Source organism: Mercurialis annua, linkage group LG8 (genome assembly GCF_937616625.2).
Source record: "Mercurialis annua linkage group LG8, ddMerAnnu1.2, whole genome shotgun sequence".
Taxonomy (NCBI): Eukaryota; Viridiplantae; Streptophyta; class Magnoliopsida; order Malpighiales; family Euphorbiaceae; genus Mercurialis; species Mercurialis annua.
Genome location: NC_065577.1, coordinates 7,599,176 through 7,743,354, shown reverse-complemented (window position 1 = coordinate 7,743,354; position 144,179 = coordinate 7,599,176). Strand labels below are relative to the sequence as shown.

Here is a 144,179-nt window from a genome sequence, read left to right as displayed (position 1 = left end):
GTTTTGTTTTAATAATTTAATATAATGATATGAACTCACTCAGTTTTGATTGCCTGTTTTTCCTTTTAAGTTTTATGTTCTACGTGCGTAGTTGACTTCCAAAAATTCTTTCCGGAATTCCCGTGTTTTCAAAAGGAGTTAGTAACAAAAGTTCTCCCTCTAGACTGAAATAATAAATAGAATTAGTTTTAGTCCATGTACTTTTAAAATAACACTTTTTGTTGTTTTAAGAATTTTTTATGAATGTTGTTATTAAGATGTTATACGCGTTTTGTTAGAAACTCGGGCTGATCCGAGCATTTGATATGCATGATAAAATATGGTTGAATCTTCTCTTTTAAGGAAGATGAACGGTGGATCGAGGGCGGCAGTGCGGTTGGAGGCGTATAAATATTGTGAATATAAAAAATCAATATCATGAATTTATATTAACTAAAAAAATTATTATAATATAATATTATTTTTTAAATTTTATGGAAAAAAAAAGTTTTTTTGTTATATTTATAACATTAAAGACTATACATGAAAGATTTAATTGAATTTTTTTCGAGTGAAAAAGATGTCAAATTAATGCTGTTGGGAACAAATGAAAATCAAAGTTGAAAATAAAAAATAAAATAAAATTGACGATTTTACAAAGCTGGAAAAATTACAAAATTGCCGAAAAATTAAAATAGTAGTAAATTTCAATTGAAGACTACAATACATGACCTAAACTACCCATTCACCGAGTCCCTGTATATCTATATGATCACAACCGTCAATCAAACCAACAGCACAGCGGCAACAATTAATACACATGATATCAAATACAGACAATCTTCTCTTTTAAATTTTTCAAAAAACATTAAAAACAATTCAAAAAAAAGGACTGACAAATTTTAAAAAAATTGAAAAGAAAGCGGGATAATTTTGCATTTGCAAGCAAAATAGAGTAGAGGGTGGTTCATACCGTTTGATATTCAAATTTTGAAAACCCTCCATTTTATAAGCGCCCTCGCTCATATAATCTATGGCAAAACTTTGAAATAATATTAATACTATGAACCCTTCAAAATACCCAGAAAACAGAGAGCTCAGATCTAAATTTCTTCTCATTTCTATCACCCAACTCTTCTAGATTCAAACACTTTGATAATTGTAAGCTTTCTGCTTTCTTATTTGTGTAGGATTTTCAATTTTATGAAGTGGGTCGCTGTTTGTTTGAGTTTTAATTTATGGGTTTCAAAAATTTGAAGCTTAATTTGAATTCAATTCTGTTTTGGGTTTCTGGAATTCAATCTGGGTATTGATTTTAGATTCTTTAAAATTCTTGAAATTTATGGTAAAGTAAATATCTTTTCGAAAAAAGAATTTGAGGGTAAGTTTCTATTGATTTTGTTGTTGGTAAATTGAACTGGATTGACAATTTGGCAAATTTAATTTAAGCTTATTTTTACAAGTAGTTCAAAGTTTGATTCTTGAAATGATATGCTGCTCTTTGGATTTACTAGCACAAACACTTTATTCAATTGACGTTTTCCGTTTTTGAAAACGTTCGGAAAATGTGTCCGGAACTTACACGAAACTTCATTTTAAACACAGGAAATGTCCACATAATACCGACTTGCTGTGTCCGAGTCCCATTTCCCCGTGTCCGTGCTACCCAGGATTTAAGTATTGCAGTTATTTACAGAAAAAGATCACTGATTCTTTTTTTCCTATCTCTTAGAACATGCTTAACAGAAATTGAATGTGCTAAGTGGTAGAAAATTTTGCTGCTTTCCTTAGTTCATAAATGCTGTTATGAGTTTATTATTAATTCAAGCTGCAGAAGAAAGAAGAAATTAGCATTCCTTCTTTTTGCATTACTAAATATCGAGAATGCATCTTATGCTCGGATTTTTCGAGTAATTAGACTATAAATAATTGAATACTTTGGATGAAATGCTGATTAAGCTCTAGGATTTAAGCTTAAACTAATGTTGGATTGATTTCGGATTTGAAATACTAATGTATGTCTTCACAGTATCTTCTTTATGATTGATGCATCATGTATTGGATAAATTCAGCTTTTCTGTATGTGTTTTTGTAATTGCTTTCGTGTGTGATAGTAGTAATTGAATTCGTTCTATTGGTTATGGCAGAATGGAATCTCTTCCCGATGCAATTATCCATTACATATTGTCCCAAATGAAGAATGCAAGGGATGTTGCTAGTTGTAAATGTGTTTCCAAGAGATGGAAGTTTTCAGTGCCTTATCTCAAGAGCCTTTACTTTCCTCGCAATGCTTTCGATAGCTACAATGGCATGGAACATCCCGATAGCATCGTGTATAAGATGATAGCTTTTATGGACCGACTAGAAGAGCTTGTCGTATATAGTCCATTCTCAAGCGCAGGCCTTGCGTCATGGCTATTGCTCGCAGGTTTATCGCTCAGGCATCTTGAACTTAGAATTGACAATCTTTCTGATTACGAAACCTGTCTTGAAAGCCGCACGAAATTAGATTGCATCAATGCTGCTAAAAATTTGGAGTCTTTGAAACTTTGGGGTGTCTTAATGGTACACTCGCCGAAATGGGATAGCTTTGCGAAGCTTCAAACCCTTGAAGTTGTTGGTGCTAGATTGGAAGATAATGCATTACGTGCTGCCTTGCAGGCCTGCCCTAACTTAAAAAGTTTGCTCCTGCTTGGTTGTGAGGGTGTTAGATCTATTTCAATTGAACTGCCACAATTGGAGCAATGTAAGCTGGACTTTTATGGCTTGGGTAATAGCTCACTTACCCTTACTTGCCCAAAAATGGAATGCCTTGAAGTACAAGGTTGTAGTTGGATTAGGGTTCGCGAGACTAACTGTTTGACAAAACTTTCAATCTCCAACAATGCCGGTAAGTTTCCAATTTTTAGCATCAGTCACCTATAAAATGCATACAAGTATATTGCACGAAAACAAAAATGCTGAAAATGGAATACAGGAATAGGTTGTAAATATAAGGTTTTGGAGTTCTAATAGCATTTCCGGAAACATAAAGGAAACGTCGAAACATAGCACTTGACAAATTTCGATGCAATGTAATTATTTGTTTAATTGAATCAAACTTCCGTATAATGCTAGCAGGAAAGGTGTACATGGTGGATTTTGGAAAGCTTTCAGCTCTGGAGTTTTTATCAATTAGAGGAGTCCAGTGGTGTTGGGATGCAATTAGCAAAATGCTTCAATGGGCGAGTGAAGTGAAGCATCTATACATGAAAGTTGAATTTACAGGGGATTTTGATCAACTTCTGCCTTTCCCAGAGGTTGATTTTGTCGAATTCTTTAACAGTCATCCCAAATTGCAGAAGTTTGAAATCCATGGAGCTATGTTTGCAGCTCTTTGCCAGAAGAACAGCCTGAAAAATGTGCGCCGCATAATTTACTTAATAGATAATTCAGAAGTTCATGTTTTTCTCAATCTGCTGCTGCTTATTGAATCCTGAATTTGCATTCATATTTATGCAGGTTGAGTCAGGCTTTGTGATTCCTTGTTTGGAGGAGGTAGTGATTACAGTGAGATCACCATTAAATGCTGAGCAGAAAATGAGCAGCCTCGAGTCGCTGTTGAAATACGGTAAGCGTTTAAGTTCGATGGCAATAAGGATCCTGCAGATGAAGAGCAACCATAGTAGTGCAGATGATTTCTTTGATGAGATTTGCAGGTTCCAGCGTATGAACCGTAAGATTGTTCGAATCGAATAAAAGCTTACTACTTGGTGACTGGAAAACTCCATTCCCAAATTTATTGTTGTTGTGTCAATTCACATCATTCATTGTTGTTTACTGATCAACAGTTTTGACCACTGATTTAATTCTTTAATGATTGGACTCAACCATGTTCTTAGATTTTAATTTGCCTGCTTCATATTGATTTGGCCTTCATTTGATTCAGTAGTTTTAAAACCGGACCTGACCTGACTAGCCAGTCTGAAAGAGGAAAAAGAACTGAAAATCGACTGAGTTGAATCATGATAGAATGAATAAGTTTCAGTATTAATGTAGTCTATAAAAATGGAATTAGCATAAAGGTTTTAAATTGCCTATAGCATTTTGATCACATCTTTGCTTTATACAGTTTTTAGAGAAAAGTCATTTTGATCCACTTTATGTCACCTAATTAAATTCAATTTAATCAAAATAAATCTAATTCAAAAGGATCCAATTGAAAATTGAGATGACATGATAAATGAAAGGGTCATTTTTATATTAAACCTCAATGTTTTACTTTTATAGTGATTTAATCTCATTCTTTAAAACCTTATGTTGCACATTTCAACCTTTCAATTTTTAGCATTGTGTAGCGCATATCCGTTTTATGACGTTTTATACAAAAAGGTGCCACTTGTGTTGCACATTTCGTAGCTTTATTGAAAAATGACCAGGCTAGACAATGCAAAAGGGTTAAAGGTTGGGACGTGTGATGCACCATTTTAAAACAATAAGATTTAATCGTTATAAAAGTGTAACGTTGAGACTTAATATGCAAATAACCCTAAATAAAAAGTCAAAGGTGCAAAAAAACAAAAAAACTCTTTAAGTTCTTTAGAAAGAGCTTATATTTTTTTTGGCCACGTGGGCCTCAAGGTTTTTAAACATTACAGAAAAAACTTTTGATTTTTTTTTTGGAAAGAGTACTTAACCCTTTTAGTTTATTTTTCAAACACTTGGCCTCTCACATTTTTAGCTTCTTTTTGTGGGTTTTTTTGTTTTGTTTCAAGGGTTTATTTGTACTATTAAAAACAATAAAAGCTTAAATAGCCAAAAACAAAACTGAAAGAGCTTATGTGATCTTTTTGAATAAATTCAAGAATTATTTTTTAATCTTTTGCCTAAATAAAATTGGATTATGAACTTCTGAGTTTAATTGATCTTAATGAATGAAATTGGGCCTAATTGATCATGACACAAGTTTGTGGATCAAAATGACTCCTCTTATACAGTTTCACTTGTCATTCTGTAGTATTCTGTCCTATAAGAAATGTTTAACAATGAAGTACTATAAGCAAAAAGAAATGCAAACTCCAGTAAATTTAATGCATCATCGGCAAAAAGTGAAACCTGAATGCATCTTCGGTGAAAGTGAAAACATAACTCTATTCACGGTATCAAGAATTTTCTGCAACATACAAGGAAAATGATAGAAGGAAAAACGGAGGATTACCAAAATTTCCTCTTCTCCTAGAACATAATTTTATTAGCACTGCCTAGATAAGCTTCTTCTTTTGGAAGAAACGCTTCAAGTGCCATAGCTGCAGAACTGAGACCGAAATGCAGACACCTAAAGACATGATACTAAACAATGCAACTCTACCATTTGTCGACTCGCTCATAGTCCTCAATTCTGCTTCTCTGCAAGCAAACCCGGATAAGAATGTATTAGGTGCTTAAGGGTCAAGTTTGTTTAGATCACATAGAGATATGACAGTGTAAATAAAAAATTAACCTGCTTTTGAGATAGAGTAAATTCTCATGGATGGCCTCTACTGCTCCTTCGAGTTTCCTCAGCTCAAGTTCAACACCCTACACAAGCATAGTTAAGAAGACAAAAGGCACAATGAACTTAAATATGTGGAAGAAGAGCATATATGCACACAAATAACTTAAAATAAATTTTTACTTCGACATGGAATAAATTTCTAAATTTGCTATTTTTAGAAACCTTTTCGGACCTATTACCGATACTAAGTAGCAATCAAATATTTATATCCATTTTTCATGATATTATGCATGGTCAGATATTATCATGTCAAATTCTTGAGAAAACATGGTGTCTTCTACAATGGAATCTGATAAATGAGATTTCGTGTAACTGTCTACATGATCTTCTTCTGTCCAATGAAATAATTCATTGATATAATGCGCCACCATTGATATCAACACATGTGATCGCCAAATGTTCGGGCCGAAATGTCCAAGCTTCCTAGAATACAGGTTTTCCTTATATGGCCAAGACATACGTAATGAATATTCTAGCTTCTGTTACCTATTTTCTAATCAACATCTTCATTTTGAAACTTATGGAAGCAAACTCCATCACTACTACTAGTACTCATTTGTTTGGGTTATAGGCCTCTTCCACAAAACTGGGGTAGCATCAGTTTGCATTTCATTAGACCAAGCAAGTTTACCCACAAATGAAAAATAAATCAGCATTCGATTTTGCAAATTAGTAACAGTTGTGCAAGAATTGACCTTCCATTCGGCATTCTCATCTTATTCGTCTCTATACATCTTTCCCAAGGGAATAATGAATTAGAAAGCTTACCTCAATCTTCTCTTTTCTTGCGACCGATTCCCAATCCTTAGCTGCAATTCCAGTTTTCCAGTCAATGTTAACACTTATATCTCCTTTCCCTTTATGTTGGCCTTCCATCCAGAAACATGCCAGATAATTGCCAGCCTCATTCGTTGTGAATGCAAATTGACCGTGTGTCACATTCTCCTTGTTGTGAAGATTGTTCCCATAAGGTGAAGTAACCTAGAATAGACAAACTGACATGATTAGTTATTTGTGAAAAATTAATATAAGAAAAATCTTGCCTTCAAACAGTAATGATACACATAGGAAATATGAATCGCTTCCTAGCAATATCTATGACTTTAAGTTGGAGTTTGTGAATATCCATTCTAGAAATTAGCTTCAGAATGATGCAGTACACACTTAAGTAAGTACAGATGCTATTCTTCCGGGAAAATCCAACAAAAAAGCATAATGTCAAAGATGAGTATAAAATACAAATTTTTCTGCAGTATGTCCACAAAGTAAGAGAAAAATTCGTATTTAACATTTCTCTTGCCATTCAAGGATGTCGGACTATTTGATGACTTCCACCGAAGCTAAATAATGAAGTAACGCCCTTGATTTTTTCGAGATAATGACGAAATTCCTTCAATATTGTTTCTTTTAAAGCAATTCATTTCGGCAATTAATTACTTAACCCTTGTAATGTTTTCCAACAGTCAAAACTTGAGAATTTTCTCTAAAGAGACTAGAAAGCTCCTTAAAAACAGAACTCCATGTCCATGCATAAATCGAAAAATGTAGCAAGAAAGCAATATAATCACCAAAATCCATGCACTCATTTTCCATTTCATAAAGACGCGGACATCACTAATATTTCCATTTCATAGGCATCAATCTAACTCAATTGCTTCCCACACTGTAAAATTTTAAAATTACTAATTATCCTGATTCCTGAGCTGCATTGACCACCCTACCATTCCCAATTCTTCCTAATATTATTATCATCACCTTATAAACACAATTATGGCTAATGCCATCAATTTCCTTACTTGTCAGGCTATAAATAATTTTCACATAGAACAATGCAGGCAAACAGATCTCTCAATCAAATCAATAAATTTCTAAAAAGGGTATTCAAAACCCATGTCAAAGAAACCGAAAATCCAAAACATTTTAACATTTTAACAATTCTTAAGAATAATGAAAAATTGAATAGAATTAACAAAAAGAGGAATGTGAATAAAAAGATTGGACCTTGATAGAAATGGTGGGGATAAGAGCATGATCATCAGCAACGACAACATAGTCGGCCAAAACGACAACATTAGAATGTAATTCCTCCGACACGCACTTTGTTCCGGTCGCCGGCAACGTTAACCATATCCCTTGAGTACCTCCGATAATCGATAACGTTAATAACAATGCCAAAAATACTCTCCTGCGCATGTTAGCATCATGCCCCATTTCTGTTTTCCAATTTTTTCTGTTTGAAGAGAAGTTGAAGAAAAATGCCGTTTTTAGTTACAAAATCAGCTTCTTTGCGCACCGTTTTGAACCATTTCAATATATTTTAGCTTCTTTTTTTTAAAAAAAAAAATCAGAAAAATTAGCTAAAGAACTTTTATCATTTTAAGGCACTAGTTAACGTCTCATTTCTTATGTTGATTTTTTTTTAATTAAAAGTATCGAATCTATAAATATATACATTTATTATTATTATTCGATTATAAATATATATTTACTTAGCAATTAATTAAGCATATATAATATAATTTTATCCGTCTCGTTTAAATTTCAAATTACATGAGCTTTCATTTTTACTTTTACTAACATGTTAATCGCTCCGTTCTTTTTTTATATTAAATCTTCTAACATGTAAATTTATATTTATAAACAAATTATTATTAAAATTTAAAGAAAATAAAAATAAAAAACTCCATTGTTCCATTTTCAAATAAAGTGGTTAAATATGTAGTTATGATAAAAATGCGGACTAAAATGAAATTAGCCCATCGGCTCTCTTATAAATAGTTCTCAAACACCACCAGTGGCGGACTCAGAAATATTTTATAAGGTGGTCAAAATTATATTGAAACTTTATAAGATGAGTAAAATTGATAATAAATAAATTTTAAGGCGGGCAAACTATATAATTTAAGGTGATAAAATCATATTTTTCAATTCCATATCAACGTTTTTTAAAGGGACTCAAAATTATAAGGTGGGCGATTGCCCACCATACGCTCTTCCTAAGTCCGCCCCTGAACACCACCATTTATTTTTCCCTCTTTTTTTTTATTCAAACGACTCAATCTTTACTCAGCAAATCAAGAATGTCAGATCACTACATACCTAAAGAACTTCATTTAAAAATCTTCCATAAACTTCCCCTCAAATCTCTATTCAAATGCACCATTGCATGCAAATTATGGCACAGTTTAATCAACTCACCCCAATTCATTTCCGCCCATTTTCAAAACCCTAATCAAGAATTGCTTCTACTCAGATTTCACATCAACAATGCAGATAACCTCTCCTTGTATTTCCCCGACAATTAGAACTTAGACGAGTACACTTCGATCACCCCGAGCCTCCCAGTTTTTCAGAGTTCACACATTGTTTGTCACGACCCAAAATATTTGAGCCGCAACCGGCGCTAGGGAACGGGAGTGGTAGCTCCGGAACCCGTAGCAAGCCTAGAATCACAATTTATTTTTCGCAAATAATAAACAAATAACAACAAACAACAGAAGCAAATATACATATATAACATGTAACCAAATATATACACTAACTGTTTCAAAACCTCGCGGGCTCTAGTTACCGTACCCTGTACGAACTGGCCTCGCGGTACTATATACATCAGTTAGTATTTCAAACATCTCACTGGCATCTGGGGCCGTAGATTATATACAACATACGTAGCCTATCAAAAAGCATATAAACAAAGACAGCAGTTGATATATACAATCAAAATAAACTGCTGACTAGGCTACTATTCTATTGACACAGGACCACTACTGCAGCATTAGCAGAAGTCATAAACTAACATATACAGATGACTTCTGCACTCCAAAATTGGCCTCTAGCTAAGTCCACAAGCTAAGCACCTGAAAGACATTAAAGGTGAGGGGTCAGTATTTGGGGAAATACTGAGTGAGTTGACATTTACTAACAGTATTAATATGGAAACATAGCATCGCATCACAAGAAAATATTAATATAAAACATATAAACATGTATTTGATCCGTACGAAACTAATATCCTAGCATGCGACACATCTCTTGAACAATCGTATATCGTTCAACCCAATCATAAACCTCAAGTTGTGAGTCCAACTCACTGGTGGGCCCAGCCCACTAGATACGGGGACTTCCAGGCTACACCGTAGCCGAGTTCACTCTCGTATCGAATTCATATCATATCATACATATCCAATCATTTCTCAAATGCAAACACACTAGACTGACTCAATACTGGTGATCACACAGCCTATTGACACCCAATAGGTAGCTAGTTTCTTCGGATCGCGTACTAGTTCCCGTATATACATTTGATAGAAACATATAATATTTAATCAAATCATCTAACATGCGATGCGTAAAAACAGTATACATATCAATATAAAATGACTTTATATATATAATACACGAAAGTAAAGTGCAACTCACAGTGACCGCAAACCAAGAAATGATATGATCGATCTGATAATACGCTCTCGCTAGTCCGCCTCTACTGACTCCACTACTTGCTGGCACGTCTGATAAATCGTTAATAGTTAGACGTGATTCTCGCATTCTTATACGAATAATACTTTTAAGTTGTAGGTTTTAGTTTCGTTTTACACTTATTTACGTAATCAATAGCTTGAGTCGTATAAACGACTTAGCGAATACCATATTTCATAATTGAGAATCGCTTAACGTCCTTGACGTTTTCCATTATTATTATTTATCTAAAAATGTCGAGCTAATCTCGAGATTAATGATTCTCAAAGTTCGAAACCCGTCTTTTAGAGTCGAATTACTCAAAACATCGAATGTCTAGGTCAATTTCGGTTTGCATACGTGTGGAGGAGAGTTGGGGTGCACGGGTGTGCGTTTTGATGGGTGCACGATCGTGCAACTGAGTACACGTTCGTGCACCTCAGGGGTACACGTTCGTGTACTATGAGAAGTACACGTTCGTGTACTTCAGTACACGATCGTGTACCTTGCTAGGTGCACGTTCGTGTACATCAGTACACGTTCGTGCACCCGTGGTACACGGTCGTGTACCACGTGCACAGCCCCGGAAATCAGATTTTCCGGGGTTTCACCACAATCCCGACGTGCTAAATATACCCACGCTCAATACGCATATCTCGGTTTCTTCAAAAACGCCATAATAAACCCAAAAACATCAAAATTCAACCCAAAATCATACTCCTATCCAAATCAGCCAATAAATCACGTTTTTGAACCAATTCTCGAGATATTTACCTCGAAATGAATCTTAGGATTGATAGAGGACAAGATTCTGAAGAGTTTGCCGCTTGAATCGCTTGAATCGGACGTCGAACGGAGAAACCGTAAAGAAACGAAGTTGATCGACGGAAAATGAAGCTTCTGGACTCCCACCCTCTGATACCTTCCTTCATTCAAATGGTTTCCTCTTATATTGAATGGCTAAAGGTTCACTTTGGTCCTTGTTCTTTTTGTTTCTTATCATTTATCTTCTAAACTTTTCAATCGTACGATTTAGTCCATAGCTAAATCGTTAAACTCTTTTATTACGACTTATACGTATTATTTATATCCGATAAATAATACGAAGTTCGATATTAACACTTTCCCGTCACTCTTATAAATTTCCATTTTTGACATAAAGTGGCTAATTTACCATTTTGGTCCCTGCACTTTATTTTAGGCTTTTCTTGACATTTTTCCTTTTAATTCCAATTCTAACTTTAGAATTGAAATATAACCTTGATTTCCGCATAACTAATTTCCCAAAACCGGCCTACTTGAAACTTATTTATCGGAAAACTTTCCAATTTTGCCACTCTGGCAAATCCAAAATGGACACGTGGTCCAATTAAATAATTAAATATTTTGGGGTATTACATTGTTGGTTCTTGCAAAGGCTTACTCTGTGTTTTTCTTGGCGTCAGTTTTATGTTTTCACTTTGGAATCCCATTCTTGGAAAATCCCAATTCTTGCCCAAATCCAAATTTCCAGCTGACATGTGAATCAGTAATGTGTTTGCTCTTGGTTGCTCTGATGAGTATGACTATAAAATCTTGCATTTGTCGATAGTTATTATTCGCCCTAATCAAGAACGTAGGATTTACGCAGATATTTATTCTTTAAAGGAAAATTCTTGGAAATATATTATCAGTACTTAATTTCGTAACTTTTTGATACCCAATAGAGCAGTTCCGGCTTTTGTTAATGGTGCCTTACATTGGGTAGCGTCTGGTTCTATTCAGAACTTTATTATTGCGTTTGATATGATGAATGAGGTTTTTGGTCAGATGGAATTGCCGCGACCATTGATGAATGTCAAGATAAGAGGGTTGTCGGTTTTTCCATTTGGTGATTCATCAATCGCGGTTACTAGTAGAACTAGTGATGGGGTTTATACTGATATCTGGGTGAAGAAAGAGTATAATATAGGAGGATCGTGGGTGAAATAACGGGCTATAGGTGAATACGCGAGAGGAAGATTGTGAGCGGAGCGGGGTTCGGGGGCCGCTCGCCCAAGACTTATGGCTGACTTCTCGATCTGGAAATGGTTTGAAAAATGGAGTCGCCATCTAGTTTAACTAGGAAATGCCTTTTAACAGACTGGATAGCCTTACTCGCCTCCGGTAAGACTATCGTGCATCGGACCAAAGACAAGAGTTCGTGGACCTCCCCGAGTCTCATGTGTTTGGCTTATCTGTTACCGGCTTTATTTTCTGGACATATTCGTTTTATATCTCATCTCAACAGTATATGCAGTTCACAGGATATGAAAGTTGTAAATAAACAAGTATGAAAGCAGTAAAGACGTTTGACGCACATATGACTCGATCTGGACTGGCATTTGAGGCAAGTATCAGGTACTTCTAAGCATACATCTAACTTTAGAGGTTTCTAGCAAGTAGCATAAGTCTGGCTGGTCTGGATATTTTACATGCACAAAGCCTAAAACCGGATGTATAAGTGTGATTGATTGATTTTATTAGGTGATCTTGAAAAACCTATACAACCGTTACTACTTTTTCATGTTAGTCCTACGATGTCTAAGTGATGGGCTGGATTTGCATTAATGGGCCAATTTTGAGTGATTAGTCCTTTAACCGGTTATTATTGGATTTGGATGCTTTTGGAAAGCAGTAAACAGTATCAGCATGCTCAGGGGTAGTTGGATATACATACAAGGTTATAGATACTTTTAAACCTCGTTGACTTTGAGTGCCTGGCACTCGCGCGGGTTTTGACCATCGGTCTGGTCAGAATTGGCCTTCGGTCTGGTCAGAATTGGCCTTCGGTCAGATTACGAGAGTTGTGCGTCTCGTCGATCCGGTTCTACTAGTTTGATCCGGAGTCGATTCCAAGTTTGGGTTAGCCCGGAATCGGTTCTGACAGTTGCTGGTTCGCTGGGCCTCGGACTCGTGGGCCCGGTTGGCTAGGCAGATTACAATAGCGGGCTTCGAGGCCCTAAAAACATCGGGTTAAACCCATTTACTATTACAAACAGGTCCTACAATCTATACAATATTATAATTCTGAGCTCCCAACCAAGTTTTAACATAATTTGCCAAGTGGAGTTCCCTAATTCAGACAAGTGGACTCCTAAAACTCTTCAACATTTCTAAACGCCTAAATACTTTCAAAACGTACACTCCTTCATCTACCTCTCCAGCAATTTCAAAACTCCAAACGCTTTCAAAACCTCTACTCCTTCATCTGCCATTGTTTCAAAATCCTAAATTATTTCAAGAACGTGTGCCCCTTTATTTGCCCCTTGAGCAAATTTAAAACTCCTGCTCCTTCATCTGCAGTGTATTTATTTTATCCATCTTCAATCTTCTATAAATTCAATTTCAACAACGGCAAACTAGAGCGACATATCTCGACAATATAATTAAACTTCAAACAATCAGTTGGATAATCAGGTCAGATTTTTTGATATTTAATTTTTAATCTTGAAAATATATGCGGTGCCAATGTACTTGAATTAGTATACTCTCAACTCTTATGTACATAAGGTGTTCGATTAAATGTATGCTTGCTAATATGTTCACCTTGATTTGTTTGTTTTAAATCTTCTGTTAGTGTTTTCTGGTTGTTAGTTATTTTGCCAATTTTTTTTGTATTTTTATGCAAACGCAAATTAATATAAATATCTTTTAAATATAAATGCATTAGTATCTAATAAAATCATAATATTTTTTGTAATTAAATCTATATAATATATAATCCATTGCAAATCTGTAAATGTTTGGACATGAAAATGTTTAGGCAACTGTATTTTAAGAAAATTGTCCTGAAACGGGAAATATTCCTAGCTCTCTCAGCCACTTTTACTTTATAATGTTTCATAACTCTCTTTATGAAATAATTTTCCATTGCTTTATTTACAATTGGAAAATAATAGACATAATCCAAGTTAATCTTGCAAAAAAATACTCCCTCCATTCTTTTTTAATTGTCCATTTAGCAAATATTACACATACCAAGATAATGCTCCTTTTGTCTTAAATTATGAAGACAAATACTAATGTAGCCCTATTAGTTAATAAATACTTTTTAAATGAAAATATGGAGTCATTTATTAGGGATGGGTAAATTTGGAAGATAATTGCTAAAATCACATTGAAATTCTAAATGGACAACTAATTAGAAACAAATATATTTTACTAAATGGACAATTAAAAAAGAACGGAGGGAGTAATAATTATTCATAATAAGAACCAACTTTTTTTTTGATGAATAATTTTTTTTTGATGAATAATAAGAACCAACTTGAAATCACATTTAAAAGCAATTAACAATACAAATTTAATTGTTTCCTGAATGTACTTTTGACATAGTTCAGGCTCATTAATTTTGATAATTCCTACCATCGCATAAATAAAATTTAATGACTGGTACATGGTAATTGTGTTTAGTATATTAAAGACAACTGAGTTCTTATCTTAACTGTGTAATGGTTCTTATATTCTTTCAGGTGATTTCAAATATGCGCGACAAATTATTATAGATATTGCAAAAGTTGGGCTGCCATCATATAAAAAGGGCAAAAGGTCTGAAAAACTACCGACCTTTTAATTTTTTTTCAATAACACTCTCACCTTGTGATTTTTTCAATAGCACCCTATTTTATATTTTTCGATTTCAATAGCACCCTAATTTTTTTTTAAAAAGATGATTTTACTATTATAAAAATTAAACTTTTTAAAATAATTAAATTTACGGGTTATTTTATACTTTTTTCTACTTAGAGAAATTCAAATAAGTCCCTTCACTTAAAAACCTTTCAAATAAATCTAAAAAATAAATAAATATATGTTAATAATTTAATATTAAATCAAATAAAAAAAAACCGAACCCGCTCCGCTCGTCTTCCTCGGAAGACCAGCTGGGTGGTCTTCTGTAATACCCCAAAATATTTTAAGATAATTACGTCGTGCCACGTGTCAAGATTTCCGATAAATTAAATTAAGGAGAATTTAATTTAATTATATCGGGAATTTATAATAAATTTTAATAAGTTAGTTAGCGGGATTTGAGGATTTAACTTCAGAAATTAATATAAAATAAAATATAAATCCCGTGACGGAAATTATTTCGCCAAAGTCCGCGAAATAATTTATAGTATTAGTGGTAAAGGTTTCGAGTCAATCGGAGACCGTTTAAATTTTGGACGCGGATAGGTTTTGGGCTAAATTGCAACATTTAAAAAGTTTCAAGGACCAAATTGCAAATTGACCATTATATATAAGTTTCCTTCAGATGAAGGAATGATACAGAACCTTCATCAGATACATTTCATTTCTTTCGTTCGTTCTCACCGTTTCTCTCGTACGATCTCCGTTTCTCGTCCGTTTTCGACGTTTAATAACTCGAATCGATCGTATTTCGAAGGACAATCACGGTAAGCAAGTTGTTTCTCCATTTATTTGAGTATATTATATGGAAAAACGATTTGAAACGATAGGTTACGGCGAAACCGTATCGCGATTACGTATTCGATTCGTTTTATACGTTTTTATCGTGTTTTTGGATAGATTAGGATGCTATATGGATGTTAGATGAGCTCGGGATCGATTTAGCACGTCGATAGGGCCGTTTTCAGCGGCCGGGGTCGTGCCCACGAAGGTGCACGACGTGCACAACATCAGTGCACGTCGTGCAGGGGCACGACGTGCACCAGTGAGGTGCACGACGTGCACCAAAGGTGCACGACGTGCACTAGGGGGTGCACGACGTGCACCACCCCTCCTTTGAAGGGGAATGACCCTAAAAACCTAATTTGATGATTCCCCATCCCGATATCGACTCCCGGACTCCGAAAATGCGAGATTCGGACGTAAAACGAGAAAGTTATGACTAGTTGTTTGGGATGAGTTAGTTTATGGATATCAATTGGTTTCATCAAGAAAACCTATATTCTCTATTGAGAATTGAATTGAGAAGTATTAAGAAATGAGAGAAGAATGATTCGTTTATCGGAAAAGATTACGTTTGAAGCACGACGGCTTATATTTTGTGTCTTGTCGTGTCTCGAGTCTAGAGTCAATCTTAGAATAGGATTCTGATGTGAGTCAAATGTTTTGAAATTGTTTTAGATCCAGCGAGGCAAGAAGGAGCTGGACCAGGAGCTCGGGAAGCTTGACGTTTCTAAAGCCCCGACGTATTTTTGGATAAGCGTTTTCAGTGAGTTTATACGATTTGCTTTTGAAGTATTTATTCAAGCAACTATTTTATATTGCTTTCTATTTGAATTGCATGATTTATATATTAAATCTTTATATGAATTGCACATATGCTTGATTTGAAACCAGTATTGATCCGATGGAACGTGCTACCTATTGAGCGGCAATAGGACTGTATGATCACCAGTTTTGATTTGATACAGCTGTGAATACGAGTAAGTACATGAATTCTGAAGGTAGATGTATGATTGTGATACGAGAGTGAACTCGGTTACAGTGTAACCTGAGCCCCGTATCTAGTGGGTTAGACCCACCACTGGGATTAAGAGAATTGTCGCGACTGACGTGGTAGAGTGTGAATACTCCCGGGTCGGACTATTGGATAAGTTTTCCTCTGAGTATATACGGTTAACATATTCGAGGATTAGGGTTTCAATCGGATCCTGTACTTGGCTGCATATGACTGATTACGATTTTATGTTTTATTTGAATACTTATTAGTAAATGTATGAACTCACTCAGTATATTCCAATATACTGACCCCTCACAGATTTCCTTTCAGGATAAAGACGCTTTGAGGCAACGGACTTCTATCCTACTTCCATTAAGTCTGTATTTTTTAGTATGTAAAGAAACAGTACTTTACTCTTAGAGCTGCAGTAGATAAGTATTTTGCAAGTCAGCTTGTAATGTATAATTTTCTGTAAATATAACTTTAACGTTTTAAAGTTTTAAACGTTTACGCTTGCTGCGTTATTTATATTGTGATTGCCAGAGGATATGTGTGCCTGGCATGTGTTTCTGCATGACACGTGTCTATGTATGTCATGCATGACGTTTATGTTTCGCGAAAAATTATTTTACGATTTTAGGCTTGCTACGGGTTTCGGAGCAACCACTCCCATTCCCTAGCGCCGGTCTCGGCCCTGAGATTGGGTCGTGACAAAGTTGGTATCAGAGCATGGTCCAGTTACCATTGCTTATGTCAGAAGAGTGATTGATTTTCATAGGATTCTACTGCAGCACATAGGACTCGAGTCTTGTCTTTGTTACGTATTCATTTGATTTTCAAACTTTCAGCTTTCCCTCTAGGATGTGAGTCTGTTATACGTGTGTGTTCGCATGTGATGAGATGCGCGTTTAATACGGTATGCGTTTGCGATAATATGCGATTATGTGGCTAAGTAACGCTGTTTGTCTTGGTCAGGATGTCTGACCAACGACAAGAAGTAGAGCGAGCTGCCGCTGCAGCACGAAACGTTATAGAAGGGGCGCATGACGTTCATCCAGAAGCTCAAGATGAGTCTTCTGTTCATGGAGGAGGTGGTGGCCAAGAGGCCCAGGCGCAAGCACCTGGAGTGCAAGCGCAAGCCCAACAACCTAATGTTGTGGATTTTGATCTGAATCAGTTTTTTACGGGAATTGCGGCTATGCAAGCCAATCAGGCTGAGGTGCAGAATATGCATCGTGAGAAACTACAGCAGCAACAGTTGCGTAATGTGGCTTTCACTGACCGAGATATCGTCTTGGCTTATATGCGTCTCAAACCAACTAAGTTTGACAGTACAGGCGATGCTCTCGATTTCCTCAAAGAGTAGAACGTAATGCTCGACGCCTGCAAGCTAATGAGAGGCAGACCATCATTATGGTGAAAATGTCATTGAAAGGACCCGCGAAAGATTGGTTTCAGCAGCATATTCAGCCAACCATGGACACTATGACCTGGGCTGAATTTGCAAACCACTTTAGGGAATACTTTTTACCATATGCGGTGACAGAGAGTTATCGTAGTCAGTGGTTGACCCTGAGTAGAGGCAATCGGTCTGTGCAAGAGTATGTAACGGAGTTTACCAGGGTGAGTAGGTTTGCACCAGACCTGACTACAGACCCAGTTAGAGTGAACTCAAGGTTTGTAGAGGGTCTAGGAGCTGAATTTGTGAGTCTGACGTCTGATATCGGAAGAACCCTAGTGCAACTGATTGATAGCGCTAGGTAAATGGAAGTTTCTCTGATCCATTTTGGAAGAATTCCTGACCCTTCCAATGTTGCACTTGTGAGAGATAATACGTTTCGTAGCGTACAGAGTGCGCCTACTCAGTCATATGTTGGGAATTATTCTCGATACACACAACGTCAGCGAGAACGCAAAAGACCTCGACGCGGAACACGGGTTAGTACCTCAGGCACCGGATTTAGTGCCAGATCGATGAGTGACATGGGAGGCGGAGTTCCTTTATGTCTGAACTGTAATAGGAGGCACTACGGCGCGTGTTACACTGCTAATGGAGCATGCTTTAACTGTGGTCAACGGGGCCATTTTGCTAGAGACTGTCCGAGGCAGATACCCCAAGGCTCGATGACTACTGTAGTACAGCCTTCTTATCAGCAACAGAGGACTACACAACAGGCAGCGTCAGGATATGATCAAACAGGGAGTACCTTCACTGGCCAGAGAGGCCGTGGTTATGGAAATCGTGGAGGAAAAAATGGCGGAGGACGTGGTACTGGTCAGACTTTGCAGGCTGGCGGGAGTCAGGCCAGGGTCTTTGCACTGAATCCTCAGGAGGCTCAGGCTTCCAATGCATTGGTGCAAGGTACCTTTCCTATCGCTTCTCAAGACGCACTAATTTTATTTGATCCGGGCGCTACGCATTCTTTTGTTTCGCCTAGTTTCGCTAGTAAATTAGGAGTGCAACCAGCGTACCTTAGGAATCCTTTGCCAGTAGCTACCCCAGTCGGAGAGAGTGTGGAAGTTAGTATCGTTTATCCGTCCTGTCCTGTCAAGGTTCAAGGGCGAGACTTATTAGTGGATTTGATTCTACTCGAAGTATTAGCTTTTGATGTCATATTAGGAATGGATTGGCTAGCTCAGCACTACGCCAATGTGGATTGCCGGAAGAAGACGGTAACGTTTAACACGCCTGGAATTGAAGCGGTATCAATTCAGGGTGATAAGATGGAATCTTCTACGAGTATTATTTCAGCTATTAATGCTTATCGCATGTTGAAGAAGGGATGTCAAGGATTCTTAGCGATAGTACGAGATGTGGAGAAGAAAAGTGTAAACTTAAGCGACGTACCAGTGGTGTCAGAGTATTCAGACGTTTTTCCAGAGGAATTACCTGGATTACCCCCAGATCGCGAGATTGAGTTCTGTATCGAATTGGCTCCTGGCACAAAGCCGATATCGATACCACCTTATCGAATGGCGCCAGCAGAGCTCAAAGAACTTAAGGATCAGCTAGAAGAGTTATTTGATCGTGGTTTCATTAGACCAAGTGTATCCCCGTGGGGTGCACCAGTGCTATTCGTGAAAAAGAAGGATGGATCGCTTCGATTATGTATCGATTATCGACAGCTGAACAAGGTGACAATCAAGAATAAGTATTCGTTACCTAGAATCGACGATCTATTCGATCAGTTACAAGGAGCGAAGTATTTCTCCAAGATCGATCTGAGATCAGGCTATCATCAGCTAAAGATTCGCGATGATGATGTTCAGAAGACTGCTTTTCGAACTCGATACGGACATTACGAATTTCTCGTTATGTCGTTCGGATTGACGAATTCACCAGCAGCCTTCATGGACTTGATGAATAGGATATTCAAACCGTACTTGGATCAGTTTGTGATCGTGTTCATTGACGATATTTTGATCTATTCACGTACAGAAGAAGAGCACGCTCAGCATTTGCGGATAGTACTACAGACGCTAAGAGAGCATCAGCTTTACGCCAAATTCTCAAAATGTGAATTTTGGCTAACGGAAGTGGCTTTCTTAGGTCATGTGGTGTCATAAAGTGGCATTAAAGTTGACCCAAAGAAGATTGAAGCTGTAATAGAATGGAAGCGACCTGAATCGGTTACGGAAGTTAGAAGTTTCCTCGGCTTGGCGGGATACTACAGACGATTTGTACAGGACTTTTCGAAGATCGTTGTAACTTTGACGAAGCTAACTCAGAAAAACGCGAAATTCAACTGGACGGACCAGTGTGAACTCAGCTTTCTGAAACTGAAAGAGTGTCTGACGACGGCACCAGTCCTAACGTTACCAGAAGGAACGGAAGGATTCACAGTTTACTGTGATGCCTCAAGAGTTGGACTGGGATGCGTCCTTATGCAACACGGTAGAGTGATTGCATACGCTTCGCGACAGCTTAAGAAGCACGAAACGAACTACCCGACGCATGATCTAGAACTAGCAGCGGTGATTTTCGCGCTAAAGATCTGGAGACATTATTTATACGGCGCTACGTGCGAGATCTTTACAGATCATAAAAGCTTGAAGTACATTTTCGATCAACGAGAGTTGAACCTCAGACAACGAAGGTGGATGGAGTTACTAAAGGATTATGATTGCACGATACAATATCATCCAGGCAAGGCCAACGTAGTGGCGGATGCCTTAAGCAGAAAGTCGGCAGGAAGTCTCGCGCACGTTACAACGACGTGGCGGAGGCCATTAATCAACGAGATTCATACGATGTTTAGCCAAGGGGTTGAGTTTGAGATTTCATCTCTTGGAAACCTAATGGCTCAGTTAACGATACGATCGACGGTGATAGATCAGATCAAAGAGTTGCAAGCGGACGACCCTCAATTGAAGCATCTAATTGAGGAAGTTCAACAAGGAAAGAGTCAAGATTTCAGTATCGTCAACGGAATGCTGAAATACGGCAGTCGAATGTGCGTTCCAGACGTGGAAGACTTAAGACAGAAAATCATGGAAGAGACTCATGGAACGATGTATAACGTTCATCCTGGTTCCACGAAGATGTACCATGACATCAAGACAACGTACTGGTGGAGCGGAATGAAGAAAGAGATCGCAGAGTTTGTGGCTAAATGCCCGACTTGTCAGCAAGTTAAATTGGAGCATCAACGACCTTACGGATTTCTTCAGCCGTTACCCATCCCGGAGTGGAAGTGGGAGCAAATCACGATGGATTTCGTAATTGGATTGCCCAAGACGCAAAAAGGTTTTGACTCTATTTGGGTAATCGTGGATCGTTTGACGAAGTCAGCGCACTTCATTCCTATAAAGATGACTTATTCTGCAGCAAAGTTGGCGGAGTTTTATATCGATAAGATCGTGAGCCTACACGGAGTTCCCGTGTCAATCGTTTCAGATAGAGGTTCCGTATTTACCTCTCATTTTTGGAAGAGCTTACAAACGCGTTAGGAACACGATTGAATTTCAGCACTGCGTTTCACCCTCAGACAAACGGTCAGTCTGAGCGGACGATTCAAACGTTAGAAGATATGCTTCGACTATGTGTATTAGACTTCGGAGGTAGTTGGGATACGTACCTACCTCTAGTCGAGTTTGCCTACAACAAAAGCTATCATTCAAGCATTGAGATGGCTCCTTACGAAGCATTATACGGTCGCAAGTGTCGATCCCCTATCTGTTGGGATGAAGTCGGTGAACGAAAGCTCACTGGAGCAGAGATCATCCAGATTACGTCAGAAAAAGTACCATTGATAAAGCAGCGTTTGACTACTGCTTCCAGTCGACAGAAGAGTTACGCGGACCCCAAGAGGAAGGATATCGAATTTCAGATCGGAGACTACGTGTTTCTCAAAGTATCACCGATGAAGGGAGTAATTCGTTTTGGAAAGAAGGGTAAATTGGCACCGAGATATGTCGGACCTTACCAGATCGTAGAACGCATAGGCTCAGTTGCCTATAAGCTGGATTTGCCACCAGAGATGTCGCAAGTTCATCCTATCTTCCATATTTCCATGCTCCGGAAATATGTACCAGACCCTTCTCGAATAATTCAACCACAAGTGGTGGACGTGAGCGAAGAACTGACTTACGAAGAACGACCAGTGCAGATTGTCGACACGCAGATACGACAATTACGAACAAAGAGGATTCCAATGGTGAAAGTTCTTTGGAGAAGTCAATTCGTAGAAGAGTGCACGTGGGAGACAGAAGAGGATATGAGGCGGAAGTATCCATATCTATTTACTCAAGGTACGTGGCTAAATTTTAAATTCGAGGACGAATTTATTTTAAAGGGGGGGGGGGGGTGAATGTAATACCCCAAAATATTTTAAGATAATTACGTCGTGCCACGTGTCAAGATTTCCGATAAATTAAATTAAGGAGAATTTAATTTAATTATATCGGGAATTTAGAATAAATTTTAATAAGTTAGTTAGCGGGATTTGAGGATTTAACTTCAGAAATTAATATAAAATAAAATATAAATCCCGTGACGGAAATTATTTCGCCAAAGTCCGCGAAATAATTTATAGTATTAGTGGTAAAAGTTTCGAGTCAATCGGAGACCGTTTAAATTTTGGACGCGGATAGGTTTTGGGCTAAATTGCAACATTTGAAAAGTTTCAAGGACCAAGTTGCAAATTGACCATTATATATAAGTTTCCTTCAGATGAAGGAATGATACAGAACCTTCATCAGATACATTTCATTTCTTTCGTTCGTTCTCACCGTTTCTCTCGTACGATCTCCGTTTCTCTTCCGTTTTCGACGTTTAATAACTCGAATCGATCGTATTTCGAAGGACAATCACGGTAAGCAAGTCGTTTCTCCATTTATTTGAGTATATTTTATGGAAAAACGATTTGAAACGATAGGTTACGGCGAAACCGTATCGCGATTACGTATTCGATTCGTTTTATACGTTTTTATCGTGTTTTTGGATAGATTAGGATGCTATATGGATGTTAGATGAGCTCGGGATCGATTTAGCACGTCGATAGGGTCGTTTTCAGCGGCCGGGGTCGTGCTCACGAAGGTGCACGACGTGCACAACATCAGTGCACGTCGTGCAGGGGCACGACGTGCACCAGTGAGGTGCACGACGTGCACCCAAGGTGCACGACGTGCACCCAAGGTGCACGACCCCTCCTTTGAAGGGGAATGACCCTAAAAATCTAATTTGATGGTTCCCCATCCCGATATCGACTCCCGGACTCCGAAAATGCGAGATTCGGACGTAAAACGAGTAAGTTATGACTAGTTGTTTGGGATGAGTTAGTTTATGGATATCAATTGGTTTCATCAAGAAAACCTATATTCTCTATTGAGAATTGAATTGAGAAGTATTAAGAAATGAGAGAAGAATGATTCGTTTATCGGAAAAGATTACGTTTGAAGCACGACGGCTTATATTTTGTGTCTTGTCGTGTCTCGAGTCTAGAGTCAATCTTAGAATAGGATTCTGATGTGAGTCAAATGTTTTGAAATTGTTTTAGATCCAGCGAGGCAAGAAGGAGCTGGACCAGGAGCTCGGGAAGCTTGACGTTTCTAAAGCCCCGACGTATTTTTGGATAAGCGTTTTCAGTGAGTTTATACGATTTGCTTTTGAAGTATTTATTCAAGCAACTATTTTATATTGCTTTCTATTTGAATTGCATGATTTATATATTAAATCTTTATATGAATTGCACATATACTTGATTTGAAACCAGTATTGATCCGATGGAACGTGCTACCTATTGAGCGGCAATAGGACTGTGTGATCACCAGTTTTGATTTGATACAGCTGTGAATACGAGTAAGTACATGAATTCTGAAGGTAGATGTATGATTGTGATACGAGAGTGAACTCGGTTACAGTGTAACCTGAGCCCCGTATCTAGTGGGTTAGACCCACCACTGGGATTAAGAGAATTGTCGCGACTGACGTGGTAGAGTGTGAATACTCCCGAGTCGGACTATTGGATAAGTTTTCCTCTGAGTATATACGGTTAACATATTCGAGGATTAGGGTTTCAATCAGATCCTGTACTTGGCTGCATATGACTGATTACGATTTTATGTTTTATTTGAATACTTATTAGTAAATGTATGAACTCACTCAGTATATCCCAATATACTGACCCCTCACAGATTTCCTTTCAGGATAAAGGCGCTTTGAGGCAACGGACTTCTATCCTACTTCCAGAAGTCTGTATTTTTGAGTATGTAAAGAAACAGTACTTTACTCTTAGAGCTGCAGTAGATAAGTATTTTGCAAGTCAGCTTGTAATGTATATTTTTCTGTAAATATAACTTTAACGTTTTAAAGTTTTAAACGTTTACGCTTGCTGCGTTATTTATATTGTGATTGCCAGAGGATATGTGTGCCTGGCATGTGTTTCTGCATGACACGTGTCTATGTATGTCATACATGACGTTTATGTTTCGCGAAAAATTATTTTACGATTTTAGGCTTGCTACGGGTTTCGGAGCAACCACTCCTATTCCCTAGCGCCGGTCTCAGCCCTGAAATTGGGTCGTGACATCTTCCCACATGGAAGACCAGCTGGGTGGTCTTCCCACATGAAAGACCAGCAGATATGGTCTTCCATTATTTAAAATTAAACATTTATTCATATTTTTTTTATTTTGTGAAGAAGATGGCATTTATGTATAATTTAAAACATTGTAGAATATTTAGAACTTATGATATATATGAAGGATTGTTTTTGAATATTAACCAAATGAAAAATGTTCAATTTGATATTTTAGGGTGCTATTGAAACAAAAACATACGAAATAGGGTGCTACTGAAAATATTACAAGGTCAGGGTGCTATTGAAAAAAAATGAAAGATGGGTAGTTTTTCAGCCTTTTTGCCTATAAAAAAAGGATTTGCATAACATATTCTTTTGTATGAGACCTCCTCCTCTCTTCTCTATTTCTTTACGGTAGGAAATTGGTACTTCTTTAAAATTAATTTAGATATTTGAAAACTTATTCATAAAGTCATAATTCCTATATTTAGGAATTTGACGAGAGTCGAAAAATAATTCTTGAAATTTAAAGTAAACCTATACGGACCGCGATTTTCTTTGTTGGTTGGTGTATTGGAATGAATATAAACTTTTCATTGTTACTGGTAAAACTGAATCGCAAAGAAGATTGAAGACGGGTTATCTTTGGTTATAGTTTCTTAGTGATGTATCTAACTCTTTTTACTGCCTTTTCCCCTGATCTTCTAAGGAATTTGAAAATTCATTTTAGGATCTATTAAGCTGGAAAACGTACAATCATGTCCATGAAAAGGGTTACTATCATGTATTTGTGATGTTCGCTTGTATAATAAGTTGTTCAAAAATACTCTGAAAATGCTTGAATTTCAAGAGTTGATTGTAACACCTTACTTAGTACTTTCCTTGAATGTATAGTGATCAGTAGCTTGGAACCTTTTAAAGAGTTTTCGTTGATATTTATATATTTTAAAAAATTTTAATTTAACATTTTATTAATTAAAATTTATCTTAATAGAATTTTAAAAATATTATAATTATGAAATTGAAGAGTTTTACTATATTAACAATATTTATAAACTATTGAACATGCATATTATATTTAATCAATAAATTATATTTTATTATATTAATATATTATAAAATGTAATTCATATTAAAAAAAATTAATTATTTGATTAGTTGTGAGTTATAAAAATGAAGAATTTTTGGAAATCAATTATTTTATTAATTTTACCTTATGTTACTAAATAATTATATTAAATAAGACTATAAAAATATAAAAAAATATAATAATATAATAAAAAAATTAAAAAAAATAATTATCAAAAATAAGAAAATTATTTAATATCACCCGCGTAACGCGCGGACATCGACCTAGTTAAAACAATATTTCTGGAATCAAACTGAGTCTAATTAGGAGTCCGGATGAGCCCGAAAACGCGTCTGGAAATTTGGATCAAAGTCTGGAATATCTGGGAAGCAATCCTGGGGGAGGAGAAAAAAACGGCGCCGGTTCATGGTGCCGGCGCCGGCTTCAGCGGCGGCGGCGGTTCGTCGGCAGTTTCTGGGTCGTTTTTGTTTTGCTTCGTTCTCACTCGTTTTAACTCCGTTTTTCATGCAAAGTAGTCAAAACAACATAAAATCGAACAAGGAATCCAAAAAACACATAATCGAGGTGTTTAAAGCTCATCTATGAAAATTATTTTCTGGGCAGCAAGTACGATTTTAGGGTTTTCATGGCAAATCTAGCTAAAATCTCCTAGAAACATGCATTCTACGATTTCTAAATTGATTGTTTTCAGGTTTTGAATATTAAAAACAACTAATTACAGTGATTAACATGCTTATCATCGAATTTTATAGTAGTTTAGCAATTTAATTATTAGCTTTAGCATGACAATTTCTATGGCAAAGTCAACTATAAGATAAACATACATCCTAAATCACATAATTACATCAATTATGATAATTAATGACATACAAATTCATGAAAAATTAAAGGAACAATATTGAGGGTCCTCAGAAACACCATTCTGAGTCCTTGACTCGTTTGCTAGCGAAGTGGATGCGGAATCCAGCTTCGAATCTGTGCAGGGCTTGTGTTCTTGGAGAATCAAAGCGTATTAGGTGTTTTCAGGACTGGATTTTGTGTGTGTGTGATTTTCGGATTGCCTATTCTAGGGTGGTGGCCGAATTTTCTGTCTGTCTGTCTAGGGTTTTTGTGCCACCTTTTGCCAGGCTGGCTTAAGGCTGTATTTATATTGGTTAATTAGGTCTAGGATTAGCTTATGTGTATTTACAGGTTCGTCCTAGCTAGAGTTTGGTTAAGGGTTGAAGAAGTGTTAAGTGATAAGTTTAGATGTATTTAGGATTAGGTTTTAATTATTTAATTAGAATTTTATTTATTTAATTCGTATTTACACTTGGTGGCTAAGTAAAAAGGTTTATTTTGGTGCCTAAACATATCAAAAAAGGCTACTAAGGTCATATGGGTTTGGTCAGGGTCAATTCCAGTCCGTCAAACTTGCAAATTGACCAATAGACTTCTAAGATATGGCAATTAGTCCAATTTCTAGACTTAGATTACAATCTCTTTGGATTTTTATGGGCTATTCACGCCAAATTACGTTTTAATCCTCCAAGTTTACAGCTGTGCACAGATTACGCATGTTTAGATTCCAGCAAGCAAATCAAAAACTCGTCACCCGGACAGATTTCTCTGGAAATCAGCATTGGGCGCTTCAGTTCCTTATCACCGAAAAATAGGTGTCTACAAAGATCATCTGTTTTGTGGATCAAAGATTGTGACAATGTGTTGGAATTTTCGGGTGGTAATGGGCACATTGGTTGGTTTAATCTTGAGAAACGAAGGGTACTTACAACTCTTGTGGAGAATGTGAAATGTGTACGTTGTTTTCCCTTCGTAGAAAGCTTAGGATTGCTCAAAGAATTTCCACAATTGGTTGTTTTCCCTTCGTAGAAAGGTAATTGTCTTATTCGCATGTCGTTTTTGCATTTTGTTGTTACACTTTGTGCATAAATAATAATAATAATATCTCCTTTATTATTTTGTTGTACATGAATGTTGAACTCATATAGAAAAATATGATTTCTTGGTTTATGATGTTTGTTTGGTTGTGTTTGTAAATGGATATATAGGAAATGTAAATTCATGCAAAATTCGTGTATAGATCAGAATCTGATTATGTACTTATATTTACATTACATCTAATATTATGAAAATGTAGAATGTAAAATGTTATTTGCAGGGTTTACATAATCTTATACAATGTTAGTTGAGAAGTAGGATTCTGTTTTTGTACAAATTGTACTCTTATTAGCTTGTAAAACGTTGAAACGAAAAACGCCAAAACAGTAAATGGTGCTCGTATGTTTTACGATATATAGCATGTACACACATTAATGGTATTGTTTCCAAGTTCTATATGCATGTAATGATTTAAACCTTTGTTATTTCAATGTCTGCATTAGTTTGACATAAAGCACATGCAAGAGTATAATGTAAAATGAACTAAAACAAAACTCATTACTTACACATTACTACATTTGGTTAAATGTTGAAGAATTAGGATTTGTTTTGGAAATTGATTGTGATCGCGAAATGATTTGTTTATGCTTTTGTTCTTGCAGGATCAATTTGTTCTAGTTGGGCTCATAGATTCTTCATTGCTTGCGAGGTGGATGATTTTACTTTCAGTTTGTTTGTACTTTTTTTTTAAAATTTAAACCATATCAAACAAACAAAAGATTCATAAGCCAATTAAAGTACAAACACACGAAATTTTTATATAAAAAGTTTCAAATACAGAAAGATTTTTTTATATACTACAGAGCATATGATGAACATGATAAAAAAAAGCAGTAAAATGCACAAGTTACACACATATATAATACATTTATATATAAAGAACTCAAGCGTCTGACCAAGATATATCCAACGATCCGACATCATCGGGATCGGAAATTCCTAAGCCACTCCAGACAGCTTTTGAGGCATCAACAATGTTGTTCGGACAAGGCGGCTGATAATCATGATCAGAATCACATCCCATAGTAGAATCACATTCATCAACTACTTTAGCCCTAACACTTTTTCCATTTCCATGGATATTAACATATTTCAAGCACCTACTCTTGTTATTAAACCATCCTGTGGAAAGTGCAACCACCAGCTCATCATCTGAATGATACTGATTATCACATTCTGATGGCCCACCGCCGTCACCGCCAGCTGCAAAACTGTTTATTGTCATTGTAGCTTTAGTATTTCCGGTCACCGGAGGTGAACACTTGAATGTAGTGTACATTTTCCCTTGTACACAGCAATCGGAATCGTGTTCTTGATTGCATTGTCCCGGAGGTGGCTTTATGCCTCGTATTTTTCCGCTAGGCCTACATGATTGGGACTCTGCAAAATTGAGAACAAGGATGAGAAAAAAGCAAATGAGAAAAATGTTGGAGATACTTTGGTTTTTCATTTTTTTTCTTTCTGTTTTTGTGTTTCTAATGTAAACTTAAACTTGTTTTATGATGGTTTTGATGTGGATAATACTTAATGGGACTAGGGCTTTATATAGAGAGGTGAAATTATGAAAATTGCAATTGTTTATTCTGAAGTAAAGACAAAGTTTCATTCTTTTGAATTAAAGAAATGTAACCATTTCGTTAATCTATCATACAAAGACTAATATAAGAACCTTTTGTATAAGTATAATGTATGGGGGATGGAGACAAAATATAGGTAAAAGTTCAAACTAGTGAATTGGGGTAACTGATTTTTGGATATCCGAAATACATACGTGGCAGCCATTTTATTTTCCTGAAAGCTTGCCATGTATGTGTAATTCAGCTTAAAAACTTCCCGCTGAAATGATATTATTCACGAGCGACCAGTTTTGTTAATACGCAGAGTAAAAATATAAATCTGAAGAAAATATGAGGGATTTTTTGTAACTCTTTCATGTTAAGTGCAAATATTTTTATTTTTGAGGTAATCAAAATATGAGTTCAACAGGTACACCTTGTGACAAAAAATTTAAAAATAAGAGATTTTTGTAAAAAAAATAAGTTGTAAAGTACTGACATAACCTTTATAAATACTAGTTTCGCATTACGTGCTATGCACGTGGCTCGTAACGTAACACGTCAATAAACGTATTAGTAAATTTATTACAATTATATCAATTTTTTATTTATAATTAATATTAAATTAGTTAAGAATTTTTGTAAATGTAAATATAATATATTCGGTTATTAAATTTGTTCCATACTGAATTTATTCTTCTTTTGGTTTTATAATAACTATAATTAAATAATTAATTTAATTTTATTAATAATATCTTTAAAAATAATAATAAGATAAAAATTTAAATAATAATATATTGACCAAATATAGTATTTTAATTTTGTAGTTCAATCAAACTAAAAGATAGGTATTCCTACTAATTTGGAGACAATTTAGTTATTTTTTACATATTAAAACTAAATTAGAGATAAGTTAGCTACCTATTCTAATTAGGACTTTAATTACAATAGTGATTAATTAAATAACTAATTAGGTAATTACTATAAAACCTTTATTTAATACTAAACTGAAAAGGATTATTCGGTAAATTTGTCTGTCCCCCCCCCATCCGTGCTTTTATATATAGTACTAGCGTTTCACCACGTGTTACGCACGTGAGCGACATTTATATGACCCGTTATATTTTTAATAATTAAAATATTAAATCAAATGTTTTAGTTTTTAATGCTTAATTTAATTATTTTTTATTTTATAATTGTGTTTATATGACCCGTTATTTATAAATTTATATTTTCCTCTTGAAAACGAATTGTTATTTTATTTTATATCTTTTTCAATATTTTAATAATTAAAACAAATTAAGAGTTTGACGAATATGAGTTAGTATTTCATTATGATTAAAGTTTATATTTAGCACTATTAAAATAATTAAACTTTAATAGAAGTAATTATTCTTATTTAGCCACGTGTTATGCACGTGAACGACATTCACATGACCCGTTAAATATTAAATATTATTTAAATTACTATATTTAATATTTTAAACTTAAATTTCTATTTATTAAAATTTTAACTCATAAATTATATTTATATGACCCGTTATATTTATTTGGTTCAATAATAGATATTTTATCAGAATCAATCATATATTTATTGAGTAGCTATTTCAATTGAATATTATTATAAAAATTAATTAATTTAATTGTTAAAAAACTACAAAAACTTGAATTTAAACAATCTAACAATAATTGGATGATTTTTGATCGTATATAAATTTTTTACGTGGATTTAATAACACTTAAATATTTCTATTTGGCCAAATATATTATGTTGAACAATTAATTACTAAGAATGCTTACGAATCCATATATATATAGAGTTAATGATTTATAGTACAGAATGAAAATGAAATAACTTGTTAGACTCAAAGGTTAGTAATTGTGGCATGCACACTAATATTAACCTAGTTGGATTGCCTTATGAGAGCCAAACCAGGACCTATGAGATAACTTTTTATAATAACGACTCATATAAACCTTTTTGCGTTTCCGTAATGAACTTTTATATTAATTTTTTAGTTAATTTATATTAAAATTAGACTCCTACCTAAAATTATACTACTTATATTTTTAGTTATTTAAATATTTTGAATAAATAAATTTGATTAAATTTATATTTATTTCATAATTATTTAATAATTCTATAAAAGAGATTCTATTTACAACTATAAGAAATTAATGTTATCTTAAAGAGATTTATTCATAGTTGGACATGAATTCTTAACATACATGTTCAATCCTTATTCCTTACTGGAATGTCACTTGTAATCTATTATAGTGATTTTGCTTGTTCGCATGACCCGTTAAATATTTAATAATAAACGCATGTGAGTGATAATTTTATGAACAATTACCTAATTTAAATTAGGGTTCATGTTATAAAAATTCACCAACTTTACACGTTTTTTCATTTTAATCACGTAATTTAAATTTTCTCATTTTCATGCACGAACTATAAATTTTTCTCAAATTCATGCACGGTGATGAGGTGTCACGACAGCATTGGTGTCATTCGCTGAGGTGGAGTTCATTTTACACCAATAAATGAATGCCACCTCAGCGCCGTGCATGAATTTGGGAAAAAGTGGTAGTTCGTGCATGAAAATGAGAAAATTTAAACTGCGTGATTAAAATGAGAAAATATGTAAAATTCATGATTTTTTTTGACATTAACCCTTTAAATTATTAGATATTGGTGATTTAGCAATAGATAAATTATTATATTTTTTTATATTTAGATTAAAATTGTAGCTTGCAAGTGATGTTTGTGACCCGTCATATATATGCATATGGTAAATTATATTTTAAAAAAAATCGACCATTTTATTATTTTTATCGATTTCAACCAACTGATACAATTTGGTTTTTAAGCACAAATTAAATTACAATTGTTAGATCATTATCTATTTAATTTGGTTTTGATTTAAATTTATGAAATTAATATTAGTAATTTGAACTAAAATTATTAGTATTAAACTAATAAAACCAAACTATATCCACCCCAATTTGAGGTTTTTGTAGAATAAATTTAGTATTTGAAAATATTACTATTTTCTTTAAGTATTGCTCTTTTTTATATAGTTTTTAAGTTCGGTAATCAATTTTAGAAATTCAAACAATTAAGTAATTAAGTGATCAACATATTTCTTCTTTATATTCATAAAGCTTAATTAAACATGTTAGAAATATAAACACCACTTTCATCTCCAAGCAAATAAAAATATGCACACAATCTTCAGCTTGAAAGGTCGGACAAAAATATTTACAATTCTTTCAATGTTACACTAAAATGCATAAATAATTAATGAAAACTACTTATATTGTTATACACATATGTTTAAGTGGATGTTTAGATTACTATTTGATACGATAGTTTTATAATTTATCCAGAGAGATTACAGATTTGACGTCTAGTCTTTTGCACAACACCACTCGCGCGTATCACCACAAGTCACGATTTATTTGGCTAATTTTTTGTTAAAACTAAAATTTCATTTAAATTATATTAAAATTAATTCAATATATCTAATATATTTAGACTTCTTTTCCATGTAAAATTACACTCTCAATTATAAATTATACCCTTAATGAAACCTATTATCGTAATTTTGCCTGTCCCTCCCCTTCCCACATATAGAGTTGTTATAGATATATTAAGTTATAGGAATAATTATGATAAATGTAGGAAGTTTTAAATAATTTATAGAAAGAATGGAGCAAAGATTAAAATGAAATCGACTTTTCCCTCTCTTTTGAGTCAAAAAGATTGAATCTTTATAAATAACCACCCTTTACTTTTCCCTCTCTTTTGAGTCAAAAGATTGAATCTTTAAAAATGTCAGATCGTTACATACCCAAAGAACTTGTTATACAAATCTTGCACAAACTTCCTCTCAAATCTCTGTTTCAATGCACCACTGTATGCAAATTATGGCACGGTTCAATCAACTCACCCCGATTCATTTCCACCCATTTTAAAAACCCTAATCAAGAATTGACTATAAAATCTTGCATTTGTTACTAATGTTTTGTGCTCATCAAGAATGCAGGGTTTTCGCTGAGATTTATTCTTTAAAGGACAATTTTTGGAAGTCAATTACTAGTGCAATTCTTATTAGTGCATTTGATAATTGTTTTATACCCAATAGAGCAGTTCCGGCTTTTGTTAATGGTGCCTTACATTGGGTTGCGTCTGGTTCTAATCGAAACTTTATATTTGTGTTTGATATGACAAATGAGGTTTTTGGTCGGATTGAAATGCCGCAATCTTTGATGAAAGTTGAGATATAAGGGCTGTCGATTTTGCCATTTGGTGATTCGTTGATTGCAGTTACTAGTAGAATTGATTATGGGGTTTATATTGATGTCTGGGTGAAGAAAGAGTATAATGTAGGAGGATCGTGGGTGAAATTACCGACTGTAGGTGAATACGCGAGAGAAAGATCATCTGTTGTGTGGATCAAAGATTGTGACAATGTGTTGATGGAATTTTCTGGTGGTAGTAGGCACATTGGTTGGTTTAATCTTGAGAAACGAAGGTTTATGATTGTTGTGGACAATGTGAAATCTGTATGTTGTTTTCCTTTTGTAGAAAGCTTAGAATTGCTCAAAGAATTTCAACCATTGGTTGCTGCTCCTGCCGAGTGAAGAGGTAAATTGTCTTATTAGCATGTTGTTTTTGCATTTTGTTTTAAAACTTTGTGCATAAATAATATTATTTCCTTTGGCTTTTTGTTGTACATGAATGCTGAACTCATATGCAAGTTTCTTGGTTTATGATGCTTGTTTATGTGTGTTTCTAAATGGATTTATAGGAAATGTAAATTCATGCAAAATTCCTTTGTCCATCAGAATCAGATTTATGTTACTCTATATTAACATTGCATCTTATGTACTAAAAATGTAGAATACATCCTTAGAAGTCCGCATGCTTTGTTTTTTCCCATAGTTTACATAATCTTACACAATGTATGTTGAGTAGTGGGATTCTGTTTTGGAGATTGGTTGTTTTTGCACTCTTAGCACGGAAATGTTCAAATGAAAAATGCCAAAACAGAACAAGAAAATGATAATTTGTATAAAAACAGCTTAAAAATTTGAAAATTTCAGAGGTATTTTAGTAAACGGAAATGCTAAAATTTCGGATTCAGAAAATTTATGTTGCAACACATGGATGGTATTGTTTTCAAGTTCTATATGCATGTAATGATTTAAACCGTTGTTATTCGAAAATCAATATCTGCATTAGTTTGACATAAAGCACATAGAATAGGATAATGTAGAATTAACTAAATCAAAACTCATTGCTTAAACATTACTGCTTTTTGGTTGAAGTTTCAAATTCTTTCTAACCCTCAAACCCTTACTAAATAATGCCATATGCTTTGTTAAAAGATAACTAATAAGTAATAAGTGGTGAGACAATAGATGAATTTTAAATGTTGAAGAACTAGGATTTGCTTTTGGAAATTGATTGCCATTGAGAAATGATTTGTTTATGCTTCTGTTCTTGCAGGATCAATTTGTTCAAGTTGGGATGCACTAGCTCATGGATTCTTCATTGCTTGCAAGGTGGATGATTTTACTTTCACAACCTTTAAAAATTGACAATGTTGCTAGTTTTTTTTTTTGCCTCTGTAGCTCTAGCGTTTTCTGCAAATAGTGAATATAGAAACTGAGTAACTTGACCGAAGGGAGAGATAGATATAGATCAAAAAGTAGCCTGATTTGTAAATAGTATTTTTACGTTTTATTGACTTGTATAGTCCTAGCGTTTTCGGCAAAATGTGAATATAGAAACTGAATTACTTTTTCGACAAGAGATGAATTTGGAACAAAAAGTAGGATTGTATTTGACCTGTTCCAGTTTTAAATTCTAGTGAATTTATTCTGATGGAGTAACCAGATAGAATTAGAGACAGGTAGGGATGTACGGGCCGGGGCTGAGCCGAACTAAATTAGGCCATTACTCGAGCTCAAACTTGTCTCGAGTTCAATAAAAATGAAAATTATTATCAGAAAATAAGCATATATATTGTTTTTACAAAAAATTATATAATTCTCAAATTAATATGATAAATACATAATTTTAGTGGTATTAAAAGCCAATTTAATTAAAAAAAGAAGTAAACTGTTAGTATTTTATATGCGCAGGAGGTTCGTTTAGGCACGCGAGACTCTGTAATTGATACTCGAGCTCAGCTCGAATTTTTGAGCCGATCTCGAGTAATTCACAAGTAGCCCGACTAGTTTACACTCCTAGAGATAGCAAAACAACCAGCTAATTCAATTGTTTGACATACATCACAATAGTATTTTTTTTTTATATAAACAAAGCACAATAGCATACTATAGAATTAATTAAATCAAAACTCATTACTTAATTACACATTACCACATTTTGGTTGAAGTTCCAAATTCTCATTTCTAGCCCTGAAACCCTTACTAAATAGTTCTTCCATATCTTCCAAGGACCTACCCTTAGTCTCAGGAAAAAGAAAATAAAAGAAAAGCAAAGCACAAAAAGATATACCAGCAAACAAGAAAAAAGCTCCCCCTATAGTAATTGCTTTATACAATGATATAAAACTCATAGAAATTGTAGCATTCATAAGCCTATTCACAGCAACTCCAATGCTATACCCTTGTGCCCTTAATTTCAATGGAAATATTTCAGAACTGTAGACCCATGTCACTGGTGATAGTCCAATATTGAAAAATGCCACAAATGTATAGGTTGATACTATGCTCAAAACCAATGCCCACATCAGATCCCCTGATCCTGCGTGATACTCCACGACAGTCAGGCACGCTCCTAATAGCGTCAGGAATACGAAAATTCCCGACGCGCTTATTAGGAGTAACCGCCTTCGTCCAACTCTGTCGAGTAAAAACGTAGCGATGACTATAAAAACAAACTTTGTTAGTCCTACACCGACAGTTGCAAGCAAGAGCTTTTCCTTTCCGGATACGCCGGCTTTCTTGAATATTCTCGGACTGTATAGTACGACTGCCTCGATACCAACTGCGTGTTCGAAGAAATGGATTCCGACAGCTGCGATTAGTATCCATCTGACAGCTGGTGTTGGCCGTAGAATTAGTTCCTTCCAAACTCCTTTACCATTAGTTTTGTTATTGATCTTGATGAAATCGTCATCGCAATTCTTGTCGATTCCGGCTGCGATTTTTATGTCGCGAAAACGGGTTTCAGCTTCTTCTTCGGAATTTGAGATTCGGAGCAGGATTTTCTTGGCTTCTCCGAGACGACCTTGCATAACTAACCATCTTGGAGACTCTGGCATTTGTAGAATCCCAAAAACTAATGCAATCGAAGGTATAGCAGCAATTCCAAGCATAATTCTCCAACCAAGTTTAAGAGTTAATTTACCAAATGAAACATTTGAAATGTAACCAAGTAAAATTCCAATACTTATACCAAGTTCAGGTAAAGATGTTAAGAAACCTCTTGATGATGGTGATGAAATTTCTGCTGAATAAACTGGAGCAATCATTAAAGCAAAACCAACTCCAATTCCTGCTATGCATCTTCCTGTTAATAATATTCCATAATTTGGACCATATCCCATTAGAACTGAACCAATCATGAAGATGATGCATGCCATAACAATTGTATATCGTCTGCCGATGTAATCTGATGTTCTTCCCGCGATAAGGGAGCCGACTAAGGCGCATATATTCAAGATTCCGGCGAGAACTTCGACTTGTGTATCATGGATTTTAAGATCATCTTCTATGAATATCATTGCTCCACTCATTACACCAGTATCTATCAGAAAAAAAAAACATTTAATATGCGTTTAGGACAAGTTATTGATAAAACAAAAATGATCAAAGGTTAGAATAGGATCTTCAGAACTTCAAAATCTCGAAATTATACCCTAACATAAGAGGGTATCTATGTTGCACGGAAACTTGTCCGAGTCTTACAAATTTGGACTTAAAAATACTTATCAAACTCTGAAACTTTATATTTAGTGAAAAAATATGGTTCTATATGTTTTCCGTTTCAGCTATTCCATATCCATGCAACAAACAAGCTTTAACCTAGCAAGTGACCGTTTATCTTTCACGAAAATTTATCGAGTCTTACGTTTTCACTTTCCCATTTCATATTTCAGCGTTTTCGTTTCCATGCGACGTGCGAGACCATTAAAAACAGAGAGAAAGAATAGAAGTTAAAGAAGAACATACCATAGCCAAATATAATAGAAATCATTGAAGCAACTATGGCACATGCAACTGCATACTTGTTTGGTTTTGTTGAATCCTCTACTCCTTCTATTGCTGCCATTGATGTGATCTGTGTTTAATATGCAAGTTAGAACTAAAAACCAGGAAGAAGAAGAAGAAGAAGAAGAAGAAGAACAATCTTGGATAAGTATTACTTAAATGTGTTCATATTTATAGCAATAGCTATCATATTGGATAGGAATACTACTATAGATAAATCCAGATTTTACCTTTCTCAATTAAATCAAAATATGCATAGATATAAATGTAATTAAAAACGGGAAATGAATTTATAATCTATATCTTTATTCAGAATCATAAATATGTCCTTAAAAAATAAGTGTGACAATCTGATCCGTTAATTTTATAATTTGAGTCAAATATTTTTAACATTCATTTTAAATCTATTATCATGATTTATTTATATAATTAACAAAGTATTTTTAATTTTTTTGCATATTGATCTTTTACTTCAGTTTAAGAAGGGTTATTGTTGATTTAAGATGATATTTACGCTGTTCTTAGGCCGTTGTCTCATTTTTCTGTATAAAAAAAACAAAGATGATAATTACACTTCCAAACATAAATTTAAATTGAAGACTAATATTTTTCTCATCGATTGTAAAATTGTTGAATCATATTGTCATAATTATGTTTTAAAGTATATTTCTCATTTTGATATTAAATGTGGTTATATAGAATTATAGTATTGCCTAATTAAAATCATGAAAACATTGCCTAATTAGCCTAACACCGACAGGGTCATTATCGATTCTGAAGATGGTGAATTTGCAACTTGCTAAAAAAAATCTCTTCTTCGATTGGATTTTACTTAAATTTGGATAGGATTGCCGATAAATGTGACCTGTACCTAAGTCAACTCCAATTGTTGTTTTCATATGTCACTTTAAAAAGTGTGATAATTCAATTAATTATTTTTTTATTCGAGATATGGTTAGTGAGGATTAGCGGAGTTAATTATATTAATGCAATTTATTTTTTAAAAAATATATTAATTAGGGTAGGTATTGTAGAATAAAAATACACCATTGAAATCATATTAATTTATTATTTCTTAAGCCTTGTGATTCACAATAATTTTATTATTATAGAATGGAGAAAATATATTAAAAATTTGATATTTATTCTATTGTAAACTTTAAATTTAGTATTTAATGTTATGAATTATCACTATTATACCTTTTTATTTTGACAAAATTTAATTAAACAGGCTCTGCATATTTTGAATTATTTAAACTCTAAAATGATTTTTAAATATTAGAGAGTTTTACACCCAAAAAAAAATCCAAAGTATAATTAGACTTACCATTTAGGGAAAAATTCAAATGTTTATGGGTAAGATGTTGGGAATTTAATTTCGTTATAATTAGTTATTTTAACCCTTTTACATGATTAGTTAGGTAGGTTAGATGTTGGAAGTATTAATTTGATATTCTTATGATAAACATTAAACATAAGATTAATATTACTGTATAGCACAATTTTTTGCATTTTTTTATTTTAAACATAAAATACAATTTGTCCAATCCATTAGCATAATATTTTTAAACTCTTCATTTTATAACCTCATATGTATTTTATGCTTTATTTTTTTGTAAAAATAGCGTTGTTTTTAACCGTGTGAATGATCAAAATGACGTTGTTTTAAACATTTATACGATATATATATACCACATAATAAAAGGTTGTGCTATTAGGTGAGACGTTTCATAATTTATGCTTATATTGAAAAAAAAAAACTAATAATTGTGCTATTAGGTGAGACGTTTTATAATTTGTGCTTATATCGAGAAAAAACGTAAGTTGTGCTATATAATAACATTAACCCTAACAAAAATATTAGACAGATACTTCTACAATGTTTATAATTATGGGCATACTAATGCTATTAACTCAAGATTCTAAAAAAAAATGCTATTAACTCAAATAAATGACACAGAAATGGTGAAAGTAAAATGATATATATATATATATATATATATATATATATATATATATATATATATATATATATTAGGAGTGACCAAAATTTGATCAACTTTTTGAGGAAAAATTAATAAAAAAATGAAATAACAGAAAAGAGCTAATTAAGACAAAGACACCATTTTCATCGAAGAATTTTAAATGATAAAAAATCATGAATTTAAAAACAATTTACCGCTTGAGATGATAATATTGATACTGATCCTAAGATATTTTAGTACCAATTGTTGTGACCGGTTCGTTGGGGGTGTAAAACAGTAGCGGAACGAGAAATTCTTTTTAGGGAGGGTCGAGATATCACATAAAATTTAAAAGTACATTAAATAAAAATTTTGATTAATTTAAAATGTTAAATATTGAGTTGATAATAATAAATAACGCAAAAAAATTAATAAAACACTAAGAATTGGAAAGAGTAAGAGGTGAAAGTTGAATTCGCCGGTTTGCTTTGTTTTAAAATTTTATAAAATGTCTTCATTGTCGATGGAATCAAATATATCTCTCTCAACGAAGCACATCATCAAATCATTCAACCACTCATCTGCCATGCTTTTTCGTACATCTGACTTGACGTGCTTCATTGCAAAAAATCTCTCTCAACAGATGCTATAACCACCGGTAAAATCAAAGCCAACTCAATCAAACGATAAACCAATGGAAACGTAGAATGTCTACCAGTTTGAACCATCTTAATTGCAAGGATATCAAAGATCTTCACAACTGATAAAATCAGAACTTCTTCTTACTTCACAAATGTATGTATCTAGCTTCTCTCTCAAGAAGTACAAGTCAGTAGCAGAGAAATCATCAGAATAGAGTTTAGCAAGGCAAATCAAACTGTGTTGATCAAATGTAGAAAAAGAGTCTCTTGGATCAAGGCAAGAGATGTACCTTAATAATTCAGTACTAAATCCAGAAAACCTATTATTCTTCTCAACAGTAAGCAAATCAATCACAGAAAGAAAAACCTCATTATGATGATGATGATAACAAGTTACCCAGTGCCTCGCACGGCGAGACCGTCCTGAAATTAGAAATTGATCTTCCATATCAAGCACCACAATGCTATGCTTGTTACAAAACATGTTGATTTCATGTAGAAAAGCATCCCATCCTTTGTCTCTCAAGTTTTGTAGCTTTATTTTTGAAAACTTCATTGCATTAACAATATTCTGATCTTTCTGTTGCAAGGTATGCAACAATGTATTTGTTATACCCAATAATTTAAACATCAGATGCAGAATAAATACAAAGTGAAAATCCACCATCAGTTTAATCAAGGTACTTGCTTTCCCCCTCGACTCTCTTTCAGTTGCATCTTCATAAACTCTTTCAAGCATATATAAGGTTGAACCCCACATAGACAAAAAAGGGGCTAAAGTGGCATGATGTGAACCCCAACGAGTATCACCCGGTCTTGCAAGATTAATCGGTTGATTAAGTCATTTTTCAAGCTCGCCAGTCTCCAATTGCTCCAAAATGTCAGCATCCCTATGTTTGTTTAATTCATCTCTTCTTTTGCAAGAAGCACCAGTAATATTAACAATCATACTGATGTTAGTAAAAAATTCAGCAACAACTGGAATATATTTTGCCATAGCAACAACCACCAACTCCAGTTGATGGGCAAAATAATGGACATAGAAAGCAAAAGGATTTTTCCGTTGAATAAGTGCCTTCAACCCATTAAACTCTCCCCTCATGTTGGATGCTCTATCATATGCTTGTCCTCGCAATCTAGAAAGAGATAAATTATGGCGAGCAAATAACATGTTCAAAATTGCTTTTAAAGATCTTGAAGAAGTGTCACTAACATGCTCAATTGCAAGAAATTTTTCGATTATTTCACCCTTCTTATTCACAAACCTTAACATCACTCACATTTGTTCCTTTACGGAATAATCACGAGCCTCGTCCACTAGTAAGGAGAATTTACTATCTCCAAGCTCAGTGAGCATAGCTAATGTTACTTGTGAGGCGCAAGAACTAAACAATTCTTTTTGAATATTAGAAGATGTCATTTGGTTATTCCTAGGAGCATTATCACCAATGACATTTCTCATTTTTTCATCCTTCCTAGCATACCATTTCACTATCTCAATAAAATTCCCCCTTTGTATAAAATCACGAGTCTCATCATGACCACGGAATGCTAAATTTTGCTAAAAAAGAAGACGAACAACTTCTAATATTGCTGTCAAACAAGTTCGGTAAGCAATTCCATTTCACGACTTTGAGAAGTCAAAACATGCGAAATGCTTTGACGTTGATTCTGGAAATCCTCACAATTACGTCTTGCGTCATTATAAACACTGTCTACTCCACCAACATGGTCACTACAATTTTCCGATGCTTTTTTCAGTTGCTAAATCATTTCCTTGTAAAACTTTCACTCTTTGTACTTGAATTGCAAACAGGTAACAATACAAACAAAATGCTGCATCTTTCTCTACACTATATTCTAACCAAGTAAATGTTTTTAACCATACCTCTTTAAAACTTCTCATATCTGTTGCTTGTTTTTTTTGGAAAATCATGACCATATGGTTGACACAGACCCCTTAACAAGTATTCCCTTCGAACTTAGTCTCTAATTCCCACATCATAATCATCAATACACATTCGAAGTCCAGGATCAACAACAAGTTCATTGAGATTTAAACTCTACACGACTTTTTGAAAAAATTGTTGAAAAAATTCAATATATTTGTTTTTTTTTATTTACCTACAAAATTTAAAAAAAATCAATTTAATCCATCAAACTAAGTCATCAATTTATGACAAAACAACTATCAATTTAATTCTTGACAATCAAATCAATTCATCAAATTATTCAAAAACAATTATCAATTTAATTTACCTAATGTATTCATCAACTTATGGCAAAACAATTATCAATTTAAAAATAAATGGCAACCAAATCAATTTATTTATATAACAATCAACACACTAAAGTAAATTAAATAATTAATATTAAAAATTAACAAAAATTTAAAACTACTTACTTGTTGAAGGTTTGTCTAATCCACCACTTCTTGACATTGCTAATTTAATATATATGACCTAGAAAAATATAATTTAAGATAATTGTTAGATAATGTCTAGCATAAATTAATTATTGCAAAAATAAAAAAAAGATGCGTTAGAATTGAAAAAATCACAATACCTTCCATAATTGAGAAGAAATAATAATGGGTTTAAGAATTAAGTGGTAAATAAAGTGATTAATTGAATGATTGAGGTTCAATTTTAAGGTTAGAGTTTTGAAAAATAAATGGAAAAGTTTAGAAAGAAACAAAAACGGAAAAACCAAAAAAAAAGGAGGGCTGTGTGTTTGAAACATAAGGCTCAACCTTCTGTTTCAAATGTTAGAACCAAACGACAAATTGTTTGGTTTAAAAACAATTGAAATAAAAAAGGGCCGAATGACTTATAACTATAAAAAAAAATGAGTTGCAGTGCCGCTGCAACTCGTGGTCCGGCCTCTGCAGCAGATCTCCATCTGGTGCCACTGCCAGGCCGGGGGAGGGTCGCCAGAAGGAACGTGACCGGTGGAGAATAGCACCGGTCCCTCGGTATTCCGGCGGCAAGGAGGGTCGGCCGGCCTTTCTGACTCTCCCGTCGTTCCGCCGCTGGTGTAAACGAGCCGGGCCAAACCCGAATTAGGCCAAGTTGGAGTGTCTTTTACAAATCCGACCTCGAGCTCGAGTTCGAACGGGTTTAAATTTTAAGTTCGAGCTCATGCTTGAACAATATTCGAGCTCGAGCTCAAATAATATTCGAGCTACTCGAGCTCGAGCTCGAGCTCAAACAATATTCGAGCTACTCGAGCTTGAACTAGACTTAATTTTAATAAAAATAAAAATTATTACTAAAATAATCATAATTGATGTATTCTAATTTTTTTCACTATATAGTTTGTAATTTGACCAATTTATATGAGACAAGTCTAAATTTAGAGATATAAAAGTTTAATATATTTTTTTATAACAAGCTCGTTTACACTCGTTTAGACTCGTGAGTCTTAGTAATTGATACTCGAACTCGGCTCAAGATGAAAATCGAGTAGTTCGAGCTCGACTCGAATTTTTCGAGCCGATTTCGAGTAACTCACGAGTAGCACAACTCGTTTATACCCCTATCAGTTTGTGACCGCATCGGTATACACAGCAGAATTGAAACCATTCGTTAGGTATTTAACTATGTATTTGATCAAAAACAACAATATAGTAAAATAAATTAGTATCGCAAGAGATTTACGTGGTTCGCAATTAAAGCGTACATACATGGGAAAATGAATTGAGTCATCCACAAATCATCAAAAGGAGAACAAAATTGATGAAAAATCACTAAATAAAGAACATCTCTAGTAAATTTTCCCTTAGAAAAAAAACCATAAAATATTATTTAACTCTCTATAAGAAGTAACTCAAAAGGGTTAGTATTAACTGAAATTCCTCACATCACATACACTTTTCTTTTTCCCCTTATTCACATCAATATTTACATTGTTTGTCGAGCTTCTTTTGTAATAGATATTCTAAAATATGAATGAGTTAATGTATTTATAATGAATAAATAATTCATATGAGATTAGGAGTATTAGTCATAATTGGATTATACTTCCTAATTAGTTAATAATGACAAAATTATTTTTCTCCGAAATACATCACTAATAAAGTCTTATTGCAAATAGAACTTTAGGCATATTCCAACAGTCTCCACCTTAACTTGAATTTTCCAATAAACTATGATTATTGTTATGCTCCGCTTTATCCATTTTAAATTCAAACTGAACTTATTTTGAAAGAGGTCCTTAAGGAGGACCATAAAAGATTCAAGAACGTCTTAAACTTGTTGAAACCGAAATGACTTGAAGATTTACTATCTTCCGGTGTATCAATTAAAATTTTACAAAATTTTGAAGTGTATTTGTCTTAAAACCGATACCATAAACAAACGTCATTAGTAGCCTATAATAATTAAATTAAAAAAATGTTGAGGTCGTAGTATATCCCTTAATTTTCATAAGTCGGCCAACCAATAAGCATACTTCATAAGTGCATCATTCAATCTCACTTCATCGCCAAATAATCCATAATACTTGTAGTCTTATATATTGAGATACCAGACATGTGTATTTAGAGATCATATTAAACATTAATTATTGTCGTAACCATCTCATTATGCATCTTTCCCTTGACTGAACAAATAGCCAAAACTATGCATGTATTGACCATTACTCATAACTACACCCCACTATCAACTCAATTATAGTCGAAAAACCAATCGTAATTGACGCACATGTGACATGAACAACCTGAATCTGCATAAATTTTTGATCTGCTACAATTTTAGCCTAGACCGGTTCATTAGCTAATTAAAAATGACTTATGAATGATCTAATAGTGACGACATTTCAAATAACAAACGTTATAATCAATCTTATGTCTAAGATTGTTAGTTAATCTAAACACAAATTTCTTTTACAATATCATGATTTTATCAAAATCTGACTATGCCTAAAAAAACTCTATATTTAAAGAACTCTTAAAAGTAATTATTAGATTTAAATCACTTATAAAGTATCAAAAGAGTACAAAGAGGCTATCTCAATAATTCATCTTATAAATACTCTATAAAATTCTTAAGCGGTGTACTTAGAAAAAGTCATACTTTTCTTTTTTTGTAGAATAGAATAGCATATTAATCTCCATCGCAAAATTGTCCCGAAAATTGTGCATAACCAAGTCTGTCTTCAATCAACAACTTTAGCACCTTAAAATTTGTGGTTTCTATATTTCCAAATTATTTTTATCGTGTCAAGTAATTTTCCCTTTAAATTACAAAATTCTATAAATAATATTGTTGCCATAATAATCAGAATTCATATTAAATATGAAATCAAATTGGCTCTAATACCAATGTTATAACATTGATACTGATTGTTGAATCTTTGATAACAATTGTCGTGACCGGTTTGTTACCGGATTGATATGCACAGCGGAATCGAAACCATCCAGTAGGTACTTAATTATGAATTTGATAAATAAATAACAATATAGCAAAATCAATAAGTAACATAAGAGTTTTAGGGGTTTGCATTAAAATGTACATCCACCAGCAAAAAAAAACGAGTCATCCACTAATCATCAAAATAAGCACACAATTAGTGAAAAATCACCAAAATAAATATTCACTTAGAAAAACAACCAAAAAAGTGTTTAATTATTTATTAAAAAAATAAGCCAAATAATTAAGATTAACTTATATTACAACAATATTAAAAACTAATAATTGTTTTTCTCCTACGAGATGGGAACATTAATATCCATCTACTTGTTAGTAGAATTTGATTATTTTAAAATTGTTCGTATACATTTATTAATTTTTAATTCTATCTGAATGATAAAACTCTAGATTTGTGAATTTGACGTTTTATAGACATAAAGCCATAAATCTTATTAAATTCATGTTATTAAATTGGCCTAATGCCTTAAAACACTCGACATATTAGCACCTTTTTAATTCTACACTGACACTGAAATTGGTTAATTTTTAGCATATTTTGCATTTTCTTGTTTCAATTGTATCCTTACACATTAAATTAATATTTTTTATTTATAAAAATTCAAATTCAAAAAAATCAATTTAATGCAAAAAGGTCAACTTATTACAAAAAGGATCAATTGAAGAATTATTGTAATTTTTTTTTCAAATTAAAAAAATATCAATTTAATGTTTAAGGGTACAATTGAGACGAGAAAATGCAAAATATGGTAAAATTTATCAGTTTTCAACGTCAAGATAGGATTTAAAAGGAATTAAAAAGTCGAGTGTTTTTAAAACATTAAACATATAAAATTATTCCAATATAATTTAAGTTTAATTTCATCTTTTGTTAACAAATTTGGTTATAAAGCAAAAGCCAAATAAGCAAAAAAGATTAAACCTTTTATGGAAGTTTCACAAAAGTTAAAACCTTTAAATTTTAGCCAATTTGTCCTGAAACCCATGATATTATTTCAATATTTTCCAATTATATAATTTTATTCATGTGGCGCCTAAGTGGCGCTGATGTGGCAATGCCACACATCAGCGCCATATAAGTAAAATTGTGTAGTTGAACAATATTGAGAAGAAATTATATATTTCAAAATAAATTAGATAAAATTGAAATATTTAGACTCTTATAAATTTTTTATAAAAGATTTGGTATTTTTTAATTATTTAGCTTAAAACAAACAGACTGTAATGTAGTACAGTAGATTTCATCTTATTCTATAATTTTTGTTCCTGTAATGTATGGTACTTATCATTTTTAGTCAATCTCTTTACTATTTCTAGTCCAATTCTCTACTATTTCTAGTCAAATATTGTTAATAATATGTTGATCATCACGGAATCTAATGATGGACCTAGATATTTTTATAAGATGAATAATATTATATAAAAAGTTAATAAAGTGGACAAAATTAATAAATTATAAAATATAAGATGAACAAATTATAAATTATAAAATTATAAAATTATAAAATTATATTATTTAATTATATTTATTTTTCAAATGATTTAAATTATAAGATAAACAATTGCATATCAGTCTCTTTCTAGTACCTAATGATTAATCAAATGGTAAGATTATTTTGTCCTTTTTTAAATGGCAGGAGAATACAATTTGATAGAATAAAAAATTTATTCCAGCATATATATCTCATTATCTTTGTTTTAATTTCTTTTCGATAGTATATAGTTTAGATAAATACATAAAAACATCACAAAATACAAAAATATTGAATCCAAATTGAATGAAACATAAATTTCATTTTCTTTTGTACATACATGGTGAACTTTAATTTTTTTTGGTTTAGTTCAATTTTATATTTAAAAACCCAGAAAAGTACTAATATAAATAAAATTAAAAAACAAAAATTAGATTGGAACGACTTGTTTGGTTCAAAGATTAACTTTGTAAACTTTGTTTGTTCCAATGTTTGTAAATTTTTAACTTTAAAACATTAATTTACCCAATAAAATACCAGATATTTTCGTATTTTGTCAGTAATAATCAGATCTTTCAAAATCGGCCGGTTTAACCCATTCTGGGATACTTGAAATTTTTTTTAGTCATTCGTGAATCAAACCGAACAACTTGTCATTCGTGAATGGGATAAATTAGCCAATTTTAATTAATTTAACTAAAAAAGATTTCAAATATCACATATCATTCAAAACCGGTTAGTTTAATAAATTTACGAATAACAAATTTTTCCTTTTTGATTCAAGAATAATTTGAAAAGATTTCAAATATTCCAAAATGTGTTAAACTAATCGATTTTAAAAGGTTTGATTATAACTGATAAAATCCGCAAACGTTTGATATTTTATTGGAATTCGCACTTTAATTTTTAAAAGATTAATTTTAGTAAGATATGGTAATGCAATTTTAGTGAATGGGAGGGTGTAACAGTTATAAGTAAGACTCCTATGTTGACCTAAAATTTTAAAGTAGGATTCAATGCACATGTAAAAGATGATTGCGATGTATTTTTAGGTCAATGAAATAGTAGTTGGCTTATTGTAAGTGGGATTCCGAAATCCTTTTGTGACCATATTTAATGTAGGTACAACTTGGGAAATGCTTGTCTAAACTACAATTCAGCTGATTAGGATATATAGATGATGAGAAATAATTTTTTTTCTTTTTATGTTTAAAATTTGGCTTAATTACTTAAAAACCACTTATCTTAAACTTTTTTTTTGTTTATACTCTAACCTAGGAAAATTCATTTATACCCTGACGTATGTATTTATGTTTCACCTTTACCCCGAGACACTAAATTAATCTCTTTTCATTTAAAAAAAAAATTAAAATAGTTCTTCATTTTTAACCTAAACTAATTAGAGTTTAATTAAAAATGAATTTTTCTCTAAATGAAGGACTATTTTAAATTTTTTTCTAAATAAAAAGAGATTAATTTAGTGCTTCGGGGTAGAGGTGAAATATAAACACATACGTCAGGGTATAAATGAATTTTTTCCTAGGTTAGGATATAAACGAAACAAAAATTCAAAGTGGGTGGTTTTTAAGTAATTAAACCTTAAAATTTTATATAGTAATTTTTATTTATCTTATTTTTGAAGTTTATTTTATTTTATTTTAGGCTTAATCACTTAAAACCCCTTCACCTTTTATTTCTTTTACAGTTATACTCTGACGTAGGAAATTTTTCAATTGTATCCTAATTTAGGTTTTTATATTTTAATTGTATCTCAGAGTATTAAATTGACCTCTTTTCACTTAGAAAAAAGTTTAAAATAATTTTTAATTTTTTTATATTATTAATAATATTAGGGTCTTATTGAAATATAGGCTAAAAATGAAGAATTATTTTAAACTTTTTTTAATGAAAAGAGGTCAATTTAATATTTTGGGGTACAATTGAAACATAAAATTGCAAATTAGGGTAAAATTGAAAAAATTCCTACGTCGGGGTATAATGCAAAAGGGACTAAAGGTGAGGAATTTTTGAGTGATTAATCCTTTATTTTTTTATTTTACCATAATATGTACTGAACTGATTTCAATTATAAAATGGCACCTTTAAACCTTTCATATTCAGACTAATTTTCACTCAAACTGGATAAATTCTTTATGAAAAGTAAAACTTTGACACAAAATTTTAAACGACTGCATACATGAGCTTTACATAAAACTTATTTTTTTACTCATTATCTTTCTAAAATTGATACTAATAATTTTAAATAAAATATACCAGTTTTGAACTGTTTGGTTTTGGTTTATAATTCTAGTTTTTGGTGGATTTAAAAAATTATAATAAATTTAAAATATATAGAGTAAAATAAAAAAATTCAATTTTAATTTGAAAAAATAAATTACGACTTAAACTTAATTTAAATATCAAAAAATTAATTTAACATCTTGAGATTTAGAAAAATTTTAAAACATACATATCCATTTAATTCATTTTTTAAGGCTCAGAATCAGACCGGCAATTTCTTTCACCAAATATCAAACCGCCTCTAATTTTGTTGCCAACACTGTTTCATTTATAATGGCTAGGAAATATATGAAATGTCAAACGACTTTGAATTAATTAAAAAAAATCAAATATTTTTTATATCAAAAAATTTATTGTGAGTTAATTTCTATTAAGCTAAAGAACATGAATAAATTTTTCTGATTTGGTTTAGCACTCATAAAAGAAGGAGAAGTTGGAATTGGATGTGAAGTTGTACCATATCTAACCAAAAACAATAAAATTAAAAGAACATGTGACAACCTAGTATGGCAAGTTGTATCGAATTATAATACATTCTCTTTTTTTATCTTTTTGGAGGAAAATACATCCTTTAATTATTAGGTACAGTAAACCCTCTGATAATTAATACTCTATAAATTAATAATTCTAATAATTAATAAAATTTCAGAGAACCAATTTAAATATTACGTCTTATAAAATATTCAATAAATTAATAATTCTAATAATTAATAAATTTTTAATCCACCATGTATATTAATTATCAGAGACAAATTATTCATATTCGGTTAAAACTGTATGAATAAAGCAGTCTACCAATCACGCGAATAAACACCACAATAAAAACGACTGACATTGCACTGTGATTAATTGTTTTAATTGCACCTTTAATAAAATTTCAAAATATGAAGACAATAGTCTGTTTTATAAGTTTTAGACAGAGTTTGTAGAAGATTCAAAAACACTTATATCATCTATAAAAATTGTGGCTTTGATTGGGAACATTTTTATTAACTAAATGTTTCAAAGTTAAAAATATAATAGTAATTGTCTGAACCTAACCAGCTAGTTGACGGACAGGGGTAGAGGCAGAAATTAATTTAAGGGGGAATTTTATATGAAAGTCTATATATAATAGCTATAGCCATATTTTGAAAATAAATAAATTAAGTAGACGTTTTATTTACCATAAAAAAAAATGTTTTGAAGGAAAAAACAAAGTTGAGAGTGGCCAATTACATAATAATCAAAGCATAATTGTTATATTTTTGTTGTAAAAAAGAAAGTTCAAGGGCTTTTTCAAGCCAAAAATTATTTTGGGAGGGGCTAGGGTACCCCTTTGATACAACCTGACTCCGCCCCTGTTGAGCGATAGTACGACACGCAGACGGTGATGGTTCATTAAGAATTTATGTTTTCATCCATTCACAAAATTAAATATAAACTCAATTTTTTGAGTTATTTCCACTTTTATACACAAACAATAGTCCAACTATACACGCACAAAGGACACTTTTCATTTGGACTTTGAATTCAATAAAAGCCAAGATATTTCAATGCTTATTTTTTTATCCACATTCATCCGCCCATACTCATAAACTATATAGGATAAAGAAAATTATACCATTTATTAAAAAAAAATTATAGAAAAACTTAGTTGACTTTTTTATTTATAAAAATATTTAATTGACCTAAAAATATCAAAAAAATAAAAAATAATTATAAAAATATAGTGTATATTGTTGGTATAACGTAAATATACTAATAAACTAAAATTATACCAATATTACATCAAGAGTATACACATTAGAACATACTGAAATTTTATTAATATTAAATAAAAATTCTACCAACATTACACCACATCGTATACTAAAAATTAAACTAATAATATACTAAAATTATATCAACAGTGTACAAGTTTTCTGGTTCACTACCAACTATGATGAAAATATATATAAAAAGAGTGCACATGTTATCAACTAGAAATATATAAAACAATTATTATCGATATACCGAAAGTATACTGAAATTATACCAATATTAAACCAAATATTGTTTTCAAATTCTCTAGTTAATATGTTTTAATATACCGACATTATACCAACATTATATACACTGTATTTTTGTAAATAATTTTCATTTTTTGATATTTTTGTAAATTATTTTAACTCAACTCGGTATTTTATAAACAAAAAAAATCAACGATTATTTTTGTTAATATTTTTAAAATTTTAGATATTTTTGTTGAAATCCTTATAAAATATGGGTGATAGCATATAGTTTTGATTTAAATGGGTCTAAATGGATCAACCCTCTTGTAATTCATTCATATGTGAGTTATAAGAGGGTTGCATATAAAATATCCATTTTACTCGATCAATTAATCTCACATAACACTATAAGAGAGCAAAATAGTCGACTTGTAGATTTAGTCGACCGAATGATTTTTGTTCGATTTGGTTTGGTAAAGAATATATTAATTAGGTTTAAAATGCGAATTATTTAAATTAATCGAGCTGATAAAAAATTTAATTGTTTTGAATTTTTAAAAAATATTCCCTTGCAATTTTATTGGTTTATTCGAATCAACGAATTACTAAACTATTTGGTTTTATGATAATAATAATAGCTCACTAAATATATGATTATAAATATCAAAGTCTTACACGAAAGTGGCAGAGGTCATCGACTAAAACACTATTTTATGTCTTAGATTATTGGGATTTGAAAATATGAGCATCCGCCATTTATAGTTTTTTTAGTTCAACTGTTACTTATAACTAACAACTGTTAGCTGTTATCTGTTAGCTGTGAACTGCTAGTTGCTAGCTGATTGATTATACTTTTTTGGTGAATTGTTATTGTTTATATATAAAATAACCTTAGAAGGTTTATTTTTATCTTATTTTATTATAAATAGATTATATTATATTATGTTAGGTTATATTATATTATATTATATTATGTTATATTTAATAAAAATAATTAAAGTTATTTTTTTATAAGAAATAATAATTAATTTAAATTTATTTTATATATTTTTTTTGATAAATTTATGATTTATTTAAAACGTTATTTAATTAAAACTATTATAATATAAATAAGACAATTTTATATGATTTATAAATAATCAGAGTCATTAAAAATAATTTAATTAATTCTACGTATTATAAAAATAATATATTTTAGTAGAGATATGTCACGACCCATGAGCCGCAACCGGCGCTAGGGAACGGGAGTGGTAGCTCCGGAACCCGTAGCAATCCTCAAATCACTATTAATTTTTTGTAATAATAAACAAATAATAAATAATGTTTAATCACGGAAGCAAACATATTTATATAACATATGACCAAATATTTACATTAACTTTTTAAACCTCGCGGGCTCTAGTTACCGTACCTCGTACGAACTGGCCTCGCGGTACTATATACATCAGTTAGTGTATCCAAACATGTCACCGGCATCTGGTGCCGTGAACAACATGTAAAACACGTAGCCTACAAAAACATATAAACGGGACAGCAAGTAATATGTACAATCAAAATGTACTGCTGTCTAGGCTACGACTCTGTCACACGGGACCACTACTGCAGCATTCACAGAAATCAGAAACTATACATACACAGCTGATTTATGGACTTCAAAAATTGGCCTCTAGCTAGGTCCACAAACTAAGCACCTGAAAGACATCAAAGGTGAGGGGTCAGTATTTGGGAAAATACTGAGTGAGTTGACATTTACTAACAGTATTAGTATAGAAATATAGCATCGCATCTCAAGAAAACAATAATATAAAATATATAAACATGTATTTGATCCGTGCGAAACTAGTATCCTAGCATGCGACACATTTCTCGAATAATCATATATTGTTCAACCCAATCGTAAATCTCAAGCTGTGAGTCCAACTCACTAAATACGGGAACTTCAAACTACACCGTAGCCGAGTTCACCCTCGTATCGAATTCATATCATACCATACATATCCAAACATTTCTCAAATGCAATACACTAGACTGATTCAATACTGGTGATCACACAGCCTATTGACACCCAATATGTAGCTAGTTTCTTCGGATCGCATACCAGTTCTCGTATATAAAAATTAATAAAACATATAACAATTCAATCAATTATATATAATGCGATGCGTGTAAACAGTATATATATATATCTATATAAAATAACTTTAATATATAATACGTGAAAGTAAAGTGCAACTCACAGTGACCGCTATCCACTCTATAATGAAGTCGATATGATGATATACTCGTACTAATCCACTTCTGCTGACCCCACTGCTTGCTGACACGTCTGATACATATATCGGTCAAATACACGTTTAGTACATAAACGTGAATCTTATAAACCTAAAACCCTAGGTTATAGATTAAGTTATCATTATTTTATTTCATATTCGATTCCCAATTTTGATAACTTCTTAATTGAGTATTTATTTAATTGATATGCTTATATCGATTCATTATCATCATAATGTTCATTTCTATATTGCCTCACTTATATCCGTTGTGATAACGTTCATTTGCGTATTTACCAAATCTAGAAGTCAATGTCAAGATGGAGCACGGCGTGTCAGACCTCAGCACATCGTGCCGAGTGTTTTTAGGGAGGGGCACGTCGTGCCCCTCTTCCTCGCGTCGCGCATTCCCTGAAAAGGGAGAGGCGCGTCGCGCCAGGGCCATTTCTGGCCCGTCACGTCGCGCCAGGCCTCAGCGCGTCGCGCCAGGCCAGAAATGGCCTGGTCACGTCGCGCTGGCTGCCAGCGCGTTGCGCCCCCTGCTGGACGCGATTTAAGCAGGGCGAAACCAATTTTTGGCTCCGATATTCTCCCGACTCCATTCCGACATGTTGGCTACATCAAAACCAACTCATAGCTAGTCGAAAACATAAAAAATGACATGATTTTTATCACTTTCGGTTGATCCGTAGCGTCACAACTCGGAACAGCCCTTAGTCATCAATTTTCGTGATTAAAATACCAAACTCACCTTGTTTTGAAGTTTGAGGAAGGTAGAGAATTGAATTCCGAAGAGATTGACGCGAAAATCGTCCGAAACGGACGTTGAACGGCGAAACGGTGGCTTGACGAAGATGAGCGGTGAAATGGATTTCAATTTCTCGATCCTTCTCTATTCTTCTTCCGATTCTCTTATTCATAAGCAATTCTTTATATATTATGGCTAAAAGGTCTCTTTGATCCTTGTTTTATTCTTTTGTTATTAACTATCGTTTAAACTTTTCTTTCGTTCAATTTAGTCCATAACTAAACCACTTAACTCTTTAATCATAACTTATACGTATTATTTATATCCGATAAACAATACGAATCCCAATATTAATATTTTCCCGTCAAAACTTATAAATATCCATTTTTGAGACGTAGTGGCTAAATTACCACTTTAGTCCCTGAACTTTATTTTGGGACTTTTCTTGACATTTTTCCTCTTAATTCCATTTCTAACTGATGGAGTCTGCCTTCTGAACCGGTGAGTGAACCTGCAAAACAGGGTAGAAGCTAACCGGACGGTGGTTGTCCGATTAACTCTCCGATGCTAAAGTCAGTTTAGAGCTTTGAGCAGCGTTTTTAGTATATGAATGTAATTGTGATTCTAGGCATACCTCGTGCTCCTTTTATAGTAGACGAATATACCTAGTAGAGTTGTATTAGGTAGGTGAATCCTACTTTGTAGGGATTCGGCCGTATCTTAAGGATTCTCCTGATTTGTCGAGATCTACCTTAATCTGATAAGAGTCCTATTTAGGAACGTCTTCCTAAATAGTCTTATCTTCCTAAAGTAGAGCTTATCCTTCCATATGTAGTGTTTGTGTCCAAATAGGACAAGGTTTCCATATTTAGTTGTTTATCCGAATCCCGGACCTGACGCGCTCTTGGCGGATCATGTGGGATTCGGTCTTTATTAGTGTATTACCGAATCTTAGAGATTCGGTATCTCCTTCATATCTTTCCGTCTTCAGGGGGAGTCCGGTGTCGCCCGAGAGTGGATCTCCTGCAACTCGGCTCCATTATACTTACAGTAGGATTCGGTATCCATCATTAGCCCCCCCGCAAGTGAGCTGAAGTAGTTTGGCATTTATGCCTTAGTGGATTTTAGCTCTTTTGGAGCTGAGTTCTTTTATGCGGGCGAGTCGCTTTGCATTCCGGGCGAGTCGTTTCATATGTTTGTGGGTGACGTTTCTTCTTTAGTAAGATTCTGTGTTGCCACGTGTCGGCATTTAATGATTTAAACGGTTAATGATTCAAAAGCGTTTTGTATTTAATCTCTTCGCATTTCTTCTTTTCCCTCTTACTTTGCTTTTCGAATTTACTCTCATTTCTTGTAGCTATTTCCTTTTCGTTCTTCGTTTGATTGTTTGATTCTTCGTGACTTGTTTTCTCCAGATTTTTCAGGTATGTTTTCTTTCGTCGTTTGGATGTTAATATGGCTTTCTTCTTTGTATATTCTCCATGCTTTATATTCTGGAAATTTCTTCTGTACTCGTTGTTCTTTGATGTGTTCTTCAACGTGTTCTTCAATATATTTTTTGTTTGATCCTTATTTTGTGTTTATGTTTGTGATTCCCTGTTCTAGGATGCCTCTTAGTCGAGTGGAAGATGCTTGCGCTGCTATGGCTTTTACCCGATCGAAGCTTCGTAGGGATGAAGTCTTAGATATCTATTTTAAGTATAGTTTTCCTTTTGATTATAGGGTAATATTACCCGGTGCCGATATGGCTGCGTCTGACTCTCCCGGATCTTCTTGTAGGGCGGTTCTTTTTGAAGAGCAATTTGCTGCTGGTCTTAGGTTTCCTTTGGATCCCTTTTTAGTAGAAGTGTGTAGGGATTTAAAGGTTGCTCTAGGGCAACTTTACCCTGGTACGATTAGAGTAGTGCTCGCCTTTTCGGAGGCATGTAGGCTCCGGGGCTGTGCCCCTTCTCTCAAAGTGTTATATCATTTTGTAGACTTTAGGAAGTGTGATGGCTGCTTCGTTTTCGCCCTTGGTAGAGAAGGGCGATCTCGTATTTATCTTCCTTGCCTAACCAGTCGCTGGCGAAGGCGCTTCTTTATTGTCTATCATAAATTTGCTTTTCTTCATTTTTCGGATGGTTTTTCTTCTCATCCAGTTCGGAGCTATTCTTCTCCTTTAAGTTTATCCGAGTCAAAGCTTGCTTTTGACATATCTTCCTGTAGTATTGTGTCGCGTCCCCTTTTAGATGTCTTGGTTAATAGTCATCTTCGGAGTCGATGGTTTCCTTTGGAGGATCCTCCTCGAGGCTTGGCGGATCTTTGCTACTCTTTTGTTCAAGGTATATTAATTTGCTTAAGTTCTTTTTAATGTTTCTTTTGTAGGATGTCTTCTTCTTCTGACGATTTCCTTTCCGGATTTCAAGTAGATTTGGACGTTCCGATGGGTGGTCCTGACGTTCCTATCGCCGACGTTATTCCTGGCGACATTGTCGTGGATGGGGCTCCTGTTGATATCCCCCTAGCTCCCGCCGAGGTAGCGTTGCCTGAGGTTATTGTTATAAATGATGATGATGGTGATGACTCGGCTGTTCCAGTCGGCGACGAGGCGGTTCCGTCACTACTCCCCCCTCTAGCATCATCTATCGTTTCGGGGGGAGTTGGGGGTGTGGCCTCAGAGGGGCCTGTTGTTGCTGATTCGGGGGAGATTTCTCTAGGTCGAGACCCGGATTCTCCGTCTAGAAAAAGACGTCGAGTTGTCGATGATTCTCCTACGAGGGAGAGTTTTCCTGGAAGCTCTTCTTCTGCTCCAGACTTGGTTCAATGGGTCGAAGGTCAGGATCCTGCCAGTTTGCTGAATCCGAGAGTGCTAGCGGAATATATCCGGACTTTGGCGATTCCTGATGATGTCACGTGGTTCTGTGGTAGGCCGGGTCAGGAGCTTTCCGATCTGGCTTGTTTTCATGGTTTCTCTGTAAGTGCTTTCTTTCTTGAGTATAATATGTTTTTTGTATTCAGTTGCTTTTTTATTTGTTTATTTCTGGTGTGTAGGCCCTTCAATCTGTTCTGGTATTGAACGACCGCCGACAGCGTGCCGAGGAGGAGGTCGAGCGTCTGTCTGCTCTTTTGGCGACTTCCGAGTCTGAAAGGGCGAAATTGAAGGCCTCTTTGGAAGAGCATGATTCCCTTCTGGCGCAGCTCAAGGCGCAGGATGCGATTAATGATCGCCAAGTGAAAGTGATTGAGAAAAAGACCGATGACTTGACTCAAGAGATCGAGGAGCTCATTCGGATCAATTCCCTTGTTGGTGGGGAGAGGGATAGTCTTAGAACGGAGGTTGAAGGTCTTCACATCCGTCTGCTAGATACGAAGGCTTTTTACTCTGCTCTGATAAGCGAGTATCGTCTTGCGATTGGGAAGAAGCTTCTGGAGCAGAATCCCAATATTGATCTTTCTGGGGTTAACGGGTTGGATCCCCAGGCCATCGCCCGTGATCTCCTCGTCAAGATTTCTAAAGACCGTGTTTAGTAGTTTTCTTTTGATTGTATTTGCTGATGTATTAATTTTGCTTTTTGTAATTCGCAATTTATGAATATATTTTCTTCGTTTTTCTTCGAAATGTGCTTTTGCCTTATCTTTATGTACTTGTCTTGCCTCGAGGGTTACTCTAAACCCTGTTCTTGGCGTTGCTTTTTGTAGAGTTAATCTAAACTCTTTTTATTTTTGTTTTTGTTTCGAGTTAATCTAAACTCTTTTTTGGCGATTCGCCTTTTCTGAGTTAATCTAAACTCATTTTTAGCCTTTCGTGGCGATCTGCCTGGTTCGGCTATTTTGCTTTGAGTTAATTTAAACTCGTTTTCTTGGTTTTTAGCCTTTCGTGGCGATTTGCCTGGTTCGGCGATTTTGCTTTGAGTTAATTTAAACTCATTTTCTTGGCTTTTAGCTTTTCTTGAGTTTGATCTTTAATTTATTTTTTCTTCTTTCGTCTTTGATTTAATCATTCGTGGCTGTTCTTGATTTTTATTTCTTTATTGGTTCGTCTGGCTAATCAGATGGTAGCGAAATTGAATTTTTATTGATAAAAAGATGGCATACAAAGCATTAAAGATAGATTTGACGCCATCTGGTAAGACGGAGAGTCGTTACCGATGATGGGTCGTTTTTCATTCCTATTCTTCCTTCTTTTCGGTCTTGTTTTCTTGGAGATCCACCACTGATTCATCATAGCACTTCTTGGCTATTCCTTGGTCTCCTCTCAGCGTCACTACTCCCTTTTCAGTCGGTACCTTCATTGCCAGTGCTCTGATGCTGGTTACCGCTGCCGAGTCATGGAGGAAAGGTCTTCCTAGGATGGCATTATATGTCAATTCCATGTCCACTATGTTAAATAGTGACATGATTTTCTTGTTTATTCCTCTTTCTGGGCCGATTATTACTTCCAAGGTGACTGCTCCCAGCGGGGTGATGGAGGGTCCACCGAGTCCTGATAGCGGAATTGGGACTCGGCGTAACCTTGACGCTGTTCCTCCCAACATTTTGTATGCTGCATTCGTCATGAGGTTTACTGCACTTCCTTCGTCGATAAGGATCCGCTCCATGTTCCAATTTTCAATGATAGTAGTCACTACCAAAGCATCGTTGTGAGGTGCTTTGACGTGTTCATAGTCTTCTACATCGAAGATCACTGGCGGCATGTGAGTTTCTCGTATGTTCATTACTTCCTTCCTTTGCTTCCTCCTGATCGTGGAGCTACTATGCCCTCCACCATTAATCATGTGTATGGTTCCCAGAATTTTGGATGGGCGTTCGTCTTCCTTTTCTTTTGGCTTGTCTTCTCTGTTTCTTTTTTCTCCCTTGTCATTGCTCTTCTCTTTTCGGGCCACAAATTTCCTCAGTTCGCCTGTGTCGATCATTCTTTCGATCTCGACCTTTAAGTCTCTGCAGCTATCCGTTTCGTGTCCGTAATCGTCGTGAAATTTGCAGTACTTTCTGGTGTCTCTTGCTTCTGCTTTCATTTTGGGTGGCCATACCACGTTTTTGATGTTTTCTTTGATCCACATGAGGACATTAGTTCGGCTGGTGTTTAATGGAGTGAAGTTATTCTCATCATCTCTGGGATCGTATCTCGATTCATATCTTGTCTGGGGGGCGAATCGTCTGCTTTCTTCGGGTCTTCCTCTTCTGTCATCAGGTTTGGACTTGGTTTTTTCTCTGGATCTCTCTTTTGATTCTTTTCCTTTTGCTTCCTTTCCGCGAATCGCCCTTCGCCCTTCGTCTAACTCGAAGTATTTCTGAGCTATGCCCATTAAGTTTGAGAAAGTTGTGGGTTTATTGACTAGCAGCTTGTCCACCAGCTTTCCGAATCGCGTCCCGTCTCGCAATGCTTCTGTCGCCATGTCGACGTTCAGGTTGTCTATCTTCATAGCTTGCTTGTTGAATCGTTCGATGTAGCTTCGCAGGGTTTCTCCTTCTTCTTGGATACAGGCTCTTAGGATACTGGTAGTGGTTTTAGCTGGGATGTTTGTGAGATATCTGTTGAGGAATTCTGTTGAAAGCGAAGCGAAGCTTTTGATCGAGCCTGGTTTTAATTTGTTATACCATCTCTGGGCTGTGCCCGTGAGCGTGGTAGGGAAAACCCTGCAGAGGATGGCGTCTGATACGCTGAGTAGCCCCATGGTCGCTGTGAACCTAGAGGTATGGTCTCGGGGGTCTCCTTCCCCATTGAAAATTGGCAAAGTCGGCAGCTTCATGCTGTACGGGATGGTTTCCTCCATGATCTCGGGCGAGAGGGGTGATCCTTTCAGCCTGAGGTCCTCTATATCCAATTCTTCAGATTTTAGTTTTTTGAGCGCTTTGGCGATCTTCTCTTCTAGATCTTCTTCCACCACATATGTGGCTTTGCTTTTTTGGGGTGTCTCTGACGATTCGCCCTCTCCTTCTTGGTGTTTTTTCTTATTTTGTTCTTTCCCTGCATCTCTTTCTTGTCGCTTACTCCTTGGTGGGGCATCTTCTTTTTCCTTCTCCCTTCGTTCGTCTCGTTTCGTATTCAGACCGCTTCGGGCGTCCTCCTGGTTGTGCTCATTTCTGGGTGCCTCTGGTGATTCCTCGTTAGATTTTTCTCTGTCAGGACTTTCCTCTTCGCTGGTTTCCTTTTCTCGTTGGTTTCTTGCTTCGTTCCTCTCTTCGTTTCCTCTGGTCCGAGGTTCCTTGCTTTTGTTGTTTTCTGCCCTTGTCTCCCGTCGGCCTGGGTTTGCATTTCTTGTTCTTTCTCTTCTTCTGGGAGCTGTAGGGCTGAAGTTTTCCCTTAGCATTCTCATAGTTTCTTCGTGCCTGTCGTTTGTTCTTTTGGCCTCATTAGCCAATCTGTCAAGATTTGCCTGCACAGATTCTAGTATCTTTTTCAGCATTTCGCTGTGTGGATCTTGTGTCGCTGCATTTGGTGCTTGTTCTTCAGTGCTTAGGTTGAAAGCAATTGGGATGCTTCCTCTTATTGGATTAGTTTGGTACTGGGGTGTTGAGAAAGAGAGCCCTCCGGTGTTGCTTTTTTCCCCGGAGTTGAGAAGCCCATCTTCCGTCACGTTGATTATCTCCGGAGTGCTTTTTGGGTCCATTGGTTGTTTGTCTTTCAGGTTTACTCTTTCAGAAGTCATCTTCTTCAATGAGATTTGTTTTTGAGTTCAGAAAAGCTCCTTCTTTTGAAGTTTAGTTAAGCTTTTCCCACAGACGGCGCCAATTGATGGAGTCTGCCTTCTGAACCGGTGAGTGAACCTGCAAAACAGGGTAGAAGCTAACCGGACGGTGGTTGTCCGATTAACTCTCCGATGCTAAAGTCAGTTTAGAGCTTTGAGCAGCGTTTTTAGTATATGAATGTAATTGTGATTCTAGGCATACCTCGTGCTCCTTTTATAGTAGACGAATATACCTAGTAGAGTTGTATTAGGTAGGTGAATCCTACTTTGTAGGGATTCGGCCGTATCTTAAGGATTCTCCTGATTTGTCGAGATCTACCTTAATCTGATAAGAGTCCTATTTAGGAACGTCTTCCTAAATAGTCTTATCTTCCTAAAGTAGAGCTTATCCTTCCATATGTAGTGTTTGTGTCCAAATAGGACAAGGTTTCCATATTTAGTTGTTTATCCGAATCCCGGACCTGACGCGCTCTTGGCGGATCATGTGGGATTCGGTCTTTATTAGTGTATTACCGAATCTTAGAGATTCGGTATCTCCTTCATATCTTTCCGTCTTCAGGGGGAGTCCGGTGTCGCCTGAGAGTGGATCTCCTGCAACTCGGCTCCATTATACTTACAGTAGGATTCGGTATCCATCACTAACTTTAGAATTGACTTATAATATTAAATTCCTCGCATATAATCCTTTCTAAAACCGACCTACTAAAACTTATTTATCAGAAAAATTTCCGATTTTGCCACTCTGGCAAATCCAGACTGTACACGTGGTCCAACAAGCTAATTAATTATTTTGGGATATTACAAGATAATTTTATTTAAATAATAAAAAATATTAAAAGAATTATCACTTGTTGGAGGTTAAAAAAACTTCAAAACTATTTACAAACTCCACCAAACGCTTAAATGGAGTTTTTTAAAAATTAAAAATTAAAATTTTTACCGAAAAACTGAATCAAATGTCCTCTTAATTTTGTCAAATTAAACTCTTTTCTACTTTAGAGCAATATTTAGAAAATATGATTTAGTAGGGTTGTACATGATAGTCAATATACATTTTTATTTATCATGAATATTTTTATGATAAATGTAGCCATTAAAAATTTCTGATCATTTTTTTTATAAAGGCTATCGTATCAATCAAGATTGGCAAAAAAATAAAAATCAATAAACTTAGGAATTTTTTTTATAAAATCTGACTAAACACATCATTTCTTAAAAAATATGCACTTGCCAAATTATTTACATCTAATACCGACTCTAGTTTACACTCTCAACCTCTTTTTTCAATTTTTTTATAAAAAAATGTGAAATACTCTAACAAACACCAAATTGAACCATCATCAGACTTTATATTCACCATTGAACACCATTTGTATGAAACCCTAGATCATTCCTTCTCTTACGCTCGATCCTCCAATTGTTTTCTATCTCCAACTATTTTCGATCGGTTTCTTTCTCCGTCGTGATGCCGATTGTTGTCGAGCTGAGACTACTTTGTTCAAGTCCATTTTTGTCCTTCAGTTGGTGCCAACATTTCTACTTCTAGAACTGTTCTTCAACTTGATAATAATTACGATGTTTCCATTGGCTTCTCCTCTACTACAGGTGGTAGAGTTAAGAGTAGTATTGTTAACCTAGATGGCTTCGAGAGTACATCGTGGTTTAGTGCTCTATGTCTAGTGTTTGCTTAAATACTTGTTCAATTATGTGTCTAAGAGCTAAATTTATAAACATTTAACATCTATATATGAATTTTTTGGAAGTTTATTTGGTACTTTTCAGATTTAGTTTTGGATATATATACCAATCAGGTATATTTTAAATGATATTCAAATTCCAAATGGGTATAGAAAACCGGCGATCTTAAAAGGTGTGAATGAACAATTGAAATTGTTTTATAAGTGGAAAAAATTTCAAAAAGAGATAGAGATTAGAAATATGGAGATAAGCGATTTAGAGTGGTTCAAATCACAAATCGATCCTACATACACTACTCAATCAAAGATTGAAATTTAAAATTTAAATCCACTAATCAAGATTCACACAAAGTTTTATAAGATAACTCCAAACTTAGTATTTTGTAGCTAAACACCAATTAGTATGAGTTTTTTTAAAGAGAAACTCTAACTTATAAAGATGATTTTTTAGGCACAAATACGGAGTTTATAAATTTACTCCAAACTACAACAACAATTGATTATTTAAATAATGAGATTTGAGATAGTGTTTTTGTTTTAAAGTTGTAATGTTTAATCTTGAAACAATGCAAATGACTATCTATTTGTACCCATTGCATAACACTAATTTTTTCCTTGCCAAGTTTTGAAGAAATAAACGGAAAATATTTTGAAAAGCTGAAAGTGTAGCGCCCTCCACAAGTTCGTCATGTACGTGACATGTCATTTTTTCTGAATTCTTCAACGATCTTTTGACATGTGACAGCCATTCATTGGAATATTCAAATATATATGTTGGACCTCTAGCGGTCACTAGTGTCATCCTCTCTACACCTTGTGTGTCGCGCCCGCAGCATGTATCACGCTCTCTATAAAAGTCTATCACGGGGGCAAAAATGCTACCGGATAACATAAAAACCGAAAACTCGATTTTTATCAGAAGGCTTTATAATGAGTTATGAGTGTTTTAATATGTCCCTACACACTAATAAAGATGATTTAAATACTCATAGTTGATTGCAATGTAAAAAGTACGAAAGAACAAAAGTCCAATAGATATGCATAATGGGAAATATTCTATTAAGATCGTGAGATCGATTTTTTCTTGAAATGTTAAAGTTGTCATTTACGATGCAAGAAAGTTAGCTTACTTATTGGTTTGAAGAATGTATCTTAGCTGGTTTTGAGAGGTATATAGTTTTTTAGGATATATCTTAGTTGTTTCTGAGATATATCTGAAATATTTTTATGTTGTATCTAATGTGTTTATAAGATGCACATGGGCTATTTTTGATAGGTATCTTAGTTGTTTCTTAAATGAATCTAAATTTTTTTCAAGATGCATCTAACATGTTTCTAAGATGATTCTGAGATATATATGAGCTATTTTTGAGATGTATTTGGAATATTTTCAAGATGTATCTAACATGTTTTCTAGGGTGTTCTGAGATGTATATGGACTAGTTTTTAGGTGTATCTTAACTATATTTGAGATATATTGAAATATTTTTCAAGATTTATTTGACATGTTTTTAAGATGTAATCGAATTATTTCCAAAATTTTCTTATGCAAAATCAAAAAATTGTACATGTTTATAGTTTTAATATAGACTTATATATATATATATATATGTATATATGTATATATGTATACATATATATGTATATATACATATATACATATATATATATATACATATATACATATATATTGTACATATATATATATATGTACATATTGAATATATCAACGATATATTGTAAATACATCATCAATACATCACAGGTATACCACTGATACATCACAAATACATGGTAGATACACCACCGATACATTATCTTGGGAGGTAACAGCCGGAGGCGGCAACCGATTGTAGGTGGTGGTAAAAGAACTCACAATTTGGATTTTGCAAATATTTCAAGAAGACAAATGTTTGAACAAAAACATATCATAATTCAGTCAAAATTTACAACGAAACTAAATAAAATAATCTATCCACAAGTTTAACCTTATTTAATAAAAATCTTAATTTCGTTTTACACGTATCAGAAGTTTAATCTAATTTTATAAAAATCCCACTTTCATTTAAACCTTATCAAATGTGTAATCCTAATTTGATAGTTATTTTTTTCGCAGCACAATTGTAGAACCTCCGGCCTGAATTTTTACCAGTGGTTGATAGTTATAGTCGCGTCGGTATTCCACAATCACAAAAAACTTCATCTTTCGCACCTTCCATGCATTTTGTCTTATTACTTCAGTTATTTTCTTAGTGCAAGTGAAAGAAGTTGAGAAGTTAAAGAAGAAGACCTTAGAGATGGAGATGTAAGCTAGTATACAAATACATCCTGCCAGGTCATATGCCACGTGTATGGTTATTGACGTGTACCTTAGAGACGAGGAGAGTGTAACGGCATTAGCATTCACGTTAACAGAAAAACATCGGGTTAATGGAGATGAAAGTGGAGAGATTCAATAAAGAAGTTTTTCAGTGCATGAACCTTATGTGTAAAAAATTTAAAATATATGGACCCGACAGCGGATTATGCTAACATATAAATGATAGAGGATCAAGAAACTATATTTGCAAATTGGAGATGTATTATATATCTCAGATACATAAATAATATAGACGAATTAATAAAAATAATACACAAAATAACATGAAAACGATATTTTCAATAAATAGAGAATTGAGTAATACTCTTGATAAATTTATTTGCAAATCAAAATAATAATAGTGAATTTTATGAAAGAAAGAAAGAAATAATATAGCAAGAATCTTGCTATTGAAAGTCTGAAGCAGTACATAGCTAAAATTAAAACAGTAATGATGAGAAAAACAGTAAGTCATAGGAATAATTTTTTTTTTCCCGGATCATAGGAATAATTGGCTATTGGAGATGTTACACCTAAGGTCTCTTTTTTTTTTCTTGCCGGAAACCTAAGGTCTCTTTGGCAAGAGGAGATCCGGAGGATTATTAATAGTGGTGTCAACTTTTAGGATAATTGATTCTGACCATCACTGAACTTTTTAATTTTTTCATTTCAGTCACTGAACTATTTTTTTTTTTCGATCATTCAACTTTTTTTTTTCATTTTAGTATTCCGGTAAAAATGCTTAGGTGGTAGCCGGAAATTGACATATGGAAACCGAATTTTACTAGTTTTACTTTGAAAATTTATCACATATACATAATTTCACTTTAAAATGAGTTTTTAAATCAAATTACGCATATATGGCAAGTTTTTAGGTAAAAAAAAAATAATTCCGGCTGCCACCTAAGTATTTTTGGCTGGAAAATACGAAAATGAAAATAATTGAAAGTTCGGTGATAAAAAAAGGCTTAATTGCACCAAAAAACACCAACTTTCGCGTGTTTTTGACATTTAACATAATCTTTTTTTCTTGGCATAAAAAATCATCAACTTTCATTTTTTGCATATTCGTCAACCTAACCATTTCCTTTGAAAAATTAAGCATAAAACGACGTTGTTTTAGCGCAAAACGGCGCTGTTTTACATTCAAAACGGCGCCGTTTCATATCCCGTGTACAGATACGCCAAAATTTAAAAGTTGGTGATTTTATATGCCAAGAAAAAAAGATTATGTTAAATACCAAAAACGCGCGAAAGTTGGTGATTTTTTATGCAATTAAGCCAAAAAAAATAGTTTAGTGACTGAAATGAAAAAACTTGAAAGTTCAATGACCTTCAGGATCAATTACCACAATTTTTACCTATTTAAATGATGAAATTAATATAATTATTTAGCTAATAGATAAATAAAAAATATTAAATCATATTATATGGTTAAAGACAATTTGTTTTGTCTTCATAAAATTTCAGAAAATTGGCTTGCATTTTCTTGAACTATCACCTGTATATAGTGCTATAATTTATAGAAGTGCTTCCAGTGACAAATTATATAATCATAACATAAACAATTTGCTATTTGGTCAGAGCAGATCCCTAATATTCCTTATCTTTGATTGAATACTAGTAGAAGACTGTCTTTCGCTGCGAATTCCAATTCCGATTACTCCAACTAGTTCGTTCTTTATCGATGTCAACATCCTTATAGCAACGAGAATGCTCATCCGTTCTATAGGCGAATCAACGGAACAATAAATTCCAACTTTAAGTATCCCATTCAAGCATACAATTAGCCTGTTAGTACTTCTGCCTGCGCATATCTCACCATCGGAACCATCTATGCTTGTCTCGCTTTCTTCGATCTCAGAACGTAGAATTGGATCGACAATCTCGACCCCTCGATCTGGCAATGCAGTCTTTACATAGTTATGAAGACTTAAACCTTGTCTAAACATTTTATCTACAGGCCTCTTTCCAGTAAACATTTCCAGCAAGAGGATTCCGTAACTGTATATATCGCCACACGTCGAAACTTCTTTTCCCATTGCATACTCTGCCATCCAAAGAATCATATATATTTTATATTTTCTGAACTTCATTTTAGTTTGGTTAGCAGAAATACAAGGAAAAAATGATTACCAGGTGGAGCATAACCGATTGTTCCTCTGACTCCCATTGAGCTGATTTGAGTAGAATTATTTTGAGCTGACTGAAGAATGAAGCTAGCTAACCCAAAATCACTCACATGTCCAATCATCTCTTCATCGACAAGAATATTACTCGACTTCAAATCACAATGAACAATTTGTGGTTTGCAATGATGATGCAGATATTCAAGCGCACACGCAACATCCATAGCTATATTTAGTCTCTGCAGAAGATTCAAGTTTCTTGTTTTTGAATGCAGCCACTTGTCTAGGCTACCATTGACCATGAGCTCAAAAACCAGAGCCTTAAACTCATCTCCATCATAATCAACACTTGAACATGCGGTTATCACCTTCACAAGATTCCGATGTCTGATGTTTCTTAACGCTTCACATTCAGCTAAGAAGCTCTTGTTAGCGCCGCCACGTGTAAGGTTAAACACCTTGACCGCAACTAAAGCTTCTTTTTCTCTGTCAAGCCAGGCTTTATAGACTGATCCAAAACCGCCCATTCCGATCATATTTGCTGAAGAAAATCCATCAGTAGCTTTATAGAGTGTGTGGTAAGACAATTCCATCATCCTATTCTTGTACGAAAAGTATTCTTGATCAGTTCTTTGTTTCAGTTTCGTCTGCCTGCTGAGCTTCCAGAAACTAATAAAAAATAACAATATGATTCCTGAAATTGCAGCAATAGCTGTCTTCAATCCTAGTGTCGATCTACTCGTTTTCTTCGTTCTAGAATTGCATATGCGTAATTGGAATTCAGAAATTCCTCCACAAAGCAAATTGTTTCCTTCCACTGAAATAGCACTTGCATTCTGAAAGATTGCCCCTTTTCTGGGCATTATGCCTTGAAAATTGTTGTACGAGAGGTTCAAAAACTGCAATACACCAAAACTTGACAAAAACTCTGGAATTTCACCCGACAAGTTATTGTGAGATAAATCTAAAATCCTTAGAGCATTCAATGAACTCAAGGATGAAGAAAGCAGCCCTTGAAAGTTATTTCCATCCATTTTTAGTATCTCCAGGCTTATGCAATTACCAAGATAGCTTGGAATTTTGCCTGATAATTTGTTTCCTGAAACATCGAGTTCCCTTAGGTTATTCAGATTTCCTACTTCAATTGCCAAGTTACCGGACAAATTGTTTCCAGATAAATTAAGATGAGTTGACAATGAAGAAATCCTTAAAATTTCAGAGGGTATGGAACCAGTAAAATTGTTCTCAGAAAGATCCAATCCAACCAAATTTTGACATCTGCCAAGATCTGAAGGAATCCTCCCTGAAAGATTGTTATTTTGTACTAGAAATTGAACTAAACTCGTCAAGTTTCCGACAGAGGATGGAAGGTTTCCTGAAAGCATATTATTGTTCAAAGCCAATACCATTAGATTTTGAAGCTTTCCAATACTCTCTGGAATGAAACCTGAGAGTTGATTATTCCACATTTCAAAATCTTCTAACCTCACAAGATTTCCTATGTCAAATGGAAGGCTTCCAAATATTCGATTGTTATCGAGTAACAATACTCTCAGACTAGTAGAAAGATTGGCTATGGTGTCAGGTAAGACTCCTCCAAAGCTATTTCCATTGATGCCTAGATGTTCCAACGCTGTTGCGTTGGTCAGAGAACGGAGAAAGTTCAAGTCATCAGCTCTTTCTGTTCCGAGATTGTTGAAACTAACGGAAAAAGCCCGAAGCTTATGTAACTTTGCTAGACAAGGAACTTCTCCAGTAAGATTGTTTTCGATCAGAGACAATAATTCAAGATTTGTGGCATTAGAGAATGAAGCAGGAATTTTCCCTGTAAACTCGTTTGAGTCGATTGCAAACCATCGAATATTGGGAAGCAACAACCCGAAATCTGATGGAAGATTTCCATGGAAATGATTCTGTGCTATGTCTATGTGCTGGAGAGAAGAAATATTGAAGAGTGACGAAGGAATTGTACCGAAAAGCTCATTTGATCTAAGAGCCAACACTTTCAGCTTTCTCAACTGGCCTAGAGAGTCTGGTACCTTGTTGGAAATAAATCATAACAAAGTAAATACATAGTTAAGTAGTTGATAATTGTTAGTTTTAGTGGCATAATAATAAACAATTCATCGGACTAAACTTCTCATAGTAATTGAGATTTTTATGTTGTTTTTAAGCCTATTAAAAAAATACAATCTTATACCTGAATATCCACTAAATGTTACTGTTTTATTTTTTTTCTTTAAAAGTACTATTAATTAGTAAAAGATTGCAAGGGGTCTATGACATGAGCGAAACACATAGAGAAAACAAAATTATAGGACATTTATCATATATATCATGATCTTTAAAATTTGTCAATGTGATAGAGCAATTTCTCGGCATTCGGAAAAGAATTGCTCTTGAGTTGTCTATGCGCATATGACAACGGGACACTTAATGCATGCTAGTGAAGGGAGAAGGACTAGACCGTGCTAACGAGTTGAAGGGTTAGCTTTCCGGTGAGTTAAACTGTAAGATTACGGATTGAAATTCATTTACTAATTGAATGTTTAAGCATTATGTTGAAAGTACTAAAAGAATATAACTCAACATACCTTGCCAACCAATTGATTGTCAGAGAGAAACAATTCATAAAGCTGTGACATATTTCCAAGCGAATCGGGGATTTTTCCTGTCAGTTTGTTTGCAGGCATAGAAACAACTTGCAGGTTCGAGAGGGCACCGAGTTCTTCAGGAACAACTCCTTGCAGCTTGTTATAACCCAATTGAATAACAATCAGATTTGAGCATTTCGATATACTTGTAGGAATTTTCCCAGTTAAAGAATTATTGCTCAAGTTGAGCTCTTCCAGGTAACTTAAATGCCCAATCTGTTGTGGGATTTCATGACTGAAGCTATTATTTTGAAGATTGAGTGACTTCATATAGCTTAAGTTGGTGATATAAGGTGATATAGAGCCTGACAGTCTTGCAGACTGCAAGTTCAGCACCGTGACTCTCCGGCCGCGGCCGCAGGTCACGCCTTGCCAGCGACAAAAATGGGTGGTAGCATTCCATGAGCTCAAAAGCTGAAAAGGATCATGAGTGATTTTGGACATAAATTCAAGCAGGGCCTGAAGATCAGTCACATTGCGAGACTCGACGAAGCTAGTTGATCTCAAACACGCAACACAAAACAGAAACAAGATCTTGTAAGAGAACACCATCTTACTGGTAAGAATAAATAAAAAATAAACAATGCAAGAGTAAATAAAAAGATAATTAATTGCTGGAATTGAGGAATGTTATAATTAATTGATGGAGTTGAGGAATGTTCCGTTTGGATATTTCCAGGAAATGTAGGAGAGAGGAACAAACATAGAAATGACTGAGTAATGAGAAAATGGATTGTTCCGGGTTTCACAATACACTTGCTGGTCATTTTGCCTTTTAAATTTTGGCACAAAAAATCAATTGACACCAAATTTATGATTTTACAAAAATACGCTCCGAGTTTGGTACAGTCAACCCTCTAATAATTAATATATATGGTAGTCAAAATTTATTAATTATTAAAATTATTAATTTATTGAATTTGTATAGAAAAATTATAAAAATTATAAAATATATTTTAAAGCATCTACATTCGTAAACCTAATATTAATAATATATTATATAAAAAAAAGCTCACTAAATAACTTCACAATCACTCAGTTTAAAAGAAATAATTTTATATCTAGTTCAAAAATTTCAACTTGTTATTAAAAAATAATTATCGAAAAGCTGTATTCATGAAGTAAAATACGTTTTAATATCTTTTTATATTATATATGTTTCACTTGCTTTTACTTGTTTATCTAATAATTTTTATTGAAATTTTCTCAAACAAACAAGAAAATTATAATTTGATGGCATTTCAGCTTTTACCTTACAAATCAAGGTTAGTGTTGTCTCAAATAAATCATCAATTACTATATATGTTTTTTTAAAAAAATCTTTCTAATATTTAATATTCCTGTAGAATATATTTTAAATTTTATTAATTATAAAATAATAGAATTATTAATTATACAACGTGTAACGAAGTTGGTTCCCTCAATTTTCAATTAATTATTAGAATTATTAATTTATTAAATATTAACTAGTAGATGGTCTACTGTATTTTGATTTGTTTTAACCACTCATAGGTGATGTAAAAAAAATATTGGAATATTTTATACATATTAGAGCTGATTTGACAGAAAAATATTAAATAATTTGAAGCTCAATAAATAAAATGAGCTAAAATGTTAAATTTATGTGTTTTTAAGCATAATTTAAATTTAATTGATATTTTGTGACAAATTTAAGAAATAAAATGAATCTTTTTGTTTTAATTTATAATCTACCTCTATTTAGAAAAGAAGTTCTTGTTACAATTTAGGCAAAAAGTGTAAAAAGGCCATTGAATTTTTTCACTTGGTACAAATAACCCATCATACAAAAAGAAGTACATATAAACACCTGTACTCAATTTTTTTGGACGAATCACCACCTAGCTAACGGAGATGTGTAGCCCCGTTAATTTCACGACCCAAAATATTGAGCCGCAACCGGCGCTAGGGAACGGGAGTGGTAGCTCCGGAACCCGTAGCAAGCCTAAAATCACAATTAATTTTTCGCAAATGTAATATAAACAAACAATAACAAACAACAGAAGCAAATATACATATATATCATATAATCATACATTTACACTAACTGCTTCAAAACCTCGCGGGCTCTAGTTACCGTACCCTGTACGAACTGGCCTCGCGGTACTATGTACATCAGTTAGTTTTTCAAAACAACTCACCGGCATCTGGGCTGTGGATCGTATATTTATATATAACACGTAGCCTATCAAAAATGCATATAAAATAATGACAGCAGTTAATATATACAATCAAAATGAACTGCTGTCCAGGCTACTATACTGTCGACGAAGGACCACTACTGCAGCATTCACAGAAGTCAGAAACTAACATATACAGCTGACTTCTGGACTTCAAAATTGGTCTCTACCTAAGTCCACAAGCTAAGCACCTGAAAGACATCAAAGGTGAAGGGTCAGTATTTGGGAAATACTGAGTGAGTGTGCATTTACTAACGGTATTATTATAAAAACATAGCATCGCATCTCAATAAAACAATAATATAAAACATATAAACATGTATTTGATCCGTACGAAACTAATATCCTAGCATGGGACACATTTCTCGAATAATCATTATCATTCAACCCAATCGTAAATATCAATCGCGAGTCTAACTCGCTAGTGGCCCAGCCACTAGATACGGGGACTCCAGACTACACCGTAGCCGAGTACTCACTCGTATCAAAAACCCAATCGTAAATATCAATCGCGAGTCTAACTCGCTGGTGGCCCAGCCACGTAAATTTTATAATCGTCAACAGCTCCCAGCTGTGTCAAGTCATTTCTCAAATGCAAACATACTAGACTGACTCGATACTGGTGATCACACAGCCTATTGACACCCAATAGGTAGCTAGTTTCATCGGATCGCATACTAGTTCTTGTATATAGAAATTAAATAAACATATAACATTTCAATCAATCGTATGTATTGCGATGCGTGTAAACAGTATATATATATCTATATAAAATAACATTAATTATAATACACGAAAGTAAAGTGCAACTCACAGTGACCGCTATCCACTCTACAATAAGATCAATGTGGCAATATGCCCGTACTAGTACACCTCTAGTGCCCTCACTGCCTGGTCGTACGTCTGTTACATATTAATTAACGTTTAATAGTCAGACGTGGATTATATGTTTAATACTTTCATAATTTAGATGTTGATTTCATTCTTAGAATTATTTACGTATTCGGAAACTCTTAGTCGTACCCACGACTTATCGAATACCATTCCTTGTATTCGGAAATTATATAATTCCCTTAACATTTTTCATAAACATAGCTCGTGTAAAACATCGAGCTAAATCTCACTTTTTTAAGTTATCGGGGTCTTTAATTGAATATTAGGGTTTAATATTCAAAATATCAAAATCTCGTTTCCTTTTGGCTAAAAGCCCATTTTGGTCCCTCGGCTAAAAGTCCATTTTAGCACCTTACAGAAACCGTCGTGCGAGCGGTGCACGGCTCGGCTATGCGCTCGCATAGCCTTGCTTGGCTATGCGGGCGCATAGCCTTGCTGGGCTATGCGGGCGCATAGCCTGGCTATGCGCTCGCATAGCTTCTGCTATGCGGGCGCATAGCTGCCGCTATGCACGGCCCCGGAAACGTCGTTTCCGGGCCGTTCCGCCGCACCCCGACCTACTACACACGTATACAACATTATTTTCAACAAAACCCGCACTCTCGTTTCTTCAAAAACGTCAAAATCAAACTAAAATCATCAAATACATCATAAACCTCAAAACAGCCCCGTATTATCGATTTTTAACCAAAATTTTCGAAGATTTACCTTGAAACGAAGCTTAAGATCGATAGAGCTCTCGATTCTGAAGAGATTGCCGCGAAAATCACGCGAATCGGACGTCGAACGAAGAAACGGCGGCGAAACGATCGATCGGTGGAATGAAGCTTCTGGAGTCCTTTCCTTCGCTCTCTCTGATTTCATTTCTTTCATATATCATCACTTATATATCATGGTTAATAGGCTGTTTTGATCCTTGTTTTCCTTCTTCTTTACAAATTATCCTTTGAACTTTTCTTTCCTACGATTTAGTCCATAGCTAAATCGATAAACTCTTTTATTACGACTTATACGTATTATTTATATCCGATAAATAATACAAAGCCCGATATTAACACTTTCCCGTCAAAATCCAATATTTCTATTTTCGACACAAAGTGGCTAAATTACCACTTTGGTCCCTGTACTTCATTTTGGACTTTTCTTGACATTTTTCCTTTTTATTCCAGTTCTAACTTTAGAATTGAAATATAATATAAATTTTCTCCGCTATAATCTTTTCTAAAACCGACCTGCTAAAACTTATTTATCGGAAAACTTTCCGATAACGCCATTCTGGCGAATCCAAACTGGACACGTGGTACAATTAGATAATTAAAAATTTTGGGGTATTACAGTTAACTTATTGCTATGTGAGCAGCGCCATATCATTGCCACATGGATAATAAAATAAAAAAAATAAACAATATTGCCATATGGATATCCACCAAATTACACCACCATTCATCATCAGCCTTCACTCTACAGCAGTCCCCACCTTATTACGTCGTCGACCAGCTAAAACTCCTCTGTCAATTGCCTAAGAAACCACCTTTATTTTTCTATCTATTACATTATGGAGGGAAAGAAATTTAAAGCGTGTAAGCTTTTGACAACCCAGATTTATCGGAAAACAGATTTGCAGCGAACCCCAACGAACGGATCTACAATGAATGGATCTAACGACGAACGAATCTCCGTTAAACCCTGAAGATTTGAGGAGATGAACAGTTTTGTCTTCTCAAATTTATCTCCTCCGTTTTTCATGACTAACGGATCTATAGCAAATGGTGATTTGGTCCTGCCGTAGCAGCAACTCGTTCTTCAGTAGTGGCGGCTTCATTTTCATCGGCGGCCATGCTAGTCTTCTTCGTTCCCTCTCAGGTCCAATAGTTTGTTTGTCTCCGTGTTCGTCAACAGCTCGTGGAGGGAGGCAAAGCGAAATGACTGGTGAAGGGAGGAGTATCGAAGTGGGGGTGGAGGTGGTTGTCAACAGGAATGGAGTGTTGGCTGGAGTGGCAGCGACCGTAGGGAAGCATAGGTTTTTAGTTTTAGGTTTTTGATTTTTGAGTGTTTAAAGTAATTTTTTTTTTAATTTTATCATCCACCTGGAATGTGGCAATGATATGGCGTTGCTCACATGACAATAAGTTAACAAGCTACACATCTCCGTTAGTAAGGTGTTGATTCGTCTAAAAAAAATTGAGTACAGGTGTTTATATGTATTTTTTTTTAGTATGATGGGTTTTTTTATACCTAGTGAAAAAATTTAATTTTTTCTTTTTTACTTTTACCTACAATTTAAGTAATGAATTAGTTAGATGAATTCCATTTTAAATATGACGTAGACAGAAAAAGATTTTTGAACTTCACTGGTCAAAAGGTAAGCTCTGAGCATTTATTTCACCAACCAGACGTCGACAGAGACTTTGAGTTTGATAATCCATAAATTTTCCATTAAACTCATTTTTATTATGGGTGATGCTATCCGGATAGAATCTATCCGGATAGAAACCCATTTTTTAAAAATTTAATTATTTAATTAAAAAACAATTACTCTTCTAATCTTATGTCCATTTTTTCTTACCATTGTCAATTTTTAATTACTATTTACTTTTACATTTACTTTTAATAATTAATGTTTATCTCCAACTTATTTGAATTCAAGAAAAAAACTACACTTTTTATATTTTAGTGATAAATTAATGGTAACTATAGAAATAATAAAACATAAAACATAATTATTTTTTTAATATTAATGAAATGTGAATTGCCTCGTCTATGCATCAGATTCTATTACAACGTTGGAAAGCTTCAAACTCTGAATCCATATATATGAGGGCTGCCTTTAGGCCAGCAGCTTCTGCAACCCTTGCTTCCTGCAAATTAGGAATAACTCCGGTAGGCTCAAGAAACAAAACCACCAGAACTGTCCCTTACTATCCAGCCCTAGCCACTAACTCCCTGGCTTTTGAACACAGCTCCATCGACGTTTATTTTCAAATAACCAGCTCTTGGCTTTCTCCAAACAGCAGCTCCATCAAATTATATTTTTCAAAATTTATATTTTTGTCCAAATAATTCTAACTCGGAGGATCTGGTTGTTAAAATTGGAGGGTCTGGTTGTTCATTTTTTTGAGACGTTAAAGGCATATGTTCCAGATGTTGAGGGCTTAATTTATCTTCGAGTCAAATATTAAGAGCATAAATGACCCTTTTTCTATATATTAATTTAATTATTATATTACAATTTTTACTTAAATATAAACTAATCAAACTGAATTTAATCTAACTGAACCGATAAGAAATTTTTATGAACTAATCAAACTGAATTATTATATGACTCTTTTTCCTATATATCTTTATTAGGGGTGGGTATGGATCGGTGAACCGGTCCATGAGAATAATATATAAACCGATCCATAATAGTACGGTTTTTATAATTAAAAAACTAAACCTAAACTACTAGATTGAAGATCAATTGTTAACCGCAGTTTTTAAAACTTCAAAAACTACACATAAACTATATCACATGCTAAATTTAGCACAGACTATAGCATATGCCAAAATTCAACAACCAATAGCAATTCACTATTATATAATTCATCAATTCTTTTAATTATATCTTTTGAAAAGCTCATTATTAAATTAAAAAACATTACATAAAGTTTAGTTTAAAATATTTAATTAAAAAAATTATTAAATAATTAGCAATTAATAAATTAAGAGATAATTATCTTAATAAATAATTATAACATTTCTTTTTAACTTTGTGCATTGAAGTAAAATTTAAAATGATGTGCTATCTATAGAATTTTACCACTTTTTTATGCTAAATTTAGCATAAAAAATAGCATAAATTTAGCATAAAAATAGCATAAAAATAGCATTTTACCACTTTAGTTTTAGTAAAATTTAAAGATTAAAAGGACTTTCTAATTACATTGTATTTATTTTTATATTATCTAAATCATTTAAATTGACATTATCTATCAAATACTAGATGCTTGCTGAATGTTGTATGAAACAGTTGAACTAAATCAGTCGCTATCTAAAAAAATAGTTGATCTAAAATATCGGGTCAATAATTTTATTCGGTCCAATAAATGACTTTTGATCGATTTTGTATGGTTAAAACGGAGGCCGTATTGGTTTTGGTTTTAAATTGAGTAAATTAAAATTAACTGAACTAACTAGATAATCAAATATTAAACCCTTTTTAATTTTATATACTTTAATCGGGTTTAACATAACATATCAATATTTAAAAAGAAATCCATTTTTGATTCAATTTGTTTTTTTTAATGATCAGTTTTGTTTCAGTTAATATTTTTTTAGATTCAATTTTAAATCTTGAAGAGTTCGACTAAATTGATTTGATTAAATGTTTACTCTTACATCAAATTTATTATGCAAATTTCATAGACAATCACTACGAAGTTCATAGATTTGACATAATTCATACTTTTATTCACTTTTTTTAAAATCAAACGATAGTCATCCATTTACGGTTACGTCAGTAATTCAGTTTCTATATGTTTTTTTTGTGTCAGTCAACTGCATCAAAAAAAGCTGAAAAATTAATATTTAGATTTTAGTCGTTAAACTTATTTTTAATATAAATATGAATATAAATTATTTATCTATAAAATTCAATGGTTTTATAAAAAAATACAAAAAAAGTAAATTGAGGTTATTAATTCACCATATCTCATAATAATATGATTTTTATTTAGACATACTAAAAATATAAATTTAGAAATTAATTTGAATTTTATTTTATTCTAATATTTTGATTCAGTTGACTAACTTTTAGTGAACGTAAACACTAATACTATGGACGAAAACAAAAATGAAAAACTATATTATCTGAGTTTCAAATAGGAAGGACAAAAATATAAACTATGACATATACACGAGTCTCAGAACCAACCGACGTCTCATCTGCATAGATACCTACGTAGTGTAGTGTCGCTCGCACATTCAACATAGCATCCGGACTCAACAAAAATATGTTTAATAGTCGGTCCATTCCCATCAGTCGGCTAGTGGGAGCAAAAAGTAAGAATATGTTTGGTGTTTCTTTCAAGAAAAGGTTATTTTTAAAGTATTCTTGGGAATAGATCTAGTTGGTGACAAGGAAAGAGGGAGAAGGGGCTGTAAATTCTACTTGCCGAAAGTCGATTTTTAAATATTTTAATTTAAAATTTTATTTGTATTTAAACGAAAAAGATGGCGAAATGTTCTAAAAAATTATAAATATAAAATCTGTAAACAATGTAAATATCAAGGATGTTTTTGAAATTTTTCTCTATGTGCCACTTCACCAGTTAACGGTGATTATGGACGGAAGGGTGTTTTTGTTCAATAAAAAAATTGGGGTGATGAATTGTACCCCAAAAATTAAAAAGAGTTGTCTTGTACTTTTAGAGAAACCGCAGGGATTTTTTATGTACCTTTTGCCTTTATTTTAACATGATAAATTATTTTATTTATAAATTAAAAAAAATACCGTAAAAGATAATTTATAAAAGATTTTTTTTAATTTTTTTTATAATATTTTTTATTATACTTTAATACAATTAAAATAAAACTATTTAAATTTATTAAAGTTCACATATATATGACATAATTTAAAATTTTAATTTAAAAATTGGCTTCTTAAAAAAAATAAAAGTTGGCTTGATAGCTGGGGCTAAGTATGAGCCAGCTATCAAGCCAATTTATTCAAGTGTTTAAGATAACAATTTTAGCCGGCCCTAGTTAACAAAATAAAACTTATCTTAATTTGATTTTCTAACTAATTTGAAACCATAGCTTTCAAATAATTTGTTCTAAATCTTATTTTCAAAAGAAAAATTGATTTGGTAAGATTCTGTCCATCTTTTAACGTAAGTAATTATTTATTCACCGAAGGTTATATTTGTCTTTATAATTTTATTTACACTTTAAATTACTCAAATATCCCTCAATTATTAAACCAAAAGACCAAAATAGACCTTTCTATCCGGATAGATTCTATCCGGATAGCTTTTTCCTTTTATTATATAGTTCCTCCGTCCCGTTTAAAAAGGGACAAATGACATTTTCACGTATATTAAAAAAGCATTAATTCTTATAGTGTTTTCTTAATTTACCTCTATTTATTATACTGTTGTATTTTATGTATAGACTAATAGTCATTAATTATGAAAAGAGAAAAGTGGATAAAAAAGGAAAATTCATATAAATTGGCACAAAAAACACGATATAACCTTCATAAGTGGAACAAATAAAAATGAGATATATCCTTTCTTAAATGGGACGGAGGGAGTAATTTCTTACAATAATTAACATTAAAAAATTAATTAATAAAAACAGCACACAAACTACATAATATCCTTTATATAAAAATAAATACACAAATCATTAATTTATTAGTAAAACTACTACATAGATAAATTTATTGGCAAATAAAAACTCTAAATTAATAAAAAAAATAAAAAGATAAGAATTTTATTTGGTCAATTACTTTTTTAGATATATAAATATAAAAAGATGATAATTTTTTTTAAGAAAATAACAATAAAAAATTTGAATGTAGATAGAAATTGACCAAATAAAATTAAGTCACATTTAGAGTTTATACTAAAAAAAAATAATGGTAATATTACCATTACAATTCTTTCAGGTCTTGAATAACATTGGTTTAAATCCCCAACATTTTTACTTATTAAAAAAAAGAAAAATTAAGAGAATACCTAAATAATAAAAATATTAGTATTTCTTAACCCCAAAAATCCTACTTGATTTCTCTTCCTCAGCATGTTATCTATTAATTTTTTTTACTCTGTCACGTTTATCGTACTCCATATTTACTTTACATATTCTATACAGAGCAAATATCTTCTTTTTCTTGAATCTTTTCATCTTCTTCAATTTATTAAAAAAAAAAACAACTAACAATTCAAAAAATTAAATCAAAATCTTCATTTCATAAAAATTCAACAAATGATTTTTGTAGTTATATTATTACTTCTTAAAAAAATTTGCGAGTTTCAAATTTAGTTTTCTATCCATTTGAATATTTAATTCGTAATCAAATTTCTTTATGCTTCGAATTCAGATTTAACGATCATAACTTTCTTCAAAAAGAAAGAAATTGAAACTATTAATTTATTTTTTTCTAATTGAAAATCTATTAAGAACGGTTTAAAACAGTTTCAAAAGGTTTTTTAAACATAGTTTTTCAACCGTTTTTTTTTTAAGTTTATACAATGATTTCAAACAGTTTACAGAAAGGTTTCAAACAATTTACAAAATGTTTCAAACAGTTTACAAAAGTTTAAAACAGTTTACAAAGGTTTCATACAGTTTACAAAAAGATTTCAAACAATTTATAAAATATTTCAAACAGTTTATAAAAATTTAAAATAGTTTATAAAAGTATCATACAATTTCAAAAAAGAACAGTTTCAAACATATTACAAAACTGTTTATAAAAGTTTCTAAAATACAATTTACAAAAAGGTTTCAAACAATTTAAAAAAGTATTTTAAATAGGTTCAAACAATTTACAAAGGTTTTAAAAAGTTTCTAAAAACAAATTTAAACAGTCTATAGAACATTATTTAAAAACAGTTTCAAATAGTTTATAAAAGTTTCAAACAGTTTACAACAGTTTCAAAAAGAACAGTTTTAAAAAAATTACAAAATTTTCAAAACAGTTCATAAATGTTTATAAAATACAGTTTATAAAAGGATTATAAACAGTTTATAAAATTTTTTGACACAGTTTGAAACATATTTTAAAAACACAATTTGCTGCGTTTATCTAAACTTATTTAAAAAACGATTTCAAACAGTTTATAATGGTTGCAAACATATAAACAAAATTATCAATAAAAATTAACAATTAATAAATAAAAAAAAATAAAAAGAGGAAGAAGAATATCTGAAATAAGAGGATAGGTGGTGGCAATGGCAGATTCGTTACTTCAACTTCTTTGAGACAAATACGATCAGTTTTTTTCATCGGCGATTTCTTGTTTGTTTCAGATCTGCAATTGTTTGTGTTATATATCAAAAGAATTAGATGAATTATAGAAAACATAAATAATATTTGCTAAGAAATATCATTGAGAAGAAAGAGAAGAAAAAAAGGATGTTACAGAAATAAGAAGAAGAAAAAGACGAGAAAAAGAAGAAGAAATGAAAGAATAAAGAAAGAGAAAAAGACGAAAGAGAAAAAGATGAGAGAGAAAAGAAAAAAAAAAGAATAGGAAAGGAAAAAAAGGAGAACAAAATTTCAGGTGTTAAAATTAGATATTTTTACAAATAAAAAATAGACATAACTAGAGTACAACTAAAATTATAAGTTTATAATCAATTTTTAGAATTAAAGAACCGAATGCAAATAAGTTTATAATAGAGTTTTTCTGTAAATTTCTCTTAAAAAAAGACATGGCCCACCATTGAAAAGTGGTGCAGACCAACTGCACAATGCTTCTTTTTATGAATAATATGTTATTAAAACTATAAGACGTGGGCAATAATCAAGTCTCCGAGCTTTCGCATAAAAAATGACACATTCGAGATGGTACACTAAAGATTACGATTGGGAGAAAAGACAACAATCACCGTTCAAAAATATAAAATGAATTCTTATAGAAATCCATATCTTGATCCTTATCCTTTCTTTGATTAAAAAAGAGCGTAAACACTCGACTAGAAGAAGAACGAAAGCCGACCCCTGCTACCTTTACCTTCTTTAAGAAAATTTTTTATATTATGATTGATCCTTTGTTGTATTACTTTAGATCATCTCCCATATAGATGTATAACTTTTAATCAATCTAAGATGAACAGGTACTTTAATACTATATATTAAGCATCTCCATGTCACATTTGCAATTATGTTAACAATTACAAATGTGACCTAACCTAATATACTTAACATGTTGCAGCAAATGGACATCAGGCAGACAAGGATTTTGTTGAAGGCAGGGAGCAGAGTGGACGTTGGCGAAGAAAGGTAAAGGCAGGACTACGTCACAGGAGATGAGACGACAGTTGCGGTCCAGATCTGAGTTTCAACGACGCTGGAAAGAAATTAACTATATCATCAATGGACAAAGGATCGCCTTTTTTTGGACGACGAAAACACCTTCAACACATTGAAGACTGCCGCCGGGATGTGTCGTAGTGCAAGTGACGGTGCCTGAGACACATGACAGTGTTGGAGATGCGAAGATTAGTCCAATTGCGGAGAAAAGCTAAAATTGCAGATATCCACCCGAAAATGTAAAAAAAATATGTTTAAACCAGGTGAAAATAGTAGAAATATAATAATAAATAATACTTTCTTTGTACCATTTTAGAAGTTCCATTTCATTTCACACAAAAATTATAAAGCACTCTGCTATATTTTATTTTATCATTATTAATGATAGCTGAATTTTTCATATAATCTTTTTTAGGTGATTGAAATAAGAATAAAAAGAAAAATACAATGTAAAATTTTTCTAAAAATAGAAATTAAACTTTTTAAAATAAGACATTATAAAATGGAATATGCGACTTTTAAAATGTAACGAACGGAGTAATCAAATCGAAACTACAATTTAAACAGATATGACATATATGTAATGATGCACATATGAAAAATAGATCGAATATAATAATATATCTAAAAAAATTAATCATTAAATTGAGAAGTTAGAAATGTTTATGTTGGAATTATTTAGAGCAAATTATTATGATACCCCTCGCTTTTGACATAATTCACAATTTAGTACCTCTTGTTTGAAAATTGAACTATATGGCCCCTCACTTTTGTTTCTATCAACGATTTAGTCCTTCCGTCCATTTTGGATGTTAGTCAACGAAATCAACGAAACTTTATGGTCCCTCACTTTTGTTTTTCTCAACGATTTTACCCCTTACTTTTGTTTTTGTCAATGATTTTGTCCCTTACTTTTGATAATTAATTTACCCATAAAATGTTAAGTGTGACAGAAGAAAAAGTGAGGGGCCACATAGTTTAATTTTCAAACAGGAGGGATAAAGTGTGAATTATGTCAAATGTGAAGAGTTTCGTAGTAATTTGCTCAATTATTTATGCACTCAGAACACACCAGTAGTTTCTTATCAGAATTAACTTAGATCATTTGTTTGTTTGAATAGAAAAAAAGTGTAGAGATTTGTGTTTGTGTATTTTGAAGAAGTTCTTTGTATTTGTTTCTCATCAGAATTAACCGTGTTAAGAGTAAGGGTTTAAATAAGTCTATTTAAAAATGTTAGCGCATATTTACATCTTTCCAAATCATGAGGGCATAAATGATCCTTAGTAAAATATTAAGGGCATATGTGACCCTTATCTATGTTGGCTAATTTAAAATTGGCGCACAAAAATTCTAAAAGATCGCAATTTAAATATGTAAAATTATCAATTGGCTCCGATTTTAAAAAATGCATTTAGATGCATCAAATTACAACTTAACCCTAAACTTTTAAATAGACCGAAATCAACTTGTAAGATTCTAAATTGATTATAAAATTTCGAAAACGTTCAGTTGAGTTCAAATCAAATTATTTTTTAAGAAATCATTCAACTTAGGTTGAAAGATTTTCTCTACTATCATTATATATAGAGCATCATCACATCTTTAAAAATCTCAATCAAAACTACAATGCTTATGGTTATTTTAGTGGACTACTATTTACCGCCCCAAATTACTACCCACCGCCTAAGTTTTGACTGAAAAGCCCCTATCATATTTTCAATTCAAAAACAAAAAAACAAAAATCCTCTCATCTCAAAAATCTCTCAAACTCAACCTAAAATCACAACGATAACCGGAACTGATTTATGTCGCAATCGACGGGAGATAAAAGACGGGAACCTCCGATAATTAATTTTTTTCGTTTTTAACTGTTTTAATAAAAAAGAATTTTTTTTTATTTTTTTAAGGGCCATCGCCGGCCCTGTGCACCATCGCCTGGCGATGGCGATGGTGCACATGGACAATCGTCGTGGAACATCGCCAAACAATAGGCGCCATTGCCAGACGATGGTCCACTGGGACAATCGTCCCTCGGAGACGATTGTCCCTGTGCACCATCGCCATCGCCAGGCGATGGTGCACAAGGCCATCGCCATCGCCGGACGATGGCCCTTAAAAAAATAAAAAAAAATTATTTTTTATTAAAACAGTTAAAAATGAAAAACATTAATTACCGGAGTTCCCGTCTTTTATTTCCCGTCGATTGCGACATAAATCGGCTCCGGTTATCGTCGGGATTTTATGTTGAGTTTGAGAGATTTTTGAGTTGAGAGGATTTTTGTTTTTTTGTTTTTGAATTGAAATTATGTTAGGGGTATTTCAGTCAAAATTTGGACGGTGGGTAGTAATTTGGGGCGGCGAATAGTAAACCCCTTATTTTAAATACATAAAATGCTTATTAACAGTTGTAAGTATCAAAGTCTGCTAATTGATATATTATTAATTATTTTTACACAAATTAAAAAATAGAGTAGATGATATATTTTTGTTTATTTTAAAGTTCTATGTAGTAAAATAAATACATATTTTTATGAATTATCGCAATTTTATCCTAATTTTTTAATTTTTATAGTAATATTCTAGTTGTTTCGTCGTATTTTTAGCCATTTTTCTCAGTCAATTTAATTTCTTCAATCTTTCACCTCAGTATAATATTTAATTGCTTTATTTGACTTTTCGATTATTTTTAACTTCAAATTCGTTTTTTAACCACTGTCAAAGTGAACGAATTTATAATTAAATTTTAACGCTATAGTTTCAATATTAAAAGTTAAATTCTAAAATTACGAAAAATTGACTATGCTAATTATAGAGTTAGTGTTCCAGAATTTAACTAAAAATTGAAATAATTAAATTGATTATAAAATAGTTAAATCTAGAACTAAATAATAAATCAGAAAATTATTACAGAAATTAAATATTTTAAATAAAATTACATTACTCCGCCATAATTTTAAATTATTTTACTATTAGGCCCTAAAATAATAAAAATTTATATATTTTATCAAACGACCATTAAATGACAAACATAACAAATTTATTTGACCCATTCCTTGATAAAGTCAAAAGGATTGGCCCCATTTTGCACTAACACAGATTCCCCGACTATACAATGAGATAAGAAAAGCCATCCATATCTTTCTCACAACACCCTTCATATAGAACAAAGCATTGTTCTTTCTTTTCAAATAATGTAAATTAATTACAAAGTTCTACAACGGTCCAATTTTGCTATCTTATGCGATATAAAGTTTAATTAGATGGTCAAGAATGCCTTAATATACATAAAAATAAATGTTAAAAATGTATCTATCAATTCTTTTAATATCTAACTAACTGAAAAAATTTGACAAAAAAACAAAAATTTAACTGAAAATTTACCTACACATAATTTAGTATATGTAATACTCTCTCCGTCCCAATAGAGTTGTCCACTTTGAGAAATTTTTTTGTCCCAAAATACTTGTCCACTTTCAAAAAGTAATTAACTTTTACACTCAATTTTCTTATATTATCCCTATTTAAAATCCACTAATGAGTAAATTGAAAGTAAAATGCAAATGGACCCCTATATTAAATAGGGGTATGACAAGAAAAGTAAGGAAAATTTTACAAAACCCATAAGTAATAAGTGCTTTTCTTAAACTGTGTGATAAAGGCAAAGTGGACAACTCTATTGGGACGGAGGGAGTAGTAAACAATAAGAACAATAAAGTTAAAATATATATTACTAATTTGTTTATGAAAAATAAATTACGTATTACCTACAAATTATAATTTAAATGGTATAAGCGTTGGATATCAAGCTATTTAGGTAGTGGATTCAACTCCTTTCACACGCGTTTCTCTTCCTCAATTATTTAAAAGGGTTAATTACATATAAAATCACTACCTTTACATGGATTTTTAAAAATAACACGACCTTTAAAACATGTCAATTCAGGACACCACTTTTCATTTCTTTTCAAAAACAATATGGACACGTTTTTAGATAAAATTTTGCTGACTTAAACACCCGATAGGAGTGCCACGTGTCATGTCACGTCAGTAAAAATACTATTAAAAATGTCTCCGTATCTATCTACTTGACATGATTCTACACCCACTAATAAATAACTTAGTTTATTCAACAATTATAAACATTAACTAGATCTGAAATTTCTCACTGCAAACCAACAATGGAAGCTCTAATCTCTCACTTCACTTCACTATCAGACCAAGCCTTACAGGACAAGAATTTCGACCCGGCAGCAATCGAAGATCTCATGAAGCTATTCGAAGTAGAAGCCTACAAATCATGGGCAGCAATGGAATTAGAGCAACAAAACGAGGTTGAAGAAGCAGAAAAAGCTATGGAAGAAGCCGAACAGTACGTTGATTCGGTTATGGAAAGCGCGATGGATGAATTTAAGCGATTCGAAGAGGAGATGGAGAGGATGGGAATGGAAGAATTGGAAAGTTTGGAGAGGAGAGGTGAAATTGCGAGAAATTTAGGGGTCGGAATGGAAAAAGCTGCGACTGTTGCTTCTAAGAGATATATGGAAGCTGCTCTTAATTCTGCTACTGCTTCCATGAAATCTGCTTGGAAAGGTCTTTCTTCTAAAAAAGTTCATCCTTCTTAATTTTAAAAATTTTAAAAATTGTTCTGCTTAATTTCTCAATTTTTAGTTTCTTGTTAATGTAATGTGTATGGTAAAGCCATAATAAAATTATCTTTGTTAATAAATTTGCTTAAGTGGAATTATTTTTGTTTTTCTTAATTAAAGTCTAAACTTTTTTTTAATGAAATTTGCTGATGTGAATGCCTAAGTAGTGTATATTCCGGTATCTAAATCGGTATTCTTTTTTAATATTTCGGTTTTACGAATTGTGAAAAATGGCAGTTTATGTATTAACATGATATGAACTTTCAATTCTTAGGATTCTTAGTCTGTTTTAATTGCTTTTAACTTCATAAATTTTAGTTTGATTGGAGTATTAAAATTGAAAGTTCATATTATAATTGCAAATCAAACTAAAACTCATGAAGTTAAAAGCAATTAAACCACCAACGAGCTATAACTCAAATGGTATAAGCGCTGGCGGCAAACTGCTAGGTCGTGGGTTCGATTCCTCCCACAAGCGCTACTCCCTCTCCAATTATCAAAAAAAAAAAGCAATTAAACCAGAATTATTCGGAACATGTGTCTTCACAGCTATGTCATATTTTTAATTAAACATAAATTTACCGGCATGTAAATAACACATTTAGTGTGGACTCAAACCGACATTGATAAAACAAATCAAATATCCGATTTCAACTACACCGGCTGAACCTGAGCGGACGGAGCGGATATCCGGTGAACAGAAATAAAATGATATATTGATTGAAGAACAAGGCAGCTGGAATTTGCAGCTCATCATTTGGCATCTCATCATTTTATTTGCTGTGTTTAATGGTGCTGGATTTGACATAGCATTTTCTTTGACTAGTTATTGTAAAAAAAAAGTACTTCTCTGCCAGCAATAGACCTTGAGATTGAGTCATCATTAGATGCAACAATTATAGATGAAGCTGAATAGGATTTCTTAGTCTGTTTTCTTTAAGACTATTGGTTATCATGCAGATGCTAAGTTTAGTACCACTTAGTTTTTATATTAAGTAGTTTATTAAACTTCAGAAAACATTCAATTAGATCCAAACTTAATTAAATTGGAAATCAATCTAATCTGAATTGGACAAATCTCTGTAATCTTCATCATTAAACATAACAGCAATGTTCTTTATACACTTGCATCCAGAAGTCAGTTACTTACAAATAAGTAAATCTATCTTTAACAAGTATACACACAACATTAAAAACCTATACTCTTTAATTCTTTAAGTCAGCTTTCTCAATTGTCTTTCTCAAATTGGCATTGTAACTCCTCGATTCCTTCGGATTGAATGACCCTGATCATGATCAAATTGGCATTGTAATCGCATCGAAACTGTTAGATAAATACATAAAGCTTGTCTTCTCTTTACGGTTCAAGGTGAGCAAGTGACATTTTAAAGCAGAGAAGAAGCCAAAATAATAAAACTGAAATGCTAATGTTATGCATCACAATTCCAACTTTAAATCCTTTGAGAGGCTATAAATAGCATGCATCAGTTGTATTTTACTCATCAATCACACTCAAAAACACAAGCTCAAAATATCAGCTAACTAAGCACTTTCAAACACCTGAGTTAGCAGCGGAAACATGAAGGGAGTAGCGATCTCAATGTTGGTTATGCTCGCCATTGTTCAATTAGTGGTGCCGGGAGAAGCTGTGGACTGCGGGCAAGTGAACTCGTCTCTAGCCACTTGCATTCCGTTCCTGACAGGAACAAACGCTTCTCCTTCAGCTTCATGCTGTGCTGGGATCAAGAACATTAAGACGCTTGCTCAAACTCTAGCCGATAAGTGAGCTGCATGCGAATGTATTAAGACAGCGGCTGCTCATTACCCCAATATAAAGGACGACGCTGCCTCTTCCCTCCCGAAGAAGTGCGGTGCTGATATCAATATTCCCATCTCCAGAACCACCAACTGTCAAGCGTAAGTATTCCTCGCTATTTTCCGATTATATGTGTACTATTGAAGGATCTTCGCTACCTAATTCCGTGAATCCATAATTTTCATGCAGCATCAACTAGATGAAGGTGTGGAGATGGAGCTAAGAAATAAAGATACTGGCATATTTGCTTGTATGTTTAGTATTATCTGAATAAAAGATTGAAGATTACAGGCAATGTTGAGTTGAGATTGCAATACCATTGTATTAACAGGCACAATCAAGAAACCTTGCTGTTGGAACTAATGAGATTGTTGCTGGAAACTTAGTTTATGTTTAGTTACTTTCTAATGTAATAGTTTTTGGAGGGAAACTAATATTTTGTGTAATGATGGCTTATGTCAGAAGTTTGAATTTAATATTAGAGCCAAAATGTAATCTTCCCTTGCAAGAAACAAGTTAATATATTTTGAATATAAGAAATATAGAAGCTGAGAGAATACTCTAGAGAACTCCAGCTTTAAGAAAAATCTTCTCTGTTTTTCATGCTCTGCTCTAATTTCTACAGTGGTATCGGAGCTTATTTTCTACGGGCTGTGAGTTTTTAGAAAGAGTTTTCTTTGAGAGTAAAACACGTGAGGGAGAGAAACACTTGGGGTTTGAGAGATTGAGAGAGTTGTGGGCAAAGATGGCCTCTACAAGTTCATCAACTCCTGGAGTTCCGATCTTTACGGGAGTTCACTATCATTTATGGTCTGTAAAGATGAAAACTTATCTCAAATCACAAGGGCTTTGGAAAGTGGTTGAGACAGATGAAGATCCACCAGCTCTTAGAGGAAATCCAACCATTGCTCAAATTAGAGCTCATGAAGATGAGTTGCTCAAGAAAGATAAAGCCTTGACCTGTATGCACTCGGGTTTAGCAGATCATGTTTTCACTGGAATCATGGATTTAGAATCACCAAAAGCTGTCTGGGACAAGCTTAAAGAAACATATGAAGGCACAGATCGAGTCAAGGCGATCAAGCTTTTGACTCTTAAGAGAGAGTTTGAACTCCTCAAGATGAAAGATGATGAGCAGATTAAGGATTATTCGGCAAGAATCATGGATTTAGTCAACCAAATCAGACTTTATGGTGAGACTTTATCTGACCAGAAGGCTGTGGAGAAGATTATGATCAGTGTTCCACAAAAATTTGAGGCCAAAATTTCTGCTATTGAGGAGTCTTGTGATCTGGAAAAGATGACTATTGCGGAGCTTACGAGCAAGCTACAAGCTCAAGAACAAAGATCCTCTCTCAGATCTGAAGAATGTGCAGAAGGTGCTTTTTCTGTTTTTCACAAAGGAAAGAAGCAGTACATCAAGAAAAGAAAAGGGAAAGGCAACAAGAACAAAGATCTAGATGACTCAAGTAAAACAAATCAAGGCAAGTTTCCTCCTTGCTCACATTGCAAAAGAAAGAATCATGCTGAGGGTGACTGTTGGTTCAAGAACAAAGAAAAGCCAAATTTCAAATGCAATTTCTGTAAAAAATTTGGTCACACAGAGAAGTTTTGCAGAGCCAAAAAGGGTCAGCAACCTCAACAACAATTTCAACAGCAGGCCAATGTTATTGAGGAGGAGCAGCAGCAGCAAGGGGAGCATTTATTTGTGGTTTCTCAAGCAATGAAGGCATCTCAGAATTTTACTTGGCTCATTGACAGTGGTTGTACAAGTCACATGACACCGGATGCAACAATTTTCACCAGCCTTGATCAGTCTATCAAGACAAGGGTGAAGCTAGGAAATGGCTCAATTGTACAGGCAAGAGGAAGAGGCTCAATTTCAATCAACACTAAGCAAGGTACCAAGATTATTTCAGATGTTCTTTACATTCCACAACTTGATCAAAACTTGCTAAGTGTGCCTCAAATGATTAAAAAAGGCTATTGTGTTTATTTTAAAAATTCATGCTGCTACATAGTAGATGCTTGTGGTTTTGAGGTTGCAAAAGTGAAAATGCATGATAATGGCTTTTATTTGAAACTCGATGCTGTTAGTTCACGCGCATTTAGTGCAAAAGAAGATGATAGCATGAAATGGCATAGACGGTTGGGTCATTATAATTTCAGAACTTTGAAGCAGATGCATGAAAAAGAGTTAGTTTCTGATCTGCCTGAAATTACAGCATGTGAGACTGAATGTGAAGGTTGTAAACTTGGCAAATCCCATAGAACACCTTTTCCACAGGGTGGAGTCATTAGAGCTACTCAAAAGCTTGAGTTGGTCCACTCGGATATTTGTGGCCCAATGCAGACACCCTCTATTAGTGGCAGCACATATTTTGCTCTTTTCATCGATGACTTCACAAGAATGACATGGGTTTACTTCATGAAAACCAAGTCATCAGTATTTTCAATATTTAAAAATTTTAAGAAGCTTGTGGAAACTCAAAGTGGTTGTGTGTTGAAGGTGTTAAGAACTGACAACGGGGGAGAATACACGTCCTCGGAATTCAAGTCCTTTTGTCAACAAGAAGGAGTATTGCATCAGTTTACAATTCCTTATTCTCCTCAACAAAATGGGGTTTCGGAAAGAAAGAACAGAACAGTGATGAATATGGCAAGGTGTATGTTGTTTGAGAAGAAAATGCCAAGATTGTTTTGGGCAGAAGCTGTAGCGACTTCAGTTTATTTGCTGAACAGAATAGCTACAAAGGCAGTTGAGGATAAAACTCCTTATGAAGCTTGGACAGGTCTCAAGCCTTCGGTTAATCATCTTAAAGTTTTTGGCTCAATTTGCTACTTTCATATTCCTTCAGTTAAAAGAACAAAGCTTGATGAAAGAGCAGCAAAGGGCATATTTATTGGTTATTCAAATGAGTCAAAGGGGTACAGAATATATGATCTTAAAAGCAAAAAAGTTGAGTTAAGTAGGGATGTCAACTTTGATGAGAACTCATTTTGGAATTGGGAGACACATGAAATTCAAAAACATGAGTTTACTTCCTTGTCCATTTCTGATGTCAGCCCTCAAGATGAAGATGAGGATGAATTATTTGACGTGCAAAGCACTACCGATTCTGCAGTCATAAGAAGCAGACCTTTAGCTGAAGTGTATGAAAGATGCAACTTTGTCTTTGCCGAACCAAGCAGTTTTGCTGAAGCTTCCAAGAATCCAGAGTGGATTGCAGCTATGAAAGATGAAATTGAGATGATTGAGAAAAACCAAACCTGGCAGCTTGTTGATCTGCCGCAAAATAAGCATGCTATTGGTGTTAAGTGGGTTTATCGGACCAAATTTAATCCGGATGGCTCAATACACAAGTACAAGGCGAGATTGGTTGTGAAAGGGTATTCTCAAGTTGCTGGTATTGATTACGGAGACACATTTGCTCCCGTGGCAAGACATGATACAATCAAGTTGCTATTGTCATTTGCTGCCCAAAAGAGTTGGAAAGTGTTCCACTTAGATGTAAAGTCTGCATTCTTGAATGGAGAACTTCAAGAGGAGATTTATGTATGTCAGCCTGAAGGTTTCGAAGTACATTATATGGAGGACAAAGTTTATAGGCTCAAGAAAGCATTGTATGGCCTTAAGCAGGCTCCAAGGGCCTGGTATCAGAAAATAGATGCGCACCTAATCCAACAAGGATTTAGGAGGAGCGAAAATGAGCCTACCTTATACTTAAAGCATGAAGATAATGATTTAAAGCTGGTATTGTCTTTATATGTCGACGACCTCCTTGTTACCGGCAACGACGAAAAGGTTGTGGCTGATTTTAAGAAGCAGATGAAGAATGTTTTTGAGATGTCAGATTTGGGTTTGGTGAATTACTTCCTCGGCATAGAAATTTATCAATGCTCATCGGGGATATTTATCTCACAAAGGAAGTATGCACTTGATGTTTTAAAGAAATTTAAGCTTGAAGCTTGTAAGGAAGTTGCAGCTCCTCTAGCTCAAAATGAGAAGCTGTCGAAGAGTGATGGAGAAAAGCTTGAAGATCCAACTATTTACAGAAGTATAATTGGGAGTTTGCTTTATCTAACAACAACAAGACCAGACTTGATGTATCCAGCTAGTCTCCTTTCAAGGTTCATGAGTTCACCTAGCAATATCCATCTAGGAGTTGCTAAGAGAGTGCTGAAATTTCTTAAGGGCACTTCAAGTGATGGAATTTGGTATTTAAGTTCTAAAGAAATTGAGTTGGAAGGATACGCCGATAGTGATTGGGCAGGAAGTGTTGATGATATGAAGAGCACTTCAGGCTATATTTTCACACTTGGTACAGGTGCCATATGTTGGAATTCGAAGAAGCAAGAGGTTGTAGCTCAATCAACAGCTGAAGCGGAATATATTTCGATTGCAGCGGCATCAAATCAAGCTATATGGCTAAGGAAACTGTTAGCAGATCTTGGTGTTGAGTTGAAGAAGGCAACTACAATTTTCTGCGATAATAAATCTGCAATTGCCATAGCAGAAAACCCAGTACATCATGGGAGAACCAAGCATATCAATGTGAAGTTTCATTCTGTCAGAGATGCTGAAAAGAATTTGCAGATCAAGGTTAAGCACTGCTCTTCAGAGTCACAACTTGCTGATCTGTTAACCAAGTCCTTATCAAGGCCCAGAATTGATTTTTTGAAGAATCAACTTGGAGTGTCCAACATCAATCTCAAGGAGGAGTGTTGGAACTAATGAGATTGTTGCTGGAAACTTAGTTTATGTTTAGTTACTTTCTAATGTAATAGTTTTTGGAGGGAAACTAATATTTTGTGTAATGATGGCTTATGTCAGAAGTTTGAATTTAATATTAGAGCCAAAATGTAATCTTCCCTTGCAAGAAACAAGTTAATATATTTTGAATATAAGAAATATAGAAGCTGAGAGAATACTCTAGAGAACTCCAGCTTTAAGAAAAATCTTCTCTGTTTTTCATGCTCTGCTCTAATTTCTACACTTGCATCAAACCAATTAGCATACAATCATGATGTTCTCAAATCTAAAATCAGGTATAGAAACAGTAGGTGGAATTCAACAAAATAGGCACAGTAATCCAAGACAAGAGCCAGGCAGCAATTGGAAGTTGATAAGAAATTAAAAAAGCAGAATTACCAAACCATATTGATGTCAGAATAATTCACCATATAAAGCACAAAACAATTAATATGAGTTTTTAAATTCAACAAAATTTAGGAATTCACTGAAATGAGTAAATCTATCTTTAACAAGTATATTCACAACATTAATAACCTAAACTCTTTAAACTGTAAATCTATCCTCATGGTTCTGCAAGAACTGATATCTAATATAATCTGCAAGGTCTTCATCATCTTGAAGCTGTGCAGCCATGTCATTTGCAAGTTCAATTTCTTCCATACAAAAAGCAGTCACTTGTTCTTCAGCAGCAGGAACAGAAACAACTTCATCATCTTGAAGCTCAGCCAGGAATTCTGCAAATTCAAGTTGTTCAATTTCTTCTTCAGTAGCAGCAGTAACAGGAACTTGTTCAGAAGCAGTAGTACTCCTTTGTTCTTCAGCAGCAGGAACAGAAACAACTTCATCATCTTGAAGCTGTGCAGTCACATAATTTGCAAATTCAACATCTTCCATAGAAGCAGCAGTCTTTTGTTCTTCGGCAGCAGCAACAGGAACAGCTTGTACACCAATAACTTGTTCATCACTCCTCGCACGCTTCGATCCAAACACATCGGCCCTATCTTCGTCCTTTCTTTTCTTGTGGTTCTTTTTTATCCGGCACACCACAGTCTCTTCAGATTGATCAAGACAATATTCCTGCATCAACCAGCACCCGTTCTCACACTCATTCTTCTTGTTTCGATATGAAAACCGCTTTTGAGTCCATCCAATTCCTTGTACCTTAAACTTCTTCCCCGTGTCCTCTCCATGCCAAGTCCCTCCGCTGGATCCCACATTGCGTTTGAACGTAGAGCCCCCGGCAGCCCTCCTCTTCAAAGGGCTGAAAACGTAAAGAAAATCGTTGTTGTACGTTGGTCCGCCAAGTTTATCCCAAATCTGCCAGGGTTCTTGATCGCCGTAGACATCGCAATCTTGAATGAGTCCTTGGCATGGAAGTGGGGTTCCACAGAGCTTGTTGAGCAGATATAAGTGGACAATCTGATCATCTCTTGGCTCAAACTGGAAACCACAGAGATGGAGTTCCATGATACGACTCATTGCTTACAAATTAAGAAGAAATTAACGCAAATCAAAGCTTAGAAGTGATGAAGAGAAGAGTAAGAGTAGCTAGGGTTTTACTTTGTTTCAGTAGTAGGGTTATTACTTACTTATTTATAGGGTTGGCTACGTGATAGAATTTGACATGCATTACGACTCTTTTTTCCTTTCTTGTTCTACATTAGGAGATATAATTAATTAATTACTTTACTTATTTACTTCTACTTCTACTGCGCGCTTCTTACTTTTCTTTTTTTAGTGATTTACGGTGGTACCAAAAAAACATGAAAATATAGTAATTTAATTGATCAAATAGAAAAAAAATTAGAAAAATAAGAAAAAGAAAAATATTATACTTAAATATCGATTAATGAGAATACAATCTTAATTATCAAATAAACGAGTATTTGAATTAAACTAGAACTGGTCGTAATCCTCGCATTTGCGGAATCAATATAAATAATTATAAAAGGAACATTTTAAATAAACTATAAAATCTAAATAAATAACTATTAAATTAAAAGTGCTCTAAAATATTGAATTTTTTGTGGAATTTTGCCCTTTTTCATTTTTTTTCTTTACTAAAGAGGATTAAAAAAATTCATTACTACTTTTCATAACGAAATATGATTTAGATACCGCATTATCAGTATCTTTAAGATATTTCATCACATTTATTTGTGTGATCGGTTTCTTTTACGGTCAATAATATACTGTTGACTTTTTGTTCGAAAAAAAATGTACGTTTGATTCTCTAGTCTAAAAAAAGGCCTAGTGAAAAGACTGTTTTACACTAAATACGGCCTTTGCCTAAAATAATCCCAAAACTAAGGTGGGATGTTTCAATTCTCAATATTACGACGACCTTTTTTCTTTCGCTTCTATGGTTCTGAAATTGCAAAAACAGGGTATTCTCTTCCTTTTATTGATATTTGTCAAAAAACCCTATTAAATATAATATGTACATCCAAAAAATAATTACATTATATTTTTTAGTGGAAACATAAAAATTATTGAATATGTATAATTACATCAAGTATGATATATTAAACTAAATAATAGAACTTGAAAAAGATCTAATCCACTATTGTAATTTAGTAAGTTTGACCGGAATTTTTCCGTCGCGAATTAGTAATATCTATTAAAAAAAATAAGTATTTTTTTGAAACTGAAAACTACTATATAAATATAAATATAGTAATAACAATCATTTTCATGTTTACATATTAAAAACAATTAAAATAAAATTTCATAACAAAAATTTAATACTAAATAACATTTTAGTTTCTAAAATAATTATATTGAGATAAAAACTCAAGTAATTTTTAAAATTGACAATTAATAAAAACTTTTGTGATTCTACAAATTATATATACAGATGTTGTGCCAAAAAATGGTTTGAAGATTACAGGCATTTCAAATTGTCTATTGTAGAATCAACTCAGTTTTTCTGTTATGATAGTGAAAAAAGAAATTAATTCACTTTTGACAAAAAAAAACAAATCTGACTGAAGTACCTAAGCCGAACCGCAAAACCCAACCAAACTGGCTTATTCGGTTCAATTTGATTTAACTTAAAAACAAAAATAATTCGATTCAATCTGCACTAAATGCAAAACCTATCATTAACAAGCCCTTTTGGAGTTTCTCCAACTCCTTGTGAGGGAAAGCATGTCAACTATTAGCATATGGTGATGATACATCCTATATTTTCTATACAGCCATTATGCTCCAAATCTTACCTATACATTATCTATGATTCGGCTTAAAATACACAGATCAGACGTTAAATCTGTTTCAAATATATTATTGAACATCCTGATCGGCCCGGTTCTCGTGTCTAGGGGATTCACCATAAACTTGTCCTTGGTCTCTCACATCTCTAAACATTGAAAAAAATGAGTTAAGCCCGTCGGAAGACGCCCCTCCCAAGATCCATAGCAACAACGAACTGAACGAGTTCATGGATCCAGTGCTAGGACCTGTTTCCGCTTGTTGAAGATCAGGTTGACCTGGAATTTGCATAGGGTTGTCTACTCTTCCCAGGTTGTCGTTTCCCAGTCGTTGAGGACCTGGAGTTTCGATTCCGTTTGCTGGCATTGCTTGGTCAGATCCGGGTCTAAATGCCGGTCCAGCTACTGAGTCAGTATTAATTGGACCTTCGTTTCTATTCAATCTTGTGATGTGTACAGTCGATGCAAGGATTGTAGATGATGTGATATGAAAGTCGGGGTGTTGCTGAAGTTGTGACCGCCGGTTTTGCATAAACCTCTGTAGAGCTGGTACCTGAGATACATTTAGCACATAAAAAAAGCTCTTTTATCAATTAGTTTAGTCTCATGAACTTGTTAACTTTTATCAATTATCACAAAATTTGATTAAGTAACCCATAAATTATATCAATTATCACCCTAAAGTGATTTTGAAAATTGACACATTCGGTCTAATTGATGAAAATTACCAAGCTAAAGGGATCAATCGAGGAAAAAATTAAGTTTGATGTAATTGCTCATCATGTACAAGTTCTTGATATTTAAGTTTTTTAATTAAGAAAGTTCTAATGCCAAATAGTGGCGATCAAACCGTCATGAAGAATCAACTTTCTGCAGCAAATAAAGAAACAACGTTCCAATAGAATCATCGTGCTCTGCAAAAGAGTATTATAATTGTTACCTCAAAACGGTTCCAGAAGTATAAAATAAGGTGCTGCATAAATGCTGCAGCCGTCGAGAGTGCCAAATAAGAAAAACCTGGAAAATAAATTGAACAATATCCTCAGATAAAAATGAAAAGTCAAACTATAAAGCAAAACAAGACTTAAGAGAGTGGATCCATACCATATGAATAGGAAAAGAAGTAGATGTGAAAAACCAGAAAATAAAGTAAAAAGAAGCGCGGAAAGAACTTCATTGATATTGGTGTCCGCACGCTGCAAAATGATGGCATATACACAACATCATTATTAGAATATTACCGAAGAGCCAAAATTAGCAGAGCTGAATGAGTCCATTGATGGTGGAGTAGAGTAAAATGAATTTAGCAATCACAGTAATTACATTGGCTTTTTTTTTTTCTGAAATGAGTAATTACATTGGCTAATTTAAGCCAGATGTTGGCCATCTATACGAGAAACCTAGTTCACCACGTAAAATTACGAATTTTCCACCGATAGTGGGACGCATAGGGTAATTGAATAAAACTAACCAATTAATCAATATTTTGCAATCAGCGGAAATTAAGAGTTTGAGCGAGAGGGAGAGAGACCTGATCAACGTAAACAGTTCGCACAGCCAAACAAGAATTAAGACCATGAACGCCAAAAGCTGATCATCATAAAACTCGAATAAAAAAAACAAGATCCCAATCATTATCTGCAGTAAAAACCAGAGTAGAATCATCAGTCATCAACCCCAGAATACTACTGGCAGCAAATTTACTAAGAAGGCTATGAACAACTTATAGAATATGTTGGAATAATATCACAGTAAAAGTAACTCGTCAATATTTGCTCTTACAGGAACAAAGACAAGTGACTCGATCACATGCACGAATATCAACTGAAACGTGGGCAACCTATGTCGAGCATGGTGCTGAAGCTGCACTGCAGATATTAAAAGAGTATAAATACAAGTCATAGTCAACTGAAGAAAAGAGAAAGCAGCAAAGACGGATGTTAAACATCAAGAAAAGGCAGTGCTTCCCTGTAAATACTGTCTTACAAGATTTTAAGACTAATCAATTACGAAAGGAAGCATGTACTGAAAATGATAACAAAATTACATGCATCCTTTAGAGGCTAATTGAAATAAAAAGCACCTGTGAATTTCAGCATGCGAGTCTGTGTCTCTCTCAATGTGAAAGATACTGACATTGTGGTAGTGAAAAATACAAACAGCGACATCATAAGCACTCCACACTTGGTCACAAGGTAGTCTAAATGGAAGGGGAAAAAGCAAAATTTATCAGAACACTGACCATATTCATCAATTTGAAAATGAAGGAAAAAAATGTTACTCAGATAATCTGAGAAAGCACCAATATTAGTGGTTATTTGAAAATGATAGGATATGGCAACCCCTTTTACGTGAATTACTCGGTGAATGTACATGGAAGACATAAATCAACAGACCTCCAAATTTTGCAGGACCTGCTGGTGGTTCTTGTGGATAACTAAGATTATAGAACTCCTTTGTTTGAAAGTTATACAGATAGCCTGCGAAATTCCCAAACGCACATTTAAATGCAATGAGACACATTAAAAATAATTCAACATGCAAAAAGCACATCATGAATATATTCATGCTTAATTATTACCCTGTCCAGGAGAGCTCAATAGACTATTCATCAGTATGGTATCATATCCAACAATTCTGTTAATGAGAAGCTGCTGCCACCTGGAAATAAGTAAATATTCATCACATAGTGCATGTTAGAACAATAATAATATTGGAAAGATGTCTAAATTTTATTTCATGAATTAGCTTAAACAAAAATCAAAATAAACGAATTTTAAATGAAAGATGATTAAATGCCTCACAAAGCGTTGAGACGTAACTATTGTGTTAATTGACATTTATAATCATGGTGGATTTTTCCTGCAAGAGACTTGTTTGTCCCTTGAAAATCCAGCAGCCTTATCTAATTAAGTATCCTGGCAATCTAGTAGCTTCACTTTTAATTTATTTTGACCAATTCGACCCTCAACCCATTCTACGATTTCAAACACCAAAACCAGGAATTAACCCCTAATTAATGATTCCTTTTTAGCCCTAAATAGTGTTGCTCAGTTTGTGAGCCATAATCATCACATAGGAGAGAATATTTAAAACCATTCTATGACTACTACAAGCACCGCAATAGTTTGCCAATTTCAAAATCCATCACACTCAAATGTTCAGTAATAAAAATCTTAAAGACAACAACAGTAGCAACATGAAAAAATTTATCAAGATTTAACAATTATAGAAGCTATGCTGTGAGTTGACATGGAATAATCAAGAAGTGTGACCTGTTTCCGAAGCAAGGGTGCCGAGCTGATATGCTAACGTTAACAGTAATTATATTATGCCGAGATTTAGCTTCTTCAGGAAGCAAGAAAAAACCCTGTCATGAAACAGAAGAATCAATAAACATAAGATGATTCGGAACTATTATATGGATAAAAGCCTTGATAATTTCTAAAAAATTGTATCTAATTTGATACAATGGAAGTTTGAAAAAAAATAAAACATAAAAAAATGACGATGTACCTTCTCCATGGTGTAAAGATAAGTCGGTTCAAATGCCTTACTCTTGTCCTCTAGACATTGAACTGAAATAGATAGAATAACTCCTTACTGACTATATCAAAAATATTACACAGAAAAATAAAGAGGGAAGCTCATTATAAAAGCTTATAGCACTTGCTTTTGCATTATCATCGCAAAATAGAAACAGCATAAGGAAAACAAATGTTATTAGGAGATTCCATGCCAAATAAAATCTCGACGAACAAGATTTAACACAATAACCGTATATGGGATAAAAAATCTACAATATATCTGCACATTTATCACATAACCGAAATGCAGAAGCTTAAAAGTCCATCAATCCTAGGTACGAAGATAAGCAACTTGCTAGCCAAAAAATATTCCTTTTTCTCCAAGCAGACCAACATGAAGAAAAAATTGAAAAATCTTTACCAGTTTCTTGCATCTTCGTACATAAACAGCTTTTTCAAAGCTTCTTACACATCAAAACATCGATAAACTTACACCATAAAAATTATGTTCATCACTGACGACTAGATGAATTATTAATCAATATTGACACCATCCAGAATGCCTGTATGTGCAGAAAATTGAATTATGATCACCCTATCCAACCTCATCAAGATTAACACAAATATCACGTGCTTCTGGTTTACTTCCTTAAACCACTAAGCACCTGAAATATTTCATTTGCAAGCTCTTCTACTGTCCTAGATAAGCCAAAATACTTAGTTTTTATCATGTGTTAATTGATAAAAAATAAAGAACACAAGGAGGTAGCTTACCTGCATATGAGCTAAGCCTGTCCAAATAGAGTATTCTCATCCACTTGGGAACATCAAGACTTAAATGGATACCCGTGATATTCTGCATTAGATATACCAGTTTATCAAACAAAACTTTTCTAGAGGATAATCAAATTAGGATCAATACTTTAAGAATCAAAAGTATTTCAAATATTCTATCAAGTAGCTTGAAATTTGTCAAAATATAAAGCTGGAGAAGTATGAAGGTCAGTGTAGCAAGTTAGAAGAACAGACTTCATCCATAAGTCGTGACTAATTACATAATTCAAATGTCTCAGATTAAAAGAATGAAAATGAGAAAACAATGGAAGTGCTCCTTTATTGCTCCTCTTAATTAGTAAAAGTACCCCCCTTGTTTAGTTATCTTACAATATCATGGGTGATCATACCAATCAATTCTCACCACACTCGTCTCATTTTTTGAAGTCTTTGGTAACCAAGGGTACAAAACAAGGGAAACAAGCTTTCTTTTTTAATTTTTCTTTCTTAAACTCATTTATTTTCAATTTTACACCAATCTTATAGCAGTGTTAGAGAATGATGGATTGGATAAACATCAGAAGAATGTTAAAAGTTAATATGGTCAAACACTTCTGATTAAGCAGAGCTGATAAGGCAAGATATATACTCAATGCCAAGAGATGTCTTCTCAGAGAACTTTAATGAGTGAACGATTGTTGCCTAAAATATGCCAATTTTTTCGACCAACAGAACAGTCCAGTACAGCTAAATGTGATATTTCAAATACCAAGTTAAAGTTTTAGGCGACAGACAAGACCAGCTACTATTACAGCCTAAATACAGATCCAACAGCACCCAATCACAGAAAACAATCAAATAGTTACTGATTTTCCTATCTCAAGCTAATGGAAACAAAAACTCAATCAAAGGGCAATTTCCAGATACAAGAACAGCCAACTACTTTCATCTACATTGGGTCACTAACCTTGCTGGTCAAAGTTCAACAAATACAGATAATAGCCAAGAACTTTGTTCTCGAGTCCTTAAATACCGGTAATTTTATGATGAGGATCCTTTAACATGTTATACAAGCTTTTTGACCTAAATGTATAGAACTGTAATTCTAGACATCATCATTCTTGCATTAAATTTCAACCCAATTAACCAGACTTGAAACTAGTTCATATCTTGATAACCGAAAAAGCTATAGCGTACAAGAAACACAAATACTGAAAAAAATGCATCCTAAAGTTCTATGAGCAGATGTTAACATACTCGAGCACACATAGTTAGCAGGAGAGAGAAAGAGATAGGAATTGCACAAATTCATCCCTAAAGAAAAGTTGTCTAAGTTACTCACCCACAACTTCTGAAAACTTCTAAATATTTGCATTAAATGTTTCCAAATGAATGATAGACGCCTGTGCCACTTTTTGCCAAAATGGATTATAGCTGCTTTAAAAGTTTCCTTGGCTGATGCAGGGAAACTACTGCGTGTCTCCACTTTATCAGTTTTAGTACCATCATCACCTCCTGGCTTAGAGCTTTCACTGTGCGTAGAGCTTTCTGGTTGATTTTCCATATGTTCAGAATCAGCCTTCCAGAACTTCAATGCAAGTTCCCCTTTTCTAGCACTTGAACCAATCCAATTCAACCAAACCTTTGGAGCCAAAATTGTCAATAAATCTCTATCTATAAGAGATAATTCTAATTTATCTGTCACTATTCTCACACCAGGAGCATCCGATACACTGGATTCCACTTCATTCTGCGACCACAAGCCTGCGCTAGTTATCTACATAAAGGAGCAAAATAAGAAATAAGCTGAAATAAGCCGAATTTCGTAGAGTAAACAAATTATAATATCAACTTCCAAATTCAAATCCATAAATTAGAAATAAGCTGAATTTTCTTTTTCGAAGTACAAGATAGTGTAACCAACTAAATTATAGTCTAAGCTTCAAGATTATGCACCTTGATTTGAACAAGCTGAGCATCTTTCGTATCAGCGCCAGGCAGCTCACTCGAACATCCGGGCTTCAAAAAAACACTCATCAAAATAGCTCCTCAAATTCCAACACATAACAATAAAAAGATTCAAGATACCCAATACCAACAAAGTTAATAAACATTCAGTTTCCTAAAAATGGGCAATTAACAGTTAAAACGATAAATTTCGAGTCGATACTCTTCAAAATTTGCATATTGAACACTTAAAAAAAACACAAATTCAAACAAAGAGCAAGTAACTAAGCTCAATTTACTTCCAACAAACAAAACCCAGAAGAAAAATTGAAACTTGCATACAACCCAGTAACAACCACACAATTCAAATTGAAACCAAATAAATTCAAAACTAAAAAGGTTAAATTTTTACCTGCTGGACATAATTAGCGTGCATAACAACAAGAATGCAAAAAAGAGTGATGGCTATGAACAAATAAACATACTCCAAACCAACTCGAACTTTAGGTGTTAGCATCTGTGAAAATCTTTCTTGTACCCTTATAAACGTCTGTTCTGGATCCATTCTCTCAAAATTTATGTGTTTTCTAAATTTTAAATTTGTTTTTCTATGTGAAAAGTAGCTGAGAAATTATCTGAATTGATATTGTTAGGTGATTGATGTTGGTAAATTTAGGGTAATGGGTGTGTTTATCGATGCAATAGTTTTAATTTTGAGCATTCTTTTGGGTTTTTTTCGATGTTTTGATTGATGGGTCTGGTTGATCGGAGGTCGTGTTGTGTTTTTGACATTGTTGGTGTGGTTGAAGATGACGGGAAAGTGTATTTTTCTGGGTCGTGTTTGGATACGAGAAGACTCATATGCTTTGTTTATTCTATATTCACGCTAACTTTATTCGTATTTTATCTAGGATTATTTCATAAAAATTCACTAATTTTATACGTTTTTTCAATTTAATCACGTTTTTTAAAATTTCTCATAAAAATACATCAACTTTCAATTTTTTCCAAATTCATAAACGGTGCTGATATGACACTCATTCATTGGTTAAAAATAACTTACACCTCAACCAATTGTATAAATGAATAAATGTCACGTCAGCACCGTATATGAATTTAGGGAAAAAAAAATGAAAGTTTGTGTATTTTTATGAGTGTTTTAAAGAATGTGAAAATTGAAAAAACGTGTAAAGTTGGTGAATTTTTATGACATTACCTCTTTTATTTATATATAATTTTATTTGTATTTTAAATTTCAATGTTTTCATGTTTATAATGATTTAATTTTATTTTTCAAATGTTGTATTATGCATTCCAATCTTTCGGCGTTTGACATTGAATAACGCATTTTTAGAAGTAAATTACGATGAAGTTCCTGAGGTATACCATAATTAACAGTTTGCTATCTATTATTTCGAAATCCTACTGGTCCCTCACTCTCAATTCCATTAACTATTCGGCCTCTCCGTTAATTTCGATATTTACTTTCAAATGATTTGCTACTCAATTTTTAATTTTATTAAATAAGTTGGTATCTCACTTTTTGTTGATAAAAATCCGCAAGCATATGGATGCCAACTTGTAAAATAGACTAAAATTCAGATATCGTATCCATAAAGAGGCAATAGATATATCCAATTATGATATTCAATTTGAATAGGTAAAAAGATATTTGAAGGTTGTAGAAACAAATAAAATAACAATCTATATTTAAAATTAATTAAAGCTAAAATTAAAAGGTTTAATGGTGAAAAAATTCAAATTTTTACGACTTATTGCAATTTAAATCAAACCTTTTAATTTTATAATAAAATCCAAAAACATTTGTTGGGTTTTCGGGATTTAGCTCGACAAGTTGGTTTCTTTCGGGGACAAATCGGCTCAATGAGCTTAACCCATTTCCATCGAGTTATTGTCGAAAAATGCCTCAGCTCAACGAGCTCAGTGCTCATGTGCGACCACCAACCTTAAAACGCCATAGATTGACATAAACACCTCAAAATGACTTGAATCTTGAGTCATAAGAAAGTTTTAATGTTTAGCTATGGTCAAATCTGCAAGTAAGCAACGTGAAACACATATTACTAATCTCCAAAACATCAAAATTGAGCTAAACACCTCTAATTAATTTTATTCTTGATGCATTAAAAATACGAGAATGTCTATTGTAATTCATGTAAAGACAAGGATCAAATGTGCCAATATTGCTTCGAGCTTGAAGTATCCATTGAGTATATTTTTTTATTTTTTAGCATTTTTCGTCGATCCTTAGTCTGTGCTTTCTTTTACGAAAAAATACAATCTTTCCAAATTTATTATCTCAATAAACACCAAGATAAATCACAACTAATTCCAAAAATATGTTTGATTCTGCATTGGTGTATAATCGGTTTTGCAAGTTCACCCAACCCAATCTTAAGAGAAAGCAATAAATAGTAGTAGTATATATATATAAACCAATCAAGCAGGGAATAAAAATAAGGCCAAATCCATATAGAGGTCCCTATACTTTACACTTTTTTTTTCTGTAGGTCTTTATACGTTATTTTTGTATTATCTGGTCCCTCTACTTACCTATTTTTGATTTTCAGGTCCTTTTTTAGTTTTTTCCAGTCCCTCTACTTACAATTTTTGTTTCCTCCAGTCCCTCTATTTATAATTTTTGTTTCCTCCAGCCACACAAAAGGACCGGAAAAAATTCATAAAGGACCTGAAAACTAAAAATAGGTAAGTAGAGGGACTAAATAATACAAAAATAAAGTGTAAGGACCTACGAAAAAAAATATTTAAAGTACAGGGACCTCTATATGGGTTAAGCCTAAAAATAACAGATAACAATGCAGCCACCAGGCTCAACTATCTAAACTATATCTTAAATTTCATTATTTTATATAAGACTTTTGATTTAAATATGAAAGTTATTTAGTCTTTGAATTTAATTTTATATGGATAAATAGTGTACATTAGAGGAAGCAATCATGTAAAATGGGGAGTATTAATTCAACAAGGAAATTATCTTCTTCCTGAAAGCTAAGATATAGTCAGCTACAAGTGGATTTCCATTCATCTGCCAAAACTAACAAACCTATGTTATATAAATAAAAATAAATACATTCACAGGTTTATAACTCATCAACTCTTAATAATAAAATGAAATCTTAATTATCATGGCAAATTTATCAGAAAAGAAAAACATCATTTTCCTAGTTTTCAATTGGTAATCAAAATTGGCCATCATAATCTAGCTGATTCCTACATTTTACAATTATTGATTCTGGTTTTAAAGTAGTTACCGAATTTAAATCTTTATAAATTGATTACCGTATTATATTTTTAGTGATTTCATTAGGTTTTTAAATAAAATCTCGCCAGTTTATATCCACGTGACAACCAAATTTCACTCTCATATTTTAAATTTGGAAGAATAAGAAAGGTGAAACAGTGTAGGGGGTGTGAGGTGTCTATTGATTTTGTGTAAATGAGAGGAAATTGAAGTACAAATTAACTGCCATATACACGGTAAGAAATTTAAGTTGAGAAATGTGAGGTCTACGAAAAATTACCTATATAAATTATATGTTTGTACTTTTTAAATATTAACTAATGATACAATGTAATATAATAGGCCGGAGCCTATAAGTTTTTAATAAAAATATTTAAATAATTTTTTATGGATTTTCTTAAAACATTTAGTTCATAAAATAATACAATTTAATATTTAAAAATAAGAGAGCTATTTTAAAATTGAAAAGTAAACAATATAGAGCGTAAATCAACATTCTAAACAATTAGAGTAAAAGATTCATTAAGATACACATATTTTTTCTATATATTAGTTATGCATCTTAAATTCTTTTTTTGGTTATTATTAAATATTTATTTTGTTGTCGGCATAAAATTATTTGCTAAATTTGAAAAGGGTGTGATTAAATTGCAAAATTTATCAAAATTTATGTATTTTTTGCCATGAAAAAAAAATTGAGTTTTATGACTCAAAAGTTCCAGCATTATATCAGAATATTGTGGTCTGCGACTAGTCATGTGCATTGATTTGTAAAATTAAATAAATTAGCTATATAATATTAAAATCGATAAAAGTTGTATACTTTTTTGTGCAATTAATTACCATCTAAGAGTTTGAAGAAGATATGAATCAGTGAATACATACCTGTAGATGCAGATGATAGGAGATTGTGTCATCACATATATTGATGGATGAAGCACTTAAAATAGTAATGCCTTGTGCTTCTAAATTCTGCATAACAAACGACAAACCCTTGTCTATATTTGTTTGCATGCATATTTGCATTATTATTTCTCCTTCTTTGATTTCATGCACTGAAACTGTGGCACCTTGATCATCATTTACAAGCTGTGCTTTCTCTTCTATCTTTGATGCTATCGAATTCTTCTTCAAACGTAGCTCCTCTATTTCGCTTTCTATCACCGGAATGTACTCGACAACTTTGTCGATGATAACCGGTGCAGTCCATCTTTTCTACAATATTCTCCAACATAATATATCAAAAGGTTTAGAATTATTTGATTATTCATAAGCCAATTTAATTAATTAAATATTTGAACATAAAATAGAATGATTATTTTATTTGCTCATACCTCAAACTTAATTGAACATTCGTGTGTGTAGGGGTGTGTTAGAGATAATAAAATTACAGTTGCAATCTCACCTAACATGTTGAATTTTTTAGGGATGAAATGTTGTAATTAAGATCTTTGGGAGAAGAAACTAGTTATGTACTTATGTATGGTTTGATGCAATTTAGTCTACCCTAATCCTTAAATTAGCTTTGATATTTTGGAATTAGCATATGCAAGTTGGGGAATCTTAACCAGATAACAGTAAAACTGTTTCTAATTGGGCAACTTATGAGCCCTTTAAAATTAGCAAATCCAAAAACCACATTAATAACACAATTATATATACTAAATGGAATTGTAAGAGATTGATGAAACTTGATGAAATTCTCATGAATTGGAAGTATTTGACAATGAATTCTTAAGCATGCATCAAATTAACACATAAAGCAATGGAATTTTATAGTATTTTGTGAAGTACATCTATATATATGAATATATATATCCTACAATCTTGGAGACAACTCCAAAATATTTTTGAATTAAGCTCACTAGCATGACTAAAATTTCTTAAATTACTAGCATCGCGATGGACGATTTCAAGTACGAGTCAGATCCAAACCGAACTGCTGCATCCATCCATATAGATGATAGTTCATCATCACCTTTATGGTGAGTGTAGGAGAACGAACTACTCACTCTCTAACACGGCACATTGAGCCTCGAGTGAATAAAAAATTTGAAAGAGTTACAGAAAGGAATTGAAAATGTTGCAAACCTTAGATCTTCTTGAATTTGGAAGAAGTGAACCAAGAGCCAAGTAAGAAGCATTGAGTTTCATTCTTCTCACTTTTTCCTTAGCATTATGTTCTTCTTTCTTCGATGTCGGACCTTCTTCTTCACTGGATCGTACCGCCATTTTTTCTGTCAGCAAACGCCGGAATCTATGCTTTATCTCCTTCGTCTTCATCACCGCCTTTTTGCTTCGCGATCCTTTTCCTTTATTATTAAATTTAGTAGCCACTGAACTCTTTTCTGGCTCATCAGGAACTGCATTTGATTCTTCATCACTTGTAACTTTGCCTGCTAAAGAATTTTCTTGCTCAATTACTATCATGCTCTCGGTTCTTTCTCTTAATTCCGGCAACAGGTCATCGGAAACTTGAAAATTGTTGGAGAGAGTTAGTTGATTGTTGTTTTCTTGAATTCCGGACATGGCCATTACCGAAGATTCTTTCCCAACAAGTACATTGAAGTTGAGGTTATTATTGTTACCTGTTTTGTTCGAATCAGTGGCATGCAATAATGCATTTTCATAGTCCTGAAACATTTCAAGATTGAACCTGGCATCTGGGTTAAAATAATCTTCAATGCTTGGCCAACAAATATCTGATGAAATTTCAAGTGGGTCTGGGAAATTTTGGTTGATAAGATGAAGATGATCATCAGAAGGTAGCGAAGACATGATTATGTATATTTTGGAAGAATTAATGAATTTTTAGATTGCAAGAATTGTAAACCTAAACAAAGAAATTCAAGAAATAGCTGACCTCCTATAATAGAAACCCTAATTTAAATGGACTTAATTTAAATTAAGCACTTCTTACCATATTGAAAACTCATCATAAAGCACATAAATTAGTTGAATTATTGCAACCAAGGCATAATCTTCAGCTCTAATTGTGTTAAAATGCTTCAACTTATTATCATGTGCCCTATTTTTAAGAACCGTGACCGAACTAAAATATTTAAAATAAAAGTACGGGAAAAATAGCTTGTGACCGGAGAAGTAAGGCAAAGTAAGACGATTAAAGAGAAAAAAATACTGGAAGAAGTAAGAAGACAACTGAAGATAAATCGATCATTGACAGTTAGGGAGCGGCCGTTTACCCTGTCCCTTTCGGCTGATATTTAGAACCGTAACGTATATATAAGGGCTAATTAATCAAAATAAAAGGGCTAAAACCATGTGGAGTGAAGGCAGCTTCAGTTTGAAGTCACCATGATCATGCCAAAATTCAGAATTGTAGAACAATGAAGAAAACATGAAGAGAAAAAGAAAGAGATGGGTCACACAATTAAAAATAAAAAGAAGCATATATGTATGGTAAAATCACATCAATCATCTTCAAACTATATACAATATACTTAAAGTCAATGTATATATAAATAATATGATCCACAAAATAAAATGTAGATTGGAGTGAATAGTTGTTGGGTGGCATACAAATGATGTAATGGCCACCCTCATGTTTATATTTTGAGATATAAAATGAATTTTTTTTTAATTCATGGACTCTTAAGCTAGGGCTCCTTCTCCTTCAAAAGTCTAACTGTTAATTTTGGATAAACAATTCTATTAGGTTGCTAATAGTACATTAGCAATTTTGGTTAGTACATTGCTATAAATGTTAGTACCATAATCTTACAATATGGCAACATACTAACCACATGATCTGGGTTCGAAAAAAAAATCACATGATCTTGCAATAAATGAATGTTTTAAATATGAAAATGCAAATATCGATAATAATTTATGTATAATAATTTTTTTATACATTTTTAAACAGATCTGACGTGAATTTAAATTTGAATTTATTTAATAACTTTTCTAGTTTTGACGTGTATATATGATTAGATGACCTAAATTATTAGTTTATTCGATTTTCAGAGAAGTTATAATAATAATAATAATAATAATAATAATAATAATAATAATAATAAACTGAATAATATATATATATATGATAATAATAAATAAGAAACGAAATTAGTTCAGAGTAGAGTTCCTTTGACAATTAAATAATAAACTGAATAACAGATGAAAGAAATGATAATAAATTAATGCAAGGTAGAGTTCCTTTGTCAGAAAAATAAAATATAATTCCATTTTTTTCCAGGAATTTCCTATTTTTTTATTCAAATCAATTGAATAACATATGAACAATAGGAAGATGGAAATCAAATTCATAATGAGACTGCAAAATCCTATTGAGAAGAACAAAAACAAAAACCAAAGATTGATTTTTCCCTTAAGTATATATAAAGAAGAACAAAAAAGGGTGAAACTGTATACAAATGAAAGCCATGCTCATTACATAATTAACCAAGTTTTTTAAAATTTAAAAAGCTAATTAATTAACAAAAAAGAAACAAAGCAAGCAATACTTTTAGGCATAAAGAAAATTCACAAATAATATGTATACATATAGGATACAACAAAAACAAGAAATTAACAATAATCTTACTAGCTAGGACTGCAACTTCAAACACAAAGTGGACTGTTAAAGAGTTGAGAAGGATGATATATAATAGATATTTAGGAGAGATGAGAAGAAGAAACAAGCTTGAAGAGATGAATTATTTCAAAAAAAAATAAAAAGTTAGAAGAGATGAAATTAAGCTCATTAGCTAGGTTACCATGAATTGATGAATAAAGAAATGCAAAAGCTTGAAAAATGTGTTTAATTTAGCTCTTTATGGTACATTCATGACTTAGATACAAAACTTTGTACTATTATTTCATAAATGTATGTAGTAGTACATTTTTCACATAGATACCAAACTTTGTAGTACAAACTTATCCTCCTAATTAATGTTTACATATGACCAATGATTTTATTATTATTTAATTTTTTTGGAATACATTTTTAATTTCAAATTAAGGCAAAGTACTAGCACCATTATCTAAGCCATAAGTGCATATATATAACAGAAGTTTAAATTTATATTCTTATAAGTTCGATTTTAATTTTTAGAAATCTAGTATTATTGTTGGAATAGTCATAAGAAAAAATATATGAAAATATCAAGAGGATGAGTCGTGGATTATGTCATTTTTTAGATTACGGCTCTGTCTGGAGGTGCAAGGCAAGCTAACAACCTCGTCGTTCATAGGATAAAACAACTGCATTACTATTATCACAGCACTGTGAATAATAGCTCTATAACAACCTTGGTAATATTACTAAAGAAATCATTTATAAATATCCAGGGTTGTATGAAATTGTATATACAAAATGAAGAAGAAGAAATGTTTATAGAAAGGAAAAACAAAAACATAAGTAATTTAAGCTAAATGATCAAAAAAGGCCAAACTTTTCATGAAAATTTCATAAAAGTGCAAACCTTTTAATTTTATCCAATTTGTCCTAAAGCACATGATTTCTTTTCAATAATGTCCAATTAAGTAATTTTACTCATGTGGCGCCTACATGGTGCTGATGTGGCAATGCCACACACATCAGTGCCACATAAGCAAAATTGTGTATTGGATATAATTGGAACGAAATCATGCGTTTCAGGATAAATTGGATAAAATTGAAAGGTTTGAACTTTTGTGAAATTTTTCTGAAAGGTTTGACTTTTTTAGTCATTTGGCCAATAATTTCATAAAGTAACATATTTTTTAAATTAAAACCATAATCAAAGAAGTTAATATAACGTTTTTTTTATATATAAAATAGTTGAACAAATCATGAAATTTTGGTTGACAAAAAAATTACATGTTTATAATATTGAAAACAAATAATAAAAGTTACTGTCTGAACCGAACCAACAGACCGGACGAACGATGTGCACGGTAATTCGAGAAAAATTTATCTCCTCTTTCACTCGAAAAAGTGGATACCCCTTAAGGCGAAACCCTTGTGGGAGAGTCCGATAATATAAATCCAAAAATTGTCTTACTTTCAAGTAATGTAAAAATTCCTCTAAACACACTTAACTTTTCTTTTTTGAATAAATGATCATTGGATTAGCACAACCACAAAGCAGTGAAAGGCAAAGTCTAAAAAGACAAGACTATAAGAAATTACAAAAAAAGCTCAAATTTCTAAAAACATCATTAATCGAATAATCAAAACCCGAATTGTTATCCTTGTAATAAGTGACCTCTTTACAGATAATAGAATAAACCAAACCGTTGATGTCAACTGATTTCTGTCAAAAAACCCTTGTATTTCTGGCTTTCCATGATAGGAGTAAAATACTCCTATGTATTGAGTTGTTTTCCGCATGCTTTTGTTATGTTTCACCGTGCTTTTTGGTTGTTTTGTATACCTTATTGCGTGTGTGTGTTATAGGAAAAATGGAGCAAAACGGAGTCCTTTTGGCCTAAAAGATGGAAGAATCAACGAATCTAAGAAAGGGCGAAGTCTTGGAACAAAAAGATGCCGAAAGCACATTTGAGAATCTGACCCCCGCTGCACTAATTGAAGATTTTGGATTAGTTATAGGCTTCTAAAGAGTTTGGTTTTCTTCACAAGAAATGAAGTAGACATCCTAAGCTTTCCAGGGGTTCAAGAACCAACTCATTTGGACGTTTCTACACCGAGTTATGAAGGTTCGAAGTCAGCAATTGTGCAGCAGAAAATCAGCATAGCTCGATCGAGCTCCCCACTTATGGGGAAGGCTCGATCGAGCCCTTAGGCAAAAAAACGAGCAGGGAACTTGTGAAGAATGAAGGGCTCGATCGAGCCCTTCCTCATAAGTGAAGGGCTCGATCGAGCCTTAGTGAAAAATGTGGCTGGGAGCTGAAATTGAAAAGAAAAAAGACTTGGGAGCACTTCCTCTTTTGGCTAGACACAACTTATACATGGTTGTCTTTATTTCCTCATTTGTATTGCCTATATAAGGCACCTTATCTCCAAATTAGGTATAGACTTGATATAGAACATTTCACCTACTTTTTAGTTTCCTTTTTTAGTTAGGAGTAGATTAATTTTAGGGCCTTGTGCCTCCATCTTTTCCACCATTGTTGTTGTGTTGGAGCTTTACTTATTGTAAGAACAAGATTTATCTTTGAATGCAAGTGCTTAGTTTCAATCCTATTCTTCTAAGTAAGTATTTCTTATCTTTTATTTCTTTTTATTTAGAAGTTAATGTGATGTTTAGCATGATTGGCTAAATCCCCATGTTTGGGGGTTGATATGATGGTTGAATAATTGCTAGATTGGGTTAGGGTTTGGCTTGTGTGTTCTAATTAATTGCTTAATGCCTATTCTAGATTGATCACCTAGTATTTGTTGCAAGATTAATTTCCACCTTGAGAGAGGGTTTATTAATTGGAATTAATTAATTAGATGCTTAATTAGTAACACCATGAGAGTGGGTTAGTAATTAGGTGGTCTATGAGTTGTGTTTAATTGCTAATTGCCTCTAATTGTGTTTAGTGCTACGAGAGTAGGTTAAGCTTAATTAGTTGTGGTTTTGTAACTCTTTGAGGCTCGAGAGAGCGGGAGTTGCGATTTAGAAAAAGCTCGGTTCGCGTTTAGAAGCCATAGTCCGACCCCTTGATAGTAATTGGTTAATCGTAGTATCAATCCTCAATCTCGTTATCCATAGTTTATCTTAATCATTCAATCACTTGCTTATTGCTTTTTGCTAGTTAAATTATTTAGTAATTGTATTTGCTTTAGTTAATGTTTTAATTGTTCGAATTCCAAATCAACTATTGTTGTGTGCTAAACGAATTGAGACTTAGAATCGATTCATTCTCATCAAATCCATTGTCCTTGTGGGATTCGACCTCGGTCTTACTGAGTATTACTAGTTGCGACACCGTACACTTGCGGTTTTAGCCCAACAAGTTTTTGGCGCCGTTGCCGGGGATAGTGCGTATTTGATTGATTGAGAGTATTCTAAGTCTTGGTCGAGTTAGTTTTATTTTTTGTTTTTATGTTTATTGCTTCTACCGTTTGTTTTCGTGATTTACGCTTGGTGTTCTTGTTCGTGGTTGTTTAGGAGAATTGTGTGTCTGTTGGTTCCTCTTCAAATATTATTTTTATGGTGAATCTATTCGGGCAAGAGTAATGGCATGGGATCCAAATTGTGAGATTTGTGGGGATTTTAATCATACCGGAGCCGAGTATCCCACACTTTATTCAAGTTGGAATAACCATGTCAATTATGTGGGTGATCAATGGCAAGCTAGTAACCCTTATTCCGACATGTATGATCCGGGGTGGCACAACCCGCCGAATTATGGTTGGAGCAACAATTGGGAAAGCTTCAATGAAAACTTGAACTTCGATTCAAGCTATCATCCACATCAAAACCAATGGGACTTCAACTCCAATTTTGGCAATGAACCACAACAATCACATGAATTTCAGAAAGATGGAATGTTTGATGAGGGGAACATGCTTGCTAAGTTGTTGGAGGAGCTTAGAGAGATGAAGCAACTTCAAAAGAATCAAGCCGCCACTAGTCAAATGCTTGAAACTCAAATCTCCCAACTTGCTATCAATCTTCAAGGTAGACCTCAAGGGGGATTGCCCTCCACCACGGAAAATAATCCGAGAGAGAAACTTAAGGACATTGAGCTTAAAAGCGGAAAAGCTCTCGATGACCCTCATGTCAAGAGACTTATGGTTGTTGAAGATGAGCCAAGTTATAGTAAGCTAAGTGCCAGTGAGGAAGTGGAAGTTGAAGCTACATATGTTAGACCACCACCCGCACCTCCTTATGTACCAAAAGTTCCTTTTCCGAGTCGACTCAAGAAGACACCGGACAACCAAGAAGGATTACTAGCCGCAATTGAAGCTACTCCAACACAACATGCTATGGCCATAGATTTGAAAGATGATGGTGCTTTAGTAGAACATCCTCCCGCAAAGGTTCACATAGAGATTGAAAGAGAAAAGTGTGAGGATGTTTTACTTGAAGCTTCAATTTCCAAACCACTTACTTGTCCCAAGAGCGTAAATGATGAAAGTGAGGAGAAATTTGGTATTACGGTACTCTACGAGAAATTCAATAAATCCTTTGACTATAAAGATCCATTCTTAGAGGGGTTTGATTTCGAGTATGACGGAAATAATACCAAGTATATGAAGATGCTTAATACTCCTCATGTTCATTATTTTAGAGTAAAAGCATACTTCATATCACATGAGCTTTATTTGAAGGAGCCAACAAGGCAAAAGAGGGAGAAGATGCTACCAAGACGGCTCCCGCATGTTAGGTTGTATTTTTAACAACCTTACGCGAAGAGTCTAGCTTTGGACTCCAACTAAAGCGCACTCGGGAGGCAGTCCCGAGAGGTTCAATTTCTTACTTTTGCTTCTTTACTTTTTGATTTTTAGCTTTTGATTTTATGTTTGAGTATTTTAGTTTTTTTTTTATGTTCAAGATAATGTCGGGTATGTTCTTTTTTGATATATAGGAATCAAGGTTAAAGAAAAAAAATATTCTGCTTCTTTTAAGCCTGAGGGCTCGATCGAGCCCTGCCTCATAAGTGAGGGGCTCGATCGAGCCCTATGAACAAAAAGAAACAGAATTTTTTTTTTGGGAAAGGGGCTCGATAGAGCCATGCTTACAAGGGGGAATTTGAATTTTTTTTAATTGGTTCAAAGGGGGAGCACATAAATTGGTGAAATGGCATCATCTCTACACTTCTTCTTATTCAAGTCAAATTCCGGCCACCACCCTACACCGTCTCCGAAACCCCGACATTTGACTAGCGAGATTTGCATTTTCTAACTCTATCTCATACAATTTCATGTTTTATTTTATTTCTTGCTTAGAGACTAAGCTAGAAATAGTGTGAGGAGGGTTGTGAAATTGTATCTCGCTTTGCCATTATGTTTTTGTCGCTTTATTTTATGTTTGTGTTGTTTGTGTTTAGATTGTTGTAGGTTGTTTTTATGTGTTTATGCTTTTATGTCGTTTTTTATGTTGTGTTGTGTCGCCTCAAACCAAAAAATCGAGCTCCAAACTTGTTGAATGCTTTTGTACGGATTTTGGTTTGATGGATTTTTATTAGAGTAGGATGCCTTGTTAGGTAGTTTTTGTTGTCTCCCTTTGATCACTAAATCTTTGACTTGTAGTGTGATAAGCTTGATTAGTGATTTTAGCATTTTTGAAATTTTGTCAACAAATGTACTCCCCGGTTAATGAAAATAATGAATGTTTGCATCTTTTATCAACAATTAAAAGTGTATGCTTGCCTAATGAAAGTCAATTTGTGTAACTTGTTTTGATGATATTAGGGTGCTACCATTTGTTAAATTTTGACCAACTCTAGCACGATTATTGAACATGAGGCGGATGCATGATATGTATTTCAAATTGTCAAATTTGTGTTAATTTCAAAAATTTGTGGACATAATTGGCATGTTTTTCTTAGGAATTAAATAACTATATGCATGACACTTCTTTGATTGATATATTCGAGCCTATTGTTTTTGTGTATAAGTGTCGGAATTCCTAGAACTTGCTCGGAGTCCGTTTGAGATTATATGGTTGAGTGTTGACAACTTAGATGATTATGGCATTAGGATCACACAATTCAAAAGACAACTTAAAAGCCTACCCCTTTTCCATTAGTTAGCACAATTTTGAGCCAAAACCTCTTCTTGACTAAACACACAACTACACATTTAACCTTTCAACAATTTACCTCTCTAAACACCCGGATTTAACTTGAATAACTTAGGATTAAGAAAAATATGCTACTAGCTCGATGCATTAGAAAAAAAAGTGAACAAGTGCTAAAAATATAAGTTAATGCCTTGAAGAAAAAGAAAGAAAGAATAAAGAAAGTTGAAAAATAGAAAAAGAAAATGAAAAGAAAAAAAAAGGAAGATAAAGGCATATGGAAAAAGGAAGTAGTTCACTTATAAAAAGTTCCGAGTGTAGATCATTTTTAGTGATTGAAGCATTTTTGTTGTTCAAGTTGAATCTTAGCCAAGTATCCAAATTACCTACCCAAACCCTTGACCAAGTTACAACCCTTCAAAAGTCCATATGATGAGTAGTCAATTACCGAACTGAGTAGTGGAGACCGGACTAAGAGCAAGCCTATGGTGAATTCCCGCATGTTTTTGTGCTTAATTTTTCATACCCGAAATACTTGAGCGTTAGAGTGAAACCTTGTGAGAAAATGGTTTTCTAATGCCTATAAATGATATGCCATGCTTGCCGTGTTTTGAGTTAACCAAATGTTCGCATGTCCCGCCTATGATTGCAATGTTTGATTGTTTTGAGTAGCGCTTTATTGATACGGTTGTAGCCTCAATATCATAGGAACACGTCGCTATAATTGAATACATCATTTGTTTGCATGCCTTTTAGTTGTTGGCATTGGATGTTTTGCTTTCACGTTTTCATCGGTCAGGAGTATGGTTATGACATTTGTTCAAGTCGTTAAGGTCGCTAATCTTGTAGCATTAGTAAGATTCATTTCTTGCTTGGGGACAAGCAAGGATTTAGTGTGAGGAGGTTTGATAGGAGTAAAATACTCCTATGTATTGAGTTGTTTTCCGCATGCTTTTGTTATGTTTCACCGTGCTTTTTGGTTGTTTTGTATTGTAATACCCCGTATTAGTTAAAGTGGTTATTTTTGCGCGTGTCCAATTTTTTTATAAATTAGGACCTCGAAAATAGTTATTAAATTCACGAGGTGAATTTATAAATATGGAAATGTGATTTAGAATGTGTTCGGCCATAAGTTTGACTTTTAGCAATTTTACGTGGTAAATGTGAATTTTGAGATTTTACGCTAAAATCGTCAAAATAATTATTTTAATTATTTTTAAAACGCCCAAAAATATTTTATTCAGCCCATATATTTTATGATTTAATGTTTTGAACTATTTGAGAAATTTTAGTCCGTTTTTCCCCTAAAGATTGAATTATTTACGAAAATGGCCTAGTGGCAAACTTGTAAATAAATAAAACATGGAATAAATATCTAGATATTTTGATGAGTCTTCTTCTTCCCCAAGCAACTCATTCTCTTATTCATTTTAGTGTGGGTGTCAAATTCTCTCAAAAATAAAAAACACAACTTTATTTTCTTTCAAAATTTCACAAAAATTCCTTAACAAAAAACGTAGCAAATTTCGCGTAGATCGTTAATCTACCATTGCATGTAGGATCAAGGTATACCTTCAACCTCAAATTTTAATTTTAGTTTTCTGATGTTGTTTGAGTTTTAGATACATGCTTAGGTTGTTAAAAAATGTGGTTTGATGCTTAAATAATTGGTTTGAATTGTTGTTTTGTTGGGTTTTGGATATAATTCATTTTTATATGTGAAATTAAATTATTATTTTAATTTCTGGGCTGATGTTAAAAATGAATTTAATATATATGTTAAAGGTTGATTTTTATAGATTAAAGTTGATCAAAATGTTGGGTATGATTTAAAAATAATGGGTTTCGATTTTTAGAGTTTGATTTTTTTAAAAATGGCTAAAATAAGGGTAAATGAGTTGATTTTAAATTTCTGGAAATAATCCTAATTATGTTTGATCTATATGTTGGGTTGATGATGAATAAGTGTTTAATTGTGAATTTTTGATAGTTTATTAACCGGGTTCGGTTTTGATAATTTTATTAGTTAAAATTGTTAAAATAAGGGTATTAATGTCATTTTAAATTTCTGGGCAGAAATTATTTATAAAAATTTATAAACTTTATTTGTTGATTATTTATAGAATTAAAGTTATTAAAGTGATGTGTTTTGATGGATTAATAACCGGTTTTGATTATAAATCGTTTATTCGGTTTTTAAGGATGTTTAATATGAAAAATAATTTATTTTAAATTTATGGGTTAGAAATATTGTTAAATAAATTATATGATGAATATTTAAGGAATTAAAAGATTTAATGGGTGATTTTTTAGTGTTGATAAAATCGGGTTCGGATTTAGCAATTTATACGGTTTTAAATTGTTAAAATTATGAAAAATAATTTATTTTAATTTTGGTGCTGCTGTTTTAGTATGATAATTAAAATAAATATGTTTTGGTTAATTTGATAGGATTATCCATAATTGACGAATAGTTAAGAAATTAAAAGTTACGATTTTGATCTAAATTGTGTTGCATGTCTATAAAATAAATGTTATATCAAAGAATTGAGTTGATGAGTAAGTTTAGATTATGTAAAGAATTGATTGATGTGATTTTCAATTGATTTGGAGTTGATTCTCAAAATTGAAAGTTTTGGGGCTAAAATGTAACTTTCGTAAAAATGAAGGACCAAGCAGTATTTTAACCAAAATTCAAGATTATAAATGTATATAATCTGATGTAGAATGATTTTAAATGATTTTGGTAATTTTTGGAAAGATTTGAATGTTTTTGCCGAAAACTAGAGTTTTGGGGTTAAATTGTAGTTTTCCAAATTATGAGGGGCTACATGGTATGTTAGCCAAAGTTTCCAGATTATATTTGTTAATAATCTGAAGTAGAATGATTTTGGATATTTTAAGTAATTTTCTCGATTTTAAAATCGATTAGTTTACGAAAGGACCTAAATGGTCAATTTTGAAAAGTTTGAGGATATTTTAGTATTTTAACCAAAAGAAGAATTTAAGCCAATAAAGGGGCTGTTTTAATTATCTTATGGAATGGTTAGATCCAATATTGAAAATAAATCCGAATTTTAATAATTAAAATATTATTAATTAGTTCGGTAATTAATGGAATAAGGGTAATGTGAAAAAAGGGCAATATGGTAATTTGATTAGTCTAATGAAACTAATTAGAGAGATAAAAGAAAAATAATTATTTGTGAATAATTATGAAAGGCCATAGATGTGGAATGAACTTTGAATTCATTTCAAGTGTTTTCCTGAATCGAACCCGATAGAGTAGGTTCGTAATTCTCGAAGAGTCGAGAATGAGAAGGAATTGTGAATCGGTTACGTTGAAATAACGACCGAAAAGGATAGTGTTTTGTGAAAAGTTTTTAATGTGATGATTGTTTGTATACGATATGATATCGTATTTATGCGGCTACGTGTTTAGAGGTCGGTAATAGATTTAGAATTCTATTTTTGAGATCGACTTGACACGATTCCTGAATATAGATGTGACGGAAAGTCAACTATTAACAGATCAAGTTGAATTCCAATGAAAATGATGAAGATAACCGCTCCTCATCAACTGTTATCGCCAATGGCATCCCATCGCTGCCGCTCACCATACATCGTTGCCGCTGCTCTTCAACAGTGAAAATCATCAACCTTTTTGGACAATAATCTAATTTTCTCTCAAGTTTGACTTCAATTCTAATCACTATTTTGCAATTGACGCCGGCCAATGCTGCTGTTGCTTGTCTCCTCTGCCACCACTTTTTTGCAGCGAGCCATTACCGCCGTTCTTCGACAAGTAAGCACTATTAGTTTAATTTGTGAGATTTTTTCTGTAATCAATGATTCAACATTGTTATGAAATATCAAATAACCGTCGAAAACCGTTTTCTTTTCATTTGAATAACACAAACCGTTTCCATTTCTCTTAAACTAGAAACCCGCAACTGTCACCACCATTTTCACCGCCACCGTCACAATTACTCCTTTAAAATCCAACAATATCCAATTAATCTTATCAGCAGAATTCAACATGCCATGCTCACTATTATGCTTTAAAATTATTTAGTAGCAATAAAAGTCTAACTTAATTAATGCTTGTCCTCTTTTGTCATTGATAATTCTCTAAAAAAGAATGGAAGTGTACTCATGGAAAGAGAACATCACTGGCTTACTTAATATTAATGATTTTCCCATATTTAGCCAATGCAACTAGAAAATCCATTTTGTTAAAATTGAGAAACATATAATGTACTAATGTATTTGTTACAATAATTTCTCAATGCATGCAGTAACTATATTTGAAAAAGCGGTCCTTCATTTATTTTTTGAAAATCTAATTTTTAATTTTATATTATATTTTTTCTACATTATTTAGCAAAAACAATTTATCTATGTTGTCGTGATTGTACCGTTAACTCTTACAGTTTATTTGACGTGATTATATATCACATTATTGGCGTTTTCACTTTTGAGTATCTTAATTGTGTTTTTTTAAAGAGCATATTTGAATACATAAAGAGAATTTTCATGGATATAAAACTAATCTAATTTAAGAGTATTTTTTAATTTTAGAGATGATAGAATTTAAAATGCAAAAATTAATAGTTTTAAAAGAAGTAATAAAGGTTAGGATATATATTTTCTAAAATAAAGAATTATTTTGACTCGCTAAATTTAAAGAGTCAAATTGATTTTTTTATTTAAATTACCTATTATATATTTCATGTTTAAATATTTATAGAATTACATATTCTTTAACTCATTCGAGATTTCATCTATTACTCATAAAATGTAATAGTAAAAGAAATATAATGAATAAAATTACCTACTAAATATGAGATCTAAATAAGAATAAAAAATAACATATATTAAATATTTAAAATAATATATAGTAGGTAAAATTTGTCATTTCAATTCGTGAAGTTAAAGTACTCCTTGTGAGGTTAAAGTACTCCTTGTGAGGTTAAAGTACTCCTTGTGAGGTTAAAGTACTCCTTGTGAGATTTCATACTCCTTGTGAGGATATTGTACTCCTTGTGAGGTTAAAGTACGTTGATGAAGGCCCCTACCATCTGCAATGTTCAAGATAAGTTCTGATTCAGCTATAATATAGTATCAGTCGTTAATATGATTTGTATGAAAATTTTGAGTTTTATCACTTATTGTAGTTCTCTTTGTCCTTCAGGGATTATGTCACCCGAAGTTGCGATGACACTGGAATAAGTCGAGAATGATATTTCATCAATAATAGAAGTCATAATTTTATACCGTTCGCTTACTTTGCATATGTTAAGCGAATGTGTACTTGGATGGCCCATGAAGTGGCTAAAAAGTCCTTAAAGCCTCCTTTTTAGGAGTTATTATTGTAATCTCTGTTATTTAGTTCTCTCAAACATTATGTACTTCTATTTACCGAAATTAATACAATTGCTACTTTGCCAAAAAAAAAAACAGATCAAGTTGAAGGAGCACCGGTTGGAATAGACCGAGTGGCTAATAGTGGATCATCGCGGCGTATTTAATTATTTATGGAGCGACAGTCTGTGAGTTTGCATTATTACATGCATACATTAAAGTAATAAAATTACTATTATTACTTTAATGTGGAAAATTAATATCGTAAAGCATTTTAAATATATCGTATATTTATTTTGAGTAAATAAAATTATTATGGAATGAGTCTATGAAACGTGCCATCCTATTTGGGCTATAATAGGACTATGTGATCACTAGTTATTGCATGCATATTTATTTTATGAGTAAAGTGGAATGGCTGTGTGAATCTAGACGACGGTCTAGAAGTCTGAGACGACGGTCCAGACATAGCGGGAGAGCTTCTAAGACGACGGTCTAGAACCCCGAACAAATTAACGGCGATGGAACGATAGAGTTCGGCCGATTAATTTAAGGACTAACGGCGTCATGGAACATTAAATGTTATCGGTCGTTGAGTCTATGAGATAAGTTGGAAACAGCCTAAAGTACGGTTTAGAGCTGTAAAGGATTGTGGAAAAATAAACTAGAGTCGAGCGAATGTACGGGTTCAGCCGACTAGTTTATTAACCTAAGTCTGAAAGGAGACTTAGAGGAAAATGGATTAGAAATGGCATTTCATTTAAAGCATTACGTTTCTGTGATTGAACCAGTACTAAATATTTTAATATGACTATTTTATAACGGGTTAAATTATTTAATGTGTGTTTGTAAGTTGTAAACTCACCAGTATATCTGACCCACGTTGTGGAACTATTTTTCAGGAATATTGCCTGTGTTTGGACGAGACTTCATCTTTTTGATTCTTGAAGTCTTCGTTTTGCGTATATGGTAATTGGTCTTATTTTGATCTGTAGAGCTGCAGTAGAATAGATAGACAGACGCCTTAGCATGTCAGTATTTGCGATGTTTGCCACGCATGAACTCTGTTTTGTTTTCATCGCACGATTATAATATATTTTAACGACATGCATTAAGGTATTGGAAAATAGTTGCAATCCGGGTACACGGTAGTACCGGAAGTTTTGAGATACAGTGTAAAGAAAACTGTACGCAACTATGTTATGTGTATAATGTGGGGCCCAGCGTGGCTATATGCATGATTGCATGTTATCGGTTTTGTAAAAGACGGTATTCGAGGAATACGCGTTAAAACGATAACTAGTAATTGAAAAGTAACGGTTTTAATTTAATGAATGTGTTTGCATAATAAAATGCATTTAAATCCATAATGAAATGGTCTGCATAGTGAAATGCAGTTATCACCATAATGAGATGGTGTGTGCATAATGAGATGCATTATAAACCCCAGTGAAGTGGATATGAAACTTGAATACATTAATTAAATAGGAAATTAATTGTAAAGTTTCATTATGATTTTATCGGAACGTTTTTAAACGGAGATTTTAAAATGTTCGAAAATGTGTTTTGAATTCCGCGAAAAATTTGAAGTGATTTTTATAGTGTTTTTAAGGCTTGCTACGGGTTTCGGAGCAACCACTCCCATTCCCTAGCGCCGGTCTCGATGCCGAGAATCGGGTCGTGACAAAGGTGGTATCAGAGCAATGGTCGATGAGTTGGGCCATTGCGTGATAATGTGTGAGCAATATTCGAAAAAGTCGAATGATTGTATAGTGATAAAGTGTAAAGGCTTAGAAATGTCTATCGTGTTTCTAGGAATTTATGAGTATTCATAGGAATCTACTGCAGCATATAAGAATTCGAATCATGTCTTTGTTACGTCATCGTTTCCAAAATCCTAGATCTCCAACTTTCCCTTAGGATGTGAGTCTGTGATTATGTGATTATGTGTTTATTTGCAATTTTATGATTCGATGATTAAGATTGATTTGGTTAATGAAAACCGACTATGATTGCATGTTTTTTAGTATTTAAAACGTGCTAAAATATGATATGTGGGAAGTATGAAAATGAATTGTTTAATTTTTATGTGAGAAAGTTATATGGTTTATGTTTGACTATTCGGTGAGAATATGTTTAAAGAATGATATGTGATTTGTTTGCGCATTTGAATTTGATTGGTTGCTAAGTGAGCAACGCGATTTGATTAGAATGAGTGACTAAAAATAAGTGGGAACTCATGTTACAGAAGTAGAACATGATAAAGAGGAGACTCATGATGAGACCTCTGTTAAGGGTAAAGGAAATGACCCATTACCTATAGTAGGTAAAAAAAAATTGCGAACAATAGATAATAATAGATATAGAAGCGTTGTCGTTGACATCAAATTTATCAACGAAAGAAGAAAGCGAAGAATGATTTCTATAGAGTTGGAAATGTCTAAAGCAACTTATTTAAAGGAGTGTCAAATTATTTTCAAAAGAGTTTTACTATAAACTCGTGATCACGAGAAAATAAAATTTTAAATGAGATTTTCTTTGATTTCAAAAAGTGAAAATTCCGAAAGGATATTGAAAAGAAAAGGGGACGCCCTATGTTTTAAAGTGAATTTGAGTTTTAAATAAGTTTTGCTGGACATAACTCTGTAGTATCGAAAGAAGTTTGAGATAATCAGCATTGTTCGTGGGACAAAGAATTCAAGTACGTTCCGATATTCAAGTATAAGGAGAAATTCTTATTGAATATCCGGATTTCTACCCGAGTAGAAATTCGATAACGGTAGAGTAGAATAATCAGGTATCTTAAGTTATAATACCGATAATGTAAGCTAGGCATATCCTTTGAGATATAAGGATTACGCGGCGGATCGAGCGAATAGATCGATTAAGAGTACGCTAGCGAGATGTCGCACTAAAGATAGAGCGGCGTGGTACGGAATGTAGAAACTATTGAGTGAGCGGTAGCAATTGGATGTGTAGAACCATCCTATTATAATAAGTAAGTGCGTCGTGGTTAAAGGCGATGTTAATGGCAAAGTATAATTTCATCTTTTACGAGATATGATGAAATGGAAAAGGAGTAATCCTGAAACAAAGAGTGGAGGTGAATAAAGGATTAATAGAAAAGAGTATAGAAAGTGCCTATAATTAAAGATAATCTGGTAAATCTCGTGTATTGGTCATGAACGGGATTCATGAATTATTTAAAGAAAAATAAGTATAAATGGAAGAACGGATAAGTGAAAGTTAGCATTGAAGCTATATAAAGTGATGAACAAGAATTTAAAGATTGTCGTAGTGAGAATGAAAATCAAATAAAAAAGGTGATTAAGAGTCAAAGTGATTGGAACAAGGATGTGTGTTCTCTGAATAATAAAGTCATGAGTATAAAGTGATGTGATAAGGAGACAAGACAATTGGGTACCAGAAATATCTTTTTTGACGCCTAGAAAGGTAGTAGAAGGTTGTATGCGTGTGCTCAAGATAGAGACACGAGTTGTATAATGTAATTGGTGAGATTTTCACGAATCAAAGTGAATGGAATCTCAGGCTGAGAAATTGATTTAGAAAATTTCGAAGCTATGATTACACTGCAAAAACGTTACAGAAAAAAATATTATAGCAAATGTGTTGAGTACAAAATCTTCGGATAATCTCACGCGTGATGCAAAAGCATTGACTAAATTTTTAACTCGGAAATATTATAATTTCCTAGAGAAAGAATTATGTGATAGAAGGAGGTAAGTTTCGGTGTAGGAAATTGATTATTGGCATATGAATGAAGGAGTTGTGAAGTAATGAAATGTATTTGGCGAAAGAATCGTCACAAGTTAATTCTGGAATTGATTCAGATTAAAGAAAAAAAAAGGGGGAGAGAATCTAAGGACGTTACAAAATAGAAAGTACAGTGATGTAATGGTGTAAGAGGTAAAAGAAAATGATAAAAGAAGTTTAAGAATATAGTAAGTAGAATGTTCGAGAATACGATCGTTATGTTATAAAAAAATAGGAATGAATATCGAATGGTGAGTCGATATCAAATGGGATGGTAAAATGAAAGTTGGTATCAAAATTTGGAAATTCCAAGGATTAAGAGAATAAGATTTGATATAAGAAAGTGGTAAGTACGAGTTTGACATGTGAAACTCGGAAAACATAGAAAAGAGTGAAGGAGTTGTAAAGATGTAGTTAATATGAAAACTGTGAAAGAAATGGGAATAAGAAAAGATAGTGATATTTGGATGTGAACGCAGTGGAAAGAATAAATGGAGTCGGTAAACATTAACGACAAAGTGAAAGTAGTTAATGAGATAAGAGCGAATGAAGAAATTTATATGTTGGAAAAGAGAAAAGATAAAGTATCAGAGTAGCGCAGTGAAAGCGTGAAGGACCCATAGACAACATTAAAATGAGTAACTGATACGCAAATACGAATTTTAAGCAATTCGAGGACGAATTGTTTTTAAGTGGGGGAGAATGTAATACCCCGTATTAGTTAAAGTGGTTATTTTTGCGCGTGTCCAATTTTTTTATAAATTAGGACCTCGAAAATAGTTATTAAATTCACGAGGTGAATTTATAAATATGGAAATGTGATTTAGAATGTGTTTGGCCATAAGTTTGACTTTTAGCAATTTTACGTGGTAAATGTGAATTTTGAGATTTTACGCTAAAATCGTCAAAATAATTATTTTAATTATTTTTAAAACGCCCAAAAATATTTTATTCAGCCCATATATTTATGATTTAATGTTTTGAAGTATTTGAGAAATTTTAGTCCGTTTTTCCCCTAAAGATTGAATTATTTACGAAAATGGCCTAGTGGCAAACTTGTAAATAAATAAAACATGGAATAAATATCTAGATATTTTGATGAGTCTTCTTCTTCCCCAAGCAACTCATTCTCTTATTCATTTTAGTGTGGGTGTCAAATTCTCTCAAAAATAAAAACACAACTTTATTTTCTTTCAAAATTTCACAAAAATTCCTTAACCAAAAACGTAGCAAATTTCGCGTAGATCGTTAATCTACCATTGCATGTAGGATCAAGGTATACCTTCAACCTCAAATTTTAATTTTAGTTTTCTGATGTTGTTTGAGTTTTAGATACATGCTTAGGTTGTTAAAAAATGTGGTTTGATGCTTAAATAATTGGTTTGAATTGTTGTTTTGTTGGGTTTTGGATATAATTCATTTTTATATGTGAAATTAAATTATTATTTTAATTTCTGGGTTGATGTTAAAAATGAATTTAATATATATGTTAAAGGTTGATTTTCATAGATTAAAGTTGATCAAAATGTTGGGTATGATTTATAAATAATGGGTTTCGATTTTTAGAGTTTGATTTCTTTAAAAATGGCTAAAATAAGGGTAAATGAGTTGATTTTAAATTTCTGGAAATAATCCTAATTAAGTTTGATCTATATGTTGAGTTGATGAATAAGTGTTTAATTGTGAATTTTTGATAGTTTATTAACCGGGTTCGATTTTGATAATTTTATTAGTTAAAATTGTTAAAATAAGGGTATTAATGTTATTTTAAATTTCTGGGCAGAAATTATTTATAAAAATTTATAAACTTTATTTGTTGATTATTTATAGAATTAAAGTTATTAAAGTGATGTGTTTTGATGGATTAATAACCGGTTTTGATTATAAATCGTTTATTCGGTTTTTAAGGATGTTTAATATGAAAAATAATTTATTTTAAATTTATGGGTTAGAAATATTGTTAAATAAATTATATGATGAATATTTAAGGAATTAAAAGATTTAATGGGTGATTTTTTAGTGTTGATATAATCGGGTTCGGATTTAGCAATTTATACGGTTTTAAATTGTTAAAATTATGAAAAATAATTTATTTTAATTTTGGGGCTGCTGTTTTAGTATGATAATTAAAATAAATATATTTTGGTTAATTTGATAGGATTATCCATAATTGACGAATAGTTAAGAAATTAAAAGTTACGATTTTGATCTAAATTGTGTTGCATGTCTATAAAATAAATGTTATATCATAGAATTGAGTTGATGAGTAAGTTTAGATTATTTAAAGAATTGATTGATGTGATTTTCAATTGATTTGGAGTTGATTCTCAAATTTGAAAGTTTTGGGGCTAAAATGTAACTTTCGTAAAAATGAAGGACCAAGCAGTATTTTAACCAAAATTCAAGATTATAAATGTACATAATCTGATGTAGAATGATTTTAAATGACTTTGGTAATTTTTGGAAAGATTTGAATGTTTTTGCCGAAAACTAGAGTTTTGGGGTTAAATTGTAGTTTTCCAAATTATGAGGGGCTACATGGTATGTTAGCCAAAGTTTCCAGATTATATTTGTTAATAATCTGAAGTAGAATGATTTTGGATATTTTAAGTAATTTTCTCGATTTTAAAATCGATTAGTTTACGAAAAGACCTAAATGGTCAATTTTGAAAAGTTTGAGGATATTTTAGTATTTTAACCAAAAGAAGAATTTAAGCCAATAAAGGGGCTGTTTTAATTATCTTATGGAATGGTTAGATCCAATATTGAAAATAAATCCGAATTTTAATAATTAAAATATTATTAATTAGTTCGGTAATTAATGGAATAAGGGTAATGTGAAAAAAGGGCAATATGGTAATTTGATTAGTCTAATGAAACTAATTAGAGAGATAAAAGAAAAATAATTATTTGTGAATAATTATGAAAGGCCATAGATGTGGAATGAACTTTGAATTCATTTCAAGTGTTTTCCTGAATCGAACCCGATAGAGTAGGTTCGTAATTCTCGAAGAGTCGAGAATGAGAAGGAATTGTGAATCGGTTACGTTGAAATAACGACCGAAAAGGATAGTGTTTTGTGAAAAGTTTTTAATGTGATGATTGTTTGTATACGATATGATATCGTATTTATGCGGCTACGTGTTTAGAGGTCGGTAATAGATTTAGAATTCTATTTTTGAGATCGACTTGACACGATTCCTGAATATAGATGTGACGGAAAGTCAACTATTAACAGATCAAGTTGAAGGAGCACCGGTTGGAATAGACCGAGTGGCTAATAGTGGATCATCGCGGCGTATTTAATTATTTATGGAGCGACAGTCTGTGAGTTTGCATTATTACATGCATACATTAAAGTAATAAAATTATTATTATTACTTTAATGTGGAAAATTAATATCGTAAAGCATTTTAAATATATCGTATATTTATTTTGAGTAAATAAAATTATTATGGAATGAGTCTATGAAACGTGCCATCCTATTTGGGCTATAATAGGACTATGTGATCACTAGTTATTGCATGCATATTTATTTTATGAGTAAAGTGGAATGGCTGTGTGAATCTAGACGACGGTCTAGAAGTCTGAGACGACGGTCCAGACATAGCGGGAGAGCTTCTAAGACGACGGTCTAGAACCCCGAACAAATTAACGGCGATGGAACGATAGAGTTCGGCCGATTAATTTAAGGACTAACGGCGTCATGGAACATTAAATGTTATCGGTCGTTGAGTCTATGAGATAAGTTGGAAACAGCCTAAAGTACGGTTTAGAGCTGTAAAGGATTGTGGAAAAATAAACTAGAGTCGAGCGAATGTACGGGTTCAGCCGACTAGTTTATTAACCTAAGTCTGAAAGGAGACTTAGAGGAAAATGGATTAGAAATGGCATTTCATTTAAAGCATTACGTTTCTGTGATTGAACCAGTACTAAATATTTTAATATGACTATTTTATAACGGGTTAAATTATTTAATGTGTGTTTGTAAGTTGTAAACTCACCAGTATATCTGACCCACGTTGTGGAACTATTTTTCAGGAATATTGCCTGTGTTTGGACGAGACTTCATCTTTTTGATTCTTGAAGTCTTCGTTTTGCGTATATGGTAATTGGTCTTATTTTGATCTGTAGAGCTGCAGTAGAATAGATAGACAGACGCCTTAGCATGTCAGTATTTGCGATGTTTGCCACGCATGAACTCTGTTTTGTTTTCATCGCACGATTATAATATATTTTAACGACATGCATTAAGGTATTGGAAAATAGTTGCAACCCGGGTACACGGTAGTACCGGAAGTTTTGAGATACAGTGTAAAGAAAACTGTACGCAACTATGTTATGTGTATAATGTGGGGCCCAGCGTGGCTATATGCATGATTGCATGTTATCGGTTTTGTAAAAGACGGTATTCGAGGAATACGCGTTAAAACGATAACTAGTAATTGAAAAGTAACAGTTTTAATTTAATGAATGTGTTTGCATAATGAAATGCATTTAAATCCATAATGAAATGGTCTGCATAGTGAAATGCAGTTATCACCATAATGAGATGGTGTGTGCATAATGAGATGCATTATAAACCCCAGTGAAGTGGATATGAAACTTGAATACATTAATTAAATAGGAAATTAATTGTAAAGTTTCATTATAATTTTATCGGAATGTTTTTAAACGGAGATTTTAAAATGTTCGAAAATGTGTTTTGAATTCCGCGAAAAATTTGAAGTGATTTTTATAGTGTTTTTAAGGCTTGCTACGGGTTTCGGAGCAACCACTCCCATTCCCTAGCGCCGGTCTCGATGCTGAGAATCGGGTCGTGACATATATACCTTATTGCGTGTGTGTGTGTGTTATAGGAAAAATGGAACAAAACGGAGTCCTTTTGGCCTAAAAGATGGAAGAATCAACGAATCTAAGAAAGGGCGAAGTCTTGGAACAAAAAGATGCCGAAAGCACATTTGAGAATCTGACCCCGCTGCACTAATTGACGATTTTGGATTAGTTCGAGGCTTCTAAAGAGTTTGTGTTCTTCACAAGAAATGAAGTAGACATCCTAAGCTTTCCAGGGGTTCAAGAACCAACTCATTTGGACGTTTCTACACCGAGTTATGAAGGTTCGAAGTCAGCAATTGTGCAGCAGAAAATCAGCATAGCTCGATCGAGCTCCCCACTTATGGGGAGGGCTCGATCGAGCCCTTAGGCAAAAATCGAGCAGGGAACTTGTGAAGAATGAAGGGCTCGATTGAGCCCTTCCTCATAAGTGAAGGGCTCGATCGAGCCTTAGTGAAAAATGTGGCTGGGAGCTGAAATTGATAAGAAACAAGACTTGGGACCACTTCCTCTTTTGGCTAGACACAACTTATACATGGTTGTCTTTATTTCCTCATTTGTATTGCCTATATAAGGCACCTTATCTCCAAATTAGGTATAGACTTGATATAGAACATTTCACCTACTTTTTAGTTTCCTTTTTTAGTTAGGAGTAGATTAATTTTAGGGCCTTGTGCCTCCATCTTTTCCACCATTGTTGTTGTGTTGGAGCTTTACTTATTGTAAGAACAAGATTTATCTTTGAATGCAAGTGCTTAGTTTCAATCCTATTCTTCTAAGTAAGTATTTCTTATCTTTTATTTCTCTTTATTTAGAAGTTAATGTGATGTTTAGCATGATTGGCTAAATCCCCATGTTTGGGGGTTGATATGATGGTTGAATAATTGCTAGATTGGGTTAGGGTTTGGCTTGTGTGTTCTAATTAATTGCTTAATGCCTATTCTAGATTGATCACCTAGTATTTGTTGCTAGATTAATTTCCACCTTGAGAGAGGGTTTATTAATTGGAATTAATTAATTAGATGCTTAATTAGTAACACCATGAGAGTGGGTTAGTAATTAGGTGGCCTATGAGTTGTGTTTAATTGCTAATTGCCTCTAATTGTGTTTAGTGCTACGAGAGTAGGTTAAGCTTAATTAGTTGTGGTTTTGTAACTCTTTGAGGCTCGAGAGAGCGGGAGTTGCGATTTAGAAAAAGCTCGGTTCGCGTTTAGAAGCCATAGTCTGACCCCTTGATAGTAATTGGTTAATCGTAGTATCAACCCTCAATCTCGTTATCCATAGTTTATCTTAATCATTCAATCACTTGCTTATTGCTTTTTGCTAGTTAAATTATTTAGTAATTGTATTTGCTTTAGTTAATGTTTTAATTGTTCGAATTCGAAATCAACTACTGTTGTGTGCTAAACGAATTGAGACTTAGAATCGATTCATTCTCATCAAATCCATTGTCCTTGTGGGATTCGACCTCGGTCTTACCGAGTATTACTAGTTGCGACACCGTACACTTGCGGTTTTAGCCCAACATTCCACAACTCCCAAATACAGAAAAACCAAATACATTGCCAAAGAGAACGATATCGCTTACTAGAGAGGGAGCTCCATAAGTCAACAAAGTGGTGAATAAAATCCGGTGTTGCCCAAGAAATATTGCAACAATACAGAAACCAATTCCAAGTGTGCCATGTGAAACGACAATGAAGAACGATGTGAATACTCGTTTCCTCCTCCAAACAAAGAGAACAGGAAGAAGACTCAAGAAATCCACGATGAACCAGCATAGAATCCGAAGAGATCCTATCACGAGCTAATAACCACATAAAAAATTGGATGCGGGGAGGAATTCGAAACTTCCAAAATCTGCCCATGTTGAAATCCAGATTCTGAACTGAAGCTTGCCGATAATGATGAAAAGCTGTTGGGGAATGCAGCTTAGTACCTTTAAAGACAAAGCAGTCGGCCCTAGAACTAATAATTCGACCGGAAATCAAAGACAGAAAGGACTCAAGCTGTTCTTGTTCGCCAAGACGGAGTCTTCTGTGCCAATTAAAGCAAAATCTTTGCTGCGCAGAATCAAAAAACTCAGCCACAAAAAATATTGATACCGATTAAGATGGAACAAGCCCAGGTATAGAAGGTGAGTCAATCAGAATTTGCCAAAATATCAAGCCAAAAACGTGTACAATTACCTGAACCCACATTTATTTTGAGACAAGTTTTGAAAAGCTCCCATAACTGTTGATTTTTAACACATAACAACTGAACACCCTTCCACAACTAGTATTGATCTCGGAATCGGTGGCCTTTGAAGTGTTCCCTCATGGTGAAGCTCATTTCTCAGACCACCATTGGTACGCAATCGGCCTCAGACATCTTCGTTGAACATCTAGTTCTCAGATTTCTGAATCGGCCGATGTACTTCTCCGCAGACTCACTTGGTAGCTGCGAGATACGGGCCAGATCGGCGAGGGTGAAATCAGGAGGTGCCCTGTAAAACTCCTCGTGGAAGAGGATCTCCAAATCTTTCCAGGTTTCCACCGAATTCGGCGTTAACCTCGAGTACCAGGTGAAGGCCATTTTTGTCAGTGAGCTTGCAAACAGCCTAAATTTCCAGAAGTCGTGAACTGCTGCTTCGCCATACTGAGCCAAAAAACGGGCGACATGCTCGATCGTCGAATGCCCCCGCTCTTCTCTAGAAAAAGACTAAACTCAGGAACCTTGTATCCCCTTGGAAAAGGGTACAATTTGTCAATCCAATCTGGATAGGGCTTCATATATGAAGGGCGAGGCGTCGGCTTCAAGTCTACTCCGAGCTTCTCCAGCATGTTCAAGAGTTGCCCTTGATCATATATGTTCGGCTCACCTACCTCCGTGGCCGGGTGTTCGCCCATGTTTACCTCCTGGGTATTGGCTCCTGATGCAACTCCTTAGGGTTTAAACGCCCCTTGGGGAGCCGATGTACTTGTCACCAAGTGATCAGCCATGCCCGCCGATTCGGCTTCTAGTCTGGTCAAGAGTTTGACGGACCCATAATTGTATCCCAACTTACTGGGTTGCTAAACCTGCTCGGCCGAACCACCTGGATATCCGAATCGACTCAGTGTCTGGTTTTATTCGGCCCTTTTGTAACGCTGTTCGGCCACTGATTGTTCGGAAAAGAGTATGCCCAAGTTTTCCATAGCTTTGCTGAGGCCGTACAAGTTGTTCTGAATCTGCCTTTACCGATGCCTGATCAGACATGCTATTTCTCATTACTTCTGACATCTGATGCATCGCGCCATCAAACATCTGTTTATTCTCTTGGGCGATCTCACCCCTCATAGTCGTGAAGTCGGCTTGTGATAAGGACGGGCGAGATGTAGGAAGCTGGCGAGAGTAGTCTACAAAGTCATCGGTCACCTCATCAGTCTTGTCCGTTTGAAGAGTTTCATCAGTGACAGAGGGATTCGCCCCTTTGCCTGACTGAGCAACCTGTTGTTTGTCCTTGGCCATGATTTCTGATATGTCTGAATCAAAATCGTCCACTACTCTGCTGCCTTGCTTCACTTGTTGTCGGCGTATAGACTGAGCGTGCCTAGAGTCGTCTTTAAAGTCCGTTTTTGTGCTAACCATAAACTGATGCACCAGTGGAGTCGCCAAAAGATGTTCGCCTGCAAATATTCCGGACTCGAATTTTGGAATTTATATTTGGGATCGGTTTGAGGTTGGATGCTTTAACAAACTCGAGAAGATATTCACAGGGCTTCGTTGGTTAAAAATACTTAACCATGTAATCTAAATACTATTAATCTGGCAGTTAAGGAACTCGGGCAAGATTAATATCGAACCTACTTCTAAGTTAAAAAAATCAGGAGATTGCGGGATAAAAAGCACAAGGCTTGGTTTTTGATTGATTAATTTGTTGATACAAAAATAATGAAACTCTGAGCTATATATATATCTAAAAAATCAAGTCTCATAATCTAATTCTAACTAATATTCCCAAAGAGAAACACTCCTAATGAGTTGGAAATTTCAAATAAAAATAAAAGCTCATTTAAAAAAGGCTTCTAATTGGGCTGAACTCCCTTGATAATCCCATGTGATGCTTTGATCCATAATTTTCTGGGTCGGTGTAAACAAAACCTTTCACAAATTTTATCACATGATCATTAGACTCTGCTGTCTTTACTAATTCCAATACTCCACAATTAAATCAAGGATTGCACGAACATACATGCAATGCTTTTAAACTCTGCAATTCATGCCATATAGTCTTTAGATGCGTGTAATATTCAATAATAGATAAGGCAGTTTGTTTAAAAGTATAAATATCCTCCTATAAATCTCCAATATGAATTTTCTTGAGAAAATCTACTTCTCTATCAGTCCTAATTTCCAGAGCACTACCCATACAAAAAACACTTTCACCAATTGTTTGAGTTACAGCTCTAAAAAGCCATGACATTACTAACGTGTTGCATCTTTACCAAATTAGAGAATTTGGATCACCAACAGCAAGAGTAACAATTGACCCAGCAACAAATTTATGTTTGTTTTTAGTTTAATGTCATACGCATCGATTTCTACCAGGAATGATAATTGCTACCATTCAACAAAACTGAAACAAAAACTAACGTAGGGTTTTCATCTGGATGCACAAAATAAGGACTGGACATTGATTCTTCAGGTCTAAGGAATTTATTCGCCATTGTTGCAGATCAAGAACTATAAATCAATATAAATAACAAGAAAAGAGAGCTTCAGACAGAAAATTAGAGAAAGAAGAGTAATTTTATTGATATTTAGAATTGAAAATCAACAATATACAAAAACTGAGCTCATTGAGTCAGCAAAGAGATTAGCTTCTTTCTAAAAGCTAAGATATAGTCAGCTGCAAGTGGAATTCCATTCATCTGCCAAAACTAACAAACCTATGTCATAAATAAAGTACAAAATTATCTTGAATATGCATATAAACAAAAATGAATGCATATAAATGTTATAATTTAAGATTTGTTTTAATTTTTATATTTATATCAATTAATCGGTAAATTTGAATAATCTTTGAATTACAAATTTATGCTCAATTTGAAAAGGGTGGGATTAAATTGTAAGATATATATATATATATATTAAAATTTAGCCAAATAATTAAAAAAAGACCAAACCTTTCATGAAAGTTTCATAAAAGTCCAAACCTTTCAATTTAATCAAATTTGTCGTGAAACGCATGATTTCATTTCAATTATGTCTGACTACACAATTTTGCTTATGTGGCGCTGATGTGGGGGCAATGCCACATCAACGCTACGTAGACGCCATATGAGTAAAATTACACAATTGGACATTATTGAAATGAAATCATGCGTTTCTAGACAAATTGGATACAACTGAAAGGTTTGGATTTTTGTGAAACTTTCATGAAAGATTTAGCCTTTTATGGTTATTTGGCCAAAAATTTATGTACTTTTTTTTGCAATTAAATAAACGATTGAGTTTTATTTGCTGGCATGACTCAATAGTTCCAGTGCGTACGTTATGTCATCATATTTTCATATGCGACCATTTATATGCATTAAATTATAAAAATTAAAACATTAGGCAAAATGCATATTTAGATCCTAACACTATCACACTAATTGAGTCCTTTTATTATATACTAGTCTCGCTTTGCGTGCTACGCACGTGGCTCGTAACGTGACTCGTCAATTCATGTATTATCATTTTAAAACAAAATTAAAAAAATCAAATTAATTTTTTTTATAAACTTACACATAACTAACAAAAATTTGGATAATATTAATTGTGTTGCTAGTGTAGTCAAACTAAAAGATTGATATTCCTATTAATTTGAAAAAGATTAGCTATTTTTTCTATACTCAATTAATATTCCTCTATCATGATACAATTTTAGTTTAACTAAAACTCTAATTATAATAATTTTTTAGTAATTAATTATTATAATTAATTTGTTAATGACTATAAAACCGTTATTTAATATAGATTAAAAAGGGTTATTCCGTAAATTTGCCTGCCCCCCCCCCCCCCCCATCCGTGCTTTTATACGTGGCTCTTAACGTAACTCGTCAATGAACATATTAGTAAATTTATTATAATTATGTCAATTTTTTATTTATAATTAATATTAAATTAGTTAATTTTTTTTATAAAAGTAAATATAATATATTCGGTTATTAAAATTTTTTGCATACTGAATTTATTTTTCTTTTGGTTTTATAATAACCATAATTAAATAATTAACTTAATTTTATTAATAATATCTTTAAAAATAATAAGATAGAAATTTAAATAATATTATATTGTCCAAATACAGTATTTTAATTTTGTAGTTCAATCAAACTAAAAGATAGGTATTACTACTAATTTGGAGACAATTTAGTTATTTTTTACATACTAAAAACTAAATTGGAGATAATTTAGCTACCTATTCTAATTAGGACTTTAATTACAATAGTGATTAATTAAATAACTAATTAGTTAATGACTATAAAACCTTTATTTTTTAATAGACTGAAAAGGATTATTCAGTAAATTTGTCTGTCCCCCCCCCATCCGTGCTTTTATATATAGTATAGATATAGATATATAGTATAGATAATGAGTCCTTACTCTTTTATTTTTGTATACATTAGGTCACCCTGTCACAAAAGGATAGTACCAAGTCAAACCGAAAAAGATAAAGGACTTTTTTCAACACAAATAAAAGTACAAGGACCCAAAAAGTATTAATGTAAAAAACGGATAGAAATTTATCCTAATCGCACTAACGGCGTCTGTAGTACACACATTTTATTTCCGTGACAAAAATGACCCCAATGTCTACAAAGTTAAAAGTGTAGAAACTCAATGTTGATAGAGGGACCTAATTCAAAAAAGTGCAACAGTGTAGAAATCCGAAATACGCGTGTTGCCAAAAAGTATATAAAAAACTTAAAAAATTAAATAGACGTTTTTATAGCGGTAGAACCATTAACGTCGTAAATACTTTTTGCAATTAACCATATATATGTAAAGGAAGATGATTAAATCAATGCGTACCTGAACATGCAGATGATATGAGATTGTGTCATCATATAGACAGATGGATGAAACACTTAAAATAGTAATGCCTTGTGCTTCTAAATTCTGCATAACAAATGACAAACCCTTGTCTATATTTGTTTGCATGCATATTTGCACTATTATTTCTCCTTCTTTAATTTCAAGAACTGAAACTGTGGCAGCTTGAAGCTGATCATCTACTGCTGCATTCTCTTCTATCTTTAATACAATAGAATTCTTCCTCAAAATTAGCTCCTCGATTTCACTTTCTATCTCCGGAATGTACTCGGCAATTTTGTCGATTATGAACGGTGCAGTCCATCTTTTCTAAAAAAGAAATTCAGTATGATCGAAAGATTCAGAATTTGATTCTTGATAATTCTATTTGATTAATTAAATATTTAAACATAAAATAAAGTGAATCTGTTACTTGTTCATGCTTCAAATTAAGTATAGAGGTATCTTAGATATGATAAAAATATAGCTGAAAACTCCCTAATAAAGTAAAAAATTTGATGGATTGGTTAGTACTTTACGGATGAAATGTTATAATTAAAATCTTTAGGAGAAGACTTGTACATTGCATGATCCATTTAAAATTAGGCTTCATGGTTCAAAATAATTGTCTTTTATATATAAATTCATTCAATGCTTTCAAAGTTTAAAAATCTGTCTCAATTTGACATTAGAAATTTATTTAATTTTACACAATTAAATCAGTTAAATTTCTATATATACTAACTCTTCGTTAAAAGAACTCATTTTCTAGAACTGCAAAATCTAATGCTTAATCAAGAAAACAAAATCAAAAATTATTGTAAAATTATTTATCAAAAAAAAACAATTATTGTAAAATTCAATTTCAAATCCACCTTTAAGTGTTGAAGCTAAAAAAAAAAGCAAGTTTAAAACTAAAAATGAACTGAAAAGATAAATAGACATTGTACTGAGATAAAATATTGAGACTATTAAATTAATTATGCAAATTGAATAGACATTCAGTAAAATTATCATATTGGAATTAATTTACAAAGATTAAAAGTTTTGGATATAAAAAGTCAAAATATTTTTGGTTGTTTTGAACATTAGGTCTTAAACTTAGTATATCCAAAATCAATAGGTCACAATTCATACTTTTGACCATAATCATACAGTTATATTTAATGGACTTCTAAGATGTTGGTGGAACTTGATTGAATAAATTGGAAGTAATTGATGATGAATTCTTAAGTATATATCTACCACATGTAGCAAGTAAATTTATACAATTTTGTGAAGTACATCAATATCAATATTCAAACTAATGACTAATGGTTGTTTTGGTTATAGCTATATGAATTTTATATAATTTTGTGAAGTAAATCTACATCCTACAATCTTAAATACAACTCAAAATAGTTCGGAGTTAAGCTCATTATGCTAGGATTGAGGAGATTTCGAATTCTAGTCTCTACACCATTCATATATATCTTTATTCTTTATAGATATGAAAGTTTATTCCTTTTATATGGATAATGAATTCTGAGAGTTACCGTATTTTGTTTTCTACATTTTGTACAAAACTTTAAAATGTTACAAATTGGTAATCATATTTCGCACTTAGAAGTTTTAATTGAGATCCGGAAATTTATATTTATGTGAGAATCAGTTTGTACTTTAATTTCCTCTCATATCCACATACCACACAAATAGGAAACACCTCGCACCCCTTTACCATGTTACCTTTTCCAATCTCACAAACTTGAAATTTCAGAATGGAATCTAGCTGTCACGTAGGTACAAATTGACTGGATTTCATTTGAATCTCTGCCGGAGTCACCAAAAGTATAGTTGTAACGTTGTTAAATTTGAGTAACCAACTATAAAAAAGGGAAATACAGTAACTTCCATAATCAATTACCCCTTTTATATTGAGTATACGTGAATGAACACGACACATTGCGCCTTAAATGGAAAAAAATAAGTTAAAAGAGTTAGAGAACGAAAGTGAAAATGTGATAAGAAATATTGCAAACCTTAGATGCTGTAGAATTCGGAAGAAGTGAACCAAGAGTCAAGTAAGAAGCATTGAGTTTCATTCTTCTTACTTTTTCCCTAGCATTATGTTCTTCTTTCTTCGATGTTTTTGGACCTTCTTCGTCATTCGAATTCATCGCCATTTTGTCCGTCATTAAAAGCCGGAACCTATGCTTTATCTCCTTTGTCTTCATCACCACCCTTTCGCCTCTTGATTCTTTCGACTTTGCCAACGAACTATTTCCTGGCTCATCAGGAATTGCATTTGAAACATCTATGCTTTCTTGAAAAATTGGACATCCCGAAACTTTAAGTGCATTTTCGTAATCCTGAAACGTTTCAAGATTGAAGCTGGCACTCGGGTTATGATTATCTTCAATGCTAGGCCAAAAAGTATCTAATAAAATTTCTCGCGGGTCTCGAAAATTTTGATTGATTAGATGTAGATGATCATCAGAAGGTAGAGAAGACATGATTATGTATATTTCGGAAGAATTAATGAATTGTTAGGTTGTAGGAATTATAGCCCAAACAAATAAAATTCAATGCAGCTATAATAGAAACCCTAAACGAAAGCATGTAAGTCATGGACTATATATATAGAGAAATCAAAAGAAAAGGGCCAATGTTTTGCAAATTTGAATCATAGAAAATTACAAAAATATGAATTAATGATCAATAGAATAATCAAATTATTGTAGTGAAGAGCTTTAGTTTAAACTTATCACCCATAACCATGCCACAATTTATAATTGACAATGAATGGAGACAGAAAGAGAAAGAGATGGGTGACTGTCAGACAGAAAATAAGAACATATATGATAATTAATCACATTAGTTATCTTCAAACTATATAATATAATTTAATGTAAGTCAATATATAAAGATTAGAGTGATAATTAATTAGCTGTGGAGTGGCATATAAATGATGTAATGGCTATCCTCATAAATTTAATTTGAGATATAAAATGGAAGTTATTTTGATCCTTAATTCCTTAGCTAGGGCTAACTTCGAATTAACTAATCTATTAGTACATTGATGTCACCATCATCTTGCAATATGGCAACATACTAACTAACCACATGATCTTGCAATAAAATAATGTTTTTAATATTTAAATACAAATATTGATAATTTTAATTCTTATACATTTGGCATAACATATTCTAAAGTCCATGTACTTATAATTTTTCTCTACTTCATCACTAAGATGTTATTTTCTTTAGAGGTATTGGCGAAACAAATCCCAACGTTTCATTTTTTAGCGATTTAAGTGTAACGTTTAAAATTTTACGAAACAAATTCTAACCTTTCCAATTTTTGCAAATTGTAGCCCAAATTCTAATTTCAGCCATTTATCATCTTTTTTAGGTTTCAAGTTGCAAAAATGCGAAACATTGGGATTTTATTTGCAAAATTTTAAAACGTTGAGATTTAATATACCAATAATATGGCTGCCACATAAGCAAAAAGTGGCCAGAAAATGGCTTGGGTTACAATTCGCAAAAATTGGAAAGGTTAGAATTTGTTTCGTAAAGTTTTAAACGTTAAGCTTAAATCGCGAAAAAAATGAAACGTTAGGATTTATTTTACTAATACCTCTTTTCTTTATTTAATCCTTATACTTTATCTTTTTTCTTTATTTCACCCCTAGAATATTTTTTTCCTTCACTTAGTCCCTGTATTTTACCATTTTTTTATTTAATCGTTGAACAGATGAAAGTTAGGAGGTCTTGTGCACCTCCATGGGACTAAATAAAGAAAAATGATAAAAAAATAAAGATTAAATAAAGAAAAATGGTAAAATCTATGGACTAAGTAAAGGAAAAAAAACATCTTAAGGACTAACAGAATATCTACATCAGCAATCCACCTTCTGCCACTTGTCAATCGTTCATTAGCTAGATAGTTAGTTATTTATGCATGTGTAGTGTGTGTAATGCTGAGTCAGCAATCTGTTACAATAACAGAATTAGTTTGTTAGAGGCAGTTATATTTTCTCATTGTATATATAAGCTTATTTGCTGAATCAATAAAGACTACGAGATTATTTTCTTCCAAACACACATTGTGTTATGGTATCGGAGCTCTCAGCTCATTTTCTTTTTCTTTGAGAAGAAATTTTCTCGTCACTTTCTTGCTACTTTCTTAGCTACCAAACAGTCATTTTCTCTCTGTTTTCTTGAAGTTTTTCACTTCTTATTAGCTTTTTGAATAGCTATTTTAATAGCGAACACTGCGAGGTCAGAAGATTTGCCTTCTAGTCCATATTACTTGCATCCTAATGAAAATCCTTCAATTTCACAACCTCACTGCTAACTGGAAATAATTTTCACTCATGGTCCCGATCCATGCGCATGGCGCTCATATCAAAGAACAAGATTAAGTTCGTTGATGGCTCTATTCCAGTACCTGGAAAAGATGATACTGGATATGATGTTTGGGAACGTTGTAACACTCTAGTGCTCTCATGGCTGATGAGATCGTTATCTCCTTCCATAGCACAGAGTGTAATCTGGATAGATTTTGCGAAAGATCTATGGGATAATTTGCATGACAGATTTGCACAAGGAGATGCAGTAAGAATTTATGATTTGCAGAATGAGATCTACTCTTTAAAACAAGGTAACTCATCTGTGGTTGATTATTTTACCCATTTAAGAACTGTTTGGGATGAATTGAGCAATCTGAGGCCAATTCCTACTTGTCATTGTCGTTCCACTTGTGATTGTGGACTTGTTGATACTGTGAGGTTATATCATAATCAAGATTTTGTGATAAGGTTTCTAAAAGGTCTTAATGACAGATTCTCTGTAGTTAAGTCACAGATATTGTTGATGGAACCTCTGCCTTCCATTAATAGAGTTTTTTCACTTGTGATTCAACATGAGCGTGAGAATGGTGATAACACTGCAATTCAACCACAAATGGTTGAATCTAATATCTTGTATGCTGGAAAAGGAAATTACAATGGATACAGTCAGACTCAAACTGCATCCAGTACCAATTTCAAACCTAATACTGGCTACAATCAGTTCAACACTGGTGGATACAAGAAATACAACAACAACAATAAGAAACCTACGTGCACTTTTTGTGGAGGATATGGTCATCCAGTGGAAAAATGCTTCAAGAAGCATGGATATCCACCTGGCTATAAGCCACCTATCAGAAATTATAATGGAGCGGTCAATCAAATGGAAATGGAAAATTGCAGTAATGAAGGCAATATTCAATCTTATGTCAGTGCAGATGATGCACAGTCACCAATGGTGTTCACCAAAGATCATTACAATCAACTCCTAGGGTTGATTCAGAATTCTGCTCCTAACTATGTTCACAACACTACTCAGACCTATTTCCAGAATCCTAGTCAGCAATGTGCATACAATCCTGCACAGAATTATACTCAGAATCATACACAGAATTATACTCAGAATCATGCTCACAATCCAACACACTCTCCACTGCCTCAAATCAACACACTAGCTACAAACTTCACTTCACCCCCTAAAGAAGAATCAGGTACAATTCTATACTCAAGCTTAAATGAAAATCCAATTACCAAAATAAGTTGGATTATTGACACAGGAGCAATTGACCATATTGTCAGTTCTCTTGATTATTTGACAAATTCCAAACCAATTTCTCATATGTGTATAAAACCACCTAATTCACAAAAGGTTCAAGTAACTCATGTTGGTAATGTTCATTTGACAGCTTCTTTAATATTGCATAATGCATTGTATGTTCCAAACTTCAAATTCAATTTGATTTCTGCTAGTCAATTGCTGAAAACTAATAAATGCTGCTTAATTGTTTACCCTCAAACCTGTTTTATCCAGGACATTGTCAATTGGAAGACGATTGGTATAGCTGAACTTTGGAATGGCTTATATCAGTTAGTGCAGCCTGTTGCACAATTTTCACATTCAAAGTCTGTTTTAGTTAATTCTTGTAAAATTTCCTCTCAAAACTTATGGCATTGCAGATTTGGCCATCCTTCCTTTCCTAGAATGCGTGCTATATGTCAATTAGATAATAAAGTAACAATGAGTCAAAACTTTGATTGTGATATATGTCATATAGCTAAGCAAAGAAAACCTTCTTTTCCAGTTAGCATTACTTCTGTTCATGCTTGTTTTGATATGATACATATGAACATTTGGGGTCCATTTTCTACAGCTTCCTTATATGGTCACTACTACTTCTTAACAATAGTAGATGATAAAAGTAGGTATGTATGGATATACCCCATGAAAAATAAATCTGAGGTTAGAAATTTAATTGTTAATTTTGTAAATCTCATTGAAACACAGTTTTCATGCAAAATTAAATGCATAAGGTCAGACAATGGAAAAGAATTTGATATGGTTGATTTTTATGCATCCAAAGGAATTGTGCATCAAACCTCTTGCACATACACACCACAGCAAAACAGTGTGGTTGAAAGAAAACACCAACACCTATTAAATGTAGCTCGTTCTCTTCGTTTTCAAGCATCTCTACCTTACAAATTCTGGATTGACTGCATCTTACATGCAGCATATCTCATAAATAGAATACCATCACCCATTATTGATAATCATAGTCCATTTTTTGTTCTTTACAAGTCTCAACCTACATTTGACAATCTTAAAGTGTTTGGATGTCAATGTTTTGTTTCTGTAGTAGGACCTCATAAGAATAAACTAGATCCTAGGGTCAATATCTGTATCTTCATAGGTTACCCATCTAATGCCAAAGGCTATAGAGTCTATGATATTACTACACACAAAGTGTCTGTATCTCATAATGTCATGTTTAATGAAAGAGTCTTTCCTTTAACTTCTGCAATCTCTGATGATTTTTTAACTTCTTTAGTTTTACCAAATCTT

The 144,179-nt window shown here is 33.2% G+C and overlaps 11 protein-coding genes and 3 long non-coding RNA genes across 18 annotated transcripts; 5 read left to right on the top strand and 9 right to left on the bottom strand.

Annotated features, from left to right (window-relative positions):
- The first annotated feature begins 903 nt into the window (after positions 1-903).
- On the top strand, positions 904-3,848 carry LOC126659703 (F-box protein At1g10780). 3 transcript variants are annotated; one of them, XM_050353037.2, is made up of 4 exons: positions 904-1,140; positions 2,127-2,869; positions 3,097-3,380; positions 3,481-3,848. In XM_050353037.2, exons 2-4 carry the CDS (start codon positions 2,128-2,130, stop codon positions 3,715-3,717), a joined length of 1,263 nt encoding a protein of 420 aa, XP_050208994.1. In that variant the 5' UTR covers positions 904-1,140; position 2,127; the 3' UTR covers positions 3,718-3,848. The 3 variants fall into 3 exon arrangements, with proteins under 3 accessions (XP_050208994.1, XP_050208996.1, XP_050208995.1); XM_050353039.2 differs by having other exon boundaries at positions 906-1,140; positions 3,100-3,380; XM_050353038.2 differs by lacking the exon at positions 904-1,140 and adding an exon at positions 1,197-1,360.
- Positions 3,849-5,063: 1,215 nt separating this feature from the next.
- On the bottom strand, positions 5,064-7,809 carry LOC126659702 (transmembrane emp24 domain-containing protein p24delta3-like). Its single transcript, XM_050353036.2, has 4 exons — positions 7,514-7,809; positions 6,281-6,493; positions 5,459-5,535; positions 5,064-5,364 (listed from the first exon to the last, which is right to left on the bottom strand). The coding sequence occupies exons 1-4, from the start codon at positions 7,721-7,723 to the stop codon at positions 5,220-5,222; spliced, it is 645 nt and encodes a 214-aa protein (XP_050208993.1). The 5' UTR covers positions 7,724-7,809; the 3' UTR covers positions 5,064-5,219.
- A 20,515-nt stretch (positions 7,810-28,324) lies between these two features.
- Positions 28,325-28,945, bottom strand: LOC126662180 (kiwellin-1-like). Its single transcript, XM_050356075.2, has one exon. The coding sequence runs from the start codon at positions 28,897-28,899 to the stop codon at positions 28,333-28,335; it is 567 nt and encodes a 188-aa protein (XP_050212032.1). The 5' UTR covers positions 28,900-28,945; the 3' UTR covers positions 28,325-28,332.
- A 6,416-nt stretch (positions 28,946-35,361) lies between these two features.
- LOC126659517 (probable polyol transporter 3) lies at positions 35,362-37,375 on the bottom strand. The gene is made up of 2 exons (XM_050352808.2): positions 37,217-37,375; positions 35,362-36,791 (listed from the first exon to the last, which is right to left on the bottom strand). The coding sequence occupies exons 1-2, from the start codon at positions 37,314-37,316 to the stop codon at positions 35,389-35,391; spliced, it is 1,503 nt and encodes a 500-aa protein (XP_050208765.1). The 5' UTR covers positions 37,317-37,375; the 3' UTR covers positions 35,362-35,388.
- Positions 37,376-39,836: 2,461 nt separating this feature from the next.
- On the bottom strand, positions 39,837-40,620 carry LOC126661540 (uncharacterized). The gene is made up of 2 exons (XM_050355393.1): positions 40,006-40,620; positions 39,837-39,947 (listed from the first exon to the last, which is right to left on the bottom strand). The coding sequence occupies exons 1-2, from the start codon at positions 40,618-40,620 to the stop codon at positions 39,837-39,839; spliced, it is 726 nt and encodes a 241-aa protein (XP_050211350.1).
- Positions 40,621-41,136: 516 nt separating this feature from the next.
- On the bottom strand, positions 41,137-42,301 carry LOC126661539 (uncharacterized). The gene is made up of 3 exons (XM_050355392.1): positions 42,265-42,301; positions 41,749-41,819; positions 41,137-41,421 (listed from the first exon to the last, which is right to left on the bottom strand). The coding sequence occupies exons 1-3, from the start codon at positions 42,299-42,301 to the stop codon at positions 41,137-41,139; spliced, it is 393 nt and encodes a 130-aa protein (XP_050211349.1).
- A 23,879-nt stretch (positions 42,302-66,180) lies between these two features.
- On the bottom strand, positions 66,181-70,328 carry LOC126659684 (probable LRR receptor-like serine/threonine-protein kinase At3g47570). The gene is made up of 3 exons (XM_050353011.2): positions 69,501-70,328; positions 66,914-68,945; positions 66,181-66,827 (listed from the first exon to the last, which is right to left on the bottom strand). The coding sequence occupies exons 1-3, from the start codon at positions 70,110-70,112 to the stop codon at positions 66,358-66,360; spliced, it is 3,114 nt and encodes a 1,037-aa protein (XP_050208968.1). The 5' UTR covers positions 70,113-70,328; the 3' UTR covers positions 66,181-66,357.
- An 11,042-nt stretch (positions 70,329-81,370) lies between these two features.
- On the top strand, positions 81,371-81,912 carry LOC126659718 (uncharacterized). Its single transcript, XR_007635057.2, has 2 exons — positions 81,371-81,478; positions 81,577-81,912. It is a non-coding gene; the product is annotated as an uncharacterized LOC126659718 (long non-coding RNA).
- Positions 81,913-85,757: 3,845 nt separating this feature from the next.
- LOC126660802 (uncharacterized) lies at positions 85,758-86,410 on the top strand. The gene has a single exon (XM_050354481.2). The coding sequence runs from the start codon at positions 85,854-85,856 to the stop codon at positions 86,295-86,297; it is 444 nt and encodes a 147-aa protein (XP_050210438.1). The 5' UTR covers positions 85,758-85,853; the 3' UTR covers positions 86,298-86,410.
- Positions 86,411-93,436: 7,026 nt separating this feature from the next.
- On the bottom strand, positions 93,437-94,372 carry LOC126661538 (NAC domain-containing protein 6-like). Its single transcript, XM_050355390.1, has one exon. It carries the CDS (start codon positions 94,370-94,372, stop codon positions 93,437-93,439), a length of 936 nt encoding a protein of 311 aa, XP_050211347.1.
- A 1,505-nt stretch (positions 94,373-95,877) lies between these two features.
- LOC126660714 (membralin-like protein At1g60995) lies at positions 95,878-103,222 on the bottom strand. The gene is made up of 14 exons (XM_050354361.2): positions 102,766-103,222; positions 102,363-102,425; positions 101,749-102,183; positions 100,407-100,488; positions 99,622-99,683; positions 99,381-99,475; positions 98,687-98,766; positions 98,502-98,585; positions 98,189-98,305; positions 97,888-97,973; positions 97,637-97,743; positions 97,210-97,301; positions 97,046-97,122; positions 95,878-96,658 (listed from the first exon to the last, which is right to left on the bottom strand). Exons 1-14 carry the CDS (start codon positions 102,916-102,918, stop codon positions 96,179-96,181), a joined length of 2,013 nt encoding a protein of 670 aa, XP_050210318.1. The 5' UTR covers positions 102,919-103,222; the 3' UTR covers positions 95,878-96,178.
- A 2,064-nt stretch (positions 103,223-105,286) lies between these two features.
- LOC126661183 (uncharacterized) lies at positions 105,287-109,492 on the bottom strand. 2 transcript variants are annotated; one of them, XM_056104035.1, is made up of 3 exons: positions 107,728-109,492; positions 106,522-106,851; positions 105,287-105,429 (listed from the first exon to the last, which is right to left on the bottom strand). In XM_056104035.1, exons 1-3 carry the CDS (start codon positions 108,412-108,414, stop codon positions 105,349-105,351), a joined length of 1,098 nt encoding a protein of 365 aa, XP_055960010.1. In that variant the 5' UTR covers positions 108,415-109,492; the 3' UTR covers positions 105,287-105,348. The 2 variants fall into 2 exon arrangements, with proteins under 2 accessions (XP_055960010.1, XP_050210955.1); XM_050354998.2 differs by having other exon boundaries at positions 105,287-105,420; positions 107,728-109,487.
- Positions 109,493-117,748: 8,256 nt separating this feature from the next.
- On the top strand, positions 117,749-122,969 carry LOC126659817 (uncharacterized). Of its 2 annotated transcripts, none has more exons than XR_008789646.1 (2): positions 117,749-117,836; positions 122,537-122,969. It is a non-coding gene; the product is annotated as an uncharacterized LOC126659817 (long non-coding RNA). The 2 variants fall into 2 exon arrangements; XR_007635092.2 differs by lacking the exon at positions 117,749-117,836 and adding an exon at positions 121,741-121,822.
- Positions 122,970-126,568: 3,599 nt separating this feature from the next.
- On the top strand, positions 126,569-129,822 carry LOC126659816 (uncharacterized). The gene is made up of 2 exons (XR_007635090.2): positions 126,569-126,684; positions 129,450-129,822. It is a non-coding gene; the product is annotated as an uncharacterized LOC126659816 (long non-coding RNA).
- The last annotated feature ends 14,357 nt before the right edge of the window (positions 129,823-144,179 follow it).

What these genes read in the sequence shown, in the direction of transcription:
- LOC126659703 (XM_050353037.2), top strand. Translation starts at nt 2,128, where the DNA reads ATGGAATCTCTTCCCGATGCAATTATCCATTACATATTGTCCCAAATG. An exon ending in TTCAATCTCCAACAATGCCG is followed by an intron (nt 2,870 to 3,096) that starts GTAAGTTTCCAA and finishes GTATAATGCTAG; the next exon opens with CAGGAAAGGTGTACATGGTG. An exon ending in AGAAGAACAGCCTGAAAAAT is followed by an intron (nt 3,381 to 3,480) that starts GTGCGCCGCATA and finishes ATATTTATGCAG; the next exon opens with GTTGAGTCAGGCTTTGTGAT.
- LOC126659702 (XM_050353036.2), bottom strand. Translation starts at nt 7,723, where the DNA reads ATGGGGCATGATGCTAACATGCGCAGGAGAGTATTTTTGGCATTGTTA. An exon ending in TCCCCACCATTTCTATCAAG is followed by an intron (nt 6,494 to 7,513) that starts GTCCAATCTTTT and finishes TGTCTATTCTAG; the next exon opens with GTTACTTCACCTTATGGGAA. An exon ending in TTACTCTATCTCAAAAGCAG is followed by an intron (nt 5,365 to 5,458) that starts GTTAATTTTTTA and finishes GTTTGCTTGCAG; the next exon opens with AGAAGCAGAATTGAGGACTA.
- LOC126662180 (XM_050356075.2), bottom strand. Translation starts at nt 28,899, where the DNA reads ATGAAAAACCAAAGTATCTCCAACATTTTTCTCATTTGCTTTTTTCTC.
- LOC126659517 (XM_050352808.2), bottom strand. Translation starts at nt 37,316, where the DNA reads ATGGCAGCAATAGAAGGAGTAGAGGATTCAACAAAACCAAACAAGTAT. An exon ending in TTCTATTATATTTGGCTATG is followed by an intron (nt 36,792 to 37,216) that starts GTATGTTCTTCT and finishes TTTTTCTGATAG; the next exon opens with ATACTGGTGTAATGAGTGGA.
- LOC126661540 (XM_050355393.1), bottom strand. Translation starts at nt 40,620, where the DNA reads ATGTGGGGTTCAACCTTATATATGCTTGAAAGAGTTTATGAAGATGCA. An exon ending in TAGATACATACATTTGTGAA is followed by an intron (nt 39,948 to 40,005) that starts GTAAGAAGAAGT and finishes CTTGCAATTAAG; the next exon opens with ATGGTTCAAACTGGTAGACA.
- LOC126661539 (XM_050355392.1), bottom strand. Translation starts at nt 42,301, where the DNA reads ATGTCAAGAAGTGGTGGATTAGACAAACCTTCAACAA. An exon ending in ATTAGACAAACCTTCAACAA is followed by an intron (nt 41,820 to 42,264) that starts GTAAGTAGTTTT and finishes ATACTTGTTAAG; the next exon opens with GGGTCTGTGTCAACCATATG. An exon ending in ATATGAGAAGTTTTAAAGAG is followed by an intron (nt 41,422 to 41,748) that starts GTATGGTTAAAA and finishes CTTCTTTTTTAG; the next exon opens with CAAAATTTAGCATTCCGTGG.
- LOC126659684 (XM_050353011.2), bottom strand. Translation starts at nt 70,112, where the DNA reads ATGGTGTTCTCTTACAAGATCTTGTTTCTGTTTTGTGTTGCGTGTTTG. An exon ending in ACAATCAATTGGTTGGCAAG is followed by an intron (nt 68,946 to 69,500) that starts GTATGTTGAGTT and finishes ATTTCCAACAAG; the next exon opens with GTACCAGACTCTCTAGGCCA. An exon ending in AATCGGTTATGCTCCACCTG is followed by an intron (nt 66,828 to 66,913) that starts GTAATCATTTTT and finishes TTTGGATGGCAG; the next exon opens with AGTATGCAATGGGAAAAGAA.
- LOC126660802 (XM_050354481.2), top strand. Translation starts at nt 85,854, where the DNA reads ATGGAAGCTCTAATCTCTCACTTCACTTCACTATCAGACCAAGCCTTA.
- LOC126661538 (XM_050355390.1), bottom strand. Translation starts at nt 94,372, where the DNA reads ATGAGTCGTATCATGGAACTCCATCTCTGTGGTTTCCAGTTTGAGCCA.
- LOC126660714 (XM_050354361.2), bottom strand. Translation starts at nt 102,918, where the DNA reads ATGGATCCAGAACAGACGTTTATAAGGGTACAAGAAAGATTTTCACAG. An exon ending in CTCAGCTTGTTCAAATCAAG is followed by an intron (nt 102,184 to 102,362) that starts GTGCATAATCTT and finishes TCCTTTATGTAG; the next exon opens with ATAACTAGCGCAGGCTTGTG. An exon ending in ATCTTTACACCATGGAGAAG is followed by an intron (nt 99,476 to 99,621) that starts GTACATCGTCAT and finishes GTTTCATGACAG; the next exon opens with GGTTTTTTCTTGCTTCCTGA.
- LOC126661183 (XM_056104035.1), bottom strand. Translation starts at nt 108,414, where the DNA reads ATGTCTTCGCTACCTTCTGATGATCATCTTCATCTTATCAACCAAAAT. An exon ending in CAAATTCAAGAAGATCTAAG is followed by an intron (nt 106,852 to 107,727) that starts GTTTGCAACATT and finishes AGAATATTGTAG; the next exon opens with AAAAGATGGACTGCACCGGT. An exon ending in CCTATCATCTGCATCTACAG is followed by an intron (nt 105,430 to 106,521) that starts GTATGTATTCAC and finishes TAGGTTTGTTAG; the next exon opens with TTTTGGCAGATGAATGGAAA.